The 144,179-nt window shown below is 41.1% G+C and overlaps 1 protein-coding gene across 2 annotated transcripts; it reads right to left on the bottom strand.

Moving 5' to 3' along the window:
* Positions 1-47,264: 47,264 nt before the first annotated feature.
* On the bottom strand, positions 47,265-96,541 carry LOC136858219 (facilitated trehalose transporter Tret1). Of its 2 annotated transcripts, none has more exons than XM_067137606.2 (4): positions 96,502-96,541; positions 65,034-65,145; positions 58,740-59,026; positions 47,265-51,768 (listed from the first exon to the last, which is right to left on the bottom strand). In XM_067137606.2, exons 2-4 carry the CDS (start codon positions 65,116-65,118, stop codon positions 50,653-50,655), a joined length of 1,488 nt encoding a protein of 495 aa, XP_066993707.2. In that variant the 5' UTR covers positions 65,119-65,145; positions 96,502-96,541; the 3' UTR covers positions 47,265-50,652. The 2 variants fall into 2 exon arrangements, with proteins under 2 accessions (XP_066993707.2, XP_066993708.2); XM_067137607.2 differs by lacking the exon at positions 96,502-96,541 and adding an exon at positions 67,658-67,679.
* Positions 96,542-144,179: the final 47,638 nt, after the last annotated feature.

The following is a 144,179-nucleotide window of genomic DNA, read 5'->3' as shown; positions in this document are numbered from 1 at the left end:
CTTCCGTCTTCCTCTTTATATCTTTTCCGTCATCAGATTATCCCATGTTCCTTTTACGGCCTCTGTTTCCTCATTCTTTTCTTTAACTTTTCTCTAATGACAGCCACACCAGCTCTTGATAAATATCTTCTTTTCAGTTTTTTCTCCCATCCATGCTGGCCCCGTGGTGTAGAGGTACCGGTAGCGTGATTCCCTCTTACCCGTAGGCCCCGCGCTCGACTCCCTGATTCAGGGATTTTTACCTGGTTCTGAGGTCTGGTTCGAGGTTCATGCAGCCAACGTAATTACAATTGAGGAGCTATCTGACGGTGAGATGGCGGCCCAGGTCTAGAAAACCAAGAATAACGGCCGGTTTCATCGTGCTGACCACACGACACCTCGTAATCTGTAGACCTCGGGCTGAGCAGCGGTCGCTTGATAGGCCAAGACCCTTCGGGGCTGTTGCGCCATGGGGTTTGGTTTTTGGATATCTCCATCATCCATCTCAACATTCTCATTTCTGTTCCTTTCCTTTTATACACTAACACATCGAAGATTGTCGGCAATGGAAGTATGTGAAAGGGCTAGGAATGGGAAGGTAGCGGCTATGGCCTTAATCAAGATACAGCCCCAGCCTTTGCCTGGTGTGAAAATTGAAAACCATGGAAAACCACTTTCAGGGCTGCCGACTATCGTCCCACTATCTCCCGAATGCAAACTCACAGCTAACCGTACAGCAACTAGCTCGGCCACTTCTGTACCTTCTAAAATACCCCATTCTCCTTGCCTTATTACCCATGTTTCTGCTCTATGTATCCATTTTACTCACATTCACTCACTCATTTTTCTCCGGTGGGTGGGTCTCCCCTGTCTGTCATAAGCGGTGACTAAAAAGGCTCTCAGGGAATCTCTCCGTGGGAGAGTGGTTTGATAACAACGGGGCCCCTCTCTGAGTCTAGCATTGCTTCCAGTAATTTGTGACAGTTTCCTCGCTTTCATCTTTCCTTGATCAACTCTTAATCTTTTCTGACCTCAACTATCTTTCCTATCAGAACTCCCTTGATCAACTCTTAATATTTCCCGACCTCAACTATATTAGGTTTTCGTGTCTTGCCGGTCCTTCATTTTCACGTCCTTCGCAGACCTTCCATTTCTTCGAAGAGACGAACCTCTTCCATTTTCCCTTTAATTAGTGTCAATAGAGGTTGGTTGCCTAGTAGTACTTCCTCTTAAAGCAATAATTACAGACACCACTGACTCCTTCATTTGTTCATATATTCATTCACTCGTTTGTTGGTTCATTTATTCTTCCGATCATTTGTTCGTTAGTCCATTAATTCATAACTCATTCATTCATTATTTATTTTCCGCGTTCAGTCATTCTTCCGTTCGTTTATTCTCGCATTCAGTAATTCACACATGCACTTATTCATTCATTCATTCATTCATTCATTATCCGCCTTCGTAGCCCAACGGTTAGTGCTATTAGCTGCCGTTTTCGCAGGTCTAGGTTCGATTTCCGGTACCGCTACACATCTAAGAATTGCAGGAGGTCTGGTATGTGGGTAGAATAATACATGCAAGCCATCTCCATTGGAGGATATGCCTAAATAGCGCTGCGTCACCTTTCTCCGAGAACACGAGTTTACATTTCCTATGTTCATTCATTCATCATTAAATCCTTCATGTATTCGTTCGTTTCTTCGTTTTCCTCCTCTTCTTGTGCTCCCTCCGCACGTAAGTTTGGTGACCTTCATGGAGTAAGTTTTCCTGCTATATGTTTCCCGTATCGTGAATGTCACACCACTCTCGGAGGTTCGGCGTCGAGGATGATCTCCACTCTTGTCCTCATTTTCTTTCTAACTTACCTTGAATGATCTCTTGTTCCTGGGTGTACTTTTCATTTCGGAAGATGTGACGATTTCCTCGGTTTTGTGAGGTTAAGGCTCCACTTGATTTCTGGGATCATTAGAGTACATCGATGGCTTACTTCTAAAACCTCGTATCTCCCAATGCACTTCCTATCCATTTTCTTCCTTAAGACTGGTCACGACTCCCAGCCACATATGGATGTACAGTCCATCAGAACAGTTTTCGTTGTGTTCATTTTCCTATGGAGATGTGTAAAGTAAAATGAACCTTAAATACGTTAAACTGTAGGAGCGCTTGAATTCCCCATGAACACAACATCCCTACAATAGTGTATTGTAAGGTAAATTTTCCTTTACACGTCTGCACAGGAAAATGAACACTACGAAAAAGGTTCTGATGGATTGCATATAAATAATATGGCTGGGAGGCGTGACCAGTGTTAAGGAATATAATGGGTAGGAAGAACATTGTAACATACGAGGTTTTAGAAGTAAGCCGACGACATCCTCTTTCATTCCAGGAACACTCTTCATTAACATTTCATCTGTCAGTCATTTATCATTGGCCCAGAGGAGTGCGACAGGCCTCGGCAGCCGGCACAATTCCTATCCTCGCCGCAAGATTGGGGTTGTAGGTTTTCATTTACTTCTTTATTTATTAACGCCTTTTTTTAATGGGGTGCCTCAGGATATAGAGTCTGCAGTTATACAAATACATAATACTTATTTCTAATTTATTTTACATACTAAGAGATATCAATATTTGATAACTAATTACAAATTGATTGGAAAAGCTCATCATCTCGTTCCTACGCTTAATATTTACACGAACAAAATTAATTTTCTTACTATATGATCTATGGATCTTACATTAAATAATGTTTGCAACAAATTCTAAACAGCTGTGGACTAGTGTCTTTAATTGCAGTCGACAGGGAATTCGACAAGCGGTTAGTAGGCAAGTTGAATTCTGTAACGATTGTGAAAAACCGGGTAAGTGACAATACACTTCCTAACCATTATTTTCCTTAAGACTAGTCACGCCTCTCAGCCACGTAAGGATATGCAGTCCATCAGAACAATTGTCCTTGTGTTCATTTTCATATGCTGATGTGTACAGGAAAATGAACCTTACGTACCTCGTAGCATAATCCTGCTGCAGAAATGTATGCATGATTCCCTCCTACAGTATAATGCATGTAAGTTTAATTTTCCTGTACACATAGGCATAGGAATATGAACACAAGGACAATTGTTCTGATGGACTGCATAACCGTACGTGGCTAAGAGGCGTGACCAGTCTTAAGGAAAATAATGGTTAGGAGGTACATTGTCAGTTACCCGGTTTTTCACAATCGTTACAGAATGGAATGGAATGGCGTAAGGCTTTTAGTGCCGGGAGTGTCCGAAGACATGTTCGGCTCGCCAGGTGCAGGTCTTTCGAGTTGACTCCCGTAGGCGACCTGCACGTCGCGATGAGGATGAAATGATGATGAAGACAACACATACACCCAGCCCCCGTGCCATTGGAATTAACCAATTAAGGTTAAAATCCGCGACCCGGCCGGGAATCGAACCCGGGACCCTCTGAACCAAAGGCCAGTACGCTGACCGTTCAGCTAACGAGTCGGACTATCGTTACAGAATTAATCACTGTAACCAGCCGTGCGATGAACTCGAAAACTTAGCAGGGACTTCGTTAAAACATTGTTTGGTGATTATTTCTGGAGGACAGGTACTGAAGGTCAGCTCTCATGTAACCCGGGATTTCACTCCGAAGTACAGTAAAAATAAGTGACATTGAGTGCAGATTCCGTATCTCCTCTAAACATAACCAAGACAGGTGATGCCCAATCGGTTTGCTGACTGGTCGATTGTTTTGGTACCGAGCTCGATAGCTGCAGTCGCTTAAGTGCGGCCAGTATCCAGTAATCGGGAGATAGTGGGTTCGAGCCCCACTGTCGGCAGCCCTGAAGATGGTTTTCCGTGGTTTCCCATTTTCACACCAGGCAAATGCTGGGGCTGTACCTTAATTAAGGCCACGGCCGCTTCCTTCCAATTCCTAGGCCTTTCCTATCCCAACGTCGCCATAAGACTTATATGTGTCGTAGCGACGTAAAGCAAATAGCAAGGAAGGATTATTTTGGTTAGTTAATCCTTAATTCATGAATTTATTAATTCATTCATTGAGGCACCACTATCGCACATGTTGTCAGACAAATTTTCATCTCAGCATGTACACGTTACATGAAACAACCGGAGCGACAGTAACAGTTTCTGTAGTAACTTACGTCTAATACATTTTGAAAAGGTTTGGCTAGCCAGTACTTTCCTATCTTTGTAACGACCACAAATAAATAAATAAATAAATAAATAAATAAATAAATAAATAAATAAATAAATAAATAAATAAATAAATACAAAAAACAAAATCTTGGCACAATCATGACGTCTGTTAGTAGATCGATCAATGTGAGCAACCCACTTGGTTAGTTTGGGTTCGAACCTTGTCTTTGCTAAGTAATTGATGGGATGAGGTAACCCTGAAGTAATTTCCTTGAGAAGGAAGAGATAAATAAAATCACTTCCTCCTGTATTGTTTGTTTTAACAAAACAACCACCAATAAATAAATCTCTGAGCCAATTTGGAAAGTGTTAATAAATTGGCCTGGATTCGATTCTCATCTGTGTTAAGAAATTATTAAAACTGTTTTAAGATTGCTGTAGGATGGAGTAATCCTTATGTAACGTCGTTGAGAACAAAAGACAGTTTTAAAATGAATAATGAATAAATGAATAAATAAATAAACAAATAAATAAATAAATAAATAAATAGATAAATAAATAAATAAAAGCTTCATCTTCTTCTCCTATGCGCTTTTCCTGCGCATGCCGACACCACTTACACTCGGTCAAGTTTTGAACACTCAAGACATAACATTGCGACGTCGAAATCTCTGCCAACTTACCATAAAAATGTGACACGTACTCCCCTGCTTTTCCCGGACTTGGGACTGGCGCTAAGCTGTCATTGGGGTCAGCACTTGATGTTGATCTGACACAGTTTCACCGCAACTTCCTGACACCAACGCTATGTAGTAGGATGTATTTACTACTGTGTGTTTCTGTGATAATTGGTAATGTGTTGTGTTATATATAGGTAATGAGAAGTACAATAAAACGAAACACAAACACGTAGTCACCGAGCTAGAGAAATTAACCATTTGCAGTTCAAATTCTTGGCCCAGCTGAGATTCGAACCCGGGGACTTCTGAAACGAAGGTCAGTATACTGACCAGTGAAGATAAGGAGCCGGAGAAATAAACACACAAATACATCGAAATTCTTTAAATTATTAAGAGTAGGTTAGATTGGATATGGTCTTTATTGCTGACCAAGTTAGGTCTCTGGGGCCTTTCTCGGAATAAACCTTTGTTTCAAAATTGGAATAAAATGCAACAATATTAAACAATATAACAACAACAACGAATAAATAATTTATTTTCAGTAATTATATAATGAAAATGGTAATAGTTAGAACAACTTTAATTATGAAACTAACCCTAATACGTAATTATAACCTAAATACAATACTATTTAACTATTGCAATAGCTCTGAAATTAGGCCAATATATAATTATAATCTAAGCACAAGAATAATGGAATATTCACTCACATATTCATACCTCGGTCATTCCTCTAGTTAGTTTGAAGAATCAAGCAAGTAAATGGAGTAAATGACCCTAAATAAGTAATGGTCCTTATACAATAGAAGTTAACTTGGAAAACTAATTCATTTGAGACTTTTCACTGTATGTGTTAAAACAGAGAGAAATCTCAAACCCGCAGGCACTGAAAAGCTCACGATAATCGTTGCTGCAGAACTTTTAGATTATTTGATTACACATGCGCACATTTTACTAGTTCCTGGTCTACCCTCCAGTGTCTCCAGTGGAACGTGGAAAATATTCCATATAGGAATATGAATCACTGCATGGAAACTGGGACCGCGGTTGCTGGGCTACATGCTTTTTTTTTCTATCTACATTGGAGTCCAATTCTAGATATGATTACTCTGATATTCTGACTACCTCTCTCCGCTCTGCATACATTCGTTGGGATACACTTTTATCTCTTTCATTTTATCAGTACTGATAAAGGCATCACATTTTTGTGAGAGATGGGCGCATTCTTTTTTACTTCCTGCTCCTCTTCCATCCTCTCCCTCCGCCCGTCTCTCCTACCCCACCCCCTCACTCTCTTTCTCTGTCACGCGATTTAAATCCGCCGATCTCTCCCCTCGCTTGCCCAACGCTCAACCAAACCTAGGGTAAAAAGGCTTCTCCACAGAAAATATACTCCATGTCGCAAACATGCTTATTCCTGTAAGAACCAGTTGCATTACAAAAGATAACATATATTCTGCATTCTTATGGGTTGTTCGCTATTGTATCACTCAACGGCTTTGAACAATGCAGTCATTGACCGATAGGCTTACATATGATCAGGCATGGCTTAACCATACACTGTAACAACAAAGACTTTCCAGTCGGTTAACATGTGGCAAATTACCAAATTAATTTTATGTAGATGATTCGCGTAATTTAATGAAATACTTTAACTTCTAGTTAACAATGCCAAATTTTAGCCACTAATACACATTCTTATAAGAAAGCATAACACAAAATCATGGAAATATTTGTCTATCGGGTTTTCGTCTATAGACGTTTGAATTTCAATTTGCCGTGCAACAAGGGAAATGCTCCTTCTGGCACAGTAATTGTATTTTTTAAGTTTAAACATGCACAGTGGCTCCTTAACATATATATTAGTAGACACTCTGTGTTTTATTGTTAGAAAAAATGTAGGAGAAAAATTTTTCAATTTTGTGTTCCTTACATAATTTTGGAAAATGTTCTTCATCGCTACATTAGGAGAATAATAGTCACCTGATAAAAAGGTAATTTTAAATCTTACACGGGAACTGTCCATACTGTCATATCGAAATCGACAATGAAATTTTGCAGAGACCATGAGGAGACCCATAAAATAGCGATGTACAAAAATTTAGCTGCCATTTCGAACTGAAAGGTTTCGAAATCTTGATACAAAATTCGTGTGACAACGCAGCTTACTGGACAACCCTTGCTTCTTGCTGGCTCGCGCGGCGCACAACGGAGTGGAGTTGCAGTTGTGCAGGAGAGAGAGAGAGAGAGAGAGAGAACGAACAGGCTGGCTGCCACGCGCCAAGGTCATTTTATTGTTACGGAACGAATGTGAAACGTAAATGAGATGCGTTAATTGCATGATAAAAACACAAATTCTTTTGGCGCCAGCACAACGAATATGCACTTTAAGGCCACATTGTTCTTCACAGTTTTCTTTACTTGTTTGAAGGCAATATTTTGCAGACACTTCAAACTCGGCAGGTCTCTCCGTTATGTAATTGGTTGCAAACCACGAATATTGAATCATGTCCTTGAACCGTGGGGAATAAAATTGAAAATGAATGAAGGACTGCATATTTAGTATGCTGTTTCTCTGATAAACATCAAACTGAAAGTCTTCAAAAGTCGGCACAATGTCTGTTAAGCGGCGATACAAAGCCTTCCACTGCCGGAAGAATATCTTGTCCAAGGGCTGTATTTTCCCTGTAGTACCGGGAGAAATCTGGAGACTTTCTTTACTATTGCCTGGAGGAATGTCTTCAAGACAGCTATTATCACTATAAGTAGTCCAGCAATCTAGCAGTAGCAAACAATTCTCTTCCGCAAATGGGAAGAAGGATTCTTTAGGCCAATACTTTAAATATTTTTCCCCATTTTCCCTGATTTTATGGCTGTTGCAATTATATTTCTGGCACGAAACATTTCTTTGGAAACTCTTGGACCGAAAGTTCCAGTTGCCTCCCGTAGTAGAATGAATAATTTCGGGAAAAGAGTACCAGCCATACTAATTTTAGGCATAATTGTGTACGAATGGGTGAGTGCACTAACTGATTGAGCAACTGTTTCTGTATGTTTCTCGCCAACAAACGATAAAGTCCTTTTCGCTTTCATTTCGCGCGCGAAACCACTCTGATCAGTACTGTATATTGAAGAAGGGGTGTAGTCCAAAAATTGCTCTGTAGCTGCTTCCACAAATGTCTTTGCGACTTTATCTTTTTCGCCTTCTTCTTGCAGATACATACGGGACACAAATTTCGTAATTTTTCTACTTTTTATTCTGTGCTTTTTCTTAAAACGATTCAACCATTAGCACATGCGCTGAAATTAGTTAGCCCCACTGAAATCTCTCTTTAAATTTCCAAGGCCCACAGTCGCAGGTCTTCATCGCATACATTCTGCTTCAGTCTTCTTTCTTCTGTTAAGCGAGGGAATAATTTTGTATGCATCAATTTCCTGTGTTCAATGGGGGCGTAATGAAGTAGATTCTAATTGATTATTCCACCTGTACAATTGTCGTAGTGACGTCACCTTACGACAACTTTTGCCAACAGTGGTTAATGAAATACGCTTTTCTCTTGTACCCAAGATCTACAGTTCACTTTCTTCTGTGGACTGAAAGCATATCTTGAACTAGTAGATTTGCTAGGTGACTGCGGTGTCTCTTCACTGAATTGACGGGAATCAGACTCGGGGCTCAAAATCGGATCCGTAACACATCTTGCTCCTGGCAATGGTGTGCTGCCTTCTCTTTCAGATAATGCAGATGAGATGTCGCTGCTTTCACTATCATTTTCACTGTCACTTTTTCTCTCCAGACACGACTCCGAGACGATGCTAGCACCCATGGGATGATTTTCCATTATTTCGAACACATGTCGACCCATCTCTCTTTCTTCCGAAGTTATTTCATGGGAAGATGAGAAACCATTCTCGCGGAAATAACGTAAAGCATACTCTAGAACATTAGCCGGATTCATGACTGCTCTTTCAAAGGAACATGTGTCAACTGGCTAGCGCAGAAAGCTCAAGGTAACCCGATCACTTCAGCTGGTCACCAGGGCTGTCCACGTCGAGCTATACGCTAACGCGTGCAATTCTATGAGACATTCCCGTATGGATTTCAGGGCCTTACAGATCAAAATGACAGCTGAATTTTTGTACATTGCTTTCATATGGACCCCTCATTCTATATACCAAATTTCATTGTCGATTTCAATATGACAGTATGGACAGTGCCCTTGTTAGACTATACATGCTGGAAGATGTCTTGAAATATTCGCAAAAATATGATAGAAAATACGATGAAAGTGCTGAAAGCGAGAAGCCAACAACGATTTTCGCGATTACTACACTAAGCTTTTAACTTTGAAAAATTGTCTTCTGGCCATGAGTACGTACTGTAAGGCGCAAGTATAATTGCACGACGGTAATGTCAGGTCGGTAATGTCTTTGACTTTGAGGTTGACGCAAGAGGTATTCCTGAATCCTGTGATAACTGTATGGGGAGGGCCCCACGGAAAATAAACTCTGGTTGGTACGCGTGGATGTTGAAGGGGAGGGAGGAGTACCTTTGGTTGCAGGGATGTTTTGCCGTTTGTTATGTAAACAAAAATAAGGCATCACTAGTTTATGCGTGAAATTGTCTGTTATTTGGTGTAGGTGATAAGGAAAATGCATTACAGTAAAATAATGTATAAAAATGCACGAGATCTCCAATAAACTCATATGAGTTCTTCATGGACGAGAAGGTTAATAAGAAATTCGAAGGATGTTAAAGCAATTCAACCCTTTCATTTAATTTATAACTGTTACGTTATTCTGTCTTCCTAAAAGAAAAAGGAAACATATGGTAACGGTTTCAGGTACCACACACACTTTCATTTGCATTACGAAATAGCCCAAATCCGAAAACATTAACATGGCTAGGGAGGAGCCCAACATTTTATTTTATTTTGAAAACTGGTGGTTTGCCGGTTTAAATATAAATTCCAATCACTCATGCGGGGTGACGTTAGAAAAATCTCCCTGAGCCCGAGACGTTAATAACGCAAGAGTCAAAAATGTGACAAATTCTTAATTTGCTTCATATCGACTTCTGTTTGTTAATTTCGACCATGAAGTGTATATAGCTGAACAGAGAAACTCACGCCCGATCCTGATACCACTGCGGTGAACTTAGGAAACTTACGCCAGAGGTTATATAGTTTTAATCATTACTGTGTTTGTTACCAGTGTAGAAAAGAAGAGTCCGAAGAATGATTGAACTGTGTCATCGTAATTCTTTCCAGGTTTCAACTTCACACATATTGCGCGGAATCATACGACTTTTATTGGGTTGATGAAAATTCTGACAAAGATCTGGAAAAATTTCGGAATTATCTGGACAGAGTCTTGGAGGAGTACAAGATGAAAATAAAAGTCCAAAACAAAAGTAATGGAGTGAAGTCGGACGAAATACGGTGATGCAGGGAATAAATAGATAAGGAAATTAAGTCTTAAAAGAAGTAGATGAATATTGTCGTAGTAAAATAACTTACGATGGCAAGAGTAAGGAAGACATAAAATGCAGACTAGCACAAGCAAGGAAGGCCTTTCTTATGAAAATAAATGTGTGCAATTCGAACGTTTATATAGGATGTTTTGAAGAATTTGTCTGGAAGGCGGGATTGTATGGAAGTGAAACGTGGAGGAAAGAAAGAAAGAGAATAGAAGCTTGTGAAATTTGGTGTTACAGAATAATGCTGAAGGGGAGATGGGTAGATCGAATCACGAATGAAGAGATACTAAATATAACTGGTTGAATAGTCAGCATAGTAGTTTTCGGTTCGGAGAGCCCTAGGTTCGATTCCCGGAGATTTCAACCTTTAATGGTTAATTCCCTTGGCTCAGAGACTGGATGCTTGTACCATCGCCAACATCCCTGAAACTCATACACCACAAATAACACTATCTTCTAGCACAATTACATGCAGTTTCCTTGGCAGACGTCCGCCCACGCTCGTCGGAGGGTTTGCCTTACAAGGGCTGCACCAGGCTAGCAATAGCCACACGAAATTAAATTCTAGCTCAGAAACAAAGAGAATAGAAGGTTTTGAAATTCGGTATTGCAGAAGAATGCTGAAGGTGAGAAGGGTAGATCGAATCACCAATGAAGGGATACTGAATATAATTGGTGAGAGGAAATCGATTTGAATAAATTCGGCCAGAAGGATATAGAAGGATCGGACACATATTAAGGCACTCAGGACTTATTCGATTGGTTTTTGAGGGAACTGTTGGCGGTATGAACGGTAGGGTTAGACCAAGGTATGAATAGTCCGGCCCCGCAGTGTAGGGGGTAACGCGTCCGCCTGTCACCCGGCGGCCCCGGGTTCGATTCCCGGCCGGGTCAGGGTTTTTTAAATGATTAACATCCCTGGCCTGGGGACTGGGTGTTTGTGTCTTCCTTAACGTTCCTTTCATCACATTTAACACTGTACACTCCCGCAATTCCAATTACACTCAGATTCATATCATATGGTGCAAGCAGGAACAAAAGATCGCTATAGGTTGACGCCCCGAATAAATAGCATTTTAAAAAAAGGTATGAATAAGACAAACAGATTGGAGCAGCTGTACGATGTGGTAGTTACTTAGAAATGGAAATGTTGGCATGGGATAGGGGGCTATGCAGGAGAGCTGCATCAAACCTCTCTATTATAGCCTGATGACCCAAACAACAGCAACAACGATAAAGATGTCCGTAGCGTTTGGGTAGGCCTATACGTTGGCCCCACTGAGCTAGAACTTTCCTTAGTGTTTGCAGTTATAATTCGTAGTGCATTTGCTGTGCTTGTGGATAAGCTTTGAATTCGGCTGTTGCGAAGGTGCTGAGGAGTTAGAAGAACTGTGGAAAATAGAGTGTCATATGAAGAAAAAAAGGAACATTTCCTACATATTCTGCTACTTGAGTTTTTTTTTTTTTTGCTAGTTCTTTTAGTCGCACCGACACAGATAGGTCTTACGGCGACGGGAGAGGAAAGGGCTAGGAGTGGGAAGGAAGCGGCCGTGGCCTTAATTAAGGTACAGCCCCAGCATTTGCCTGGTGTGAAAATGAGAAACCACGGAAAACCATTTTCAGGGCTGCCGACAGTGGGGTCCGAACCTACTATCTCCCGAATACTGGATACTGGCTGAACTTAAGCGACTGCAGCTATCGAGCTCGGTCTTGAGTTTAATAGAGAAGCAAAAGCAGTTGAGACGGATCGAACAAGTTGCGTGGGACAAGGGGGTTTCGTCTTCTGGGAATACCTTCCCAAAAATATAGGCCCAACTGTCACTGATCTGAGACGCCTTGCGCCCGCAATGCAAGAAAACAGACAAAAATGACATTAAGTGTAGTTATTGGATGATAATTCACGCCCGCATACCGCCAACGTGACAACATTAGTTATTCAGGAGCTTGGTTCGGAGATACTCCTTCACAACAATCTTTCTCTCGATCTTGACCCCTCCGATTTTCATCTCCTCCATTCTTTATCGAATAATGGCCAAAGACTCTCCTTTCAGAGATTTTTGAACTGAACATTTTGACTTCTTTAACGTCAAACAAGTAGATTACTTCAGCTTCGTGGCAAATCACGTTTGATTTTCTGTGTATGAAGCCAACTCTTTTCAGTTTCGGTCAGTTAATTTATTACTGTTAAGTTCTTTAGTGTGCAGTAACTAATTTTCAATAAATACATTTATAAACTACACGATAAAGAAAACATATTAACAGAACTATACCAAAAAAAAAAGAAACAACTTAATTAAAGTAGAACGATACATTTCGTTCTTGAAAGGACATCGTCAGCTTTTATCAAATCACTATCAAAAATATTTAGAAATGTTTAAAACATTTATTTCTGTTTAAATGCTTGAAATATTGAACTTACCTTAAAACGCACTTCATGCTACCTAAATGAGGACTAAGCGGTATGCTGCGAGCTGTTAGGTGAGAGATGGCGTGAAATGATATTATTACCGCAGTTGGAGGTTTTTATGAAGTACGAAAGATGACAATACGAAGATGAAGTTGGAATTTAAGGACAAATTGGGGCTAATATTCGTGTATAGGAAGAGGAGTAAGTGACTGATGCAATTTACCAAGGGGGATGTTTAATAAATTTCCAAATTCTTTGAAATAATTGAAGAAAAAATTAGGTAAACAACTGATAGGGAATCTTTCAACTGCCCTAAATACAGATCAGTGGTTCTTCATATGACACTCCGCAAACAAAGCTCCACGTTTGTAAAGGAAGGTACAAACTTACAAGAGCACCAACATTTTTAAATCGGTAATTTTGACCAAAACCGAATAAAGTCTCCCCTTAAACAGAAAAATATATTATCAGTTGGAAAATTAGAAAACTGGTGTGAAAAGTAACAATTAAGAATACCGGTTTGAGAACGACGCCGCGACATGCTGGTATAGGCAACTATTCACACACCAGTGTGCGGTGGAATGCATTTATGCTGTAAGAATGTGCTGTAAGTTGTCTTCGCTTCGTACCAGAAGTGATTCAGCCACCAGGAAATGTGACATAATAATGTATGAAATGAAAGATATAAGGAGGGTATGTGAAAGGTGAAATACACCAAGTTATTTATTTGGAGTCGAGGGTTCTTTTACTTCTCATCTTAAAAGTCTGTGTGAGAAGAAGAGAAGGGAGGCTTAAAATAAGAAAGGAAAGATTTTAAGACGTTTGGGTGTTTGTGCTTGTTTAGAGCGTGGTACAGTATGGAGTGTAACATTGCCGTTAACTAATGCAGAAATAAAGAAATAGGATAGAATCTTTGAAATGTGGTGTTACCTTAGAATGCTGAAGGTTAGATGAATAGATCGTGTCACAAATGACGAGATGCCGAATCTAGAGAGAGGACAATTTGGTGAAATTTGACCAGAAATTAGATTGATTGTTAGGATACTATTTGAGACACTCAGGTCTAATTTATTTGATTATGAATGGTAGAGGACACTAAGACGAGGCTACCATAAATAAGTTAGGAAAAGTGCAGGATGCAGGAGTTATGTAGAAGGGAAGAGGTTTGCATATGATAGGGTATCATGGAAAGCTACTGTATATTCCAATTATTATGCCTATTATTATTATTATTATTATTATTATTATTATTACTCTTAATTTTTATTCCTATTAATCATGCCTACGAAATAATCATGTTCGAACGCCGTGTCTCTGATTTATTTCGAAATAAAAAAGCTTTGGGTATATTTAGCACTTGACGGATAGAACACTTCTCGCAGGTTCGAGAAGGGAAGGAGGTGGTAGTGGATGTTATTGTTTTGAAAGTAAGTACAACTGGAAAACCATACTTCGAAAAGACGTCAGTATTGGCAAAAGAAATGGAAAAACCATCAAACGCGTGAAAATCAAAGATATGCTAGGCGAATAAAACAGTGATGAGTCTGACAAATAACTGGAATCAATTCCAGACTCAGCTAGAAGAACCGTGATCGCTAACGCTCGCTGCCAACTTCTGAGCTCTTGGCACTCCTTTAGTAGTACATTACGACAGGCAGCAGATACCAACTCCATATCCACCGGGAAAGTGTCGAAAGGAACTGCCTCTCTACCACAAGTAAACTCTGGTTCAGCATTTACTCCTGCTTGGAGGGGAGGCAGTAATACCTGTCGCCTGTCGCTATAGTCACCCCGACCCATCTTCAAGACCGACAGTGCTATTTTTTTATTTCTCTTGTTATATTTAATTGACCTTTGTTGTAACAACATGTGGTTAACCTCCATGTACAATGAACACTCACAGCACACATACAAAAATATGAATTGTCAGTGCAAAGTTCATATAACAAATAAAAACCAAATCGTCCACATTCTTCTAGAACATAAATACACACTGAATCTCTCTTCCGGGAGGAGATGGGGAGAACAAACAAAACACTGGCAAGAATGCGAGGAGCACGAAGTCAAATTCTTATATCCACGGTTCACAAAAAGTCCATCACAGCATTGAGAAAAGAATTGTTTTCACATTGCAACACCAATGCAGCGCTGGTCGGGAACGGCACTTGTAGATAACACAGTTAAGATAGAAAGCGACTTCGAGAATCATCATGAAGCCCACACTTAAAACAAAATGTGGTTGAGATCTCCATCCTCCGCATACTGACATCTACAGCAGACAGTACAAACAAGTCCTAACAGTCCTGCTCTTTACTGCTCAGGCGAAACAATGGAAAGTTTCATTTTGTAAGTGGAAAACAAACGCATTCAATCAGTATTTTGTTGTTTATGTGTGGGAATAACACAATGGACAAGATTAAGAACATACAGGAAAAGTTGAAATCGAGATAATATATTGTACTCAGAAAAAGACACCAATACTGGCATCCAAATTAGTTAAACAGGGAATATATTTTTCTTTAAGTCTATTATTGAAATATCTGTTGGATATGCTTAGTGCAATACTTGTCAGTGAATACGAAATACACTTCTGGTTTACTGCACTATTGGTGCCGGAAAAAATAAGAAAGAAAGATGTTTAAATATACCACAGAAGATAAGGAGCTCACATGGGAAATAGGTGGAAATGTGCGCAAAATACCTTAGGCCAATTATCATAATCGAGGAAACGGGATTATTAGGCTTGATATGGAAGACAATATTCTCTGTGTTATACCTTTACGAGTTACAGTTTTTCATCACGTAAAAGCCTGCGCCGATAAAAATCAAACAAACATGATACCAGAAGTCCTTGGAGCTAGTGAGGAGAGCAATTGCTGTAGGCTCACAGCTATGTCCGTTACAATGCACTACATAACAAAATGCTGAGAAAATGTTTTGTTAGGGTGTACTCTTTTTCCCAACTGTTCTAAAACTGGAGCTAATATCGGAGACGAGACAGAAATTCAGGCTGTTACAACTACGGATTTATCAAGAAAACTTGAAGAAAATGCAGTTGTTACAGATCAGGGAAGTGATATGGTGAAGTCCGTAAAACATTACAATCGTTTCCTCTGCGCTGCGCACATGCTCGGTACAGTATGAGGACATGCGCTGGACAAGTCTTACCTGAAATATTCTATTATACTTCAAAATGAGAGGTCTGTGCATTCGCCTTCGGTCTTCAATAAAACAATACTCCTATACTCTCTGGAATAGTTGTATGGTCATGCTGGAGTCTATGCATTCCCAAATAGAGGAAAAAACAACAATCCTTGAGGAATAAAATACCAAGGAGGATATATATGGCAATGATCCAAATGTACCTGCTCAGTGTACACACACACACAAAGCACAATTTTATTAAAGGAGAATTGCAATGATACAGTATTGCAAAATATGTGACACTTGCACATTAAACTCAAAGTCCAGCTTCTGCTGAAAAGTATTTTCATAGAACGAACAGTTTTCTCACATAAACAGATTACTACAGCACTTGAAATATGTACAATATTTACACAAACTAAATGAAGACTCGCTGGGGGAGAAATGTTGCATAGCAACTGACTTGCAAAGTCGAAGTGCTCATTCAAGAGCTGAAGATTTGCGAATCTAAAGTTTGGAGAGATGTCAGCGAGTTCAGAGACAGAAACCTCACGAACTAGCTTCAGTCCACTTGTTCAGTAAGCTGATTATACACAGCATCCTCTGCGCTTCTGAAGTAAGGTGTAGCTAGCCGTTGGACGACTGGACTCATTATCTCCCGGCCCACTCGCTTTTATAGGGTCTCGAGCGGTGACGTGGATTGTCAGCTGGTCGCCTGGCCAGCTCTACCGGTGAGAACGGGATACAAGCAGCACTGCGCGCGGGATTCGAATACCGGGACCACAACACCCTCCTCTCCTAACTTCACTGGTACGGCGTGGTGCGACGGCGGCTGCGGTGGCGGCGAAGTTGAGGTGGAGAGTCCGCCAAATTTGTTGTGGTGGCGAGAGGCTGATCCATTGTAGGCAAGGAAGGTTCCTCTTGAGAAGAACCCATAACAGTTAGTTGATCCAATGCACGGTCCGCGATAGCTTGCCTCTGGGGTGATGGAGAGTCCACCTCTGGTGCTGCATTGAAGCGTCGACGCCGATGATCTTGATGGCGATGTATGGTTCTGTGCTCCGTATGGACCTGATATAACCATGCTCCAAGGATTTCGAGCATGGTACCTGGGACCCAGGCTGGATGTTGCCGAAAAGTCTTGGCGAAAACTTTATCTACTGGCTGGAACTATCTGAAACGGAGCTACTGCGTTTCAGGAAGGGGCAGCAACAGATAAAGTAATGATCTGTGAGAGCGTCCATGCAGTTTTGGGGATGGGCTGAGACCGTCGTTGCCAGAGATCGTCCTATCGGTGCCCAGTAGCTGTAGTAAGGTTTGTTCCTTGGTGATGCCAATGTGCAGAGCTTAAGGCACACTTGTCTTGAAGGCCTGCACAAACCTTTCAGCTTCACTGTAGGACTGAGGGTGAAAGGGAAGTGCCAGTATGTGGCGTATACCATTATGCTTACAGAAATCCTGAAAGTTGGCAGATACAAACTGTGGATCATTGTCAGAAATAATAATCTGAGGTAAGCGTTCTGTGGTTAAGGTATTCTGTAAGGCACGAACAGTGGCTTCTGTGGTGGTCGAATCATTTCCAGCACAGAAGGGAAATTAGACACGGCATCTATGACTATGGACCACATAGAATTCAGGAATGGGCCAGCATATTATGTACTCGTTCCCATGGTTTTTTGCGGGAGGCCATGCAGAGAAAACGGAAGGCGGCTGATTTTGATGTCGTTGACACATGTCACGATGTTGGATAAGCCGTTCAATCTTTTCATCAATACCAGGCCAGTAACATTGCTGAAGAGAAAACATTTTAGTACGAACAATGCCCCAATGTCCTTCATGAAGTAGATTGAGGACTGATTGTTGAAGACTATGCAGAATGAGGGCTCGGACATGAGTGCCGGTCTCAAGAAGGAGAACACCTGAGTGGATGAATAGGCGATCCTGCAACTTGTGATATACTTGTAATTGATCGCAGATCTTCTCAGTCTGTGGTCAACCATTACCAACATAAATTCGAACTTGAGCAAGAGTCTGCTCACTATCAGTGTTCTTCGTGACTTTGAGAGCGTCTGTCGGGAAAGTGGAGACAGTGTCCTCTAATTCGATGCCCAAATCTAAGCACTCTGTCTCTTGGGAATCGAAGGTGGTATCCGGGCCTGATGGAAGACGAGGCAAAGCATCAGCATTGGAATATTCAGTAGTACTGCGGTACTTGATCTGATATGAATATTCCAAGAGGAATAGTGACCATCTGTTGAGTTTGAGGATAGTGTGCCCCGGAACCTTGTTTCTAGAGTTGAACAAATGTACAAGAGGTTTATGATCTGCTACGATCAGAAAATGGTTGCTATAGAGTTATTAATGAAAATGGCGAACACAATAAACGATAGCTAAGACCTCTTTATTAATTTGCTAGTAGTTCCGTTTATGCTTATTCAATGTCTTAGAAGCAAAAGCTATGGGACGTTTCTGTCAATTGTCATCTTTCTGAGATAAGTCTTCACCTAAACCATAATCGGAAGAGCCAGTGGCTAGCGTCATAAGTTTGCCTGGTTGGAAATGTGACAACTTTGTTACGTTGATTAAGGCCGCTTTTATCTTTTGATGTGCGTCCTGACAGGGCTTTGACCATAGAAACTTAATGCCTTTCTTTCACAACGCATTAATGGGAGCTGTTACTGACGCGAAGCGAGGGATAAACTTGCTGCAGTAGTTAGCCTCGCGTAGGAATGATTGCAGTTGTTTGATATTCTGGGGCAAAGGCATGTTAAGAATGGCTGCTACGTTGGACTCGCTAGGGCGTATACCTTGCTTGTTAATGATGTTTCCTAGGTATTGGACGTGCGGACAGAAAAAGATGCATTTCTCTAGCTTGGCATGCAAGCTGTTCACCTGTAATTTAGTCAGAAAAAGTCGAAGATTGTTCATATGATCGTGGTGATCTTTGTCTGTCACTATTATGTCATCCAAATAGTTCTCGCAACCAGGGATCGAACCCGTGATCTGCTGCAAGTACCTCTGAAATATTGCCGCAGATGAAGCTACGCCTAAAGGAAGTTTCTGGTACTGTAGAAAGCCTAAAGTCGTATTCAAAGTAAAGCACTGTTTTGATTTTTCATCTAGAGGAAGTCGTAAATCCTTCAGGTCTATCTTTGAAGAATATTGTCCGCCTAACAACTCCTGAAAAAGTTCCACTAGACGGGGAATCGTAAACACGTCAGTTTTCAGTGGATCGTTTATTGTTGATCGAAAATCTCCACACAGCCGAATAACTCCATCTGGTTTTGTGACAACAACAGGAGGATTAGCCCATCGGCTAAAATGAGCAGGAGAGACAATTCCTTCGTTTTTTTTTATCGTGTCAGCTCTTGGTTAACCTGCCCTTTAAGAGCTAACGGGACCAGACGTGCTCGAAAAAATGGGGAGTAGCTCTTTGCTTCAATTGTATTTGAGCCGTAGACCCTTGAGCTGTACCTAAACTAGAGTCAAGTACGGCAGGAAATTGCTCTAGGAACTGAATCACGTCGGTAGTGGGCTGGAAATCTGAAAGGATATTAACTCCATCATGAGGTTGGAAACCAAACAAATTGAACAGATCCATTCCCATAATATCAGAGGAGTTGTCGTTATTAACTACTAGCAACGGTACTTGGCGGTGAATGCCTTTATATTCAGCGGAGATGCAGATCTGACCTTAAATGTTAATTTTCCATTTATTGAAAGTGACGAGTTTAACGCCGGATGTGCTCCAAGGTGATGATATTTCGCTAGATTAATGATAGAAACAGGAGAGCCAGTGTCGAGCTGAAAATCTACAGACTGCTGGTAAAACTTAAGCGGAATTATAATTTTCCTTGAATCCTTAGTAGGAACAACCAGGTTAGGTGATCGATTTCCATCCCACTTTGGTCTGTTCTCTTGGAAGGCTGATTGACTGAGTGGGACTTGCTACAAAAAACTGTTCGAATGTGGCCTTGTTTCTGAAAATTCGAACAAATGGCCTTGAAGAATCGACAGTCTTGCCGAGCATGATACTCATGACATCCGCGACAGGACTGTAAATTGTTGTTGTTAAAACTACCTGGACAGGATATTATTTGTTGCTTCAAAGAGCGGAGTACACCTGCTATATTGATTTTACAATGATAGAACAAGCAACTAAAATCACACGTGCTTACTGGCTCGGCTAAATCAACTACAGTACTAAGCGACCGCCTGTTGTCCTGGCCAAGACAGAAATTCTCGTCTTTTTGAGGATTGAAACAACTTGCTTGCTCTACAGCAGTACATCCCACTCTTTTCCTGCCTGTCTGGTCAAGCTGTAGCAAGCAGTACTGATGGTAGAAATGAACATGCTGATATAAGATAAATATGCTCCTAAATTTCGTGAGGGCACAATAGGGCTCCAACATTCAGGATTTGATAAGGCACCACGTGTATTATTATTATTATTATTATTATTATTATTCCAGTGGTTTAACGTCGTACTAACTCATATAGGTTTTTGGTGACGATGGGACAGGAAAGAGCCAACCGCGACTGGGAAAGAAGCGACCATGGCCTTAATTAAGGTACAGTTCAATCATTTGCCTGGTGTAAAAATTGACAACAGAAGACCATCTTCAGGGCTGCCGACAGTGGTGTTCGAACCCACCATTCCCCGGTAGCAAGCTAATAGCTATGCAGCCCATATTGTGCAACCACCTCGCTCGGCATATTCTTATTCATTGCCATTATATGGAGCGTCCTTCCATATATTCGATAAATCGGGGTACGAAACCACTCAACGGATTTCTAACATTGTGTCCCTCTCTTCAGTTTCGATGGTGTTCCAGTGTCCACTTCTATATAACATTTTTATTTAATTACTTCCAAATTTGTGGTTTGGCATGATGATAGCAACGCAGGACCATACAGGCTTTAGCGTCCGTATTTTTATAGATAAAAGTTAGCAAGAAAATAATTGGCAACAAATTGACATTCACATCAATATTGATCCACAAACAATTTAAATTAATAGGGATTGTACAAACGTTGTAGAATATGACGGGGACCTTTCAGTGCCAATAAGGAAACATCCTGATCTAACTGTTTCTTCAGACCAAAACTTGCTCAAAAGTGAAATATACTTTTTGAACGGTGCCTCTACACCCTACCATCAGTCCTGTAACCGTAGATTGTTGAGGTCGTAGGTCTTAAAATAGTTTGCTGTTGGTTCATTGATATCCTTCTTCTCTCGAAGGACTTCCATTACCGAGCTCGAGAGTTGCAGTCGCTTAAGTGCGGCCAGTATCCAGTATTCGGGAGATAATGGGTTCGAACCCCAATGTCGGCAGCCCTGAAAATGGTTTTCCGTGGTTTCCCATTTTCACACCAGGCGAATGTTGGGGCTGTACCTTAATTAAGGCCACGGTCGCTTCCTTCCCACTCCTAGCCCTTTCCTGTCCCATCGTCGCCGTATCTGTGTTGGTGCGACGTAAAACAACTAGGGAAAAAAAAGGACTTCCATTGGCTGATCCTTGTCAGACTGAAACCGTACTGTGGAATTCCGATCTAGATTTCCTGTCGATCGCTTTGATATCAGTTTTGTGGGTATTTTGATTTTCTGCAACACAGTGGACTTTACTCGTACACTTCGTAGTTCTTATCAGCCAGGGCTGACGCTATCTTTCTCCTGATCAGACGGAGTCTTGGAATTATTATGGAATTAATATTATTATTATTATTATTATTATTATTATTATTATTATTATTATTATTATTATTATTTATTCATACATACCGTATGTAGCAAATAATAGCTTCCTAATATTGGCTAATCTGGCTTCGATTCCGAAGGAACACTCACCTTCAGATGGAAAAACTGGGTCAATTGACGAGAGAGAAGTGAACTGTTAGTCATCTTCAAAGTGTGCTCTCATCGCTTCTGATTTTATCTATATTCGTGTGACAGAGAACAAGGTATCTACATATGCTATCTTCCTGGTCGACCTGCTATTGTAGACATCACATTGTCAAACACTCTTACCATATGTGACCAAACACTCTTAACATACGTTAAGTACAAGGGACTATTGGGCGAATACGGCGCAAGCCTCTTACATGGAGCAACAACCACAAAAATCAAGAATCAAACGAATCCTCTTTTATTCTGCCGGGTCGGGGCATTTATGGCACTTCTCAACCTTCCTCTCTCCTTCACGATTTCCCTTCCATCATTTTGTCCCAGTCCATGTTTCTTCTTCTTGCAATCCTCGTCATTAAACCGATCCGCCTCGTTCTAGCTCTTCCTCTCGCTCTCATTCCCTACAACTTCATCTCCATCATCCGTTTTGATACGCTTTCCTCCTTTATCTTTACATGTTCAAACCATCTTAGTTTACTCCTGTCAATTCTTTCCTGCAGGTTTTCCATTCCGGCTTCCTTTCTCACATCTTCGTTTCTCAATCTTTCCTTGTCTCTCCTATCATACTTCTGGCTGAATACTACTCTCCACCCAACTTCTCATTGTCATGTGGGGGCAGTAGAATAACACACACGGTATCCTTTGCTTGTAGTAAGAGGCGACTAAAAGGGGCCCGAGGGGCTCTGAACTTTGGAGCCTGGGTGGGCGTTCGCGGGGCCCTTAGCTAAGTCCTGGCATTGCTTCCTCTTATTTGTGCCAGGCTCCTCACTTTGATCTATCCTATCCGACCTCCCTTGGTCAACTCTTGTTCTTTTCCAACCCCGACAGTATTAGAGCATTTGAGGCCCTTCGTGGCCCTTGTCTTTCTTTGGCCGATACCTTCATTTATCGAGTTGTCGGATCTCTTCCCTTTATTCTGATTAGTGTTATATGGAGGATTGTTGCCTCTTAATACAAGAATCATCACCACCACCACTCTCGGCCGCATAGGTCAATATAGGTGAATAAAACATTTTGTACATTATTTCTTTACACTACCTTGGTACTTTCTTATCCCAGACAAGGTTTTTTACACTCTGGCAGAATGCATTGCCCTATTGCAAACTCTTGCTTATGTCCACGCCCAGCCTTGTATTCTGCATTAATTCACTCCCTAGGTATTTAAAACTGTCAACAGTTTAATGGATTTGACCACTAATTTTCACAATGCCTTTCGATTGTTTTTCTCCTCTTGATATCACCATGGTCTTGCTTTTCTCTGGGAGGATTTTCATACCATACTTTTCAATTTTCTTGTTCAGTATATCAAGTTGTTGTTCTGCTTCTTTGCTGTTTGTTCCCAAGACCACATAAAGTAATTACTAGAGTCCGGAAGTTCAGGCATTTAAATTTGCTAAAATAGGCAGGCAAATAAGCACTTAACATTTAGGTAATAGGCTGTAAAATAATTAAAATAGGCATTTGTTATGACAAAAATTGGGCACTAAAATAATAAAGATGCTGTAATGTAACCTACGTAACACACATCTGCATCACATTTTAGTACTTAATCGTACATACCCCTGTGGGTTATGATGATAGAGTAGTGTCAACGGTATCCCCTAAAAGGAGGCTACTAAAACGGGTCCAGGTCCCCTCAGCTTGTGAGTGTAGGTTGTCAACCACGGTTCCCCTAGCTGAGACTGGCGTTCCTTCCACTTACTTGTGTCAGGTTCCTCGCTCTTCTTTCTGTCTGCCCTCCCTTGGTCAATTCTTGTTCTTTTTCGACCCTGGCGGTATTATATTTGTGAGGCATAGGGAATCTTTCATTTTAGCGCTCTTCTTGGTCCTCCCTTTCTTTTGCCGATACCTCCATTTTTCGAAATATCGGACCTCTTCAATTTTCCTTCTCATTAGTGTTATCAGAGGATGGTTAGCAAATTGTTCTTCCCCTCAAAACAATAATCACCATCGTCACTTAATTTTACGTAGCAAGGACGTGACCTGGCAACCCTCATATAATTTATGTAAATTAATTTTTTATCTATTAACCTAAAATGATTTTTCTTTATTATTAATACAGTACATTGGGATGATACATTCTTTCCATTGATTAATTTTAATACATAAGTAACAGCAGAAAATATCCACAACAACTTTAAAAAAGGTAAAAAAAAAAGTCATTGAGCTATCAAATAGGCTCCGGAATCTAAAATAGGCAAAGAAAGTAACTTAATAACAAATCCTAAGGTTCCCAAATGTACGGAAATATGTTTGTTTCTACGTTACACTTCGATATATTCAAACCAAAAAACCAAATCCCATGGCACTACAGCCCTTGAAGGGCCTTGGCCTACAAAGCGGCCGCTGATCAGCCCGAAGGCCTGCAGATTACGAGGTGTCGTGTGGTCAGCACGACGAATCCTCTCGGCCGTTATTCTTGGCTTTCGAGACCGGGGCCGCTATCTCACCGTCAGATAGCTTCTCAATTCTAATCACGTAGGCTGAGTGGACCTCGAACCAGCCCTCAGATGTAGGTAAAAATCCCTGACCTGGTCTCCGGGTAAGAGGTAGGCACGCTACCCCTACACCACGGGGCTGGCATTATGTCTCACTTCAGGGATCTAGTAATAACTTGATCTCCCGATTCCCATATCGTCGCCTAAGATGCAATACCTGGTATCTCGTAATGCTTTTCCTATCCATAATGTTCCTTAAGACAGTTCACGCCTCCCAGCCACTTGTCCATGAGCGCAATTTTCCTTGTGTTAATTTTCCTATCGGTGCGTATAAAGGAAAATGAACCTTATCACACAGTACTGTAGAAATGTACGTCTGAATCTTGACATACGAGCTACTCCTTCTTAGGCGTCGACATGCTTCCTTTATCTCCTGTACAATTTCGTCCATAACCATTAGAAACAAGAAAGGTGACAGCACACTCCCCTGTATTAGTCCAGTTTCATTTCTGGACCACCCTGTATTTCCAAACGGAGTCTGTACGCTGCTGACCCGGGTTTTGTATATTGCTTGCACCATTTCTACAGTTTGTGTACCCAATCTTTTCTTGACTATAGTTTCCCCACACACTCTTCCTGAGAACACTGTCGTATGCATTTGTTAGTTCTGTGAATGTCATGACAAGATCAAACGAATATACATACGTATTTCACTGCAGCGTGTTATGCCATCGCTGGTCACCCGGTCTAGACTGTTTATTACCCGGAGGCTCCAGGTTTGATTCACAACTAGGACAGGGAAATTTACCTGGATCTGGGGGTTGATTCAAGATTCTCTCAGATTGCATGGAAACATTTTAGGAGCTATCTAACGGTAAGAGAGTGGCTTGGCCTAGAAAGCCAAGAGTAAGGGCAGTGAGGATTCGTCGCGCTGACCACGCATCACCTCATAATCTGTTGGTCTTCGAGTTGAACAGTGGTCACTTGCTAAGCTAAAATACTTCAGGGCTGTAGAAACATGGGATTTTTATCCTACACCATTCATCTTTCATTGAGGAAGACGATGCGAATGAACTGTATCTCAGTAAGCACCTTTTTCATACCTATCTTTGTGCGTACGTTTAAGACTGAAAGTACAGAGTGTAACCGTCGTGGGAGGAGGAGGAGCGACCAAACTTCAGGAAAATAATGGATAGGAAGAGCTTTGGGAGATGACCTTTTGCCATAACAGCGACGATATACTTATAGTTTAATATAATTTTTAAAAATTGTTAAAAAAGTACTTGCGGAGTTTAGAAAGAAATATTTTTTATATCGGGAATGAATTCAGCTAACCCAAAATGGACATCCTGGAGAAATAATTTTAAATTAGCATAACTGATCTGAGCCTCCGTGGCTCAGGCGACAGCGCGTCGGCCTCTCACCGCTGGGTTCCGTGGTTCAAATCTCGGTCACTCCATGTGAGGTTTTCGCTGAACGAAGCGGAGGCGGGACAGGTTTTTCTCCGGGTACTCCGGTTTTCCCTGTCATCTTTCATTCCAGCAACACTCTCCAATATCATTTCATTTCATCTGTCTGCCATTAATCATTGCCCCAGAGGACTGCGACAGGCCTCGGCATCCGGCACAATTTCTACCCTCGTCACTACGATGGGGGCTTCATTCAGTCCATCCCTGACTCGGCCAGTGACTGGAAAACAGGTGGTAGGTTTTCGTTTTTCATGAAATCATATCTGTCTTAAGCACAGTAGGACTACAGAAAACAGAATTCGGAAACTTTACCTTAGTTGGCATTGCAGCCTATATTACAATAGTCATCTCCAGGTTCTTAGGTGCAAAGGATCGTCAGTTTTCATACAGCACGTTGTAAAATATTGAGAAACTTCTCTCCTCATCAACGGATGTTAAGAGTTCGTTCATGAAGCAACTGAGATCTTTCTCTTCAAAAACACTCACATCCAAATTTTCTCCTTTCAATATTTGGCACATAATTTGATACTCCTGGTTTTTTTTCAAGCAGTAATTTAATTTTTCATTTCATCTTAATTTCATTTTATCTCGTTTCAGATATGGTTCATTTTGTACGTATTTACCAGAGAAAAGATGTTTGACGTATCTGTGTCGGTGCGACGTAAAGCAAATTATAAAAAGAAAATACGTTTACGAGGTGATGGATGAGATGATTCGAACTGAGAATGGGCAGTAAAAATTCTGTTGAAAGAAGCTGAAATTTGTAAAAAAAAAAAAAAAAAAAAAAAAAAAAAAGACTTGAAAAGGCTAATAAAAAGACCAGTAAGCCATCAAGCGCCGAAAAAGGCAAAAAGAGGACAAATAAAACCCACCTTTTTCTGCCCTACAATGGCCCAGAATGAACATATCGTCCCGTAAGAACCAATACCGCGTATCTGACAATGCTCTTCCTTTCTAATACTGTCCTTAAGACTGGTCACGCCTCCCAGTCACATACGGACATGCAGTCCTTCAGAACAATTTATGTTAAGTTCATTTTCCTAGACCGTCGTGTAAAGAAAAATGAACCATACCGTACGTTTGCATGACGTATGTTTGCAGTCCTACAGTATAATGTATTCAAGGCTCAGTTTCCTTTATACTACAGTATAGGAAAATGAACACAACGCAAATTGCTCTGATGGTTTACATATCCACAAATGGCTGGAAGGCGTGACCATTCCTAAGGAACATAATGGATAGGAAGAGCATTGTCAGATACGCGGTATCAATTCTTAAGGGACGATATCGTCGTTTCCGGGACAAACCTTCCTTTTTGGTAATATTTTTGGAGGTATACTGACCCGCAGCACATACATTATGAAGAGCGAGAATGCCTTGACAATATGCACACAATATTGCACCTTAAATGACAGAACCTTACCGGCCAAAGTTCTAAGCTAAAATATTTCACATAGGACATTTCGTCCCGGCAGCGACGATATATTAGGCCTATGTTGGGCTTCGTCTTCGGACACTCGAGAAGAAAAGGATTTTTCCTCAACTTCCGAGACTTACACACGGATGGCATTTGATAGTATTCGACTACTGCAATGCATATAGACGAAATACTGAACATTCCTGTGAAATGGAAATAGTACCTTGTGAACAGACACTCCTCATACGTACAAACTGGAGATCTAATAGAAACAGTGGCGTTCATGGAGCTCCAAAGACCGATACCACCATTCAATACCTTCGCACACGATATTCTCAACACATGATTTACGCTTTTATATTGATACGCTCGTAATATTAGTGCTAAATTATTGTCCCACTGCTCTATAAAGGAAGATTCTGCTGTAGCGGGTTCTGGAAATACGGAAGATGTGGAAGGACAGGTACGTTAGAAACCTGGGTTAATCAGTATCCTAGAGTGTTGTCATGGAGCACTCAAGTCTGTTCTTAGCACAAATAGGCCATTTTTGTCGTATTGCATCACAAATACGTTAAGAATGGAAACATATGTACCTTAAGTGGCAATGCAACCATCGGGAATGAATTCGAAATGAACGTTTCCCTGGATATCGAAGAAAACTCTTCGAGTATTTTTCCCTTTTATCACATGCAACTGCACCTCTGTGGGTGAAAGTGGTAGAATACATTCACGGTAAGCCTTGGCTATCGTGAGAGGTGACTAAAAGGGGCACGAGGGTCTCCTAACTTGGGTTCATGGATTGGTGACTTCGGGGCCATTTGCTGATACTGGGTATTGCTTCAACTTACTTTTGCCAGGCTCCTCACTTTCATCTGTCCTATCCGACCTCCTTTGGTCAACTGTTGCCCTTTTCCGACTCCGACAGTATTAAGTTTCTGAGTCTTAGGGCGACCTTCAGTTTCACGCCCTTTGTTGCCCGTGTCTTTCTAAGGCCGATGTCAGGCTCCATAGCTAAACGGTTAGCCTGTTGACCTTTGGTCAGACTGATCCCGGGTTCGATTCCCGGCAGGGTAGGGAATTTTAACCATAATTGATTAAGTTCACTGGCACGGGGGCTGGGTGTATGTGTCATCTTCATCATTATATCATCCTCATCATAACGCGCAGGTCGCCTACGGGAGTCAAATCAAAAGACCTGCACCTGGCGAGCCGAGCATGTCCTCGAACACTCCAGGCACTAAAAGCCGTACGCCATTTCATTTTCTAAGGCCGATACCTTAATTTTTCTAAGTGTGGGACCCCATCCACATTATTCCTTTGATTAGTGCTAATAGAGGATGATTCCTCCTGAAACAATAAGTCGTCGTTACTCCTCAAAATACAGTTATGTGACGAAGTTGAGAGAAAAAATACTGACCGGCAGCACATGCATCACTTAGAATGTAAATTCGTTTTGAGATAGTCCATGAAACAGAAGCCTCCGTGGCTCAGACGGCAGCCCGTCGGCCTCTCACCATGGTTCAAATCCCAGTCACTCCATGTGAGATTTGTGCTGGACAAATCGGAAGCGGGAAAAGTTTTTCTCCGGGTACTTCGGTTTTCCCTGTCTTCTTCAATTCTAGCAACACTCTCCATTCTCATTTCATAGCATCTATCTCATTAATAGATCACTTTGGGAGTGGCGACCCCATCGTTCTAATAGCCTATATATGATTCATTCATTACATCCCTGACCCGGTCACTGAATGGAAAACAGGTTGTAGGTTTTCATTTTCATTTTGAGTTCATGCAATACTGAATCTCAGACGATAAAACCTTTCTGGTCCGAGTTGTAAGCTGAAATATTATTGCATAGCGGTCTTTCTAGTCACAAGGATGAATTACCGTCAATCAACACCACATGCGCATGGGACCAAACGCTATACTCCAAGCAGGTAAAGCAGAGTTGCCTACAGACAGGCGGATCCAGACAGAATTTGGTTTCTTTTTGACTCTACAGGTAAGTATGAAGAGGTATGTGCTGGGATACGCACAAATTCCAAGTCCTTAACTCAAATCCCTGATCTGGCCGGGAAAGGAAACCAGAACCCCCTGATAAAGGAGCAGCACCGATGACCATCCAGCCAAGCAGTCGGTCACAATTCACCTCGTGACTAAATTACGTCATGAATGTGGACCTGATTCATTTGATTTACCTTAACTTATACAGTATACGTTGGACTCGTTGCTATTTGACTTGTTATCTTGCTGGGCTAACATCCATGACCTCTGTGGTAAGAGGCATATTGAGTGTATCAGCTCTGTAGTGATTACAATATTTGAAGCGCGATAAAAATATAACAGAGTAAGAGCCAGTGTCAGAGGCTGAACCGTTCAATATGTTTAGAATGGCCCTTATAGAGCGGCTGGTTTTTCCAATCATTCATAGAGGGTGCGAGAGCTCAGAGTGCCAGAGACAGGGGGTGGAGGGAGGAGAGAAGCGGTTCGCTGGGGCTTTTAAAAAACATAAAACGATCGCACCAGTCCAAGCACTGTTATCTCGCGGTAATAAATTTGCCTACTTGATGTATGTCCCTAGTGCTTCCTTATTCATTTATTTTATCTCTGCCCTCCTTGCCTCTCTTTTTTTATTTCTCTCCATTTCCCTTTGCTCTCTCCTGTTCAATTTTTACGTTGTTTTGTGGGATTCTTCTTCTTCGCGCTACAATTCCAATTTCTACATTACGTAATCTCCTAAAGTCGTGTCCACATTTATTAAAGGAAATTTATATTTGATACATAGTGCGGAACTTGTTTTAAAATGCATGACCAGGCATTCTTTTCTTGACAGTCCTAATCTCCACGAACAGAGATATTCCACCGTCTAATCTGCATTAGAATATATTCAATTTTTAAGGTGTTATAGTATCAAGATATCGTCGTTGCCGGGACAAAACCTCCTATGTGATAACATTTTTGGAGATATACTGACCCGCAGCACATACATTATGAAGAGCGAGAATGCCTTGACAATATTCACACAACATTGCACCTTAAATGACAGAACCTTACCGGCCAAAGTTCTAAATTAAAATATTTCACATAGGAGGTTTTGTCCCGCAGCGACGATATATTTCTAATTCACGACTGATCAGCATTTAGAGCTGTCACCCAAGTGGCAGTTGTTTGTCTAGACCTTTTTAAATAATTTCAAAAACTTGGAAATTTATTAAACATCTCCCATGGTAAATTATCCCAATCCCTAAGTCTCCTTCCTGTAAAGTAATATTTCCCCCAATTTTTCTTCTTGAATTCCAACTTTATCCTCATATTGTGTTTTCTACTTTCGAAAACACCACTCAAACTTATTCGTCTACTAATGTCAGTCCATGCCATCTTTCCTAGCTCGGAACATGCCACTTAGTAGTGCAGTTCGACTCATTTCTCTCAAGTCTTCCCAGCCCAAATTTTCCAACATTTTCGTATCGCTACTCTTTTGTCGGAAATTACCCAGAACAAATGTAACTGATTTTCTTTGGATTTTTCCAGTTCTCGAATCACGAAATCCTTGTGAGGGTCCCATACACTGGAAGTATACTCTAGTTGGTGTCTTACCGGAGACTTATATTCCATCTCCTTTACATCCTTACTAAAACCGCTAAATACTCCCATCAGTCTTTGCTGAGTTGAGGTAGTGAGCAGATGTGTATGGTAACGATCCGGAAGTGCAGGGGGAAAACAGTATGGGCGTAACAGTGCAGCACCCCTTTCAGACCGAGTACGCACAATTGTGCGGGTTCGTATTTTAGTTATCCCTGACCGTATTTGATGTTTTTTCGGCGCTACACCGGACTGCAGTGATTGTGCAGGACACGTGGCGTGTATTTCAATTGATTTTGGTATGCGCTTGACCGCCAGGGCGAAGGAAGAAGAGTTTAAAAAGCACAGTTGATCGGCGAGATGGCAGGAAGCAGTCGTGCCGAAAGTAAGTATTTATTTACTGCGTTTATATTAATCTAGAAGCTTTACTGAATACCGGAATATATTCAATGAAGTGTGTACATTGGTTAGTGAACGTAAATTTTGAAGCTACACCATCGTACGTGATACAACGAGGTTTTGAATTTTGATACGCACAATTGTGTGGGTCCTGTTTTTCGGATGTTAGTTTTTATTTTGTAAAATAAACTATTAATATGTGTATTGAGGAGCATTTTAGTCAGTTCTTGACGTACAAACAAAAATCCACACCTCCAGTTTTCTTTCAGGTCTGAAAGGGTTATAGGAGTGTGATAAGAGAATGGCGCAGCCGGGTCAAGTTGATCAAGATTGAGTGCAAAATAGAAGCAATAAACAATAGGACTGACAGATTATTGTTGATGGCGGCAGCTATAGTGGCTACTCTATTTGTCAATGGAGGCGTCGAGATGAACCCAGGCCCATTGTCATAGGAGGACATGAAGAAATTCAAGGAAGCTGTCTGTGAAGCTTCTCAGGCTGACCAGACCAAGGAAATGTTTGAGGTGGAGTCTCAACAAATTAGTAATATGAAGGAAAGTTTAACCGAATAACTAACAGAAATACAAGATCAGAGAAGACAGAGAAGAACGAGCGATGCTAGAAGAACACATTCGGATACTTGAATGGTGGGATAGCAGAAGAACGGAGGAGGAGAAGAGAAGAATGTTATTTACGGTCTGGGGGAAACTGACGGAGAGTCCACGATGGAATTGGTGAATTCAGTCTTAAAGCTAATGAGAGAGAATTTAGGCATTGACTGTACTGAAAGGGATATAGATGATTTGCACAGGATGGGAAAGAAAAAGGGAAGAGGCCTGTTAGAATTAAGTTTGTTTCTTTACTAACGTCAAGCCGAATTTTGAATAGTGCGCGGAGTGTGAAGGGCAGCAAGTTCCGAATAAAAAGTGGTATGGACAGAAAAAGTCTCCACGAACAAGCAGTTCTACAATTTCATTTACGACAAGCAAGAAATACCCCCATAACCATACCCTTTATTCACAATCTCGTTTGTGTGATCACCCCAATGAATACCTTTCCTTATATTAACACCTTGATAGTTATAGTGATCCCCATAAGGAACTTTCACCATCAATGCAATAATTAAAAATGAGAGGCCTTTCCGTATTAGTGAAACTGACAACCTGACTTTTAACCCCGTTATTATCATACCATTGCTTGCTGTTCAAACATGTTTGGTTCCACATACTCAGAAGACCGCTCACATGAACCCGATATTTCGATTCTGTCAGGAAACAATATGCTGGTGAGAGTTGAAAAGTAGCAGCGAGGAGAGCGGGCGCAAAATGAAAATGAATCTTGTATTTTCTTAAATGTTCTTTATCTTAAAATAAATAACATGCATGTTAACCGTTAAGCAAATCCGATGTGAACTTGCGGGTATGCGAATAGCCAGGATTCGCTACTGATTATAATATTCTTTCGTACCACGTTTTGTCGGCCCCGTGATGTAGGGGTAGCGTGCCTGCCTCTTACCCGGAGGCCCCGGGTTCGATTCCCGGCCAGGTCAGGGACTTTTACCTGCATCTGAGGGATGGTTCGAGGTCCACTGAGCCTACGTGATTAAAATTGAGAAGCTATCTGACGGTGAGATGGCGGCCCCGGTCTTGAAAGCCAAGAATAACGGCTGAGAGGATCCGTCGTGCTGACCACACGACACCTCGTAATCTGCAGGCCTTCGGGCTCAGCAGCGGTCGCTTGGTAGGCCATGGCCCTTCGGGGCTTTTGCGCCGTGGGGTTTGGGGATAGACTTGCGTTCTTTTCTTTCTTAGGTTCTTTGATTTGCATACTAATCTTGTTCATTTAGTACATAATTCCAAGTGATAGTTTTGCATAAATTTCCACATAATTGCCATTTATTTGGTACATGATAGAATGAGTTTCCACAAATGAGGTGATGCCATTCTCGTAAATACATGTCTCATCTTAAAATTCGCCATTATCCATGTACGAACAATCCGGGGGTTAAGAAACAAAACCTCGAAAGTCACAGTGCTCTTCCCAGCCATTAATTTCTTAAAACTGGTCACACCTCCCATCCCAATGTTGATATGTAGTCCATCAGAAAATGTCCACTTTCCTATGGTTATCCGTGTAGGAAAATGAACCTTACCGTACCGCGCTGTAGGAATGTACGAGGGTTGGAACTTAAATAGTGGCAACGCTGCTGTGGAGATGCTATGCAACGGAATCTAATATTGCCGCTGATAATACATGTTGGTTACATACCTACCTTACCTCAGAGCAAATGGACTCGCCCTTCCCACATCACCTGCGTGCGCACAAGCGAGAGAAACACAGTCACGTGTGAGCTAGCGGTCTAACGTAACGTTGTCACTATGTTTTCCAAACAGGAACAACGGAGTTGGATCAAGATTGAATGTGCCAGAGGTCGTACAGCACGACAGTGTCTCAAGGTCTTCAAAAGGCTTGCGGGGAATCTGCAATGCCTTACAGAACAGTGGCACGTTGAGTAAAAGCCTCAACGATGGTCGGCAAAGTGCGGCGGACATTCATCGGGCAGGTCGTCCTACGAGCGTCAGTGAAGAAGTAGTGCATGCTCTTCCCGCGTTACTGGACAGTGATCGAAACCAGATGATTCGTGAGCTCGCATTCGCTTCAGAACTTTTGCAGAGATTCGACGGGCAGTAGCACGCTCCATTCGCACAATCAACAGAACAGACTCTGCTAAAGGTATACTACGTCTTCCACATCGCTGGCAACGGGTTATACACAACACTGGTGACTACATTGAAGGACAGTAAAGGTTGCTACGGTGCCATAGAATTCTGGCAAAATTTCTTCTCTTCGTACTTACAGTGATTTTAATAGGTTTTCAGAAGCTTTGGTGATGAGTAGATACAGATGTATCCTGAAATATTCAATAACGAATGTTTCGCTTGCCAGAAGACAGACGAGTCATTTCATTAATAGGGCCGGTTAGTTGTATGAATAGAAGCATGATAATACCAAAACTCGACAGAATTAGATCATTATTTGAGAAAAAGAACATGTTAGATAAAATCAACACCCGTGACAACAGACAGCGCGACAGCTCGCAACGGAATCTAATATTGCCGCTGATAGCACATGTTGGTTACATACTTACCTTACCTCAGAGCAAATGGACTCGCCCTTTCCACATCACCTGCGTGCGCACAAGCGAGAGAAACACAGTCACGTTTGAGCTAGCGGTCTAACGTGACGTTGTCACTATGTTTGCCGCGTTACGGGACAGTGATCGAAACCAGACTACTCGTGAGCTCGCATTCGCTTCAGAACTGTTGCAGAGATTCGACAGGTAAGTAGACCGCTCCATTCGCACCTTCAACAGAACAGGCTCTGCTATACTACGACTTCCACATTGCTGGCAACGGGTTATACACAACGCTGGTGACTACATTTAAGGATCCAACCTACCTCCAGGAAGAAGACTGAGCACAAAAACTACTGACTGAATTTATTAGATTCTGATTGCCACATTGCCTCACACAATAACTTTAGAAATTTACATCGATAATCCGAAAAATTGAAGAGACGATTTTTGCGTGTTCGTCCCCATAAACAGGTCAACGACATCCTCCTTCAATGCATGACCACACAGAATCTGCGGACCAGTGAAACAATCACAAAATTTGTGTGGACTATTCTTCTTCATTCACCTACAGCTTGTACCATGCACCGTCTGACATTTTGTTTGGTCCCCTTAAAGAGATACAATCTGTGGCAGGCTATACGACGCTGATGAGGAAGTCATAGGCGAAGTCCTTTTCTTAATATTTGCTTTGCGCCGGACAGACGCAGAGAGGTCTTATGGCGGCGATGGGGTAGGAAAGAACTAGGGGTGGGAAATAATCGGCCTGGCTTTAATGAACGTACATCCCCAGCATTTGCCTGGTCTAACATGGAAAACCACGGAAAACCATCTTCAGGGCTGGTGATTGCAAGCTCACAGCTGTGCGACCCTAACCGCACGGCTATCTCGCTCAGTCATAGGCGAAGTACAGACGGGGCTGAGTATACAGACTCTCACATCTCAGTGAAGGGAAATCATAGATTCGAACGGAGATTATGTCAAATGAGAGGTACTTGTAGCCATTGAGTCGGACAATAATGTAATACTTATGTTCCTTGTTGCAAATAAACAAACTTCCAACGAGAAAAAAATATGTGTATTATTTATTGAACACTGTAGTATACAGATGCTGCCCCCCCTCGTCGGAGGGTCTGCTTGCAAGGACAGCACCAGGCTAGAAATTGCCACACAAAATTATTATGATTATTATGATTATTATTATTATTATTATTATTATTATTATTATTATTATTATTATTATTATTATTATTATTATTATTATTATTATTATTATTATTATTATTATTATTATTATTATTATTATTGAGTCTCCGTAGCTCAGCCGACAGTGCACCGGCCCCTCATCACTGGATTCCGTGGTTCAAATCCCGGTCACTCTATGTGAGTTTTGTGCTGAACAAAGAGGAGTCGGGACAGGTTCTTCTCTGGGTACTCCGGTTTTCCCTGTCATCTTTCATTCCAGCGACACTCTCGAATATCATTTCATTTAATCTGTTAGTCATTAATCATTGCCCCAGAGGAGTGCGACAGGCTTCGGCAGCCGGCACGATTCCTATCCTCGACGCTAGATGGGGCTTAACTCATTCCATTCCTGACCCGGTCAAATGACTGGAAAGAAGCTGAGGATTATTATTATTATTATTATTATTATTATTATTATTATTATTATTATTATTATTATTATATTATTATTATTATTATTATTATTATATTATTATTATTATTATTATTATTATTATTATTATTATTATTATTATTATTATTATTATTATTATAAATAGACAGCGCACACAGACGCCATAAGTCGGTGGCATTCAGTAGTGTAACACTTAGGTTTTTAGACGTATATTGTCGCTGTTCGGGCAAAAGGTCATATCTTACAATGCTCTTCCTATCCATTATTTTCCTTAAGACTGGTCACGCCTCTCAGCCACATATGGATATGCAGTCCATGACAACAGTTTCCGTTTTGTTCATTTTCGTACGCTAAGGTGTGAAGGAAAATGAACCGTAAGTACATTATACTGTAGGGGTGCGTAACTATGTTATGCAAACATACATTCCCAGAGTGCGGTACAGTAAGTTTAATTTTCCTTTGTACGCAAGCAAAGGAAAATGAACACAAGTAATATTGTTCTGAGGAACTGCATATCCATATGTGGCTGGGAGGCGTGACCAGTCTTAAGGAAAACAATGTATGGGAAGAGCATTGTGAGATATGATCTTTTCCCGAACAGCGATGACATATTCCCACATGTTCGGAAGATATAACACGGTTGTAATGACTTACGAAACGAATTCCGTATCTTGGAATACGTAGTCCGACACTCTGTCTCTGATCCACAGAGGGAAGTGTTGACATACAACTGATGAGCTGTAACGGTTGATCTCAATTCTCTTGTCGCAGAGAAAGTTTCATATGTTACGTTCCTGCTGCCCTCTGATAATCCCAGTTTTCTGTAATATCATCATGAATATTCGTAAAATCTCCTCGAGTGAAGTTCTCTCACTTCTTATCTTTCACAATAATAATTTATCTTCCCCATCTTTCATGTCAATCGGTTGGTATCCATTAAGAACCTTTCGTAATTCCTAATATCTAAAGCATCACAGAACTCAAACGGCTCTTAATTGAAGAAGAACTTTATCCTCCTTTACGTAACACTTTCCTATAATGAAGGATATTTTTTGCGATAACAACTTTTATCTCTCGCATTTTGTATTCTCACTCTCCATCCTCCTCTACTTATTTTCTCTCCCTACTTCTCCGAGGCTCTGTTTTTTCTCTCTCACTCTTGCTATCCCCCTCCCCCTCTACGACACCGTATTTTATCTGCGATTCCATTATATCCCACCGCTGTAATACGGGCAATTCCGAATCCACGTGGGAGACAGGCCCGGAACGCGCCATGTCCGCCGCTGTGTTTTCAGCCCACCCCTCCCTCAACCACCCTCTGCCTTGTCGCAAAGCGCAGGCGTAGAGCATTATATGGGGATCTTGGTAGCTTGATAGTGGGGCATGGCCGTAATGCTGAATAGGATCTGTGTACCAGATAAAAATAATGATATCCTGATCTAAATCATTTCTCCTCGGGCATAAACATTTTAGTGTCACTTAACTTAAATTAGATGGCACTGTTTTCTGGTATATTACACTTGTCTTGTGGTCATTAAGGGGGTAAGGATTGTGCTTGTGGCGGACTTAATAGTCACAGTCGGTACTTTAGAACATCCCATATTTATTAAATGGCAAGTAGCTGTAAATCAAAGTTGACGTCACTGCTCAGATGTATGAAGCAATTTCTATACGAACTTCGATTGTGTTTGTAAATTGAAAAACCTCTAAGTGTCAAAATGAAGCAGAATGAAACTCTATGTTGTCATCCACATCATACTCAGAGAGACAACCTTCGTATCGCTGCTGGTGTCTCTTAAGATCAGTAGCAAAGAAATGGACGTTAAATACATGTGTTAGCCTACTATTAGTCTATAAGTAGCAGTAGTAGGGAGTTGTAGTAGTAGCAGCAAAAAATTCGTTCATTCATCGTAGCAGCCATCCATGGGCTACCTTTGCGAAGCCTACCCTTCCTTCTATTCTTCGGACTTATGCTCATTTACTTGCACTCCTACACTTTTGCTTTCACTTCATTTTTTTTTTTTTTTGCTATTTGCTTTACGTCGCACCGACACAGATAGGTCTTATGGCGACGATGAGATAGGAAAGGCCTAGGAATTGGAAGGAAGCGGCCGTGGCCTTAATTAAGGTACAGCCCCAGCATTTGCCTGGTGTGAAAATGGGAAACCACGGAAAGCCATCTTCAGGGCTGCCGACAGTGGGGTTCGAACGCACTGTCTTCTTCATTCTAGCTCTTCCCCTGATACGTTTCGTGGCTTGGAAAATTGTTTGGTTGCCAGCTGCATACCTCATTTCCGCAATCTTCTTCCTAAACACTGATCTCTGCTACACCTCTCCCTATTCTTCAGCTTTCTTTCTTTCTTTCTTTCTTTCTTTCTTTCTTTCTTTCTTTCTTTCTTTCTTCCTTTCTCTCTCCGTTATGTCTAATTAAAGAGCGCATTTGAACGTGTTAGCTAGGTCTGGCGGCTCCCCGTTCTTTTCATTATTTTTCTCCCACCTATATGTCTTCATGAATTTGCTGTGGCCTTTTTTCCGGTCTTCTGTCCACACTTTTCCTGTGGTATTTTTAACTTCTTCCCCCGAATGTGTGATTTCCAACCAGTATTCCAAAGACTTTATGATTTTTATGGTATCACTTATAGAGTTTATTTCTTGTAAATGCTACTTAATTTCTTCCAATTAGTTGATCATGACTTCTTTGAATTGATTATATTTAACAGTTATTTTAGCAAATCTATTATTGTCCTTCCTACAGATATAACTATGGAATTACCGAGCTCGATACCTGCAGTGGCTTGAGTGCGGCCAGTATCCAGTATTCGGGAGATAGTGGGTTCGAACCCCACTGTCGGGAGCCCTGAAGATGGTTTTCAGTGGTTTCCCATCTTCACACCAGGCTGTATCTTAATTAAGGCCATAGACGCTTCCTTCACACTCGTAGCACTTTCCTATCCCAACGTCGCCATAATACCTATCTGTGTCGGTGCGATGTAAATCAACTTGTAAGCACTTAACTATGGAACTTCAAGCGTCTCCTATGTACGGTATCAGTAACCTTATCTGTTGTTGTGTAAAGGCCTGTACTTTGTCTTTTAATACATATGTCATATTTTTCTAAGATTATTATTATTATTATTATTATTATTATTATTATTATTATTATTATTATTATTATTATTATATTTGCAAATAAGCCCATTACGACTACACAAAGTATTTAGAGACGTGCATTTGTCTTCCCTTGTACCCGTATATCTTTCATTCTTTCATAGTGAGCTTCCTTTCTGTCTTCAGACCAGGCTGTTCCGGTCTTCTTCTTTGGCCTTTCTTCTTGGTCAACTTGCCACTAGTGAATTTTGGGTCTGAAGATCACCCGGTTTTGAACATCTGTTAGTATAATTGCTGCCTGTTGCAAATCGATTTTGATTTCGTCAATCCATTTCATTGCGCCTGTTTCGGCTTTACTCTCCTGTTTTAATAGAATTTGACTATTTTTTTGTAAGTTTGTCTGAGTTCATTCTTTTAATATCCCCATAGAATCTTAACCTGCATTTTCTAATGTTACTAAACATATTCGTGTATTGTCTGATTTCCTGTTTGCCTGTGAGTCGGTATTGTCCTTCTGCAAATTTTGGGCCTAGAACTCTTTTTATGATTTTGCGTTCCTTTCTCTCAATGTTTTCAACGTCTACTTTTCTGTTCAAAATTAGCGTTTCTATACCATAGAAATATTCTGGTTTAATGTCTGCATTGTAATGTCTTAGTTTTGTGTGCTTGTAGATACATTTTTTGTTGCAGATATTTTGGGTTAGTCGAAATGCGGTTTCCATCTTTTGACATCTGATTATTTTTATTATTATTATTATTATTATTATTATTATTATTATTATTATTATTATTATTATTATACCACATATATATTGCAGCTCAGAAATATGCAGGGGCTAATGTCTACTTACACTATTAAAGCAACGAAAATCAATTAATACATAAATTAAATGGCAACAACAAAGTTACAACAAACAAATGCGTGAAAATTAAATCTTACAAAAAATTACAACAAAACAATGATATCTACGATGAAAAGGATCTCATTTATGTAGAAGACAACAATTGAGGACCAAAGGTGGAAAAGGGTGAAAGTGCCAGAAATATGTTTCCGAGTAAACGCCAGTAATAGATTCCCCGAGCACAATGGAGCTTTCACCCTTCTCTGCCAAAGGAGACCAGGAATTACTGATTAACTTCGGCCTTTGAAGTGCAAGTATATTGCATCCAATACTTTTCACATAATTGCATAACGATATTTAGCTTCTGTAAATTTAATTTATTTAATTAAGTGACTCGGAAATTAGAAAACACATGAGTGATAGCACACTGACACGATGGACAGCACAGAAGAATTGCAGCGCGAGACGCTCACACATTCGCCGTTCCCCACCAAATTCAGCTGGGCACATTGGACTGTGAGCTTCCTACCAACTAGACTAATGACCTCAGGAACATGCACAAGTTACCACCATATGTGGCATGGCTAATACATTCCCTTATTACAAAAAAAATTCCTCATTTTCCAAATAAGGCACTTTGAGCCTTTTCCATTTTTGGTCCTCAATTTTAACAAATACTTAATTTTATTTATGTACCTGTACATGTAACAGCTGAATGAAGTTAGATGATAACGTAAACGTAACTTATAAAAACATGGAAAACTTCAATTTCTTTTTAAATAACAATGACAATATCGTATTATAGAGGTTATTTGTGCTTAAAACCATTATAAATAAGTCACTACAATGGACAACATTGGGTAATCGCAATCTTATGTAAGGTACAAAATAGAAGCTTCATGGTACCTCCACTATACACTCAAGAAGGCCTATAGAGAACTTATCTTCTTTGAGTCACTTTTAGATATTTGTGATGTCACTTCAGCATTAAATTAAATTGCATTCCTGAATAAGTGGAGATCGTGGTATTCTCGTAGCATATCTATTAAATGACGAGTTTGGAACTACAGTCAGCTTGATGATGTTTGATAAAAGCAATGGAAACGGACTGTATACATTTAATAAACCCGAATATCATGTATTTCAAGAAATTTACTAAAATGACACCAATGATGGTTCTAAACCTCTAAATGAACCAAAGACTCCTGCCACTCCAATGAATTTATATTTATTTGAAATTTAAACAATCTAAGTTGCTAGAAATCGCATTTGAGAATGGCAAATCAATCTACGATTTCTGCTGGAATGTGGTTACTACGTTAAAAGTACGTTTGACTTGGAGAGGTTTATTGAAGTTCTTTATAAGTACAGTAAATTAAAACTGCAGTGTTTATTAAATATTATTTTATTGGTATCGTTCCAAACTAAGTTGACATAAACGTGCATATTGCTTACAATATATACATATTATCATTAGTACACTCACAAAGTCCATTCACTTAAAATATACTCAAATACTAAAGTTCGTCATATATAATTATACTGGAAGACAACAATCACAGCGTAGTACAATAGCAATATACTACACTGCGCATGCACAATTAATAAAAACTGAATCAGTCATTTGAGAAACAGTACATATCCTTAGGTTCCAAGAAAGACAAAAAAGAAACGATATGCATATTATTAAGGGAAGAAGACGTAAACCAAAATACCATATTTAGGATGTTGTATGTCCGGCGCTCCCGTCTCGCTCCGCCTGCCAGCTGCACGCGCGCCTGTGTATCATTCTGCTAGCTTCGACGCGCAGCCCTCAGTGCGCGTGCCTGACCATCGAGTGTACTATAAATAGGAGCTCCCTGCCTGCTCAATTGCCCACTTGCCCCCGGTGTCCAGCTCCAGAATACACCCTACGTCGAGTACGGAGGCTACTCCTCTTGAAAATGTGCTTCGACCAGGTGGACTGAATTTCTGGCAGTACGAGGTCTCACCTCTGGTCACCGCTCCCTTACCTGTTTCCACTGCCTATGTACCGTAATTCTTTTACAAGCCATTTTCATTCCCTAATTTACGCAAGCTCCCTTAGTTTCGCTAGGTGGAATTTCTTCAATCAATTGAACTTGCCTTTTAGGAATTCAGGCACTTCAACAAACAAGGACTCTCAAAGACATTCATGTTAGTGTGCCAGATAGTTCTCGACTATCAACGTGTCAATTCACAAAGACTATCTTTTCAAGATAGAAGTGTATATAAAGACTGTAAACCTGTACATATTGTATAAAGACAGACTTTTCTCAAGATTCAATATTCCTTTTTGCTTCAAAATAATTTTCTGTTATTTGTGTAAATATCATAAAGTGAAGCAATAAAAGTTGTGTTCTGTAAAATTCAACCTTGGTTACAACACAACTCTATGGCGACGAGGTAAAAACGCAACAACCTACAATTCTTCGACCCCAGTTGCCAACTCTATACCGACGAGGTAAAAAAGCAACAAACTACACGTCATCAGCCCCAATCGCCAACTCTATAGCAACGAGGTCAACACGACACTACGATTCAACAGGCCCAGTTGTCAACTCTACGGCGACGTGCTAAACAACAACGACACTCCAATCAGTTCTGACACACAGCTTACCTTACTCTTTCTTGCACGCATCTCGCAATGGCTACTGCGGAACAACTCGCTACGGTCTTCCAAGCCTTACAGCAGCAACAACAACAGTTTATGCAACAACAACAGGCAGCATTAATTCAGGCTATTCAAGCTATTTCTGTCTCTACACAGCCATCAGCTATTCCTTCGTTCTCTGCTTTTGATCCAGCTAAGGAAGAATGGTCAGTTTATTTAGCCCGTTTACAACAGCATTTCATCTGCCATTCTGTCACAGATGATCAACGCCGCCGCGCACTATTTCTTAGTTCGGTTGGCAATGCTACGTGTGAATTACTACGTAAATTAAGTCCGGAAGAACACTTATCTGAGGTACCCTTCACGCAGCTCCTGGCCCGTCTCACGGACCACTATGCCAAAGCTCCTCACATAGTGGCTGCTCGCTATAAATTTTTTCAGTGCAGAAAGCAACCCCATCAGACCCATACTGAATGGATAACTGAATTGCGTGGTCTAGCTAAACCCTGCCAGTTCATCTGCTCCAAGGACGGTTGTGGTTCATCCTACACTGATTCTCTCATTCGGGACATGATAATTTTACATACTCCTGAAGACAAAATACGTTTTGACGCTGTCAAGCAGAGTAACCCTTCTTTAGAAGACGTCCAGCGTATTGCTACGGTTTATGAGCTTACTACCAAGACTGCCGCAGCCATAGCTTCTCCACACGAAGTTGCACAAGTCTCGCCTCAAGCCCGCAAGTCCTCTGCTACAGTGAACCGTACGGATAAGGCACTCTCCACCAAGCATTCTTGCCAGGTTCCCTCTCGTAATGCTACACGGAAGCCCAATTCTAAAAGCACCTCGAAACTCCTGCCTTCTTGCCGAGGATGTTTCAAGCATCATGAACGTCGTGACTGTCGTTTTTTCAAAGCTACTTGTGAACGATGTAATAAACTTGGACACATTAAGACTGTCTGTCAAAGTTCGCTCCGCCCTGCTAAGACTACTGCAGCACGCCGGAAGCATATACAGCCCCGCCAAGACATGGAAGTTGATCAGATCAATCTTATTCTTCCCACAAAGGATTCTCACAAAATCATCATTCCTCTCTCATTCTCTGATCGATCTGTCGATTTTCAATTAGACACTGGATCACCTGTCTCTATTATTACCCTGACTACCTACCACAACTTAGGTTCACCTTCATGCTCTCCAGCTGATATCCAGCTCGTGACATTTAACAAGAAGAAAATTGACATCAAAGGTCAAATCAAGCTTCAGGCTAGTTATAAAGGAATTCAGACGGCCATTCCTCTTCTCGTAGTTAACAACTACACCGCATCAAACATTATGGGCATGGATCTATTTAACTTATTTGGTTTCCAGATACATGACAACATTCACGTCGTATCTACATTGCATCCTACTTCTGACGTTACCGCTCTCCTAGCGCAGTTTCCTGAAGTCTTCGACTCTCAGCTCGGAACAGCCAAAGACTATACAGCTCACATACAGCTGAAATCCGGAGCTAAGCCTCGCTTCCTCAAAGCTCGTCCAGTACCCCTAGCACTTCAAGACCAGGTCACGAAAGAATTAGAAAGATGGATACAAACTGGAATTGTTGTGCCAGTTACTTCTAGTCAATGGGCTACTCCACTCGTGGTAATCAAGAAACCTGATGGTAATGTTCGACTTTGTGGCGATTTTCGATCTACAGTCAACGCACAACTCGACACAGATATCTTTCCTATTCCACGTCCAGAAGACTTATTCCGTCGTCTCTCTGGTGGACAATTCTTCTCTCGAGTTGATCTTAAAGAAGCATATCTCCAGCTACTTTTAGACGAAGAATCTAAGAAATTTCTCACACTCAACACTCCTCTCGGACTGCTCCAGCTCCAGCGGCTCCCATTCGGTGTTTCATCCTCAGCGGCTATTTTTCAGCGCTATTTGGCTCAACTCACCGCCTCCATTCCCGGTTGTGCTAACTACCTGGATGATATTATTGTTACTGGCAAAGATCATCAGGAACATCTAACCAATCTCCGCCTCCTTCTCCAGAAATTGAAAGACAATGGCCTACGAGCGAATCTCGCTAAATGTACCTTCTTTCAGCCTCAAGTTCACTACCTAGGACATATACTTGATAAGCATGGAATTCGTCCTAGTACACAGAATGTCTCAGCGATAGTAAACATGCCAGCACCTCAGAACCTCAAGCAGCTTCAGTCCTTCATAGGCAAAGCGAACTATTATAATAAGTTCATTCCACGCTTCGCTACAGTGGCAGCTCCATTAAACGCTCTACGTAAAAAAGGTGTTAAGTTTCAGTGGACTCCGCAATGCCAACAGGCATGGAAAACAATCAACAACGCCTTAATTCAAGCTATACAACTCACTCCTTTTCAGCCCGACAAGATCATCACGCTAGCTACTGACGCTTCAGACTACGGTGTCGGTGCCGTTCTCTCCCAGAAGGATCGTCATGGACAAGAACGCCCCATCGCCTTCGCTTCGAAAACACTTAATGACCATCAACGTCGATACTCACAGATAGAGAAAGAAGCTTTAGCCATCATCTTTGGTATTCGCCGTTTCAATGAATATCTCTATGGCAACCATTTCCTGATCATTACCGATCATAAGCCTCTCGTACACTTATTCCATCCTGGTAATAAGATCCCAGAGAATTCCCTCAGAAAGCTTCAACGATGGTCCATGTTCCTTTCTGATTATTCCTATCAGATTGTATATCGAGCCACATCCCAGCATTGTAATGCTGATGCCCTCTCCCGCTTACCCGTTGGTCCTGATACTGCCTTCGATTCTCAAGAATCTGAATGTCTTCAGTTGGACATAGAACTTGAAGATACTGTATCCAGTTTTCCTATTGATGCTACCTGCATAGCTAAAGCTACGGATAAGGACAGTACACTTGCTACTGTACGTACTTACATCCGCAACGGTTGGCCTCTTCAGAGCACACTTCCTGCCCACCTGGCACCTTATCATCGTATGCAGCATCGTCTCACGACTCGTGCCGGAGTTGTATTACTAGAAGCAGGCACCATCTTCCGAGTGGTTATCCCACTTAGCCTACAGAAACAAGTTCTCGAATTATTACACCAAAGCCATTGGGGTATCTCCAGAACAAAGCAACTCGCCCGTCAACACTGCTACTGGCCCGGTATTGATGCCGCCATCGAAAAGCTAATACGTCATTGTGAGCAATGTCAAACGAATCAGAACGCCCCGTCTTCTGATCTTGCTTCATGGCCTCCTGCTACTACTCCATGGGAACGAGTTCACATCGATTTCGCAGGTCCTTTCCTCAATTCCATGTGGTTAATAGTCATCGATTCACTGTCAAACTTTCCATATGTCGTGGATATGCATTCGACTACTACAACCGAAGCTACCATTCGTGCTCTCCAGAAAATCTTTACTACAGAAGGTTTACCGCAAGTACTCATTTCGGACAACGGACCTCAATTTACAGCTACTGCTTTTCAGAACTTTTGTACACATAATGGCATTCGTCATATCCTAGCACCACCTTTTCACCCTCAATCTAATGGTGAAGCTGAACGCTTCGTACAAACATTTAAAAGAAGTATGAAGAAAGCTGTCTCTTCAGGCTTAACTAAAGACCAAGCCTTGCTCCAACTCTTAAACAACTACAGAACTCTACCCGGCGCTGATAATATCACTCCTGCACAGAAGCTCCATGGACGACCTCACAGAACTTTACTTTCTCTGTTACAGCCTCTTCCGACCCAGCATAAGACCTCACCAACGAAGTTCTCCCTCAACGACAAGGTCTACACCAGGACATTCAAATCCAACCCACTCTGGATACCTGGAGTCATCTGCAGATCTTTGGGTCATCGTCTATACGAGATACAGACTACGGAGAAACGTATCTGCCGCCATCAAGATCAGATACGTCTGCGCTACCGCCCCTGTCCAGCTATTGATGCTATTGCTAAACCAGATAAATCTATTGCTGAACGAGCTTTAGATCATTTAATAACAATGGGTTCCTTTCAGGACGAGACAGCGCCACTCCGCCCAGTTCCAGCTCCGGACAATACAACAGAGACATCAGCAGCTCCGCCCCAGCATCGCAGTCGCCGCCAGCGCCGCCGCCGTTTCACGCCGTACCGGCGTATTTAGGAGGGGAGGGTGTTGTATGTCCGGCGCTCCCGTCTCGCTCCGCCTGCCAGCTGCACGCGCGCCTGTGTATCATTCTGCTAGCTTCGACGCGCAGCCCTCAGTGCGCGTGCCTGACCATCGAGTGTACTATAAATAGGAGCTCCCTGCCTGCTCAATTGCCCACTTGCCCCCGGTGTCCAGCTCCAGAATACACCCTACGTCGAGTACGGAGGCTACTCCTCTTGAAAATGTGCTTCGACCAGGTGGACTGAATTTCTGGCAGTACGAGGTCTCACCTCTGGTCACCGCTCCCTTACCTGTTTCCACTGCCTATGTACCGTAATTCTTTTACAAGCCATTTTCATTCCCTAATTTACGCAAGCTCCCTTAGTTTCGCTAGGTGGAATTTCTTCAATCAATTGAACTTGCCTTTTAGGAATTCAGGCACTTCAACAAACAAGGACTCTCAAAGACATTCATGTTAGTGTGCCAGATAGTTCTCGACTATCAACGTGTCAATTCACAAAGACTATCTTTTCAAGATAGAAGTGTATATAAAGACTGTAAACCTGTACATATTGTATAAAGACAGACTTTTCTCAAGATTCAATATTCCTTTTTGCTTCAAAATAATTTTCTGTTATTTGTGTAAATATCATAAAGTGAAGCAATAAAAGTTGTGTTCTGTAAAATTCAACCTTGGTTACAACATAGGATAAACAAAAAATGCGCATTTTTACAATAAAATATTATAGAATACTATGTCGTATTCTGTTATATGTTAAAGAGACCAAAATTTGATAGGGAATTTGATCTATCAGGGAATAAATTATAAGTTGTGTTACTAAAACATAATCATTCATTCCCTAACTAATCTTGTTATAGTCACAACTGTTACATTGAAAAACTTCTTCAGGACAACAGGAGTTAATTTGAGAAACTCAACATCTCCAGGACTAGTGGCGTTTCTCAAAGACCTAAAATACTATGGTCCCTAAATCTCAGTGCATAATGAATGGATTTGTGATAGTCCTGTTATCCTCATAGTACAGGATAACTTAATTTCCGCCAAAAGTAGACATGAATGGTCTCTAGAATCACCGATTTAATTCTACCTTGGGCATTTTCCAAAAATACTTTGAAGTAAAGCATTTTCTGCTTGTCACCTGCCAGCTAGCTGTAAGGGAGTTGGCTCAAGATTGTAATCACTTACTATCGAAGTCACTTTGATAATACAGTATTTTTTATCGTTTGCTTGACATAATATAACTGTGATGGTGACACACTCTCACATTTCAACTAGAGTTCATAATTATATCTGAGGACCAATACACTAACTCTCTTAAACTGCAGTATTTACAGTCACACACTCTCCACAAACGGAGTTATTTAATTTTGCTGTATGTCAGCTAAGTAAGCTTCTCTTTATATAACTAAAGAAGTCTCTGTAATGAGATATATTCAATGGAATATACAAAATGAATATTATTATGTTTCATCATCTTTCTGAATCGTCACAAAAACTAGGGAATAATTTGATAATACCAGTGATATTAGATTAATTACAATGGATCATTATTGGAAATTACCATGGCCTCACGCTACCAGTACATCAAAGTATATCTAACGAGGAACCTTTTCCAGGTAACTCAAAGTCTATAGTATGTTTGGCGAGAAGAGAGACTAATTCAGTTCTTCTTTACAAATGGTTGTCACATGACGGGTGAGGAGAATGGAACAGAAACCATACTTTCAAACTTGAGTTGAACGTTAACAACGCTCAGATTCTGCTAGGTTGCGTAATGTACGCATAGTTTTGCAAGAATGTATACACAGTTTTGCAAGAAGGCCCAGGACTGTAGGCAGGTGAGGCAGATATTTGTAACATATCTTGTAGCTACAGGAGTATCTTGAAGGAAATTTATCCTTAAATACGCATCCCTAATCTGCCTTAAATAATAAGCGGGAATGTCTATCTACTAACCAAACATTAATAATACTACTGTTGCTTTTAACGTCTCACTAACTTTCGGCGGTTTTCGGAGACACCAAAGTGCCGGAATTTAGTCTCGCAGGGGTTCTTTTACGTGCTAGTAAATCTACCGAACGAGGCTGACGTATTTTAGCACCTTCAAATACCACCAGACTGAACCAGGATCGAACCTGTCAAGTTGGCGTAGAAGGCAAGCCCCTCAACCTTCTGAGCCACTCAGCCTCATTAACCGAATAGTTTGATGATTATTGCCTGTTTTCTTGCTTGCTTGCTTGCTTGCTTGCTTGCTTGCTTGCTTGCTTGCTTGCTTGATTGATTGATTGATTGATTGATTGATTGATTGATTGATTGATTGATTGATTGATATCGTGAGTGGCCTGGTTCAGACTCGTGGGTGACCTGCGTAGCGTGATGTGTGTGATTATTATTATTACTATTATTATTAGTAGTAGTAGTGGTAGTATTATTTATGAGGGAGGGAGAGGGTTTGATTTAGATAGAGCAACGACTTCATTTCCTACTCATGGTGCAAGTTAAGAGTCTACTTTGATCCGTTTTCTGAACACTGACGCTGACTAATTAGTCAAATATAAGTCCTTATCTCCAATAGATAGTCTTCATATTTGCAGTATCACCCAAAACGTAAACTTTCTATCACTCTTCTGTGATTTCCTCGATCTCGAAATAGGATAAGTCCTTCGCGAGTAACATTGACCTCTAGACAAAGACAAAGACACCTCCGTACAGGCCATGAAGGCCCTTGGAGGAGCTTGGAGGGGGTAGAGTGGTTAGCTCTACGCCCGGCCGCCTTTGCCCCCAGGAATTAACCTGGTACTCATTTTTGGTGTAGGCTGAGTGAACCTCAGGGCCATATGCACCTCCGGAAGTTGAAATCTCGTTTCTTAAATTTTACGACTTCCTGACGGGGATTCGAACCCATGTCCTTCCGGGCGAACCGAGCACGCCTTTACCGCCTCGGCCACGCAGATCCTAACAGTAACCTCTACAGTTAGACATACCCAGCACTATACAAGGTATTTACGCTAACTATAAACCTTCAGCGACGTAGTTCACTTTGTCCACAGTGACAACCAGTAAATTCCGGAAATTGACGGTTCCATTATAAATCACCTTTCTCTGTCATAACTCTTGGAATTAGACGGTCGTTACAAAACAGAAATGTTAAAATAACCTACTTGCCATTCTAACTGAATAATAATTGCAAATATAACTACAGAAAAGCTAAGGTATTCCTTCGAATTTCTCGCAGTTGTGGTTTTAGGCGTTAATGCGAATGTTTGAATAGTTTTTTGGCTTCATTACCATATGGCCAGCACAGCGCACAATACATCGGTTAACATCACTTTACTAAACAAAGGTGTTACCTTCCCAGGTTTTCAAGACTTACCCTTGTCCAAGGGCTATATCAAAAGCGTTACAGACTGTAACATGTGCCTTAAAATCATAGCTAGACAAATAGAGAGGCCCCGTCAGGAAGAGCACATGATTAAGACGTAATATTCTATTTATTCATGTCGAGTGAATTTCATCGTGTCATCTAAACATCTAACATTCTTTTAAGAACACCCCTCTAAGTAGGTATAATGAACCCTAGCGTCAAATAATTAATAAATGAGCTACCTCGGTAGAACAGTGGTAGAGTGTCCGGGTATGATCTCGATTGTGGTAGTCGATTCTTGAAGTGCGGTGATGAATCTTGCTACTTCATGCTATCGTTGTGGCACACTCACTGTTACTCAACGAAATTAAGTCCTGCATAGTAACCCTCCGCTTGCTCCACGGCCTATGGGAAGCAAGCTTGCCTCTTACGCTGGTTTTATGGAAAACGGCCAGTAGAAATACACGTTGCTTCCCAGATAACAACACAATGGGAATGCCGCAATTTGTAGGCAGCTTTCCTACAAGGTACAACTTCAGAAGGTCTGTAAATCGGTAGCTGAGGCCATATTATTATTATTATTATTATTATTATTATTATTATTATTAAAATGAATTTCTATGATCAGATCTTGATAGGTCAACAGTTTAACTGTTTTTATGCGTCCTTGAATCCTTTAAATCGAGCCCTATCTTTCGTAGAGACTAGTTAACTTAATACACTGGTAATATCGTAGCGCCTAGTTCTTGCTGAATTTCTTCTCTAGATTTACCTTTCGTTTCAGGCACAAGGAATCCTACGAAGAGAACCATAATGAAACATATGACACTGAACAGAGTGTAGGTGAAGGTGGATCCCATACAGTCTAAGAGAGTGTCAAACCACTTGGTAACTACGAAAGAGAGTGTCCAGTTTAAGCAAACAGCTACTCCACTTCCCCACCGCTTGGCCTCCAGGGGTAGTAACTCTGCCATCATGAACCAAGGTATTGGACCCACACCTATAGCGAAGGCAATGAGGAACAGATTCACAGATAAAACTGGAATCCATCCAAAATCGCTCACATCTATACCGTATTCACGAACTGTGAGATGAACTGCCAACATTGCATGGGAAGCTGCCATTACTGCACATGATACCATTAGCAATGGTTTGCGACCAAATCTGTCCACCAAGAGTGAAGATGCATATGTTGCTACTACCTGAATTATGCCAGCTATCACTGTCGATAAAACTGGTGACAAGGAACTGCCTGCTTCTTGAAAAATATCTACAGTATAAAAAAGAATGGCATCGATTCCACTCAACTGCATGAACATCATCAGACCAAATACAGCAATACACGCTTTTGACGTTGGAGTTCCAGGAGTGAGACTGGCAAGGAATTCCTTTGTTAATGTAGTGATGGACTTCTTGACACCTGGAACGTTTGACGAAGAATCTGACAGTAGCTTCTGTATCTCGTGAATCTCTGCTTCTAGATCGTACTGCTTGTAGGAAGCGGCCCCTCTCAGCCACAGAAGCGACTTCTCTGCTTTGGTAATCTCACCCTTTGCAAGCAGGTAAACGGGGGATTCCGGCATCCAGACGAAAGCGAGGAAGAAAAAGATGGGCAATAAACATGAAATGACGGAGAACCATACATAGGAGACGAATGCTCCGATGACGTACGACCACAGGATCCCGACGGCCAGCATCAGATCCAGGTATGTGCCCAGAGCTCCTCGGATATCGTCTTCAGCGATCTCCTCGTTGTACAGCGGGATAATGACGGTGACAGCTCCGCAAGCTAATCCCGATAATAACCGTGATATGTACAGCAGCATAACCTATAACATACAAACAAAAAAATTAATAAGTAATTGAGTGCATCTGGATGATGTGGCAAACGTAATACCCAGTGATGCCAGTTATTTAGTATGCTGAAGGCAGTAGGAGTAAACTGTAAAGACAGGAGATTGATACAGAGACTGTACAAAGAAAAATCAGTATTGAGATCTGGAGAGCATTAAGAGAAGATGAAAATCTACCAGGCAGTAAGGTAGGGGAATTCACTCTCACCCATCCTGTTCAACGGATGCATTCAGATGGGACTAACAAGAAGTAAGAGCAAAGTAGGGGCAAATCGGGGGAGTGAAGGACAGAGTGTGAACATGCTACGATTCGAAGATGACATCGCAATCCTGGCGAAATGTGAAGAGGAGTCAACATTAATGCTGGAGGAAATGAATTCATCCTTGGGACCTAGTTATAATATGCAAATAAACAAGACATAAACTAAAATCCTTGTTACAAGTGTCGTGGCGCAAAGGTTGATATAGTTTTGAAGGGGCATGTTTTAAATAATGTCAAAGAATTCATTTGCCTTGGCAGTAAGATAGCATTCGATGTGCTCAGTACAAGGGAGGTAGTAAGCAGAAAATGAAATGGTATGGCGTATGGATTTTAGCACGGGGAGTGTTCGAGGAAAAGTTCGGCTCTCCAGATGCTGATCTTTTTATCTGACTCCCGTAGGCGACCCGCGCGTCATGATGAGGATGAAATAATTATGATGATACAATCATATACTCAGCCCCCATTCGAGTGGAATTAACCAATTATAGTTAAAATTCCTGAACTTGCCGGGAATCAGATCTGGGACCCCTGTGACCAAAGGCCAGCACGCTAAACATTTAGCCATGGAGCCGAACACAATAAGCAGAATAAACCAAGCTAAGTTAGCCTTCAATAAATACCAAGAAATACCAACATTTTGCTAATAAAGATATTCGTTTGGAATGTCATGCTGTACGGGAGCGAGACATGCACCCTTGGCGTGGACGGGAATAAGAGAATTGGAGCATTCGAATAACGGTGGTACCATACTTGTAGAAAACACTAAAATGGAGAAGTCACACTAGGATGGGACCTGTCTGAGAAAAGCTCTTAAGCACCGAGAAAGGTAGGAGGAAACGAAGTGAAACTTTACGTGTTGAGAGGGTATGTGATGTTATTTTAGTGATTTAAAAATCGAGTCATATTTACAAAGAACTTGGCAGTACGAACCCGATTATCTGAAACGGTGCACGCTCTCTGACATGGATACATACACTGATTCGGTTTGGAAGGGTGTCATAAAGACGTTGCACTCTCTCCTGAGGCAAGCTGCCCACAACAGTTGTAACTGGTCCTTGATATCCTGGATACTGGCACTGGGACGTATTTGACGTCCGAGCTGGTCCCACACATGTTCATTCGGAGACAGATCTGGAGATCTTCCTGGCTACGGGAGTACCTCAATATCACGCAGACAGTTTATAAAGACACGTGCCATGTGTGAAGGAGCATTGCCCTATTGAGAAATTGCGCCACTATACTGTTGCATGAGAGGTAACACATGAGGATACAGGATGTCCGTGACGAACCATTGTGCCTCAGAGGTCCCTCAGTCACTATCTGCCGTGACCTGAAGTCATACCCCAAACCAAGACGCTAGAAGTAACACCGCTGTGCCTCTCCAAAACTACGAAAGAATGGGACCTCTCCCCAGGTCACCGCCATATCCGGAGTAGTGCAGAACAGCGATTCATCGCCGAATACAATGCGACGCCATTCATCAGCAGTCTATGCTACCCGGTCACGGCACCACGCAGTCGTTTGTGTTGTGGTGTTAACGGTAGCCGACAAATTGGACGGTAATTCCCACTTTCGGCTGCTGCTAGTCTCCGACCAATAGTGCGGGATGACACAGAATGATGCAGAGAGTCCATAACTTGTTGTCGGATAGCAGGCGCAGATGTGAAGGGGTTACCATGTGGTTGGAGAACAATACGGTGATCCTCCCTTTTGGTAGTCAGACGTAATCAACCTTGACGACGAGTATGCCTGCCCTCACGTTCCTATGATGTCCAACATCGGGCCACTGTCATGTCAGAATACCCCACAAATCTGGATATTGCACGATTCAAAGAGCTGGCTAAGTAGAGACCCACAATGAGGCCAGTTTCAAACTCTGTCAGGTGCTGATAACGCTGTCTCCCACGAGTACGCAGCATCCCCGTGTCCTTCACAGAGATCACTCAACATCTGACGCTAAACACGAACAACACTAATGCACTCTGGACCGCGCGAGTTGGCAGTGCGGTGAGCTTGCAACCGGAAGATAGTGGGTTCGAAGCCCTGAAGACGGTTTTCCGTGGTTTCCCATTTTCACACAAGGCAAATTCTGGGGCTGTACCTTAATTAAGGCCACGCCCGCTTCCTTGCCACTCCTAGGCCTTTTCTATCCCGTCGTCGCCATAAGACCTATTTGTGCAGGTGTGACGTAAAGCCGACTGTAAAAAAAATTGCACTCTGGTGTTCCTTCTACCTGTCACAGAAAACTGCAACTCTAATCATTTCCATACCCGTCGATGCGATGGTGTGTACGTGTAGGAAGTTACTCGTACATTGGCGTCCAACCATTTCTTCTGGGTGCTTAAACTCTTTGGTCAGGCAGCGTATTTTAAGACATGAGGGTCTTCTATGCACAATATCGGAAGGATCTGTGGAAGGAACCAACACTAGAATCAGACCCAGGAGCATCGGTTGCGAAATAGGAATGCGGTGTGGTTCGGATCCCACGGTGTCCGCATTTTTCCGCCCGTAACATCCCTTCAACTATATTTACCAAACACGGTCTAATTAGCTGAAAGTCTATTCCAAATGTACTTTAATATTTGGCAAGCATTGCATATAAGAGTGAAGACAAACAAATTCAAACTGAGCGAGTAGCCACGTGGTTTGTATCACGTGGCTGTCAGCTTCCATTCGGGAGATAGTGGGTTCGAAACTCACTGTCGGCAGCCCCCAAGATGGATTTCCGTTGTTTCCCATCTTCACACGAGGCAATTGCTGGGGCTGTACCTTAATCAAAGCCACGGATGCTACCTTCCTACTCCTCGCCTTTCTCTATCCCATCGTCATCATAAACATATCCGTTTCGGAACGACGTATACAAAATTGTAAAGAAATGTTTTTAAACATTCAAGTAAATATAACCAAAGGACAGTTATTTGACAAACAATATAGATAACGATATAGATAAGGGTAAAGAAAAACACGTTCAAGGAACTCTATTTTAAAAGAGACCTAGTAGGCCTATATCGTTCATTATTTGTCGAACAAAGTAGATAACAGTATGACAAACAACCTCAAGGAATTCTATTCTTAAAAGGGTCCAGTATTCGCTTGATCATTTCGTCATTTCCTATGCGAAAGTGTAAAATAAAAAGAACATTAAATACAGTATACTGTAGGAGTGAGTAAATTTATCGCTCAAACAAATATTACAACAGTACGGTAAGGTTAATTTTCCTTTACGCATACGCATAGGAAACTGAAGAAAATGATTACAAACGAAATTGTTCGTCCGCCTCTGTGGTGTAGTGGTTAGTGTGATTAGCTGCCACCTCCGGAGGCCCGGGTTCGATTCCCGACTCTGCCACGAAATTTGAAAAGTGGTACGAGGGCTGGAAGGAGGTCCACTCAGCCTCACTCAAAGGTGGGTTCGGTTCCTACCTCAGCCATCCTGGAAGTGGTTTTCCGTGGTTTCCCGTTTCTCCTCCAGCCAAATGACGGGATAGTACCTAACATTAGGCCACGCCCTCTTCCTTGTCTATCCCTTCCCATCTTCCCATCCCCCGCAAGGCTCCTGTTCATTATAGCAGGTGAGGACGCCTGGGCGAGGTACTGGTCATACTCCCCAGTTGTATCCCCGACCCAGAGTCTGAAGCCCCAGGACACTTCCCTTGGGCCGGTAGAGGTGGGATCCCTCGCTGGGTCCGAGGGAAAAACCGATCCTGGAGGGTAAACATGTACATAAGAAGAAGAAGAAGAAAATTCTTCTGATGGACTGAATATCCATGTGTGGCTGAGATGCGTGACCAGTCTTCAGGAAAATAATAGATAGGAAGAGCATTGTAGCATATGAGGTTTAGTTTCTTTTTTTTTTTTTTTTTTTTGCTGTGGGCTTTACGTCGCACCGACACAGATAGGTCTTATGGCGACGATGGGATAGGAAAGGCCTAGGAGTTGGAATGAAGCGGCCGTGGCCTTAATTAAGGTACAGCCCCAGCATTTGCCTGGTGTGAAAATGGGAAACCACGGAAAACCATTTTCAGGGCTGCCGATAGTGGGATTCGAACCTACTATCTCCCGGATGCAAGCTCACAGCCGCGCGCCTCTACGCGCACGGCCAACTCGCCCGGTGGTTTAGTTTCTTCAACAAAGATATGAATATATTTATAGGAAATTTAATTGTAACCCCCCCCCCCCGCCCTTTCCTCATGGCAGAACAGCCCTGATAGGCTCCGTTCAATAGGCCTACTGTAGTTTCTCCTCTTTTACTTTTTTAAACATTTGCTTTACGTCGCAACGACACAGATAGGTCTTATGGCGACAATGGTATAGGAAAGAATAGGAGTGGAAAGGAAAACCATCTTCAGGTTTGCCGACATTGGGGTTCGAACCAACTGTCTGCTGAATGCAAGCTGATAGCTACGTGGCCCAAACTGCACTTGTTCGGCATACTGTAGTTTATCCATTGAGGAACTCAGTAAATTCGTGTTCTCGTGCCAAGGTTAGGCACAACCTCAGTAAAGGTGAGCTGCTTGTGCCTTTTGTATCTACAACGTACCAGCCCTCCTGTCAATCATAAATGTGTGGCAGTACACAGAATCGAACCCAAACTCCCGAGGATGGCAGATAATAGTGTTAACCGTTACACTACGAAGGTTGACATTGTGGTCACTGAGGCCATGTATTGTAATGTGATATTTTGAAAATTCTGTAAAAACACCTTTATTTGAGTTTATGATTAATCGTTTGCCCAAAGTACCTTGCAGTCTTTCTCTGACAGATCCTTCATCTGTATGGGAGACAGCTGCAGTAATTGTTCGCGCTCTCAAATTTCACATTTGATAGTGCAAAATCTGGACTTTGTTATGTCATTCTCTGTGCCATAGTAGGTACTCCTGTGCTGAAAATGGAAAGGGTATCAGTGGAGGCTAGTGGTTTATCCCTACACCTTTTCTCAAAAGTCAGGCAGTCCTATGTCTGGCCAAAGTATGAATAAAACGTTGAGATTTACATAGTTCTCTTCTAAATACTGATAACATCGTATGCAAATAGATTGCGTTATAGAGTATCATGGAATGAAAATCTCTTTTGATGAAGAATTCATACTTTCGTACATGGTATAGGAGATTCTGCTGCAAGGTCGCGTGAGACATCCTTTTGGCAATCGTGTTCAGTGTATAATTTTCCCAGTTATTAAGATGTTGAAATGAACAAGGTCGTTGAATGTGAAAAGTTCAATGTTGCAACAGCTTGAGCAGAATTAATATCACCGAGCAAATCGCTGCACGGTTTGAGTCACGAATCTGACAGCTTGTATTCGGGAGATAGTGGGTTACTACCCCAATGTCGGCATCCCTGAAGATGGTTTTCCATAGTTTCTCATTTTCGCACCAGGCCTTAATTAAGGCAACGGTCACTTTCTTCCCTCTCCTAACCCTTTTCTATCCCATCGTCGCCGTAAGACCTATCTGTGTCTGTGCAACGTAAAGCAAATTGTAAAATGAATTAATATTGGTCGTTTGTGTGCGAAATACAGGGGATCAAAGTTCACCCTCTATCTACTAAGGAAGTCCTTCGATACATCTCAATTGAACTTGAAAGTAAGGTAGCTACGTACTAACATTACATATCGCTGAAAGGTGTGAGAAAGGACATATTGAACAATATTGCATATAATTTCCGTTGGTTACTTCCACCAACAATTTAGTAACCTCCGTAGCGTAACGGTTAGTGTTATTAGCTGCCGTCCTCTGGGGCCCAGGTTCGATTCCCGGTACTGCCAGAAATTTAAGAATGGCAGGAGGGCTGGTATGTGGTCGAAATGATTCATGCAGCTCACCTCCATTGGGGTGTGCCTGAAAAGAGCTGTACCACCTCGGGATGAGGACGCGAGTTTACTTTTTACCAAAAATTTAACAAATGATTGCAATCTATATACGCCAGTTTCTTTTTTTTTTCAGGTGTCAGTCTACTGTGAAACGTGGGGCAGTACGCACGTTCAAAATGCCTTTTGTACCTTACTTCAGTTATTATAGACCTGTATTTAATCAAATTTGTGTCAAGGAAAAAACAGTACATGAGTTAATTTGTCTACTTTGTATTTCATTAGTTACGATACATCATTCACTTAAATATTCGTGTCTGTTACCTAAGTCCATAGCCTCCCATAACTTATTTTCTTGTTTATAAAGTCTGATACCATGAGATAACGAATTTCAGCAGAGTGCGGTGTAATAGATTTGAAACTATTTGGGGCAAAATACACATCTCTTTCTATAAAGAATAAAGAGATGTGACCTTTTTTAAATGAAAAGGTGTCCAATATTTCAGAAAACACGAAACTGGAGGTGATTTTGATGATGTCACTAGGCACACTATTGTGCTCCGACAAGCAGAATTTTATTTTATATGCCCACCTACTAGGAACTGCCAACGGCTGTAGCCGTGTTGAAACACCGGATCCTGTGAAATCTCCGAAGTTAAGCAACATTGGGCGTGGTCAAGATTTGGATGGGTTGCCACGCGCTGTTGGTGGCGGTAAGAGAATGGAGGAGTGGAAACGAACTGGCCACTCTACAGCACGTAAACTCCGGCTCAGGCACACCTCTGCGGAGGTTCGGACCTGCCTTCGGGCAGAATACACCCTTACCTTACCTAGTAGGAACTAAAATTTGAAGTGAGAAGGAGTCATGAATTCACTCACCGATTGTTGTGCTGCAGCGATGATGAGCCACCCAACGAGGAACAGCACCGCTAGGATAAGTAGCATTGTCTTACGGCCCCACGCGTCCGCCAGGTGGCCAGCAGGTAACGCGCCAAGCAGCGCTCCGAATGGCGCCAAGGCACCGATCCACGACGCCTCATCTTCTGTTACAGGTACATCAGTTGTGAAATTGTCATGGCCTGGCTCGAACGTGTGATGTTCAAGATACGGCAGGACTGGTGCAGTCCACCCCAATACGGCTCCATTGCACAAGGCCCCCAACGTGGCTGTGAAATTAACATTGATTTGTTAGCATCAATCAGTAACAATTTTTATGTCCCTTAATATTAACATTGGAGAAAGATGGAGTGCCCCAATCCTTTGAAGAAGAATCAAAAAATGACAAGAAATAAATGTGATCCAAAGAGTTTTAAAACATGACCACTCTCAGGACTCGAACACTAATATCCTATTCTGGTGAGTGCTTTGAATAAATCCTCTCGAAATATCGGCACACTCGAGAAACAAAGTTCCAATATTCACTGTTGGATGTCTTTGTGTGGAAGAACCTGCTGGACACGGACTGGTTACCTCATTTACAATAGAAATTTATTTATTTATTTATTTATTTATTTATTTATTTATTTATTTATTTATTTATTTATTTATTTATTTATTTATTTATTTATTTATTTATTTATTTATTGTTTTAAGTGGTAAATTTAGGGCACCTGGCTATCCTTTGCGCTTAACCACGTCAACCACAGTATCTACAGATACATTAACCTGTAATCTATACCTATTATACAACTGTCACCACGATCTACGCACAAAAGAATATCACTCCTACAATCCATTATCATTCACTCGCTCACCTGTACAGTACCGTGACCACATTATTATTATTATTATTATTATTATTATTATTATTATTATTATTATTATTATTATTATTATTATTATGTTGGGGCTGTCAAGCTGGTGCAGTAAAGGTATACTAGGTTTACAGAGAAGAACACCGATTCGGTTCCCAGTCAGAAATTGAAAACTTTTGAAACAAGACTTTCTCTCTTTTAAGAATATAAATTTGTTAAAATTATGGGAGATTCGGGAGTTCATGAATTCAATAAGTGACTTTCTAAATCAAAGACCTGTGTTTGAATTCCACATCGTAAAAGTTTTTGTTTTCTGATCTATTCCGCAGCTTTACACCTTAACTAAAATTCAATTAATTTCTAATAGAGGAAAATTCAATTGGAGTAATTTATAACGCAGTATTAGTGCGTACAGTAATTTATACTTGCTCTACTCCCTTCAGTCCTTCAGGCAGTGGTTTCGTTATAGAAAGAAATTGTCTCAAGGGAGTATATTCGGATCAATGTATGAGTGCATGGACGCTGGAACGCTTTTAGAACTGTGGAGCGTTGACCTCTTATCTGCTCCCTCACTCTGCTCTGTAATCGGTGGTTATTTGTTTGTCTCAGTTTCATTTATGTGCACTAGAAACACATACAGGGTCCTATCCTCAGCTGATTCATCACATTCATAATTCCTTGCAGTATACGGCTGGCAAGCTAAAATACTGGTGAGAATGGCCATCCGATGCGAACATCAGGATCTAAAACTACACGATGATTCAAGAGGATTATGTGAAAAGAAAGGTACTAAGAGTGACTATAAATTCAACTCTATTATATCTCTTTCATTGGTTAATGGGTGACTCGAGAGGATACATGCGTCTTTCTGAAGCCATTTTCTTTGGAGAGAAAGTAGATTCAATTCACAGAAGAATATTCATTTTTTATTAAATCTATCACTTTCACACAAAATCTAATACTTTTCTCTTTCAAAAAATAGTGATAATTTTTTATTCCCCCTGCCGGTATTGTGAGTAAATTTTCCACTGTACATTACTGAGGATAAAATTTGAAAACCTTGAGGAACTGCATTGCGATACATGCCTGGAAACCTTGAAGATTGAGCTGATTCTGGCATTGTTTATAATTACTTAATTTATCGTTACTATTGTCTGAATATTTTTTGCCAGGCGGAACGGTCCAGACGATAGAACGCTGCCCATCCGAGCCCAGATTGGCGGGTTTGATCGTCAGTTGGGCAGTATTTGGAGGGGCAGTACTCAAATATTCTAGCCTTGAGTCAGTACACTTCTACTTCTTCGTCTGTTTAGGCTCCAGGGTCGGTTTTTCCCTCGGACTCGGCGAGGGATTCCACCTCTGCCGCCTCAAGGGCAGTGTCCTGGAGCTTCAGAATCTGGGTCGGGGATAAAACTGGGGATAATGACCAGTACCTCGCCCAAGCGGCCTCACCTGCCATGCTGAACAGGGACCTTGTGGAGGGATGGAAAGATTGGAAGGGACAGGCAAGGAAGAGGGAAGGAAGCAGCCGTGGACTTAAGTTAGGTACCATCCCGGCATTTGCCTGAATGAAAAGTGGAAAACCACGGAAAACCACTTCCAGGATGGCTGAGGTGGGAATCGAACACACCTCTACTCAGTTGACCTCCCGAGGGTGAGTGGATCCCGTTCTAGCCCTCGTACCACTTTTCAAATTTTGTGGCAGAGCCGGCAATCGAACCCGGGCCTCCGGGGGTGGCAGCTAATCACGCTAACCACTATACCACAGAGACGGACTAATCAGTAAACTTACCAAAACGTAAATGAAATCACGAGGGACAACATTCTGGCATTTACAGGAAAAGTAAAGTTAGAGAGACAAATAAAATATTTATTTTATTATTATTATTATTATTATTATTATTATTATTATTATTATTATTATTATTATTATTATTATTATTATTATTATTATTATTATTATTAAATACGCGGTTTGGTCGCGTACCTGTCGGGGGTTAGTTGGTTCGAACCTCGCTGCTGGCAGTCATGAACACTGTTTTTAATGGTTTCCCATTTTCACACCATGAGATTACACATGATTATATTATATTATATTATATTATATTATATTATATTATATTATATTATATTATATTATATTGTATTGGAACAAAACAAAGATCATCCTCCTTCACAAAAAAGGTAATATCCACAACACAGTGTACTATCGTCCTATCAGCCTATTTGCCGTCCTGTACAAAGTCTTTACAAAGATCCTGACTAATAGAATCAGCTCAACTCTCAACTTAGCCCAACCCATCGAACAGGCGGGTTTCCGGAGTGGTTTTTGCACCACTGACCACATACTTGCTTTACCGGGAGTAATCAGCCGAATGCATGAATACCAACTGCCCCTCTGCTTAGCATTTGTTGATTTCGAAAAGGCATTTGATTCTGTTAGACACTCTTCTGTCCTTTTGGTATTAGCTGAACAGGGAGTAGAAGCAGCCTACATCAACCTACTTAAGGGCATAGGCCTATACGAATCATCTTCTGCCTTTGTTAGTGTCAGTGAAACAAGTGAAGATTTTCCCATTCTGCGTGGTGTAAATCAAGGTGACCCCATCTCACCAAAGCTCTTCTCTGCAGTCTTAGAAATGGAAATATCTAAAATTCAATGGAAAGATCGAGGCATCAGAATCAATGGGAGAAAGCTGAATCACTGAAGATTTGCGGACGATATAGTATTGTTGGCTTACTATAAGGAAGATCTGCAATCACAAGTACGCAATCTTGTACTAGTTTGTCTGCAAGTAGGCCTCAAGATTAATATGTCCAAGACAAAGGTCATGCATAACAAGTGGGCAACTTCAGAAAACGTGGTGATAGAGGGAATAACTATTGAAAATGTTGGTGAATACATCTACCTTGGCCAACAAATCAACATGAAAGGAGATATAAGTCAAAAACATTTCCGAAAAATCAAATTAGGATGGTAGGCATTTGGATGATATTCAACCGTCTTCAAATCCAACATGTCAGTAAACTTAGAGAAGCAAGTTCATGGCCAATGCATTATCCCTGTCTTGACCTATGCATTCACTAAACGGAAACTAAGAACTGCCCAGAGAGGAATTGAGATGTCTATGCTTGGGTTTACCAGAAGAGATAGAAAGAGGGCCCATGACGTAAGAGCAGTCACAAAGGTCGTTGACATCATAACGAGAATATCAACCTTGAAGTGGGAATGGGCAGTACCTGTAGCCCGAAGAAGGGATGACGGATGGACCAAGGTTGTTCTCGAATGGAGCCCAAGAGATAAACTGAGACCGCGAGGAAGGTCACCGGATCGCTGGGACAAAGACGTCCGAAAAATCGCCGGAGTTAATTGGCAAAACATCGTTCAAGATCAATGGAAGTGGAAGCAACTCCTAAATACTTACCTTAAGTTTTAGACTTCAAGAGGCGACAACAGTTATTGTTAGAACTAGCTGATTGTGATTGTGATTGTTATATTATATTATATTATATTATATTATATTATATTATATTATATTATATTATATTATATTATTATAAGTATTGGAGTGTGACGTAAGTGCGATGACTTCCTTAGCTGTATTGCTTGGCTTCCTTCTTCGGGTTAACTGTTTCCCATACCATGCATCTCCTCGTTTCACCATCTAATAAAGGCTAGGAAACTTGCAAGCGTCAAATATGTAATCGTGGTAATTTCCACCTACCATCCAATATTTTAATGGTATTATATATTAATAGTCTACCGGGTGGTACACCTCTACGCCGCACATTCGAATTTTTCGCCTTAAAGTACTCCTCTACGGTAGAAACACTGAACTTAAAACTGGACCTACTTAAACTTTTGCTCTGAAGATGTCACTGTATGAATTTCGACTTGTTTTTGTTTCCTATTTATCAAGAAATTTCGACATTCTCTCATAGATGTCTCTACTAAAAAACTATGATCATGCACCCTGGTGCGAAGTGAAGGAACTTTATTTGAATAAATTTTGTACTCATACGTTTTTGTCATTACTAAATTTAGTTCTTTCATTTGTGGGTTGGCAATATTAATCTTTCCTTCCGCCAGTTTTGAACTTAGCCAATCCAGAATTTCTGTAATTAATTTTTGACCAATCGTGTCTTTTTTCTTCGATTTTGATGTGTAACTGTAAGCTACCCAATAACAGCCTGTGAGTGTGTCTTAATTATTCATGAAAGGTCTCGAACCTTCCCCGAGGGTATAAAAACTGCTGATTTTCTTGTCTCTCGGCCGCTTCATCAATATCTAACATAGTGTATGGACGTTTAGCTGGAGGCGGGAAGCGCCTCTTCCATCTGGCAGCAGTTCTTCAGTAAGGTAATGGCCGCTTAACATCTTTATTTCTTGCTAGCTCAGCAGTTTAACCCGCGGTAAAGGTCCGAAACTTTTACAATGTAACCTACCTTTCTACAAGTGTAAACTTGTGCCGGCTTATGTAAAAACTGCATATATCTGTAACTGTAAATCGGGGATAGAGAGTGCTTTTCCCTCTCGAGCTCCCCTTCATTTTGACTTGAGGCGACTACGTTTTGGTAACTGATTTTCTACTCTTCCTTAATGTGTTAAATTTATTCATTATACGAGTCACCTCCATAGTTTGGGAATAGCCACTGTTTCATCGGCCTAGTGCCTCTTAGGTTTTAAGAAGTTTCATCTAGGAGTGCAAATTCAAGCCTCCATTCAGTTTCGGATTTTGGGCCATTTACTTAACCTATTCTTTTTTCTACTAAGGCCCAGTAGGTTGGGTACAAGATACCCCCGTTTCATTTTGTGTAAGTTGTGCCTTAATGGCAATTTAGTGTAAAGCCTGGTATTGCCTTTATAGGCTTGGAAAACTGAGAGCGGGTCAGCTCTTTTAAGTATTTGGATATGTGCCTCTAGGAGGCTTGACATTGCTAGGTGGGACCAAGTGCTCCATGTCATTAGGGGATTTCTGTCCTTTGGTAAATATGTGTTTGTGAGCTGAGAGCTCAGAAAATGTAAAACGTGGGGCTTGAAGCCCATATTGTTAAATTGTCTCTAAATTTTGGATTTTCTTGTTTTGGTTAAAGCCTTGTCATTTTACCTAACTTTTCATTGTTATAAAATTTGCTAAAGTTGAATTAAAAAAAAAGGAAATATAACCTTCAGTTTAAGTTTTAATTTTTTTTCTTTTCTTGGCACTTGTAGTTAGACCCATTCACCCCTGCACCTTCTTTCACCTCTGCTGTTCCACAGATACCTCGGAACAAATAGATTAATTATATAATATAATTATATGTAATTATTATTATTATTAATATTATTATTAGAAGAAGAAGTAGTAGTAGTAGAAGAAGAAGAAGAAGAAGAAGAAGAAGAAGAAGAAGAAGAAGAAGAAAACGTATCAATACTCACCCAAACTAGCTGCTACGTACTGCTGCCATCGGAGCCTTCTCTTGAGGTTAATATTGACAGCGCTGACATTGTCCAATTTCTGCATTCTATCTTAGGAGAAGTTGGCGTTACACTGCAACAGACATTGAAAAAGAAAGCTGTCACTTCACCATACCATCACTTCCTCCCTTCTAATACCAATAGTGATATTATTGTTGCACCCCTCCGCCATTCCTTTCGCCCGTAGATATTACTGCTACCCAGACAGATGGTCTACAGATATTGGAGTGTTACATCAGTGCGATGACTTTCTTAGCCGTATTGCTTGGCTTCCTTCCCCGGGTTAACTGTTCCCTATACCATGCATCTCCCCGGTTCACCATCTAATAAAGGCTAGGAAACTTGCAAGCATCAAATATGCAATCGTGGTTATGCCCATCTTCCATCCAATACTTTAATGGTTGTTTTCATGAAATTCCTGCACTTTTTCTTTCACACCACGTCGATAATTTAAAGTGTACGTGACATTTTTGGCTCATGAGGTAATTTACCTTTTTGGGATCATGATCAAACCCTGCTGAGATAATGGGATTTTTTGAAGGGTGGAAGAAGGTTCTTTTGACATTCCATTAAATACGATTTCAGCATGTACAGTAAACGAGATCTGCTGAAACATTCTGTGTTGTATTAAAAATCAAATTCACCAATATATTTTTTACCGAGCAAGTTGGCTACGCGGTTTGCTTCACGTACTTGTCGGGATTTAGTTAGTTCGAACCTCAATGTCAGTAGTCATGAACATTGTTTTCTATGGTTTCCCATTTTCACACCAGGCAAATGCTGGGACCTGTACGTATATTAAGGCCTTGGTTACTTCCTTCCCAGTCCAGTCCTTTCTTGTCGCATCCTCTCCATAAGATCTGTCAGTATCGGTGGGACGTAAACTAGCAACAAAAAAAACTAAAATAGTTTCCTGTGTAATGTCGTTTTACGAGCAAATACAAATTTATATTTGGAATTTTTGTCCCTTTTTTCTGAGTTTTTATATCTTTTATTCGTTCGTTCTATATTCAATAATTGTGTAGAAGAAATATTTGAAATTTCTCATATGACCTTAATAATTTCGTCATATGGGTTGCCTAGCTGAGGGATATAGGTATGCTCGGTTCACCTACAAGGGTGAATTCCCGTCACGAAATCGAAAAATTTAGCAGCTAAACCTCAACCTCTGAAGCGGCATATAGTCCGCACTGGGTTCCATTGAGTCTAAACCGGAAATGAGTACCTGGTTAATTCGCGGGGCCAAACGTGGATGGGTATACTGCTAACCACTCTAACGCACTTACCATCGAGTTATCGTTTATCCAGTTTGGTAAATTGAATAACATTGTAAAACATCACTGATTAATATGGAAATGGTTGTGGTGGTGGTTGTTATTGTTTTAAGAGGAAGTAGAACTGGGTAACCATCCTCTATCAATACTGATCAGTGGAAAACAATGGAAGGGGTCCAATATTTTGAAAAATGAAGGAATCGGCCAAATAAAGAATCTAATGATTAATATGGAAATGGTTGTAGTGGTGGTGATTATTGTTTTAAGAGGAAGTAGAACTGGGTAACCATCATCTATCAATACTGATCAGTGGAAACCAATGGAAGGGGTCCAATATTTTGAAAAATGAAGGTATCGGCCAAATAAAGAATCTAGGATTCGCAAACCTATTACTGTCGGGATTTGAAAAAGACAAGAGTTGACCAAGGCAGGTCGGATAGAATAGATGAAAGTAAGAAGCCTGGCACAATTAAGTAAAAGTAATGCAAGGACGCAGCTTAGGGCCCCGTGGTCGCCAACCCCTACTCCCAAGTTAAGAATTTGTGATGAGCTATTTCAAATGTGTTGGGTGTCACTTGGGCTTCGAATTAAGAATGAAAATGAAAACCTACAACAAGTTATCCAGTCTAGACCGGGTCAGAGATGTAATGAATGAAGCAGATATAGGCTATTAGTACGATGGGGTCGCCACTCCCAAAGTGATTTATTAATGAATGATAGATGATATGAAATGAGAATGGAGAGTGTTGCTGGAATGAAAGAGGACAGGAAAAACCGGAGTACCCGGAGAAAAACCTGTCCCGCCTCCGCTTTGTCCAGCACAAATCTCACATGGAGTGACCGGGATTTGAACCACGGTATCGAGCGGTGAGAGGCCGGCGCGCTGCCGTCTGAGCCACGAAGGTTCCGCTCGAATTAAGAATATTAGAGTGTATTATACTCTGAACTGTAAAATTTGAAGTGAATCGATTACTTAGTATTGTTCTAAGGAGTCGTGATCTAAATGTTGTACACATACTTTCATTCATGAATTCCGGAACCTTGAGCCCTCACGACCAACACTCTGCCATCGAGAAATTCAACCGGACGTTTTAAAGCATGACTCTGAGAAAATATTTCCCCAATATCTTCCTCTTACAGTGAGAATGTGGAATAACTTTCGAACTGAATACACAATTGAAGTAACCCATTCTCACTCTTTACAAGACGAAAAATAATGGCAATCAGATCTTCTTAGAGTGGTAAATATTAGTTATTTAATTCATAGTATGCTTAGAATTATCAATGATGAAGAGTAGTTGGCTAGCTTACCTGAGCCTGTCGTTTGCCACTCTAAGCTTCTAATGTCATTTCACGTGATATATATATAGCTTCGGTAGAAGATACTTTTGATTATCAGTACGCCATGACTACGTTATCAGCAGCTCTAAGATACTGATAAACGACTGTACGTGGTAAACTACTTCAGGCAAGGTCAGTTTATGTCAGACAGGAAGAATGTGATACCAAATAATGCTCCAGTGGTGAAAATCGTACGAGGGCTGTAAGCAAAGTAGCAGCAACGTAGTCTAGACACTCGCAGGAGATCGGGCATGCGCGAATAGAATATGGGGGCGGTCAGATAGCGCTGTTGTCGATGTGCAGTTCGTGCATTGGACGGGCATCCAGTTGGGAATGTGGCGTTGACGTGAAGAGTGTCGATTTCACCGCTCCGGTTAGCGTGCTGGCGTTTGGTCATAGGGGACCCGGGTTCGATTCCCGGAAGGGTCGGGAATTTTAACAGTAATTGGTTAATTCCACTGTGTCGTCTTCATCATCATTTCATCCTCATCACAACGCGCAGGTCGCCTACGGGTATCAAATGAATTCACCTGCATCTGAAGAACCGAACTTGTCCTCGGACACTCCCGGCACTAAAAGCCATACGTCATTTCATTTTCATTTACCGCTCCAAAACATGTTAGGAGCGCGTAGCTGTGAGCTCGCATTCGGGAGATAGTGGGTTCCAACTCCACGGTCGGCAGCCCTGAAGATGGATTTCCGTGGTTTTCCATTTTCACACCAGACAAATGCTGGGGCTGTACCTTAATTAAGGCCACGGCCGCTTCCTTCCAATTCCTAGGCCTTTCCCGTCCTACTGTATCGTCGCCATAAGACCTATCTGTGACGGTGCGACGTAAAGCAAAATAGCAAAAAAAGAACCAAAGCATGTTTACAAAAGGCAATCCGCGGTCGAGGTTGCCCGTAGCAAAAATTCAACAGAATGTTATCGAGGATTACGTGAAGGACGGTTACACGATGGGTCAAGAGGTTTCGGAATGAGGCTGCGGATTTAAATCGCACAGGTCGGCCGCCCATTCCTCGAACAAATTGACATCGTGAGTTGTCTCGTTTCCGTAGACCACCCATGGAGTGCCCGAGAATTATCCGTAGTTGGTCTCACCTATCATGAGTGTTAATAATGTTAATTACTTTACGTTGCACTAACTACTTGTACAACTTCGGAGACGCAGAGGTGTTGAAATTTACTCCCGCAGGAGGTCTTTTACGTGCCAGTAAATCTACCGACAAGAGGCTGATGTATTTGAGCTCCTTAAAATACCACCGGACTGAGCCAAGTTTGAACCTGTCAAGTTGGAATCAGAAGGCTAGCGCCTCAACCGTCTGACCCACTCAGCCCGGCGGTCTCAGTCATCAAACGGTGTGGCACATACTGATGAAGTGTCTTAGCTTGAGGAAAAATGCATCCGATTGAGTCCAAAATCAACTCACCGACGTACAGAAATGGCACCAGTATGCACTGATTAGCATCCACCTGGACAGATACCATAACGAAGGAGACGCATTCCTGCAGCGTACTGTAGGCATTGATGAGACTAGGCCCGCCTCTGTGGTGTAGTGGTTAGTGTGATTAGTTGCCACCCTCAGAGGCCCGGGTTCGATTCCCGGCTCTGCCACGAAATTTGAAAAGTGGTACGAGGGCTGGAACGGGGCCACTCAGCCTCGGGAGTTCAACTGAGTACAGGTGGGATCGATTCCCACCTCAGCCATCCTGGAAGTGGTTTTCCGTGGTTCCCCACTTCTCCTCCAGGCAAATGCCTGGATGATCCCTAGCTTAAGGCCACGGCCGCTTCCTTCCCTCTTCCTTGTATATCCCTTCCAATCCCCCCGCAGGTGAGGCCGCCTGGGCGAGGTACTGGTCATCCTCCCCAGTTGAATCCCCGACCGCAGAGTTTGAAGCTCCAGGACATTGCCCTTGAGGCGGTAAAGGTGGGATCTCTCGCTGAGTCCGAGGGAAAATCCGACCCTGGAGTGTAAACCGATAAAAAAGAAAATGATGGTGATGAGACTAGGTACGAGCCTACGAGGCTGAATGAAAGCGTCAATCGAATGAATAACGTCACCCAGGTTCGCCACGTCCACAGAAATTTCTGTTTTGGAAGTTGAAAGAACCACTCCGAAGCCACCGATTTCCAGACGTCGCATCTGTACTCCGCGCAGTAGGGCACTCCTTCGCTGTCATCGACAGAGAAAGCGTTTTCAACGGTCCCTAACAGCTTTCCGACATTTGGCTGGTGACTTCATTGAGGAAATGTAATGCAATTGTACTTATCAGTTCGTTAAATATTGCGTTCTATCAATAGCGCCACTACTTTATATACATCCCTTGTATTTATTCCATACTATGATGAAATTGATTTATTTACACACTCAAAAGTATACAGAAAATGGCACTTTACACTTCAGAAGTCCTGTTCGCTTACCAACAACTTCTCTGATTGGTTCAAATTTCCTCTCGAGTATTGATTTTCTGAACTTCATGATCATTTTTTCACGTTTTGTTATATGGATTGTGTTGTTACGGGTTTCTTGATCATACATGATTTGGGTGTCGTCATATTAAAATTATGTCGCCATAATATAGTATCTAACAATCACTAAAGTGATAAATTTTCCTAGCTCATTTCGAAATTCGAAAATCTCACTCGCAGACGAAAACGGCACTCATACACTCAGCCCCTGAGTTATCGGAATTAACCAAGGTCGGTAGATGCCGAGTGGGTCTAGGCCCATAGACGGCCGCGGCTGGTCCGTGGTCCAACAGCTCTTCACTGTGACCGGTCAACCGAGCAGAGGAGGGGTGGCCACGAACGTGGAACGTGGTTCTACGCCTCTGCAATCGGGAGTCGGTACAGAGTTGGACCTCATGGCTGGCCCCAACCTTCGGTTGTCTTGAGAATGGTTTTCCGTAGTTTTCCATTCTCCTGCACTAAGGCGAATGCCGAGAGAGTTCCAAGTATAGGCCACGGCCGCCAACCCCCTCACTTCTCCGAGCATCTCCTTCACCGTAACTAATCTTCCGACCTGAGAGGTGACGTCACCACGAGCCGCGATTTCATTCGTGCAGACCCCTACTATGCCACCAAGCCCAAGCGCAGCAACCTGGAGTGGGTGAGATTTAAACGAGGGGATCTACAGTTTAATTGTCACAGGTTGACAAACATCTCTTTCCCAGGGCTGGAAGCATCTGAATTTAAATCAATAAATCCCCCACTATGCTAAATTCAACAGATCTGAGACCACATATAATTAAGAACAGAAATATCGAATGCCAGGATTCGATAATATTATTTACTTGTGCTGAATTGAGAGAGGTGTGTATTTGCAGGAGTGGCCGTTGACATCTGGAAGGCTGTCACAAAGGAGAACGGGTTGTTAGACGCTGATTCACCTCGAGACCGGCGTCCTCTCAAGGCTATAAAAGCTGCCGCAAGGGAGGAAGCGCTCTCACTTGACTCTTAGTCTCACTTGATTCTTAGATTATCAGTTGGTTCTGTTTGACATATTCACTTGTTTCTTAGTCAGTTGTGCGCTCAATGTCTCACTTGATACTCATTCGTTGTTCTGAAACGTCAAGTGTGGCGTGGCGTAATTCGCGAGCTTATTAGATACATTCATTTGTGAAACTGTAGTGTCACACTATTGTAAAATCGCCGTGAGTTGGTTCACAAGAGCTAGTGACGATATTAAGTCGTGCAAACATTTATAACGCGTACACGGATCGTGATAATAACGTGTGCGAGCCGTGTAAAACATAACAGCTGTCAAGGACTGGCTACAACCGGACTGGTTCCCGTAATTAGTGCCGCACGTATTGGGACTCATCTCTGAGCGGTGGCTATAGACAACAGCTGCTCAATTAAGGTTGTAGTCTTGTGTACGATCACGCTAAGCGGTGAAGTAAATGTTCTGAAATTATTCCACAATTTCAGACACGACCAGGACCAAGCAGACGACAACCATGGTGTATTCAGGACTCGAGGCGAGGACCTTCATCCCTGTGCTGAGTGCCGTCATCATGGGCTAGGCACGCATGACATAGCGGTCATGTGATTCGCCGCTGATGGGGAAATGACTGCTAAGTAAAGTCCTCTTGTTCTATACGCATGTGAATTAACATTGATGCACTAGTTAGGGCCTATCTAAAACAAATTAATAAATTGTTAAATGTAAGCCAGTGCGGCATTTGCTTTGCTCAGTTTAAGTAAAATTAAATACGTTCAGGGCTGCATGCATGTTCAGTGTTATATATAAATTAGATGGAACAAGGGGCAGAAAACGTTAGATATAGATGCGTGCATTATTTATTATTAGTTTATTCCCCTATGTGTTGATTTGTGATAGAGAGGTTGGGAATTTCCTTCATAATACCTATTGGGCAGAGTGCCATTAGGGAGTAGACTACTGACAGCATAAGGCCAGGATGTTTCTATGCATGACGCATGAATTTTCAGTTGCAATGGGATGTAACGGGGGAGTTATTTCAACGTCGGAATAGAACAGGGTCTTCAATGAGGTGGTAGGAAAATTTATGAATGCAACGGTCATCGAACCAAGGATCCTTTATATGTGAGGCTAGAATTGCCGCGAGATGTTTGCGGGGCTGAAATGTTAAAAGAAAAGATGTGAAAGCCATGGTGCTTTATTTGGAGTCATGTATTGATAAGCCGGCCTGTTTTTATACGAGGATGTACAGGCTGTGAGCTATATTTGTCAGTGAGAATTTTGTGCTATTATGCAGCACCAAGCAGGTCGGCCAAGCCCCGACGAGATAATTGTCTCCAAGATAGAGAAAAGCCCCGCGTCCTGTTTGCTGAGGGCGGACCAGAGTGAGTGAAATTCTTTACAATAGATACCTTCATCACCATGAAATGCCTACCACAAGCCTCAGTTATTTAAATGTCTCTTGCTAACCAGCTGATGTCCTCTGCCGTGTCGAGGTATGCGGTAATGCTGTGTCTTTGTGAGACGTGCAAATCTTCGGAGCCTTAGTATGTTGGGATTGAAATTTGGCACCTTTATCAACTTCAGTGCATATTTTGTGTGTGTTTTATTTTGCAGGTGTGATGTATGTATATTTATATTGTATTGCTTATTGTTGTGTTAATTGGCTGAATGGTCAGCGTTGAATCATTCGGTTCAGAGGGTCCCGGGTTCGATTCCCGGCTGGGTCGGGGATTTTAATCGCGTCTGATTAATTCTTCTGACCAGGGGACTGGGTGTTTGTGTTTGTCCCAACACTTTCCTCTACATATTCAGACAACATACCAGGCTACCAACCACCACAGAGACACGCAATAATGATTACATCCCTCCATATAAGGTTGGCGTCAGGAAGGGCATCCGGCCGTAAAACAGGGTCACGTCCTCTTTTGTTACACAGTTCGCACCAGCGACCCCACAGGTGTGGGAAAAGCAGTAGTATAAGAAGAAGTTGTTTAATGTTGTGTCCAGTGCACTTTTGTGTTGTGATGTCCTTTGTTGAGTAATGGGGAGACCGCGAGGTTCTGTCCTTATCCTTTTCTTATGGGTACGGACTCGTATGATTAGAATCTGTGTTGCTTTGGACAGGTAATTTAGACGCAGTCCTCAACAAGTGTTTTATATATTTGTGTTCGAGTGATCGGAATGTACATACTGTAGGCCATATGCAAATTAGGCCAGTTATTAGGGTATCGGATATTATTTTCTCATCTCATGAACGGTTTTAGATCGAGCCTCCGGGCAAAGAACTAGGGACTTAACAAGGCAGTCAACCCAATGAAATGTGGTAAACTATTCATATTCCATGTAACAGGTTTCATATTACTCGGGTTCGTTAGCCGTTTCTAATTTTTAAATGATTGTTAAGTATGTCAATTCATGTAGATGTGCGTATCACTCCCTTTGACCAATTTAGTGGTCGGTTCTTCGCTTTGGTTGATATCTGATTTAGTTATTTCGTTCATTCGTTCGTAATCTGTTTACCCTCCAGGGTCGGTTTTTCCCTCGGACTCAGCGAGGGCTCCCACCTCTACCGCCTCAAGGGAAGTGTCCTGGAGATTCAGAGTCTGAGTCGAGGGATACAACTGGGGGATGACCAGTACCTCGCCCAGGCGGCCTCACCTGCTATGCTGAACAGGGGCCTTGTGGGATGGGAAGTTTGGAAGGGATAGACAAGGAAGAGGGAAGGAAGCGGCCGTGGCCTTAAGTTAGGTACCATCCCAGCATTTGCCTGGAGGAGAAGTGGGAAACCACGGAAAACCACTTCCAGGATGGCTGTGGAGGGAATCGAACCCCCCTCTACTCAGTTGACCTTCCGAGGCTGAGTGGACCCCGTTCCAGCCCTCGTACCACTTTTCAAATTTCGTGGCAGAGCCGGGAATCGAACCCGGGCCTCTCGGGGTGGCAGCTAATCACACTAACTACTACACCACAGAGGCGGACTATTTAATTTAGTATGATTTAAATTCATGTTTTTAGTTAAATCTATCATACCCGATAACCTATGTTCTCATTCACTAATTTTATATATATTGAACCCGAGTGACTTAGGCGGACGGGTGCAATATATATACGTATTTCCTGTCCATATACTTAGTGTAAGTTATGTTTTACTTAGTAGAGATTTCATTGCCCACTACGGACGAACCACGCGCTTATGCTCTGTGCTAGGCCGAATTTAAGACAGGATACGGTACAATATGCCATGGAAAGGCTTTCTAACACAGTAAATAATCACCCATAGACGGACATTCAAGTACATTTTGACAGACAAAATAATGAAAGGCATACTCTTTAATTTCTAGAATATTATTTTAACATGCTCTTCAAGTTCAGTAACAGTCGCGCTTCTTGGCTGAGTGACTAGCGTATTAGCCTCCAGTTCAGAAGGTCCCGGGTGCGATTTACAGGTATGTCGGGGATTTAAACGGTATATTGATAGTTTTTCTAGATCGGTAACTGGGTGCTTTGTGTTTTTATTAATATATTTGTTTTGCTCGTAGTTTAACGTCGCACTAACACATGGAAGGTTTACAGCGACGCATGGATGAGAAAGGTTTGGGATTTGGAATTTAGCGGTCGTGGCCTTAAAATAGATACAACTCCAGCATTTGCCAGGTTTGAAAATGTGAAACCATGGGAAACTATCTTCACGGCTGCCGATGGTTGGATTCGAACGTATCTTACACACATATTTTCACCAACATACAACAAACCGTACTACGCGGCCAGATCTACATCAAGTAAAACGCCAAGAAGAAGAAGAAGAAGAGTAAAATTCGACAACGAAATCTGTCAGAGAAATGTGAAAGGCATTAGAAACAACTGTACTATATGTCCTACTAGTGTTCAGTTCCACTCGGCAGCAGGGAACGTGACAGATCATTCGACTCAACCGGTTATCAGGCGCCAGAACTGAACGTGACAGTCTGAAGAGCGACATTCTCGATGCTCTACGATTACTTATCTTCGTTTTCATCAGTTCTCGAACCCGATTGGATAAGCCTCTGAGTACGGAGGGAATCTAAACGGAAGCAATGCCAGAGTCAGCTGAGATTGTCTTGTGTCTCATCCCGAAGGTGAGCTGGAAATTACATCCACGGTATCCTCAGCTTGTCGTAAGAGGCGATGCAAAGGGGATAAGTTAACACCACGAGAGTGGGTTGGCTACCATGGAGCCCCTGGCTGAGTCCGGTACTGCTTCCCCTTATTTGTGCCAGAACCTCACTTTTCCGCACAATTCGGCTCCTTTGTACGGGGCGCGTTACTGAGTAGGCTACTTGCATTCGGGAAAAAATAGATTGACAGACGTGAAGACGGTTTTCTAGGTTTTCTCATTTTCACACTAGGCTAATGCCGTGGCTGTAACGACTACAGTCGCTTCTTTTGCTGCCCTAACCCTTTCCTATCTTATCGTCGCCGAAAATATATTTGAGTTAGTGCGACGTTAAAACAGTAGCAAAGGAAAAATAATCCTATCCTATCACTCTAGCTCAATCAATCAATCAATCAATCAATCAATCAATCAATCAATCAATCAATCAATCAATCAATCAATCAATCAATCAATCAATCAATCAATCAATCAATCAATCAATCAATCAATCAATCAATCAATCAATCAATCAATCAATCAATCAAACAGATACCACTGATCTGCATTTAGGGCAGTCGCCCAGGGACCAGATTCCCTATCTTTTGTTTACCTAGTAATTTGTCAAACAATTGCAAAAATTTTGGAAATTTTTTGAACATCTCCCTTTGGTAAATTATTGCAGTCCCTAACTCCGCTTCCTATAAACGAATATTTACCTCACTTTTTCCCCCTTGAATTCTAACTTTATTTTCATCAGGGCTGTAGCATCATGGTTTCTTTGTATAGGCTGAAGAATAACATGATTCTTTTTGTACTGATGCAAAAGCAGAATAATAAAAGAGGAAATGTAAAAAACAACTTGTCATGTTCATGAATCAATGACGCTGTTGAAGGAAATCAGTTTGTTCTGATTTTCGTGTTTTCCTTCCACAATTTACAATGTTACTGTGATCACAAATATAGGGCGGTCGGACACAACGCCAAACCGGTATATGGGCGTTAGAGGGTTGGTCATACTGATAAATAATTTGAAGGAAATCAATCGATATCCTGTGCCGTTGTAATTTTATCAGCTGCTGAAATTAGCCAATCATATCGCTTCGCGGGGGAATTGAAATGGGCTTTGCGTGGCACTGTTGCTAAATTGGTACGTGACTTAAAAACGACGGAAGAGCAATGCCGAAAAAAATCAGCATCAAACACACCACTGTGTCACTGTAGCGCACTTGCTTTGGTGCGATCCTGTCAGCTCGGAGGTCTGTATTCGAACCTCTCACTTGGCGAAGTTTCATATTACAACTGGTGCTCTCATGCCGTTCTTAAGCCCGTACAGATTTAGCATCACAGCCTTGCAAGGCCCATTTCAATTCGCCCGCGAACTAACCCGATTGGCTAACTTCAGCAGCTGATTATAAAAACCACACATTCAGTTTTATTTAAAGAAAGATCGTTGGTTTACCAATTACTGTATTTTAACGTTAATTTCACAGTTTGAGTAAAATTCTCATTTTATTTGGAAAAAATACAAGGTCGTATTGAAAAATACAAAAGATCACGCCTCTATTCCCCCTGTGGGTGGGGGCGGTAGAATAACACCTACGGTATCCCATGTCTGTCGTAAGAGGCGACTAAAAGGGGACCCAGGGGCTCTGAACTTTGGAGCGTGGGTTGGTGACCACGGGGCCCTTAACAGAGTCATGACGTTGCCTCCACTTACTTGTGACAGCCTCCTCACTTTCATCTATCTATCATATCCTTGTTCTTTTCCGACCCCGACGCTATTAGGTTTCCGAGGGCTAGGGAGTCTTTATCTTTCTTTGGCCGATACCTTAATTTTCCAAAGTGTCGGATCTCTTCCATTTTTCTCTCTGATTAGTGTTATATAGCCTAGTGGATGGTTGCCTAGTTGTACTTCCTCTTAAAACAGTAATCATAACAAGAAAATCACGCCTCAATAAGCATTTCGTGTATTATTGCTACTGCAAAAAAATCAGCATGACTACTCACGACTCATCCACTATTAGTCTCTAGGTGTCATTCAGGATGACACATCCAAACTGTATGTTATGGGATGTGTAATTTCATGCTCTAAATAACATTATAATAGTAACTTAATATATTTTATTTCATACTATGACGTAATTGCCTTCTTTCCAATGACACTTTACCGCAATGTTTTATTAGAAATCGTCTCTGATGGTTGAACTCCGCTTGACAATAATGTAAACACGGATAGTCAGAGAGATAATGAATCACCTTGTTGAATTATTTCTCCGCTTGAGTGCAACACTGTGATTCCGTACTCATCTACAGCAAACATGGCGTCTCTGCGTTCCCAGGTCAAGTAATCCACCGCCATCACCATGTTGACTAGTGTATAAGTTAATTCATTTCCGACAGATAAATATCGCATATAATACAGCATATCTCCATTAATCCAAGACCGGATGACCATGTTTACCACTGTGGTAACTCAGAGGACTTTTCACTGTTTAACATTAATTTTGATATTTTACTACCACATAACTCCATGTAAACGCCTCATATCTTCCTTAGCAACATATCCATAGCATAACAAAAAAGTTACTAGGTGAGTCAAACATGGACGATTTGGGTAACGAAGTGATAAAATTATTTATTATTTAATAGTGGATTTAAAATAAGTATTTTCACTATACTATCCGCTTCTATAGTGTAGTGATTAGTGTAATCACGTGCCATCCCCGGAAGCACTGGTTAAATTCCCGGCTCTGTCACGAAATTTGAAGAGTGGTACGAGGGCTAGAATTGGGTGGGAGGTTAACTGAGTAAAGATATTGCGATCGTGGAAGTGATTTTCTGTGGTTTTCCACTTCTCCTCCAGGCAAATGCCGCGATGGAACCTAATTTAAGGCCACGGCCACTTCCTTCCATCTTCCCATCCTCCCTCACAGCCCCTGTTCAGCGCAGCAGGTGAGGTCACATGGGCGAGGTACTGGCCTTTCTGCTCAGTTGTACCCCCGACCAAATGTATTTCGCTCCAGGTCACTGTCCTTGAGGCGGTAAAGGTGGGATCCCTCCCTGAGTCCAATTCCTTTAATATCTCACTCGTAACGTAAACGATCACTTGTGGTGACAGCTGCGTAAATAACTACTGACGTACCTACGTTAATATTCCGGAAAGGAAACCACTACCCAGTGACGCACCCTTACGGCCCCTGAACTTCCGAGAGTAAAAATGGTAACCGCAGGCGTTTCCCTGGGTCTGGCATTGCTTTCTATTACTTGCTCCCTGATTTTCATCATCTAATTACTTGCTCCCTGATTTTCATCATCTAATCTCCCAATGTCAACTCCTGCCCCCGTTTAGATTTTCGAGGCCTGGGGATCTTACGTTTTCACATCCCTCATGGATCTTTCGTCACCTTAGCAGGTACAGTACCTTCACAATTCGAAGCGTTCATACTCTGACACTCATGGTTAGAGTTAAAAGCGGACCATAAATTCGTTTCACTTCCCATAAAACCAGCGTCCTCCAGGATCGACAACATCCACAGAACTTGTACTAGCGATATTTCCAATTTTTGTAGTTGTTGATATTTATTTCACCACCGTAGTGTAACAGTGACCATAGTAATTACTGGAGGCATGATTTTTTCGCATTAACGATAAACGCGACAAAAATATTTTGAAGCGATTTTGAACAATCTTAACGAATCATACGATTCTGGTTAAGAAATTAGTGATTTCACTTTCGCGAATTACAGCGAATTTAAGCGACAAGACCAGTTTAAAGCGAAATTTACTTATTTTGCGATAAGTGCGAAACTGCAGCGAAATTCATGGAAAATAACGATCTTGAAATTTTATTCCAATATCACGTGTGTAAAGGGAAACAGAAGACGGAATAAGGATTTCTCATTTCGACAGAAGTATCGCTTCGTATTAATATTTATAAAGTCCCTTAATATAAGCCACATAGGGTGAAAGCTATGGCCATGCAGGGTGAAAGGGTAATTTGTTATGTAATGTTGATTAGGGCTATATTATAGTTCTCACCTAGATTACGTAAGGAATAATGAATGATTATCAATATTGCTTCTTTCTATTTAGCTATCTTTCACATAAATAATTCACAAATCTTACGAGTTAAACTGTTTATGAATAACTTAATGAAAGGATTAAAACGAAATTAAAGCGATGGGGACAGCCCTATTTCAGAAAATAACGCGAAAAATGGTTTCCTTTTCGCGAAGTCGAACATAATGCGAGAAAATCATGCCTCTAGTCATTACTCTAGTCCAAGTACTTGTTCCGACGGTATAGCAAGGCGTCAATGTAGACATAGAAAAACTTTACATCCACTCTCTGAAGCTACGTATTGATGACATGTTGAACAGCGGTTTCGTCTTTGATATCGCTTATTCCCCCAGATGCTTCTTCAACCATATCTGGGCTGCCGATGGTGGAATTCGAACCCACTATCTCCCGAGTCCAACCACACAGCTACACGATCTGTACCACGCGGCCAACTCGCTTCGTCGTACGGCATTAACAATGACTTGCAAACGACATAAGTGGCTTTTACCACGGTATACTTGTGATATCACGTGTAGTGGTGTTTCCTTATCGTAGCGATGACGTACACATCAAAGAGCAATGTGATCATGTGACAAAAACACATGTTATGCAATCCAAGTGAATCATTTCATGCAAGCCCACAAAGGACTAAATATTCTCTACATCAAAAGTTCTCATACTATTATGAGATTGTACCCCTCACTCATGGCTAAAAGTGAAATGTACCTCCATAAAAAATCCCTAAATAATAGGTTTTAAAATATGAGTACCTGGCTAATAATTAAGGCATTCTTACGTGATTATAAAGCATTTTTAAATCATCATCATCATCATCTGTTTACCTCCCAGGTTCGGCTTTTCCCTCGGACTCAGCGAGGGATCCCACCTCTACCGCCTCAAGGGCAGTGTCCTGGAGCTTCAGACTCTTGGTCGAGGGATACAACTGGGGAGTATGACCAGTACCTCGCCCAGGCGGCCTCACCTGCTATGGTGAACAGGGGCCTTGTAGGGGGATGGGAAGATTGGAAGGGATAGGCAAGGATGAGGGAAGGAAGCGGCCGTGGCCTTAAGTTAGGTACCGTCCCGGCATTCGCCTGGAGGTGAAGTGGGAAACCACGGAAAACCACTTCGAGGATGGCTGAGGTGGGAATCGAACCCACCTCTACTCAGTTGACCTCCCGAGGCTGAGTCCAGCCCTCGTACCACTTTTCAAATTTCGTGGCAGAGCCGGGAATCGAACCCGGACCTCCGGGGGTGGCAGCTAATCACGCTAACCACTACACCACAGAGGCGGCACAAGCATTTTTAAATACACATCGTAAATAAGATGATATTATAAAATTAAACACATTGTATAATACATCACAAGAAAGTTAGCGTCTGTGTGAAATAAAACACAACGTAGCCTTCGTGGCTCAGGTGGCAGTGCGCCGGCCTCCCACCGCTGGGTTCCGTGGTTCAAATCCAGGTCACTCCGTGTCAGATTTGTGCTGGAAAAGCGGAAGTGGGACAGGATTTTTTCTCAGGGTACTCTGGTTTCCCCTGTCGTATTTCATTCCAGCACCACTCTCCAATACCATTTCATTTCAGCAATCATTCATCAATCATTGCCCCAGAGGAATGCGATAGGCTTCTGCAGCCGGCATAATTCTTATCCTCGCCGCTTCATTCATTCCATTCCTGACCCGAACGAATGACTAGGAACAGGCTTTGGATTTTCATTTCATGAAGTATAATACAATGATAATAAATTAACACGGGATACCCTGTTCTTTATGACAGTTTCACGAAACGTTAGATTATAGCCTCAATACCAAATGGATAAATCAGGATGAAAAATTGTCGATTTTAATTCTGGAATTTAGACTTTGCGATCCATCAAAATTTCAATGGTATTGGTGTATCTGTATGGTGCGACACAGTTTTCTAATCTGTGGTAGTCCAGGTGAAACGTTCAAGCTAAGTGTAGCTCCATATATACATACATAGCTTCCATCTTATTCATTTCCATATTTCAATATTAATTTTTTCTCTGAAACGTGCTCGCGCACTCCACTAAAAGCCTAAGGCGTACCCCTAGTTAACGTGCGCTGTGCTGTATGAGATCATTACAATAATGTTATTGACTTTAGGTCCCATCAACTACTTTTACGGTATTTGGAGATGCCAGGGTGCCGGAATATTGTCCCACAGGAGTTCTTTAACGTGCCAGAAAATCTACCGTCAGGAGGCTAACGCATTTTGAACACCTTCGAATACCACCGGACTGAGCTAGGTTGTAACCTGCTAAGTTGGACCCATAAGGCCAGTACTCTACCATCCACCTACTCAGCCCGGCAATGAGGTAATTTGTTTAGCATAAAACAACAGTGATTTTGGTGTACTTCTTTCTTAATAATAATCCAGCGTGCATTATCTGAAACACCGCCATGTTGTTCAGAGGCTAGTGAGGATGTATTTTTTTTTTATGATATTTGTTCGTGGCGTCGACCTCTGCATATCTCTTGTCACTACTTTCACCATATGAGAGCTACCTACGTGTAAGTGTAATTGCGGAAGTGTAAAGTGTTCAATGTGAAAAAAAATAAACACCCAGACCCCAGGCAAGGGATATTAATCACTCAGAATAAAAAACCCTTGACCCGGCCGGGAATGGAACCCTGAGCCGCCGGGTGACAGGCGGGCGCTTTGGCCCCTACACCGCGGTGCCGGACTTGTAAGGATGTAACTCAGCAATCACACTCACTCTCATGAATCCTAGTGGTTGCACTTTTTCTCGCACGATTTTTATTTTGCTAGTTGTTTAACGTCGTGCTAATAACGCAAATTTAATGTGCGGAAAGAAGTATCAAAACCAGTAGTCTTGTGGATATCCTTTAAAAAGATGGAAGTAATGTCAAACATCAAAGAAACAGGACGCAACTAAACACCAAATATAGAACAATAAACTATGTTTATAAGTTTAAATACCTTGTTGAGTACATTCAGTCAAACGGACTAGATACCGAGATCTTAGCGACCAGAGCAAAGGTAGCTTTCCAAACCACTTGGGACATACAGTACACTATATAACAAAAGGCGCGTTTCTAAAAATAAAAATAAAAAGTCGTCATTACAATACTGTCGTAAAGCCCATACATTACTCTCTCTCAGAAATATGCGCTCCTATACAAGAAAATCCAGACAAGAAATCTACTCTAAGATAGAAAAGATCACAGACACAATGCTCAAACTCACCTACAACGCAAGGATGACTCTCTATGGGCTAAACACATTTTTAAAAATGTTGACTCTAAACCAAAAACAACAATTCCCTGGTACGTTAACGTCAAGAAGGAAACGGCCTACAACCAGAAGACGCGCGCACACACGAGAAACTTTTAGGACAAATATCGTGGATTTTGGGACATTGCAAGGTGAGACATGATTATCTGGTGCAAAGTGGTCGGATGGAGGCGGTGTTCGACTCACCGAACTAATGAAAACGTACTGGATCAAACGAAAATTGAATAAACGCCAGAATGTATAATGAAGTCCGCCTCTGTGGTGTAGTGGTTAGCGTGATTAACTGCCACCCCCGGAGGTCCGGGGTCGATTACCGGCTCTGCCACGAAATTTGAAAAGTGGTACGAGGGCTGGAACGGGGTCCACTCAGCCTCGGGAGGTCAACTGAGTAGAGGTGGGCTCGATTCTCACCTCAGCCATCCTGGAAGTGGTTTTGTGTGGTTTCCCACTTCTCCTCCAGGCGAATGCCGGGATGGTACCTAACTTAAGACCACGGCCGCTTCCTTCCCTCTTCCTTGCATATCCCTTCCAATCTTCCCATCCCTCCACAAGGCCCCTGTTCAGCATAGCAGGTGAGGCCGCCTGGGCGAGGTACTAGTAATCCTCCCCAGTTGTATCCCCCGACCAAGAGTCTGAAGCTCCGGGACACTGTCCTTGAGGCGGTAGAGGTGGGATCCCTCACTGAGTCCGAGGGAAAAAACCGAACCTGGAGATGATGATGATGATGTATAAGGAAACTGATTGTGGTCCCTATTTGGCAGAATAGCGAATTATAAATAATAACGTGCAATAATACTCAATTTAATGATCTCCACATCCTCCTAGATAGGTTGAAACCAGATAGATTCTCTGTGTCCAAGATCAAACCAAGATTGTCGGGATTATAAGTGTTCCATTCATTGCACCATGCTTTATTTTCTATAACATTAACTGATTAATGGGAGATCGTTGTTCCTTTAATAAATCCTAGAAGAGTTATCCAATATTCACCAAACTCTGTTCAGTAACCACACTCGAAGTGCGAACAAGAGTTTCGTCTGGATCCGATCTCAGCAAGGTGTCCGTCGGGGCCTCAAATTGTCTCACAAATGTTAGCGTTAACTGGGATCGTTGTTCGTTTTATAAATCCCAGGAGAGTTACTCAATATTCACTAGAATTCACGTAGCGATTCCTTACCCTAGCTCGATATGCGAACAAAAGATTCGTCCGTATCGAAAGTTAGGAAGGGTTGGTCGGGGCCGCAAAATGTCACGCTACTCTTAGTTTTAACGGAGATCATCGTTTCTTTAATGTCTTAGAAGATTTACCAATTACTCACCAGAATTCACGAAGTAATTCATTACAACCTCTCGACGTGCGAACAAAATACTTCCCGGATCCGATCTCAGGAACGGGTCCGGCGGAACCTCAAAAGGCCACATAACTCTTAGCATTAACGGGGATCTTTGTACTTTCAATAAGTCCCAGAGGAGTACTTATCTTCACCCTAATGTACACAGTAATTCATTACCCCCACTAGATGTGCGTTCAAACGTTTCGTCCAGATCTAATCTCAGGAAGGGGTTCATCGGATACTCAAATGGCCATGCAAATCTTGGTATTAACGGGGATAATCCCAGAGGAGTTACCCAATATTCACCAAAATTCACACACAGATTCATTACCCCCAGTCAATCCGCAACCAAACTTTTCGCCGGAATTCTATCTCAGGGAGGGATCCATAGGGGTCTTAAATGACCACGCAACTGTTAGCAAATAGCTTTTTCAGTGCCATCTGTCTTCATAGCCGGGAAGGTGGTATGTTTGATAAAACTGGGAGGCCTAACCATCGCAGGTGTGTATGCACTTACTGTAATGGTTTCTGATAAAATCCTCATTGTCTCATTCACTTGAATATCTAAATATACTATCTTCTTCGTTTGGGCACTGTTAAGACACTGTGGACTGCAACCAATACAATAATAACAATAATAATAATAATAATAATAATAATAATAATAATAATAATAATAATCAATTAATGGCTTTCGTTGTCAACGATCTTAAGAGATATCAGGGCGTCGGAATTCTGTCCCACGAGAGATCTGGACGCCAAGATGTCACATTTAAATACTGTGCAGTCAACTTGATCCATTTATCTTTTTTTTCTAGACGTTTACTGTCATTACAGATCACAACAAGCAAACATTACACATTTTTAGAAGCTTCTTTGCAGTCCTGTCTCGTTGCATTCCCTCTCTGCCAGCCGGGCTCCTTTCCGCTGTCCACCCACTCTTCTGCTGTTCTTCTTCACGAAAGCCCTTATAAGTTATTAATTTAGTGTCGCTAGTTGGTTCTGTTAACAATTTCTTCACGATTTAGTCCAACGTTTTTCGGATCCTTCCTGACCTCTCTCAACCACTTATCACTTGTCTACTATCGAGTATGGTAATCTTTTCTTAGTCAACCACTTGTCATCCATTCCAAATAGGTGGCCTTAGAACTTGAGTCGTCGCTTCTTGATGGATTCCACCAGTCGTTCTGTTTTCAGATATGCTATTTGTTCTTCTCGTCCTCGCAACCTGTATTGTCCAGCCCCGATCTTTGGATCTTTCTCTCAGATCAGCCTTTCCAGTAACTCGTAGGCATTCACTTCCATAGAGACATTCGTATTTAATTACCGTGTTGTAAAGGTTGTGTGTCCTGCGAAACTCTGAGGCCATCCTATCTCGCCTACTGGTGTTTGCTTCTCTTTCATTGACCCCAACTGCACAATCTCACAGAAATATTTCAAGCAGTTAGCTCTTTCAATCTTGCCATACCTTGTCTTTAGTTGTTGGGGAGTTGTGGGAAGTTGTGTGGATGTTAGTTAGGTAATTGGTTCTTTCAAAAGAGATCCTAATTCCAGACTTTTCTGCTTGTTGTATCAAACGATTTATCCGTTCTACATTTGTATCTGTGTTTCTAGAAAGGATAGCTAAATCATCAGCAAAAGCGAGATAGTTGAAAGTGACACCGTTCTTTGAACCTCCAATGTATGCTTGGTTCAGTAAACCTTTCTTTTAAGTTATTTTTTCCATTCACAGATATTCTCCACCGAGCTCGATAGCTGCAGTCGCTTAAGTGCGGCAGTATCCAGTAATCGGGAGATAGTGGGTTCGAACCCCACTGTCGGGAGCCCTAAAGATGGTTTTCCGTGGTTTCCCATTTTCACACCAGGCAAATGCTGCGGCTGTACCTTAGTTAAGGCCACGGCCGATTTCTTCCCATTCCTAGGCACACATATTCTCCAACACGCAATGGAAGAGATAGTCTAAAGCCCTGCCTTACTCCCGTTTAATTTCAAACTCCTTGAAAATTTCAGCCGTGAATTTTACTTTACAGCGGGTAATGAAATGGCGTATGGCTTTTAGTGTCGGGAGTGTCCGAGGACAAGTTCGGCTCGCCAGGTGCAGGTCTTTCCATTTGACTCCCGTAGGCGATCTGCGCGTCATGATGAGGATGAAATGATGATGAAGACGACACATACACCCAGCCCCCTTGCCAGATAAATTAACCAATGGTGGTTGTGAATCGAACCCGGGACCCCTGAGACCAAAGGCCAGCACGCTAACCACGCTAGCCATGGAGCCGGACTTTTACAGCGGGTGAGATTTAAGATCCGCATGATAATTTCTGTCGTTTTGTCATTCGCTCCAAATTCACTCAAGATGCCAATTAACATTTTACGGTCTACCGAATCGTGAGCTTTCTGGAAATCTACAAAGACGACTTCCAGATCTTTTGAGGTCTAATTTACCATGACTCTTTTCAAACTCAATATATGCTCATTGTAGGATTTTTCCTTACTGAAACCACCTTGGTATTCACCAAATTGGTGATCTATTTATTATTATTATTATTATTATTATTATTATTATTATTATTATTATTATTATTATTATTATTATTATCCGACACGTTGGCTGAATGTCAGCGTACTGACCTTCGGTTCAGAGAGTCCCGGGTTCGATTCCCGGCCGGGTCGATTTTAACCTTCATTGGTTAATTCCAGAGGCCTGGGGGCTGGGTGTTCGTGTTGTTCCTAACAAAGCTACAACTCACATACCACACATAACACTATTCTCCACCATAATAACACGCAGTTCCTACACATGGCAGATGCCCCCCCCCCCGCCCTATCTTCGGATAGTCTGCCTTACAAGGGCTGCACTCGGCTAGAAATAGCCACATGAAATTAATTTTTTATTATTATTATTATTATTATTATTATTATTATTATTATTATTATTATTATTATTATTGACTTGAATTTTAGTAAGGTTACCGTCTGATAAGATTAAACCAATAACTACGCTAATCTGTATACAATGGAACAGAAATGATTGCAAAAACTATGAAGGTATTTCATTGATCAGTGTACCAGGTAATATGTTCAAAAGCATTACAGCAAAGAGGATGCGACCAATGGTTAAAATTAAGCTGGAAGAAAACCAGTGTGGTTTAAGATCACGGAGATCGGCTGCATGCACTAAGTCACTAAAATTCTACGTGAAGAAAAACACACATATGTCCACGTTTGGTAATTCTAGAGAAGACTATTGATGTGAGAGGCAGCGAACCCGGTCACGAAAGCCACCATAAACTGAGAATTTAAAAGTGAAGAAGGCGATGATGAAACTGGTAAAGAAGAGTATAAAAGACACTAAGAACGTCAGATTTTTGTAAAAATTACTTCCAAAATTTAAGTGCAGTGTTGAATATATTGAATATATATGGGATTAGAGATTGGTTATCACAAGCAATCAATAATAATAATAATAATAATAATAATGATAATAATAATAATAATAATAATAATAGTAATAACCTAATGGTTGCATAATTTGTTACTGGGAATAGAATGAAAGATAAGAAATTACAACAATCTTGAAATGTCAATTTTTTCTCGTTTCACACGCTATAGCGACTTTATTATTATTATTATTATTATTATTATTATTATTATTATTATTATTATTATTATTATTATTATTATTATTAGAGATCAACTTAGGAGCTATCTGATGTGAGAGGCAGCGAACCCGGTCACGAAAGCCTGACCATAAACTGAGAATTTCGTCAAGGTGATCCTCCATAACGTCCAAAACATCTGGCTGAATAGCGTTACATTGCCAAACCAAGCTCTTTAATAACCCACGGTTCTTCTTCTTATTATTATTATTATTAATAGTAATATTACCGAGCAAGTGACTGCGCGGTTTGTGTCATGCGGGTATCAGCTTACATTCGGGAGGTAGTGGGTTCGAACCTCCACTGTCGGCAGCCATGGATTTGGTTTTCCGTGGTTTCCCTATTTTCACACCAGGCTGGAACTGTACTTTTTTAAGGCCACGGTCGCTTCCTTCCCACTCCTAGCGTTTTCCTCTGTGCCGGTGCGACGTAAAGCAAAATGTAATTATTATTATTATTATTATTATTATTATTATTATTATTATTATTATTATTATTATTATTATTATTATTATTATTTAGAAACGCAGTAAGTATAACAAAATCAGAAACAAGATCAAGAGTGTTCGGTTGGGGGAAAGTCCTAACGATTGACGTATTTCGATCACGATGTGAGATAAGATTTTTTTAAACACAGAAGTATGATTGCCAACTTGAGGACTCTGGGTTACGAATACTGAATTAAGCGCGTTATCTATAAGTGTTATGATAAGCTATAGTTCAGGTGCCAACAGCAGTGTGGCCAATAAAAATAATTCGTCCAAGAATAACCTGCCAGTTTTCTCATCAACATGCGATAACAAATGAACCGCCGGACTTCACCTGAGCATCCAGCTAATGACCCGACTATAGATTAGGTTCAAATGCTGCCAAATCACTCTCAAATGTCTACAATGTCTACTATGTTCCGCTCGCGCAGTGACGATATACTGTACCTCTCTACTAACTCGCCCTGTCCAGTACAGTTTTGGTTGGGATAGAAAAGGAATCTATTTCTTAATTAATGGAAACAGGATATTCACAATTGAATCAGTCATTTTTAAAAGGTCTTAGAAAGAGAATAATTTATTAGACCTTAAAACTATGGATCATCAATGAAAAGGGATATGTTGTGTACGATTCTTCTACCACTGAACGCACGGAAGATGACCGCTGTTCTCTATCGTTCACACTATCTGACTCGGCCCACATTTACTGTTAAAGAGTTTGTTAAAGGTTTAATCTCACATACAGTCAGTTTAGAAGCTAACAACAGTGCAGTTCCACCTTTGCCAACCATGAGAGTTTACACATCAGGATGAGTACTACTCAATGGTAAGAAGTTACATGACTTATCAACCCTTTCTCCTTAAGCTGCTGCTTACGATTTCTGCTCGAAGTTGCAACGTTAGTAATAAACAGGTATGAGTGAAGTCCAGGTACAAAGCAAAGAGGGCGATGACGAAACTGGTAAAGAAGAGTATGAAAGACACTAAGAACGTCAGATTTTTGTAAAACTTACTTCCAAAATTTAATTTTACTAATGTAAGGGAAAGCTATACTAAAACGACTGAGAACCAAGTTGAGTGACTTCTTTTTTCATTCAGCGAGCTCGATAGCTGCAGTCGCTTAAGTGCGGCCAGGATCCAGTAATCGGGAGATAGTGGGTTCGATCCCTACTGTCGGCAGCCATGAAGATGGTTTTCCGTGGTTTCCCATTTCCACACCAGGTAAATACCGGGGCTGTATCTTAATTAAGGCCACGGCCGCTTTCTTCCACTTTCTATGCCTTTCCTATCCCATCGTTGCCATAATACCCATCTGTGTCGGTGCGACGTAAAGCAAAAAGACTTTTTTCATTCGTTTCATTTTTTCTGTATAAAGCAATATTAATTGCGCTTATCAATCTTGCCAGGTGTTCTCATTTTTTCATATTCCTGATAATGCCCAACATTAAATGAGTAAAAGCAGAAAAATACAAAGTTTAATGCAAGAAATTGTTATTGTTTAAGTGACTGCCATAGTGATATGGGCACATATCGTCGCCCCTATGTCAAAACCGCGAATGTGACAATGTTCTTCCTATATATTATTTCCGTTAAGACTGGTCACGCCTGTCAGCTACATATTTATATGCAATCTAACAGAACAAATTTCGTTGATTTCATTTTCCTATGTGGATGTGTAAAGGAAAATGAACGTTACTGTACCGTACTGTAGGAATATATGTTTCCATGACGTATTTACGCTCGCCTAGAGTCTGATGTATTTAAGATTCGTTTTCCTTTACACGCGCGCATAGGAAAATTAATTCAACGAAAATTGTTCTGATGGACTATATATCAGCATGTAGCTGGGAAATGTGACCAGTCTTAAGGGAAATAATGGATAGGAATAGCATTGTCACATTTGTGATTTTGCTATAGGAGTGATGATATATGCTTTTGCTGAAATTACAAACAGTTCGAAACATGTTTCCTTTGCATGTTAGAATGTCTAAGATATTTTTTAAAAATGAACTGCTTAGTACCACTGAGATTATTTTTGTTTTTATTTTGATTATCTCTAAGTATTGTTTTCGTAACATATCGTCGCTGCGTCTGCAAAACCAAAACCAAACCCCATGGCACTACAGACCATGAAGGGCCTTGGCCTACCAAGCGACCGCTGCTCAGCCCGAAGGCCTGCAGATTACGATGTGTCGTGTGGTCAGCACGACGAATCCTCTCGGCCGTTATTCTTGGCTTTCTAGACCGGGGCCGCTATCTCACCGTCAGATAGCTCCTCAATTCTAATCACGTAGGCTGAGTGGACCTCGAACCAGCCCTCAGGTCCAGGTAAAAATCCCTGACCTGGCCGGGAATCGAACCCGGGGCCTCCGGGTAAGAGGCAGGCACGCTACCCCTACACCACGGGGCCGGCGCGTCTGCAAAACCACTATGTGAAATATTTTAGGTTTGAAATTTGGCCGGTAAGGTTCTGTCATTTAAGGTTCAGGTTGTGCAAAAAAGTTAAGAAATTCTCGCTCTTGATGAGATATGTGCTGCGGGTGACTATTTATCAAACAAAATGACCACAATGCGGTTTTTGTAGGCACAACAACGATATACCATTTCAACAATAGCTGATTCAGTTATAACTCCCCCAGGAATTAAACTGGAACTCATTTTTGGTTTAGGCTGAGTGAACCTCTGGGCCATGTCTCCCCCAGAAGTGAAAATCACGTTTCTAAATATTCCCACTTCATGATAGCGAATCAAACCCATATCCTTCGGAGTGAGCTGAACACGCCCTTACTGTCACAGCTAAGCAGCCCCTATTCAGTAATTATATTCAACTTATTCTTTCTTTTTTTTTTTCAAAGACGTTTCTCATCGACGGTAAGTCAATATTTGGCAGACGTATGACTACGGCGCTCAACTTTACAATGATTTCCTTCCGAACAAACTCCGACAGTATTAGATGTTTCTACTTCACGCCTTTCATACTAGCCTTTCCTTCTTTAATCGATACCCTTAAAGTATATTTCAAGTGCGATGCTGTTTTAGTTATGGTCGTTTTTATGAAACGAAAATATTTTGGACTGGCACAAGTGGAGGAGCGCAGTACATTGAGTATGTTAATTTATTAAGCTGAGAATCTTGAATACCAATATGCTTCGAAGAGAAACGTAAACAAGAAAGGAACTCCAGTAGCCCCTGATTACCTTTCATTTCCTTAAACACAAGCCCATATTGGATTACTCGCATTAAATCCACAATGGGTCCAGAGAATGTTCACTGCCAATGGTAGACAATTAGTATAGTCTTCTAGAGACTTGGTGCCGAGTTTCTTTTCTAGGACATTTGCAAGTGCCTCATTAATTAATGTCTATTTTCTTTTTTATACCTGCCCTTAACCATTGCTAAACTTCGACTTCCGTTCACTATAGATAGATTATAATTATACATTGAAACCTTCCGTTAAGGAAAAGGAGAAAAACGGGTACACTGTACAATGCGTATCATTTAACATACATATTCCTCTTGTTGGTTTTTAGCATATTGTATTATTTATTTATTTATTTATTTATTTATTTATTTATTTATTTATTTATTTATTTATTTATTTATTTATGTATTTATTCATTTTCTAACATTCTGTTCTATCATGTCAGTGTCTTATTAGAGCCCTAAACAATATCCATGGCTTTACTTCTACGGAGCGAGTGATTTTACATTTTTTTAATAATTGATCACATGCTCAATATATCTGAAAACTTATCACATGCTGACCGATTGAAAAAAAAGCATGATATAATAGTAAACTAAAATACGCAGTGAATATATCCTGTTGAGAATTTTCCTGGACATTCAAAATAATTTCCTGTGTTGGATGAAAATGGCACTATTAAAAGGGAAGAACGCTGGAGACAACAATAAAGGACAGGTAGCACAAGGAAATAACAGATATCTATAAAACTATGACACAAGGCGTGAAAATATGCATTTGCTAACGAGTGTAGCGATGTAGTGTTTACAGTGCACTGTGTCTTCTGGTATGGGCTAGAATAAATATGTTACTTTTATTGACCTATCTCAGTCTCATCCTTGGCTTTGATAATATGAAAGTGACCGAGGTGTGAGTGATGCTAGTAATACCACTCCTTATGCAGCAAGTCCCTGTTATGGATGGTGCGAAAATATCGCATGGTCCATGCGTTTAAGTGGGCTTTACAGACTGATACGTAATGGCAACTTCTGGCTCAGTGAGGAAAGCAATCTGAAACTACCTCACTCCGCATTTTCCTACTGTGCCTCTTTAGTGACATCTAGGCTATCTATGAGCTGTTGCCGAAGCTGTGGAGGATCAAACTAGCCTTTGGGATGAATACCCAACATACATGAAGACGTGAAAATCTTGAGAAAAGCAACTTTTTATCCTGTTTCCAAAACCCTCCAGAACATAGTATGTCGGTAGCGGACTGAACTAGTTTGAAAGGAACAAGGACCATACGAAGCAGAATATTTTATGTTTTACAGCATTTGTCCTGGAACTTTGATTATTCCAAGAGACTGATGGCCGTAATGTTTCTACTGCGAAGCAATATCATAATTTAATACCACTGCGTTTAGTCAATAACGTGGTGTGTTGTGTGTTAATGGACAGTTTCAAGGTGAACGACTTGATTCTACGAACTGTTTCTAGCCTTTTACGATGACTCTTGGACTAATTATTGCTGCACTTATGATATTACAGTGATGTCATCGTTACCTTTTCTTCATTTTTTTTTTCATTTTGCTATTTTGCTTTACGTCGCACCGACTCAGATATGTCTTATGGCGACGATGGCATAGGAAAGGGCTAGGAAGTGGAAGGAAGCGGCCGTGGCCTCAATTAAGGTACAGCCCCGGCATTTGCCTGGTGTGAAAATGGGAAACCACGGAAAACCCTCTTCAGGGCTGCCGACAGTGGGGCTCGAACCCACTATCTCCCGATTACTGGATACTGGCCGCACATAAGCGACTGCAGCTATCGAGCTCAGTTCGTTACTTTTTAACACGAGGCTCAGACGTCGAACACTGGTCAATGTATGTAACTTTTTCGTCGAGGATGTATTTGTACCTATCTGAATAACCCATATCCGTCTCGCTCTGGATTGTCCACGAATTTGAGCTGGTATGAAAGGTTAATAAGGAGAGTCGATTTTAGAAGATTCATTCTAATGTCTCCTCCAGTAGAAACTATGGCGGTAGAATGCATACTGCACGATATGCCCTGTCTGTCGTAAGAGGTGAGTAAAAGGCACTCTTGGATATATTGCGGGGCTGAGTAGCCTTCTGAACCCAACTTGGCAGGTTCTATCCTTGCTCAGTCCGGTGGTATTTGAAGGTGCTCAAATACGTCAGCCTCGTGGCGGTAGATTCACTGGCACGTAAAATAACTCCTGCGGGACTAAATTCCGGCACCCCAGAGTCTCTAAAAACCGTAAAAGTAGTAAGGGACGTAAAGCAAATAACATTATTGATTTATCGAAATAATTACAGTTGGGAAATTGTGCGACAGAACGCCAAGTATACTGGCACAGACCCTCACTCCAGCACTCACACCAATTGACTGTGTTGATATTCATTCCCGCAATTCCTAAGCGCTGGACGGGAATTCAACTACCCAACGAGCAAAGTGAGTAATCAGTCCCACGCACATAGATAATAAGATCATTATCAAAGAGGTCACACGAACTCTGTGCGATTTAACTGTAATTGTTAGAGACTTTAAACAAGATACACCCCTTACGTTGGAACCCTGTGTGGATCACTGGTAGAGTTTCGTGACCGGACCTCAAGTTCGTGGATTGCCCGGCTGAGTGGCTCAGACGGTTGAAGCGCCGGCTTTCTGACCCCAACTTGGCAGGTTCGATTCTGGCTCAGTCCGGTGGTATTTGAAGGTACTTAAATAAGTCAGCCTCGTATCGGTAGATTTACTGAAAGGTAACAGAACTCCCGAGGGACCAAATTCTGGCACCTCGGCGCTTCCGAAAACCGTAAAAGTAGTTAGTGGAATTTAGTGCAAATAATATTATTAAGATCGTAGATTCAAACCCGCCACTGATAGTGGAATACTTGAAGGGTGGAAAAAGTCCAATTTTTACTTCATGTCTTATGGTGTCCACAGGTGAAAGATGTCCGCTGACACATTCGGTATTTACCCGACAAAATTATTTAAAACTCAGCCATAGATCGCCCAACTGAGCTCCGGTTTCACAGCTGTCTGGTAAAATAATGGCTTGAGTTTCAATTTGGAAAAATGAAATGATCAGAAAAATGTCTTTCAATAAATGAAGCTAAATAGAGAGCAATTTACTTACTTGCATCTAGCGAACGTTTTCGAGAGACGTCTGTATGGTATCTGAATCTGACAACTGTAAGCTTCACTGCATCAAAAGGGGGAGACTTACTCAGGGCCAATGCAACATCACAAATGAAATGTTTTCTCTAGAATATGATGAGATAAGGCCTCTTTGATAAAAGAGCCTTCTGTATGTTTCTCAGTCAAGGTCGTCTCTCAATACATCACGTCTCAGCCTCCAATCCTCGGCCATAAGATATATTTATGTCAAAATGGTACGTCAAAGTTGACATGCAGGCAGCTTAGAAGACTTCAATACCAACTGTCTGCAGCATGGTACCTGAGGCCATACGACATTTTTCTAATCCTTGTGTTCCTCTGGGCGATGGAATAGAACGCATATCCGGTACAAAGGTCACCATCATGATAGCCGCTGATACCACCGGAATTTGAACTCCTTGCAATGCAACCCTGAGCCTTATCATAGGCTTGTTATAACTGGATGGCTAAAAAGACAGGCGAACTGTAATTCCAATAACATCACAAGACGTAAGGTACTCCAAATCCGCGGGATTCTGCTTTATGTAGACTGCTGGTGTTACCAAGCGAGTTGACTACGCGGTTTGTGTCGCGTAGCTGTGAGCTTGTATTCTGGACATTGTGGGATCAAAGCCCACTGCTGGCAATCCTGAAGATGGTTTTCCGTGGTTTCACATTTTCATATTTTCTGGGGCTGTTCCTGAATCAAGGCCACGGTCGCTTCCTTTCTAGTGGCGTTGCGAGGTATAACTAACAGAAATAGTGTAGTGAGATTTCAACTTCCTAGTCTATACGTCGCAAAACTGAGTGTTTGTAAAATCTGTCCGATAACTCGTCTTGGGGAATAGGATTCGTAAGGAAGCGGAAATCGCCTAAATTTCAGGGAGACTCCCGATTGTTCCCTGAAATCAAAGTAGAAAAACCAGTAGAAACTATATCTAAAATGGTCGAGGTTATCGATAGTGGTGAAAATACTGGAAGTAGTATTCTCGTTTTCACTTGAGAAAGTGTAAACGATTCGATTCCTGTGCGAATGAAGGCATCATCAAAAGAAAAGGAAAGGTGTGAAGAGGATGGACGTAAACGGCCCTATGGACTTCGGAAATACAATATTGTGGATTTTCTAAATAACAAAATTTGTTCGATTGAGGAAGAACGGTTAAGATGAAAGAAAGGGACCTAACACAAATAAGTCGAGCAGTATCAGTCACAGTTAAGTCTTCATGGCTACGACAAAGATTTTAAACTACTTTTCTGATTTATTTCAAATATATCAGTACTTCAGACTAGAGTGAATTGTATCAGAGCCAGGAATCGAACCCTATTCAAGCGGGTGGGATATCGTCACTCCTCTGCCAAAACCACGAATGTGACAATGCTCCTCCTGTCCATTATTTCCCTTAAGACTGGTCACGCCTCTCAGCCACATTTTGATATGCTGTCCATCAGAACAATTTTTTGTGAGTTCATTTTCCTACGCGCGTGTGTAATGGAAAATGAACCTTACCTACCCTACTGTAGGAATGTATGTTTGCATGATATATTTACCCACTCCTAGAGTATGATGTATTTAAGGTTCATTTTCCATTACACACCCGCATAGGAAAATAAATTCAACGAAAATTGTTCTGATGGACTGACTGTATATCAATACGTGGCTGGGAAACGAGACCAGTCTAAGGGAAATAATGGAATAAAAGAGCTTTGTTACATTCATGGTTTTGGCACAGCAGCGATGATATGACTGTACTAACCCTAAGACCATTTAAAGATACACTAAGAGCAAGAACGAAGTAAGAACGAAATATCTTACAGTGCAGGCTGATACGTAAGTATTCTTCTTTACAACAGGGAAGTTTAAAATTATCACTTATGATTATGACGCATGTATTATCACAAGAGAATATTTTAAGGTTTAACGGTCTTTAAAATACTTTAACTCTTGGAGATATATCCCATTCCTTCTCAGTTACTAACTGAATGAAACCTATACATAAAACATTCTAATAAGATAGAAGAAGAGTTTCTTCATTAAGAAGCTACAACACTTACGCTCTCATTAAGCAGTTGTTGCAGCCTGGGGGTCCAACAGCACACTGAATGAATCACAATGAGAGCATGGAAAATCACTTCTTAAGCGCTTCATCAACCTTGAAGTCATGTGACTGTGTTGAGAGGAAGATTTCTGTCCCCTCCTTGCTTGGCACCACCTTGTTTACTCCCGACAACAGAAACTAGAGACGCTTTGTTTACCAGCAACGTCGTCCACTAGGAGTCAACAAAATAAGGCAATTATCCATTCTGTGACCTGTAAACTTGTCCTAATTCTATTTACATTACCCGTTTCAAATGACTGTATATTTACGACATGATAAACTGTATGAAGGTTTATGTTATAAATATGGGATATTTCCACAAGAGTATGAACTTAAACAAATCTACAAGTTTTGTCTGAGGATCAGTGAACTCAAATTTATCGTGGTAGTCGAAAATTCTGAAGGGTGGAAAAAATAGTAAATTCGGCACTCCATGTCGTACGATGTCGGGATATTAGAATATCTGGTGACACATTTGATGTTTACTCGACAAAACTAATTAAAATCTCAGCAATAGGTTGTCTGAGAGTGTTTCAGTTCCTCCGCAATCTGGTAGAGTAAAATGGAACGTTGAAATTGACACGTAGGTCGCCTAATTGGCTTCAAATCAAAACATCTGTACATAGTAGCTGAGGCCATACGTCTGTAGTTATTATTAATAATAATGCCCGGCTCCTTGACTGAATGGTCAGCGTAGTGTTTTTCGGTTCAGAGGGCCTCGGGTTCGATTTCCGGCCGGGTCGGAGATTTTATCCTGCAATGGTTAATTCCCTTGGTTCCAGGATTGGATGTTCGTGCTGTCCCTAACATATCTACAACTCTTACACCACACGTAACATTATCATCCACCACAATCACTCGTAGTTTCCTACTCACGGCAGAGGCTGCCCACCCTCATCGGAGGGTCTGCATTATAAGGACTTCATCAGGTTACAAATAGCCACACGAAATTATTAATACTAATAATAATTACACTATGAAAGAATTAAACTTATCGGAGAAAAATTATCTTCTTTTTTTGCTAGTGGCTTTACGTAGCACTGACACAGATTGGTCTTATGGCGACCAAGGGGTAGGAAAGGCATAGGAGTTGGGAGGAAGCGGCCGTGGCCTTAATTAAGGTACAGCCCCTGCATTTACCTGGTGTGAAAATGGGAAACCACGGAAAACCATCTTCAGGGCTGCCGACTGTGGGATTAGAACCCACTACCTCCCGGATGCAAGCTCACAGCCGCGCGCCCCTAACCGCACGGCCAACTCGCCAGGTGAATAATAATCTATGTTGGTGTCATTTTCCAAAATAAAGCAGATATTAAAAATTATTATGTATGAAACCTAAATATTATTATGGCTCTCATAATGTTAACCTAAAAGGCGTTATTAACTAGTTAGTGTCTGGCTCCATGGCTAAATTGTTAGCAAGCTGGCCTTTGGTCACAGGGGTACCGAGATCGATTCCCGGTAGGGTCGGGAATTGTAACCATAATTAGTTAATTCCCCTGGTACAGGGACCTGGTGTATGTGCCGTCTTCATCATTTCATCCTCATCACGACGCACAGGTCGACTACGGGCGTCAAATCGAAAGACCTGCACCAGGCCTCTCCGGAGGCCACACGGCATTCCATTTCACCTAGTTAGTGACTACGCCGTTTGCTTCATGTAGCTGTCAGTTTAAATTCGGGAGCCCTGAAGATTGTTTCCCATGTTTTCCCATTTTTACTTCAGTCTGTACCTTTATTAAGGCCACAGTCGCTTCCTCCCTACTTCTAGCCCATTCCTACCCTATTGTCGCCATACGAATTTGGGTTTCCCCTAACCTGGGTTATCCGAAATGCCTCCGAAATCGATTAATAGGTACGAAAAACTGATGTCCTTATTTCCGAGAAAATATGATATGACGAAAAACTGATAACAATATCTCTTTCAACGCCCCGTTATAATTATTCACCATTATTCAAAACAAAAATATTGGGAGAATTTTCAGGTAAGGTGCAGTATTATTATTACTATTAAACTCATGCTCTTGACACAATATTTTACTTCTGAAATGATCAGTATGTTGTATCTTAATGGTGATTCTTGGTAGGTAAAGATCAGTGGCGTGTACTGAGGGCTATCAAGGCTATTGGTGAAGCCCAAACCTTATATGAGAACGATGTAAATCTAAAGCGCATGTTAATGTAAGTATCTGACACATTGTTTCAATTACAAAACTTGAAAGAAATGAGAAAAAATGTCGCCCGTATTTCTGAGAGCAAGGCATCGGAGACTGATCTTGCAGCCCAGGCGCTGCGTGCCTCTCCCCTCACCCACCTAGCTCGGCTTCCTGCTGTATGTTCGAAAGGTGCGGGAACCGGGGGGATAGGTCCGTCAGATAGCCACTGCTAACGAACAACCATGCGTTACTCATCGTATATAGGCCTACTTCCTCATCTCATACTTCTGACTGAATTATATAGATAAGAGTGCTGTTATTTCACTCCGGTTTACTTCAGCATCCTTCTAGGAGGACACTGCAGAACTGCTGTTACAGTTTTCTCTTTATAGGTAATGGTAGATCTGCTAAAATAAAGTGCTTCTTTCAGGTTTAGTGATCTCTTTTGTTGGTTGGAATCGAACCTGTGATCATGGGCCAGACACGACCACTGATCTCCCGAGGAAGCTAATACACCAGTCAACGATGGGTACGACCGCTGGCAATGCTGTAAAATTCAAAATGTTTATTTAATAATAATAATAATAATAATAATAATAATAATAATAATAATAATAATGGTGCACGGCATCTATATAGGCTTGGTGGTGACCTAATGAGAATGAAATGAAATGAGAAGACGTCATAAACACCAGTCCCCGAGCGAGAGGAATTAAAAGTACTAGAAGGTTAATTTTGAGAACTGAACCGGAGCCTTCGGACCACAGGCAAGCATTGTATCCATTTAGCCACAAAGCCGGTCTTTAATTTGCTAAGGATTTTAATTAGAATAAACCTTAGGCTACCTTCTCCACTGATCACGTGTTGAGTATTGACAGTAGCAGGGGCCAGGGCAGTAGCTTGTGAAGTTGTCCGGCTCTATGGTTAAATGGTTAGCGTACTGGCCTTTGGTTCAAGGGGGCTCGGGTTCGATTCCCGGCAGGATCGGGGATTTTAATAACCTTAATTGGTATATTTCCACTGGTTCGGCGACTGGGTGTGTATGTCGTCCTTAAAAGTAATGAAAAAGGAAAACAAGGAAAGAATGATAAAGATAAGAAAAACATCAATAAATTTAAAAAAGGAAGTATTAAAAAAGCAGCCTTGACGACACAGCAGGCTTCTCCGTTCGCTATTGGCTGCAGCTCAAAACGCTGAAAGTTTGTCGTTCGCTAAACCAACCATCGAAAAGGGGTAAGTCTACCTGTAGCCAAAGTCATGATCCCAGCATACGCCACTGGTAAAGACAGATTATATAATTGTTTCACAGCTTTCTGTTTCCATCAATTTGTTTGCAGTCCTGCACAAACTAGGCTTTATCATAATATGATATCATCTGTAGTTAATTATTTACTTATTACAGTCGCATTTTCCGCCATAGCACCAGTCAATCTAGCGAGTACATTGCTGTGCCACCAGCGATCCATTTCATAGAGATCCATAACTACAACCTCACCGATACTAGGTGATACGTAGGCTTAAAAGCCATATGAAGTTACGGTGGGTTTCATCAAACACAATATCCCGTATGACAATCAATTACATAAATTATGTTATGTATTTTCAGTTTATTTACAAGTGATAGATAATCTCAGTTTAACTCTTTAACGAGGTTCATATAGAAGGTAATTTTCCAATGTTATCTAGAGTAACAATCATGTATTCGCTTACCTGCCTTTTGACGTGTCAAAAAATCACATCTTTACGCGAAGTTGATAAAATAATAATAACAATAATTCTTAACTGTTTGGGGGTTTCCAAGACGCCCCGACTCGTCTTCAGCATGACGTCGCATCCCCCCACCCCCAGAATCCGATTGGGATGCGTGCGCTGCTTGTCAATAACGGTGGATTCCTGCAATGAGTTACCACCTAGGGCAATAGTTTGTTTCCGTTGTGCCATCATGCTTCAGTTTGGTTTGGAGCAATTGCTCACTCCAAATACAACCAGGATTGTTAGCCATGGAAGGCCTTGGTTGTTATTGAGGCATCTGTTTTACGGCCTAATGGCAACTTTCCTTCTTAATCCAGGCTTCGGACCGTTAACAACAACTACTGAACTACTCAATCCGCCCAGTAGTTACTGGAGGCGGAGTTACTGCCAACGCACGGTCACCTATGACGGGTGGATGGCTCTCAATGGACAAAATGAATTTTTAACTATTTTCACTCCAAACCAGAAACAACAATTCCCTGGTACGTTAACGTCAATAAATACCTCGAAGAAATGAGCCTACGAACAAAACCTTTTCATAACAAGCATCGTGAATTTTGGGACTTTCCGGGATGTGAAGTGGACAATTGGTGCTCGACTCAGCGAGCTAATGTAAACCTAGTGAATCAATCGAAAACTGAGTAAAAGACAGAATGTATAATGAACCTTAACGTTGTCCCTAGTTGGCCGATTAGCAAATAATAAATAGTAGTATTTTCATTAGTAAGTTATATCAAATAGAAAATGGAACATGAAAGTTCCAGAAGATTGTGAGGGACTAACAAATATTAACACAAAATATATAAAATGAACAATGATCAACAAACAAGTGTTTAGGGCAGGGCCTCTCAGGGTGCATGCACTGTGCACGGTGCAAAAGCGACTTCGCTTGGTTGACCAGAGTGCAGACCCCCACCTCTCGATTTGGATCTATACGCGCTGTCTCTCTCTTTCCCCACGCCTGTCTCGCTCTCTCCCACTGTCTTCCTCTTCCTCACTTGCTCCGTAGCGCTCCAAATCCGAGCCGAGTTGAGCCGAGCTTAGCCGAGAAGCCCAGAGACGAAGCGTTGGTCCGAGCCGAGTGGGACCGATGCACTGTGCACAGGAACTCTGCACCGCTGTTTGCGCGCGTGCGATTTTTGGCATTTCAGAGGCCCTGACTTACGGCAAACTGAAGGGAGGTTCGCATAGCGAGCTGACGGGAAGAACAGACTGTATTCCCCCACTCTCTGGTCCTTCCCACTAGATATAGCCGGTGTTCTCTTCAACAAGCAGGAATTGTGAAACAGTCGCATTATCAATTTTTTTAAAGGGATAGAAATGAGAACCAAGCAATGACTTTCCTTTTTTTAATTTAATGTCATAGCACCTGAAGAAAATGATTTCCTTTCCGTTTATGCAAACCTGGCATCTTCGAAGGAAATTCTGTGACACGCACCGTAATTCGTCTTCTATTATTTCACTTATAACTTTCTTTTTCCAGGGCCTCAGCTGTAAGCGGTATGTTTCGACAAACTTTTCGTCTAAAATTTCCCCAGTGATCTGGAGAACGAGCTGGCCACAATCTCCTACTAATTATCCAATCAGCAAAGGCATTTCCAATCGCAGCCGTATACGAATTACATGCTTGTAAGCCGTACCACCGTCTAGCTTCCTCAGTCAACATGTTAAAGAAGGGATGAAAAATACTCCTCAGGTATCACTCAAAGTTCTCTGGTTCATAAAAAATTTGGGCCCAAACTTCCTTTGTCTTCTGCACACCTAAAACCCACTATTGTGTCATGAATAGAAGCCTCATATATCACGCGGGAACTTTCATTGTCCCAGCGTCGAGTAGTCTATTCTGAGAATCAGTGTACCCCTGAGGTGAAATTAAGCTTCGTCAGACATGATCAAAAGCGAAGGAGCTTTCTCCCTCATGCGTGGATTGTAGCACCCACTCGCAGAATTTGGATCTGCAACATTTAACTTGTCTCCTAAAGTAATAGGGAGAAATATTTAGAATGGTAAGCACTCTTAACACTATGCTGGGCGAGATACCACTCTCCTGTGCTAAGCGGCTGGACGATTTACGTGGACTAACCTAAAGTCTGGCTCGCATATTGTCGTTGAAGAAACAAAACTCCGTATGTCAAAATGCTGTTCCTATCCACATTTATTTTTTGCTTAATATTGGTCACGCCTCAGCCATATATGGATATACAGTCCATCAGAACACTTTTCGCTGTGTTCGTTTTCCTATGCATATGTATAAAAGAAAATGAACCTCATCGTACCGTACTCTAGGAATGTATGTTTGATCGTCCCTTGAGTGCGGGAATGCAGCCAGTCCTTCTCGTCAGCTACTTTACACACCTCGCTCAAGTTTGCCGTGTACCCTTGTTGGGTGGTCACTGTATATGCCAGTAATGAGAAAGAAGACAATCGAAGGGCTTCTTTGAGATTAGGCTCAAAGTCAATGAAATAGGCTGAAAATAATCCACAATTTGATTAAGATGAAGTGGGAAATCAATGTAATATATCAGAAATAATAGAAAAGCTGGCATAAATTGAGGCGAGAAATCGATGTAATACACAGAAAACTATCGCAAAGCCAGTAAAAAAATGAGCCGGGAAGTCGATATAATAATACACAGAAAACAATAAGAAAGCTGCTACCGAGCAAGTTGACCGTGCGGTTAGGGTCACGTGACTGTGAACTTAGATTCGGGAGATGGTGGGTTCGAATCCCACCATCGGAATCCCTGAAAATGTTCTTTTCGCGGTTAAACATTTTTACACCAGGCAAATGCTGGAGGCTGAATCTTAATTAAGGCCACGGCCGCTAACTTTCGCAATCCTATCCTTTTCTAATCCTTGCGTCTCCAAAAACCTTCGATGTGTTAGAGCGACGTTAAAAAATTAGCGCGAAAACACCTGCTTTAAGACTAGATGGACCGGGCGAGTTGACCGTGCCGTTAGGGGCACGCGGCTGTGAGCTCGCATCCGGGAGATAGTGAGTTCGAATCCCACTGTCGGCAGCCTTAAAGATAGTTTTCCGTGGTTTCCCATTTTCACACCAGGCAAATGCTGGGGCTGTACCTTAATTAAGGTCACGGCAGCTTCCTTCCAACTCCTAGGCTTTTCCTATCCCAACGTCGCCATAAGACCCATCTGTGTCGGTGCGACGTAAAGCCACTAGCAAAAAAATATACTAGATGGTAAGTCCACATAATACAAAGAAATCAATCGAAAAACTGGTATAAGATGAAGTGGAAAGTCGACAACAGTGTCCATCACAAGGATGGACAGAAGTTAAAATAAGACCTAGGCAAGGTGGACGCTTACCGTTAAGTGAAAGGTTCTAGCACTTCATGAAGCAGCTGCATCTAAGAAAAAAGGCACAATTGGACAAAATGAGTTTATGTGGTACGTAATATTAGGCCTTGTCGAGGTCTAAGGAAGCATGAAAAAGCAGCTGTCACAAATTTTCACAAAAAATTTGCTTTTCTTTCACATTGACGTCCTTTAAGAATTCATTTGTCGCGAATGCGTTTGAAGACCTTCATCATGTGGCTCAGAAGTCTGATTCCGTCGTAATTACACACAATTTCACTTATAATGCCAATATTCACTTATTATTTTCCATCTTACTTTCAAAGTACCATGAAGCTCTCCACAGGCTTAATCTAGTATCACTAGCTCAAATTTCTAGTGTTCACTTCTCTGCTCTTTCTCTCCTCTTGCCATTAAAAAACAATGAGTCATTGTTAAAAGGAGATATGTGTCACTTAACCAGCCTATCCAATAAATTCATGAAAAAAAAAACTGAAACAAATTATTACCTTCTCCGAAAATCGTAAAAGTAGTTACTGGGACGTAAAGCCAATACTTTTGTTTTTGCTAGGGGCTTTACGTCGCACCGACACAGATAGGTCTTATGGCGACGATGGGATAGGAAAGGCCTAGGAGTTGGAAGGAAGCGGCAGTGGCCTTAATTAAGGTACAGCCCCAGCATTTGCCTGGTGTGAAAATGGGAAACCACGGAAAACCATCTTCAGGGCTGCCGATAGTGGGATTCGAACCTACTATCTCCCGGATGTAAGCTCACAGCCGCGCGCCTCTACGCGCACAGCCAACTCGCCCGGTAAAGCCAATACTACTACTACTACTATTATTATTATTATTATTATTATTAATAAATTGCTACCCTAGTATACAGTCTTACTGTACATAAAATATATAATATACACTGACTGACAGAGCACATGCAACACCAAGAAGGAGTGGTCAGAACTTTATGCCAATTGCAGGGTAGACTGACGTCACTGAGGTGTGCTCATGATGTGAAATGCGCCGCTGTGCTGCGCACGTAGCGAACGATAAATGGGACACGGCGTTGGCGAATGGCCCACTTCGTACCGTGATTTCTCAGCCGACAGTCATTGTAGAACGTGTTGTCGTGTGCCACAGGACACGTGTAAAGCTAAGAATGCCAGGCCGCCGTCAACGGAGGCATTTCCAGCAGACAGACGACTTTACGAGGGGTATGGTGATCGGGCTGAGAAGGGCAGGTTGGTCGCTTCGTCAAATCGCAGCCGATACCCATAGGGATGTGTCCACGGTGCAGCGCCTGTGGCGAAGATGGTTGACGCAGGGACATGTGGCACGTGCGAGGGGTCCAGGCGCAGCCCGAGTGACGTCAGCACGCGAGGATCGGCGCATCCGCCGCCAAGCGGTGGCAGCCCTGCACGCCACGTCAACCGCCATTCTTCAGCATGTGCAAGACACCCTGGCTGTTCCAATATCGACCAGAACAATTTCCCGTCGATTGGTTGAAGGAGGCCTGCACTCCCGGCGTCCGCTCAGAAGACTACCATTGACTCCACAGCATAGACGTGCACGCCTGGCATGGTGCCGGGCTAGAGCGACTTGGATGAGGGAATGGCGGAACGTCGTGTTCTCCGATGAGTCACGCTTCTGTTCTGTCAGTGATAGTCACCGCAGACTAGTGTGGCGTCGGCGTGGAGAAAGGTCAAATCCGGCAGTAACTGTGGAGCGCCCTACCGCTAGACAACGCGGCATCATGGTTTGGGGCGCTATTGCGTATGATTCCACGTCACCTCTAGTGCGTATTCAAGGTACGTTAAATGCCCACCGCTACGTGCAGCATGTGCTGCGGCCGGTGGCACTCGCGTACCTTCAGGGGCTGCCCAATGCTCTGTTTCAGCAGGATAATGCCCGCCCACACACTGCTCGCATCTCCCAACAGGCTCTACGAGGTGTACAGATGCTTCCGTGGCCAGCGTACTCTCCGGATCTCTCACCAATCGAACACGTGTGGGATCTCATTGGACGCCGTTTGCAAACTCTGCCCCAGCCTCGTACGGACGACCAACTGTGGCCAATGGTTGACAGAGAATGGAGAACCATCCCTCAGGACACCATCCGCACTCTTATTGACTCTGTACCTCGACGTGTTTCTGCGTGCATCGCCGCTCGCGGTGGTCCTACATCCTACTGAGTCGATGCCGTGCGCATTGTGTAACCTGCATATCGGTTTGAAATAAACATCAATTATTCGTCCGTGCCGACTCTGTTTTTTCCCCAACTTTCATCCCTTTCGAACCACTCCTTCTTGATGTTGCATTTGCTCTGTCAGTCAGTGTACTACACAAATTTATTTTAATGAATAATGAATAAATCTAGACAATTGTACTATTATTTTCAACTTAATGTTGAATACCAGAAATTACGCACATTAAGAAAAGGTTTAGTAACCACATTACAGCTGTCGGCGAAATATTTTACAATATAGAGATCGGGATAAGGATTATAGTTACACCTTTTAGGGGAACAAAATAATAATATCATTGATTTTACGTCCCATTAACTATTTGTTCTCTCTCTTTCACTGCGGGTAGCAGACTCAGGTCGTATTTATTGTTATTGTTTGGCAGCTAACGACAGTGCGATTCCACCTTTACCAACCATGACAGTTTCCTCAACAGGACGAGTTCCAGTCAATGGAAAGAAGTTAGATGATCTACCAACGTTTTCTCCCTACGGTGTTGGATACGATATCTGTAACACTTGCAATATAGAACAAGATCAGACTCGAAAAGAAAAATCCAGGTACAAATCAAAGACGGTGATGATGGAACTGGTAAATAATAAGATGAAAGACACGAAGAACGTTAGAAGTTGGTAAACCATCTTATTATTGTGAGGGAAAAGTATAGGCCTACTAATTAATTGGGAACCAAAGTGAGTGATTTTACCGCATTCGTTTCAGTTTTCTGTTTTAAACATATTATTTGCGCTTGTCAGTCTTGCCGGTTGTTCTCATCCGTAGCAATGTTTCACACTGAACAATTAATGGCTGAAAACAAGAAGTTACATGCAAGTAATTGTTAAAAGGTGATACTTACAATTGTTTAAATTGTTGCCATATGGGTGTATGCACGTATTTGCTTTACCTGAAGTTGCAAACATTTCATATCGACGGGCATACAAAGTGAATAAACCGATTCTCGTCCTATCACCGCAGTTAAGCAGCCCTGGACAAGGTCAGTACTTAGGTGGGTGACGGCTTGGAAAAGCCACGTGACTTGGCTATTTCATCCGCCCAGGCGGAGTAGAGGTAGCTTACCTGTCTCTTAGCTAAGATCATCGGGTTCGTTTCCCGGCCAGTTCAGTTATTTTTGCCTGATCTGAGGGCTGGTTTAACATCCACTGTTTGTTATGCACATTATATTATTTTATTTATTTTATTTTGTTTTACTTTGAGATCGACTTTGTCAATTACAACTGTGTGTTGTTTATTATCATTTCCTTTAATCCATTTATCCTCCCGGGTTGTTTTATCACACGGACTCAGTGAGGGATCCCAGCACTATCGCCTCAAACGCAGTGTTCTGGAGCTTGAGACACTTGGTAGGGGATACAAATGGAGAGAAGGACCAGTTCCTCGCCCAGGTGGGCCCCATCTGCTGTTCTGAACAAGGGCCTTGTGGGGGATGTGAAGATTGGGAATGATAGGCAAGGAAGAGTGAAGGAATCTGGCCTTAAGTTAGGTACCATCCCGGCATTTGCCTGGAAAAGAAGTGGGAAACGACGGGAAACCACTTCCAGGATGGCTGACATGGGAATCAAAACCCGTATACTAATTTGACCTCCCGAGGCTGAATGGACTCCTTTCTAGTCCTCGTACCACTTTTGAAATTTTGTGGCAGAGCCAGTAATCGAACGCGGGCAGCCAATCACACTAAACACTACACCACAGAGGTGGACGTTTACTGTTCAACGCCAATAAACATTACTCGCCTCTGTTTACTCTTCGGAACTTCGCATCTATTTGAAGACGGATCAAGTGATGTTCCGTTGCCTGTCAGCCCACTTTCGTTCCTCTGAAACTATTCGGTGATCATAACATGTAGGCCTAGGCCTATATGAAATATGCCAATGAATTTAACAGCTTCCTTATTCACAGTATGCCATATCTCGTTTCACAAATAAACTTTATGTTCCTAGACATTGTATCGTTGCATTATTTTATTGAGTTTGTTAATGGAGTATGGCCTCCGGAGAGGCCGGATGCAGGTTTTTCAAATTGACACCGATAGAAGACCTGAGTGTCTGTGAAGATCGGGCCCTTCCTATAATTAATTCTAATACTGAAGAAGGCATGACATCCAGTCCCCGCGCTAGACGAATTAACAACTCAAGGTTAAGATCCCCGACCAAGCCGAAATCGAACTCGGGACTCTTAGGGCAAAAGGCCAGCAAGCTACCCATTTTCGAGTCGGGTATTTCATCGACTGATTTCACGTGGTGTTCATCTGTAATAAACACATAATTTATTGAAATTCACAGTCCTCACTGTTCACACAAATTCCCCGTTTTAAGCTGGATGTTTTTGTGACAAATAGGAAATAAGGGCATTTGCTACAGTATCGGTTATATCTCTGTTGGTATGTTGCTTGTCAACAAAGGTGAGAAAATATACTATGGTTTGAGATCAAACTATTATCCGCACACTTTATGTTGGTGCATTTACACCCTAGTGCTGAATCGGTCGACCTCGGCGATCTTCGAGATTCGTACTGGCAACCTTTGAAACACAAACTATGAATCGCTTAAGCATCGTTGTGCGACATCTGGCGTACACTTTACGTACTAGTACTGTTGTTGTTTACACAACAAAGCCAAAGTATAGAATTCATGCTAGGAACAAGATTCGCATCGAGAAATGTTTTATAATGTTATATAATGTGTATGTGACATAGTTGTTGGCTTAAGATGATAACGGTTTAGAAACTTCGTATCGATCGATCATATTCTCGATTCAATTCAGATTTCATTTTCCTTCGGTTGGTAGCACTATCGATACCGGGACACCTCCCTCCTTACTCCTCACCACCGTACACAAATGCACCAACATAAAGTGTGCGGACTATACTCTACCTCCCTGTTTTGGTCCTTTGGTGACACAGAGTAAACACGCATGGCTTTAGCGGTTATAAAGAAATTACGATGCAATGGAATGCATTAGAGATGAATCTGGCGTTCAATGGAGTGGAGTTATAATTAATGATTCGTGCCGTGAAATGGGAGTGCAATTGCTCTATCGTGCGGGAAAATGGATGTTCGTCTGTAAAATTGAACTTCGGATATGTGTGTGTATTCATCATGAGATGTAATGTGCTGCTAATTGTACAAGGATGAATGTCCCATAGAGAATATATCAGTGATGAATTTGTGCTGGCGTTGAAATCTGACTCTAGTCGTACAATCCTTTTTTTTTTTACATATTCAGTTGCAGTTGCACGCGGCTGACAAAGCCGCGATACGTTTATCATAATTCCCCGCAGTGTATTTCAGTTCCTACCATAAATTGTATGTAATGCTACACGCTCACTACTAGATCGACCCAGTTCATACAGGTTACTACTGAGGCGTCGGTCGGTAAGGTCAGGAGACTCTCTGTACAGTCTGTTCCAATACTACTACATATAATTCCTTTAATTAAAAATGAATCATTCTTCCATTTTCAGAGAACAAGGTGAGTTACACATTTTAATAGTTTATTTGAAATCAAAATTGAACTTTCTTATTTTCTTACTGGCTGGTGTACCCGTGTTTCACTACGGAATTCGACATTGTACAGAGAAATCTAAATGAAGTCACGTACACGTTGTAAATAATATTTTATTAAATTGCACAGTGACATACGCATTTTAAAATTACATTTTAGGCACCTTTCACTAAACTACCATTTCATCCACCTTGAATAAAGTTATTTATAACCTAGACTATAGTGATTTATTCTCCGGCTTTATGTACCAATTTTCATTAAACTCTCTTCACCCATTTTCTCGTGGCTGGGCACTGATGTGGACTTAGCAATATAAATCGAAATTCATGAATATCTCTGTTATCATAGCCGGTATGATAATAATGTATAAGGCATAGATGATCGGACATGTAATTATATATACCTTTAGTTATGTAGTATTTATTGATAGGACCATTGATAACATAAATTTTTGAGAATTGAATTTCAGATATTCCCCTAAACTACCATTTCACTTGGCGTGGATAAAATTATGTATAGCCTAGATTGTAGTATCTTGTTCACCGACTTTGCACACCGATTTTCATTAAATTCTCTTCACTCTATTTCTCGTGATGCGTGTACATACATACATAGAGACAGACGGACAGTAAGACAGACAGAGACGACGGAAAATTAAAAAGTGTGTTTCCTTGTTACTGTAGACACGACCGAAACAGAGCATTATTTTTAGTTATACGCAATGTACAGACAAAACTATTATTTTATATTTATTGAATCATTCGTGTTTCATATGATGTACTCGCTTTCGCTCGTTGGGGGCTGCGCCCCCAAACCCCCAATTCCTCTACATTACAAGAGGCCCCATGGAAAATTACTGTGAGGAACCGGTACTTCGTTACGAAAAACGGATTGTGCCACCAGAAGGCTCATTTATTTGCGTATATTTTTGGTCCTATAATATTTTCTCGTACCGTATATTAAAGGTTTATAGCAAAGATAACCTTAAACGTTTTGACGTGGTGCAAATTACGTACGGTTCTCACAAGATAAGAAATATTTTCCTAACGTAACGGGGAGTTATAGTCTTGAAACTTGCTAGGTTTATCGTGGTTGAAACGTTCTATATTTCCGTTATTTGACGCTTTGTCGTATCTGCATCGTTTACACCGTAGATTGGTTTAGAACCTTGGATTAGCAGTACAGTGTTTCCGTTTTACTTTCGTTTTTCCATTTTTTCAGAGTGCTAGAATCATGCATTTTGCTCAAGTGTGACCCTCGAACGTTCTAGTGAGCCTGCTAAATTTCATGAACCTATCGGTCTTATAAGTGTGTAACAAAGTAAAATAAATTACGGAAAATGTAAAAATGGACGTTAAATCTGACAAATGCAGTCCTATCTAAGGCATAAGGGATCAAGATACGACTAAAATTCCCGGGTCAGAAGTTGTAGATCTCTTCATGATCGGATCCGAACGTCGTGTCCATTTGGTGGTAGGACTTACGGTTTAGCCACCGAAATCCTCGAAACGTTAGTTAGCACCATAATGAAAATTACTTCCAGATTTCGATATTTTCTGGAGATAAAAACGTTAAACAATGCAGCTCTTTCGAGTTTCTCCGTTGGTTGCAGGCCGAAGTTGTAACTGCGACAAATTGTAATTTTCTGGCGCACTGCAACATATCGTCTACAATTTATTTTATGGGAAGGGAAGTAAAAATAACAAAAAATCAGCGTTTGGAACTTTTCCACAATACAGCCTAATAGCTATCATATTGCCAAAATTTCAAGTTTCTAGCTCATGCCTAAGTGGGTAAACATTTATGTCAGCCAGTGACCCAAACGGTTTTATATATATAATACAGAGCCAGGCAAAGTGCACGCTAAATAGTGCAGACTTTTGATTAAGTAACATACATTATGCTGAAATTAGGTTAGTGTTTCTACATATCCCTTCAGTTTCCCATGCATTCAAGGCAGTAGAATAATGAAAGTCGGTCTACACATGGCCAATGGTCGTGCCAGGGAGCGTGCTGAACTTAGTGCATCTATCTGTCTTATGAGTGTGTTAATTAGTAAAACAATTATGCAAATTTAACAAAATTGACCAAAACTGGGGAAATGAAGTTCAATCAAAGGTAGAAGGAATCGAGATACGATAAAACGTCATAGGACCAAAGTTGAAGAACTCATCATTTTAAGCAAGAAAGTTCAATCCCTTTATTGATAGCAATTTCCCTTCACACACAAGATTGCTCGAAACGAAAGTCTGCAACGTCATTAAATTTGGCTTCATATTTCGATTTTTCAGTGGGTTAAATATTCAAAATTTGAACTTGTTGAAATTTCTTCGTCGGTTACAGGCTTGGATCTAGAGCATTTCCAAATATTAATTTTGTAGGGCACTGCATCATGGCGTCCGCCATTTTGTTTGGGAAGGAGGGGGCAAAAATTAAAATTTGAATTTTTTGGAATTCCTCCGTAGGTTGCAGGCTAATAGCCATAATATTGCCAAATTTCAAGTTCTTAGCACATCTGGAATGGTCTAACAAGAAATTTGAGTCCGATACTTTGATTGGGTAGGGGGGGGGGAGTAAATGTGAAAATTGGAGTGTGTTGGAATTTTTCCTTCGCTTACAGCCCAATTTCATTCTTCAAATACATGTGGAAGGGTTTAACACGAAATTTGAGTCCGATATTTAGAAGGGGGGGGGTCTATGCAAAATTTGAACTTTTTGGAAAATTTCCGTGGGTTCCAGCGTAATAGCTATCAGACTGCCGAATTTCGTGTATCTATCTGTCCTATGAGTGAGTGAATCAAAGAAATAATGGAGGTTGAACGAAATTGACCAAAACCGGGAAAATGAAGCTCAGTCTATGGTAGAAAGGGTCGAGATACGACAAGAAGTCTTAGGACCAAAGTTATAGATCACTTCATTTTAACATCCGAACGTGCGATTCATTTATGATAGCAATTACCGTTCAGCCACAAGATAGCTCGAAACGAAAGTCTGCACAGTAATTAAATTTGGCTTCATAATTCGATTTTTTTAGTGGGTGAGATTTTAAAAACTTGATCTTGTTGCAATTTCTACGGCGGTTACAGGCTTGGAGCTAGAGCATTGCCCAATTTTAATTTTGTAGGGCACTGCATTATGGCGTCCGCCATATTGCTTGGGGGGAGGGGGCAGAAGAATTTGATTTGGCGGGGTGGGGGCTAAATATGAAACATTTGAACTGTTGGGAATTTTTCCTTGTGTTGCAGCCTAACTGTTATCAGATTGCCGAATCTCAAGTTCCTAGATCATCTGAAATGGCCTAACACGAAATTTGAGTCCGATATATTTGATTCGGGCTGGGGCTATATGAAAAATTTGACCTTCTTGGAATTGTTCCTTGGATTACAGCTTCATAGGTATCAGATTGCCGGCTGGAAGGGTCTAGCACGAAATTTGAGTCCGATAATTTGATTGAGCGGGGGGGGGCTAAATATGATAAATTTGAACTTTTCGGATTTTTTCCATGGGTAACAGGCTAACAGGTATCAGATTGCCGGCTGGAAGGGTCTAACACGAAATTTGAGTCCGATAATTTGATTTGGCGGAAGGGTGTAACACGAAATTTGAGTCCAATATTCTGATTGCCGGGCTGAGTGGCTCAGACGGTTAAGCCGCTGGCCTTCTGGCCTCAACTTGGCACGTTCGAATTTGGTTCAGTCCGGTGGTATTTGAAGGTGCTCAAATACATCAGCCTCGTGTCGGTAGAGTTACTGGTACGTAAAAGAACTTCTGCGGGACTAAATTCCGGCACCTCGGCGTCTCCGAAAACCGTAAAAGAGTAATTAGTGGGTCGTAAAACAAATAACATTATTATTATATGATATTTTGATTCGGTGGGGCCTAAATATGAAACATTATAACTTTTTGGAATTTTTCCTTGGGATATACAGTAGAATAATAGCTATCACATTGCTGAATTTCAAGTTCCTAGCTCATCTTGAAGGGTCTAACAAGAAATTTCAGTCCGATATTTGATGGGTCGGAAGGGGGGCTAAATATGAAAAATTTCAACTTTTTGGAAATTTTCCTTGGGTTGCAGCCTAATAGCTATCAGATTTCCGAGTTTCAAGTTCCTAGCTCATATGCAAGGGTCTAAACGGAAATTTGAGTCCGATATTTTGATTCGGTGGGGGGCTAAATATGAATAATTTCATCTTTAAATAATTTTCCCTTGGGTTACAGCCTAATAGCTATAAGATTGCCGAATTTCAAGTTTCTACCTCATCTGGAAGGGTCTAACAAGAAATTTCAGTCCGATATTTGATGGGTCGGAAGGGGGGCTAAATATGAAAAATTTCAACTTTTTGGAAATTTTCCTTGGGTTGCAGCCTAATAGCTATCAGATTTCCGAATTTCAAGTTCCTACCTCGTCTGGAAGGGTCTAACCCGAAATTTGAGTCCGATATTTTGATTCGGTGTGGGGCTCAAAATTAATAATTTTAACTTTAAGGAATTTTCCCTTGGGTTACAGCCTAATAGCTATCAGATTGCCGAATTTCAAGTTCCTAGCTCACTTGGAAGTGGGCAAACATTAATGTCAGTCAGTGAGTGAGTGAGTGAGTGAGTGAGTGAGTCAGTTAGCCTTGTGGCTTTATATATATAAGACTCGCTTTCGCTCGTTGGGGGCTCCGCCCCCAAACCCCCAATTCCTCTACATTGAAAGTGGTCATTTGGAAAACGGCTGTGACGAACCAGTGCGTCATTACGAAAAGGGGATTGTGGAACCATACGACCTTATTTTCGCGAACATATTTGCTCATATAATATTACAGTATATTCACGATTTATTGCAAAGGTAGAAGTAAACTTTTCGATCGTGTGAAAATTGCAGCCTAACGGTACGTCGTGTCGGGGTGCAGATTGGGCCATAAGACGACTGCACTTTTAGTCGCCCAAATTTTAGTCTTAAGGCATTTTGTCGTATCTCGCCTATTTATACCATAGAAGGAAGTGAATGTTTCGATCAATGTAAAAGTTCGTCCACTTTTCACAGTTTGAAAAATTATTTTCCAAACTTAGGAGACAGCTACAGTCTTGAAACTTGGCATGCGTATCGAGAAGTAAACAACATTTAATGTCGGTTATTTTAAATAGCTATGTGACAGCGGAATTTCACGTTAATAGCTCATCTGATAGGGTCTAACACACCCGAAGTTTGGGTCCGACATTTTGTTGGGGGCAAAATATGAATAATTTGACCTTTTAGAATTTCTCCTTGTGTTACAGCCTAATAGCTATCCGACTACCGAATTTCAAATCACTAGCTCATCTGGAAGGGTCTAAAGTTATTTGTAGTCCGATATTTGGATTCGTTAGGGGGGTTACAGGCTAGTAGCTAGAACTTTGCCAAATATTAATTTTGTAGGGCACTGCATCACGGTATCCGCCATTTTGTTTGGGGGGAGGGGGGCAAAAATTTAAAATTTAACATTTTTGGAATTTTTCCGTAGGTTACACGCTAATAGCTATCACCTTGCCAAAGTTCAAGTTTCTAGCTCATGTCGAAGTGGGTAAACATTTATGTCAGTGAGTGAGCCTTGCGGCTTTATATATATAAGATTACAACAAGGACAAACGTCACAAAAGACTACAGCGGAAAATTGTAAATACTATAGAGCGATCCATATCAATATTTTTCATTTTAATGAGTTCTAAATTTCCTCCGCAAGCTAGTGTAAACTTGAAATTAACTTCAATTATCTCAGTAGATCTGGGAGAGTCTATATTGATAGCCGTACACTTCATTGTTGACTATTGTGAATATTTCTGGCTATTGTTTGCAATTATTAATTACTTGCAGCCCCTAGAGTTCATTTCATATTAAGAAAACAGTATTGCTCTTATGGACCTACACGACAGCCATTATTCCTCGTGATTAAAGAAATCTACTTTAGATTGTATTATAAAATAAATAAAAATATAAGGCTTTTCTGTCCGCAAATTATAGAATAAACTACATTTTCTGTTTCATAAATACATTCGCAGGGAGGAAGCACAATGGAGGTACAACCATCGCTTTGTTGCCTTCCTTCAGTTCCCTTCTGTGTTGCTCGGGTACATGTAACGAGTAATCCGTTACTAGGTGAATCGCCGGCAGCTTGTGATTGTTGAAGAGAAGTATTCCATACAGTGTGATTCAGCAGCCCCTTCCAATATCGTTAGCTGCAGCCCAACTAACGTGCACATGGTTATAGGGGTGCTATTCCCCTGCATGTGTACTGTATGGCACTATTTTGCATACGATTCTGAACCCTTGCGAAATGTTATATCATCCGTTCTCAAAACATGACGCCTTGAAATCATGTAGCAACGTCCTTTTACCAAGTAACTATGTTAATGTGTCGTACCTCGTGACCGGGTGTAACGAAGAGGGTAATCAATGCATAAAACTAGGCAACAGTGCAGTAATTAATGACTTAAACACCGAGCAGGATGGCGTATGTGCTGTACTCTCGATGTACTACCACAATGCTTCCAGCAGTGTAGCGTACCGGATGTTGATAGGCGTTCGCCTAGCAATCGACGGTATGTGCCAGCGGACGTTGGAATCCTGCATCGATCAAATATTTTTCCATCGGTATGATGTTTGAATACGTAAACACAGGCCCGCGTTTGTCACATTCAAACAATAGAATGACGTTGTTATTCATCTTGTGGCCTGCGCATACTTACTGGTAAGGGCCTGAATGTAATGTAATCTCTGCTGCCATTCAGCATATTTTCCACAGAGGAATACGTTGACATGCTCCTCATTTATTAGGAAGGAAGACAAAACGCGCGCGATGCACTACGTCTGTACCAGGAACGGTCTCCTGATAAGCGACACCCGGTTGCTACGATATTCCGCCGTGTTCAAAGACGCTTAAGGACAAGAGGTGTGATTTCCAACCTGCCACCAGTCTGCGATAGGCCCGTTATATCGGTTGAAACAGAAGAGGGCGTTCTGGAGGAAGCTCGTAATAATCCACATATCAGTACAAGGATGAATGCACACCAGGTGAACACCATCCAGCCATCCGTATGGAGAACACTGCATGAAAATACTTTTCACCAATACCATCTTGAACTACACCAAGAGCTCCATGGGCGAGATTTCGAAGCTTGAACGGAGTTCTGTCGGTGGCTGTTAGGCAGGCTGGGCAATGATGCAGCATTTGTATAGCGTATCTTGTTCTCGGATGAGTTGCGCTTCTACAATAATGGGAACATCAATTGCCACAACATGCACTATTGGAGTCCGGACAATCCTCACTGTCTGTGACAGGCGGCCAATCAAAATACGATGGGGGATCGCCTGACTGGACCTTATTTCTTTGTGGGCCATGGATGGGCCCACGCTACCTGCACTTTCTGAGTCAGGAACTCCCACTGCTGCTGGAGGATGTGCCCTTGCACGATCGTTTGACGATGTGGTTGCAACAGGATGGAGCTCCACCACATTCTACTTTGCCCGTTCGTAACCATCTAAACGAGGAATTGCCAAGTAAATAGGTAGGACGAGGAAGTCCTGTCTCTTGGCCCACCAGATCACCGGATTTAACGCCATTAGACTTAGAATCCTGCATCGTTCAAATATGTTTGCATCCGTATGATGTTTGAATACGTAAACGCAGGCCCACGTTTGCCACATTCAAAAAGTAGAATGGCGCTGTCATTCATCGTGTGCCCTGCGCATACTCCGCTGATCAGTGCCAGACTGTACTGTAATCTCTGCTCTCATTCGGCATGTTTTCCACAGAGAAATACCTTCACATGCTCCTCGTTTATGGGGAAGCAAGACAAAACCCGTGCAAAAAGAACGTCGTTTACACTCAAGCGCCACAAAACCCCGACCAGCTCCGGCAACTCATCGCGAACGTCTGCCGAGCAATTACATCTGGAATGCTTCAGCGCGCAAGACGATCTATTGAACACCGGTCCGAATGTATATAAACCAAAACGGTCATTACATAGAGCATTTGCTGCTATCAAACATTGTCAGGACAGTGGTGTTCCTATTATTTCCGGTCTGTATGTGTCCCGCCTGCTAACTAATCGGCCCTCCTTAGGGTCACAAACACATTCATTCACACACAATTTGCATGAAAGCTGGAGTTGTGTTCGGTACGTATTAAACAAATTTGTAATCTTCACCCCGGATTCGGACCTCACACCTGACATAAAAGCCCGCTCCGCTACGTCTTTACTAAATACACTACTATTCCGTACAGCACACAGGGCAGCTTATAGCAAGTACTGCATTCGGTTTACTGAGGTCACAATATCAATTTAGTGTTTCGCCGGCGTGTCAGGATCATATGATCTAAAAGGCACACGGATGTCTTCCAGTTTCAACATTACGGCGTCCTATCTTGGCGAGACGTTCAATACCAAGATAACCGGTTGTGTTGTCTGAGCATACCAACAGGGGTGATGTTTTCAAGACGGATTAATATTGTAGGTTGCATAAAACTGCATTGGAAGGGGCGGCCGAATCACGCTGCATATTTGTTGCGAGTGCTTTTTAGGCTTTATATCAGTACGTATTTGTGTTGAGTGAACTTTGCGATTAATGAGCCTTCGTGTGTGACTTATTTCTTTAACGTTAATGCAGTGATTTATTTGCGTTATGGTGGAGGAACAATAAACAGGGACAGGTACTTAGGTAGAAACAAAAGCAAACTTTGCTTACTGTACCAGAAAGTGGTTTTCTAATGATATATATTGTTTTGTGTTTATCTTGCTTTGTATCTGTGTGTGTTCTAATAAATTTGTAGATTTGAACATTTTCATGTAGTGTAGAACAATATGGCATGACTTGTCTTGCACTGATAGAAAAAGTCGCAATGCTTTTTTATGTATGCTTGGAATTATTTTATTTGTAGCTGTTTTCTTCTTAAGCGCATGTTATTTATACCACTATTTTTTCACAGGTGTATTTATCTTTTTACCTTTATTCGCGGGGCAATTCGATGGCATAGTAGTAACCGGCGTTGCCTGGACAAATTTATTAAATGAAATTAAATGAATCCCCACCCCTCGAACCCTTAAAAGCGATCTGTATTCTATTTTCTCCTCACAGTTTGACTTGAATTTCAATAATGAGGTTTTCATGTGCAGTAGTTTACCCTTGTAGCTGCAAAAAATACAAAATGAGCTCACTCTCAACCTCCGGTCCCTTGAGTTCGTAAAAAGAATTTGCAGCTCTGTATTTTCCTTTTATCTTAAACTAGCGAATATACCCCTGCTTCGCCACGGTATTCTACTTTATGTGCGGATTTCTACATAAATTACTGTACAGGCAGTAAGTAAGATTATATTAAATCGCATGTCTCTTAGCGCTATTAGAGAAACAAAACGAAGAAGACCCCATACGTTGTTTCGGATGTAAGGTGCGCGTTGGAGAAATGTGATGATAATGGCAAGCCACATTTCCTGCTGCCATTCAAAATGGAGTTCGGAAGTTTCTACTATAACGGCAGGCTCACTTTCCAACTACCATTCATAGTAGAGATTGGGAGCTTTCGTTATAAGGAGGACCTTTTTCCTAATGCCAGTCGAAATGGAGTTGGAGAGATTTGACTATAATCGAGAAATACAGCGCTGTCTAACATATAAGTAATCGAGATACGACAATAATTCATGAGAGCCCGAATTGAGCAGCGATTTTGTAATCTGCATTGTGAAATGACTTATCGTTTAGCCATCAGTTACGCCGAAACGAAGGTCTGCACCGTCATTGATATTGTGATAATTAGAGTGCAGTTACCACCTTGACATGTTGACCACAAATAAAATAGCGTAATCAATTTGTCTATAAAATATCGTCCCGAAAAGTGATAACAGAACTGTGCAAAATTGCCGAAAAATGCAAGCTCGTGATTTTTTTGTCGACTACAACTGAAAGTACCCCTTAGAAAAAGAAAGCACTCTATATGAAGGCTGCACGCCGCGTGCCCTCACTCCATATGGGCACTGCGGAGAGGTTTGGAAATTAATCCAGGCTTATGACACGCAGTCTACTGTTTAGAAACTGTATACCACCACCTTTCCGGCTAACAATCTGATGGTACAAAAATACAACCAATGGGATTTGTACCGGATAACCACGGTGTAACACCATGAAATTAAAGCCTTAACAACTATGACCACAGACAGACTGTGTGGAGTATTGCTTATCGACGGAGATTATGTGTTTTCATATCCCAGAATGGAAATAATGATAGATTTATTTTACTCAAAGACAGCACATTTCACCGAACAGAACGATGACTAACGTCGCATTATTCTTATAGCCAATATCTGATACGTAGTTCATAGCTGTGTATTAACGTCGTCGTCCGCTTCTGGTTTGCCACTTTTCTTCCAGGCCGCTTCCTTCCCTCTTCCTTGTCTATCCCTTCCAGTCATCCCATCCACCCCACAAGGCCCCTGTTCCGCTCAGCAGGTGAGGCCGTCTAGGCGAAGTACAGGTCCTCCACCCAAGTTGTATTCCCAAACCAATTTCTCACGCTCCAGGACACTGCCCTTGAGTCCGAGGGAAAAACCAACCCTGAACGGTAAACGGATTAAGAAAGGTATGTATGTACCCCATGTATAGGATAGGACTACGAGTGGTAAGGAAACGTATGTAGCCATAATTAAGATACAGCCCCAGCATAACCACGGAAAACCTTGTTAGGGCTGCCGAAAATGGGATCTCAATATCTCCAGAATGCAAGTTGATAGCTACGTGAACCAAACCGCACAACCACTTGCTCGTTATTAGTATTGTAATAATAATAATAATAATAATAATAATAATAATAATAATAATAATAATAATAATAATAATAATAATAATAATAATAATCTATATATATAAAATAGCTTGTCCTGACTGACTGACTGACTGACTGATTCATCATCGCCGAGCCAAAACTACTGGACATAATGAAATGAAATTTTGGGGATACATTCATATTAAGATGTAGGTGCTCGCTAAGAGAGGATTTTTGGATATTCCGTTGCTAAGGGGTGAAAAGGGGGGTGAAATTTCAAAATGAGTGCACCTATATCTCAAAACTTTAAAAGTTTACAAATGTAAAAATTGGTATTTAGAATCTTCTTTGAAAATAAGGAAACACGTATTTTTTTGTTTTCAGAAAATCCCAATTGGACGGGCGAAAAAGGGTGAAAAAGGGGTTGAATGCCTTTAATCAGGATACCGGTACTTATATCTCAGAAACTGAAGATATTACAGACCTGAAAATTGGTACTTTTGATATCTTTTAAAAATAAAGACACACGTATTTTTTTGTTTTGTTTTTGGAAAATCCAATTAATGGGAGGGGGAAAATGGGGGGGGGGAATTATTAAAATGAGTGTATCTATATCTCAAAACTTTGAAAGTTAGCAGATGTAAAAATTGGTATTTGGAATCTTCATTAAAAATAAAGAAACACGTATTTTTTTCGGAAAATCCCAATAGGAGTGGTGGAAAGGGGTGAAAAACTGTTGAACGCATTCAATGAGGATACTTATATCTCAGAAACTGAAGATGTTTCAGACCTGAAAATTGGTGTTTTGGATCTCCTTTTAAAAGAAAGAAACAGGTACTTTTTTGTTATTGGAAAATCCAGTTAATCGGGGGGTGAAAAGGGAGTGAATTTTTAAAATGAGTGTATGCATATCTCCAAACTTTGAGAGTTTACAGATGTAAAATTTGGTATTTAGAGTCATCTTTAAAAATAAATAAACACGTATCTTTTTGATTTCGGAAAATCCCAATAGGACGGGTGAAAAAGGGTGAAAAACATGGTTGAATGCCTTTAATCAGGATACCGGTACTTATATCTCGGAAACTGTAGAAATTACAGACCTGAAAATTGGTACTTTTGATCTCCTTTAAAAATAAAGGAACACGTATTTTTTGTTTTCTGTAAATCCCAATAGGAGGGGTGTAAATTGGTGAATAATGGGTTGAATGCCTTTAATGAGGATACATATATCTCAGAAACTGAAGATATTACAGAACTGAAAATGTGTATATGGGATCTCCTTTAAAAATAAAGAAACGCGTATTTTTTTTATTTTAGAAATTCCAATTAATGGCGGTTAAACAGGAGTGACATATTGGGGTGAATTTTTTGAAAGACTATATCTACAGAATATCAGAGAAACGTAGAATGTTACAGACGTAAAAAGTGGTATTTCAAATCTCCTGTAAATGTAAAGAAACATAGGTGATTTGTTTTTGGAAACTCCTCTTAAGGGGAATTAAAGAGTGGGTGACATTTTAAAATGAGAATTTATGCAGTATATATAAAAAAACTGAACATGTTACAGAAGTGAAAAATGGTATTTTTATCTCTATTAAAAATAAAGAAACGTGAATTTTTAGTTCTCGGAAATACCACTTGGGTTGAGGGGGGGGGGGGAAGTGACTGAAAATGGTGTTGAATTCTTTTAATTAGGCTACAGTTATCTCAAAAAATGAAGATGTTACAGACGTGAAATTTGATATTTGGAATCTGCTTTAAAAGTAAAGAAACACGTATTCTCGGAAAATCCAATGAAAGTGGGGGGGGGGGGTGAGAAATGAAAGAATTGAAAAATTAATCGACTTAATTGTATGAGAATACTTACATCTATTAAAAATTAAAGTTGTTAGGGCCTACAGGCGTGAAAATTGGTATTTGTATCTCCTTTAAAAACAAAGAAAATCGTGTTTTGGGGGCAAATCATCTTGGGAGGCGGGAGTGAAAAGGAGTTGAATTCCTTTCATGAGGACACATAAATGAAAAACTGAAGAAGTTACAGAGTTACAGTCGTGATGATTGGTATTTAGAAGATCCTTTACTATTAAAAGAACAAGTATTTTTTGCCAGAAAATTCACTTGGTGGGGAGGGGAGAGGAGTGTGAAAGTGAAAAAAGTTAATTATTTTAATCTCAAAACTGAAGGTGATAGACGTAAACCATGGTGTTTGGAATCTCCTTTAAAGATAAAAAAACACGCCTTCCTTTAGTTTTTGGGGGGGAGGGGGGAAAGGTAAATAAACTTTACGGCGGTGGAGTGTAAAAGGAGGTGAGACCAATTGATTTTACTGTTCATTATGTACTTACAAGGAGCCTCCGTTGCTCAGGCGGCAGCGCGCCGGCCTCTCACAACTGGATTCCGTGGTTCAAATCCCGGTCTCTCCAAGTGACATTCGTGCTGGACAAAACGGAGGCGGGACAGGTTTTTCTCCGGATACTCTGGTTTTCCCTGTCATCATTCATTCCAGCAACACTGTCCAATATCATTTCATTTCATTTGTCATCCACTAATCATTGCCGCAGAGGAGTGCGACAGGTTTCGGCTGCCGGCACAATTCCTATTGTCGCCGCTAGATGGGGGTTTTATTCATTCCATTCCTGATCCTGTCGAATGACTGGAAACAGGCTGTAGATTTTCGATGTACTTATTCTGATCATAAATCGATCATTTTTATTCTTTCCCGGGTTCGTTTACAAGAGCCATCTTTTCCTTCGGAGAACGTTCTTAGATTACAGTAGATTCTCCTGGCATATAAATAAAAATTTAAACATATTTGAAATAAACGATAGGAATGAGATGGACCGTCCAAATTTTCGCCTCCATAATAAGGTCAATAATGCACGGAAGTATGTTATTCGTATGGCCAGAAGTCCCGCACACTTGCCTACGCGCGACAATGGTGCAGGGGTCCAGAACATCTATAATAATAATAATAATAATAATAATAATAATAATAATAATAATAATAATAATAATAATAATAATAATAATAATAATAATAATAATAATAATAATAATGTTCTGGACCGTCGTCAAATGTGCTGACCGCGCTGGAAACGGATCCTGGACGGGTAATGACTACGATTGCAGTCCGGCCGCGGGTTCAGTACCGCCAAGGCACCCAAGACGACACCACGCTGGATCTCCTGAAGGATTTGATCCATATTAAAATGCTTATAGGAAAAGATGGCAAAGATTTAGGGACCCAACTGACCGGGTGGAATACCTCTACTTAGCTCGGGAGGTACGAAATCGATTGCTGGAAAGAAAGATTGAAAAATGGCAGGAAACTTGCCATAATCTATTAGGAAACGAGTCAGATCACGAATTTTGGCGGATTCTCTCAGAAAAGGAGTCAGATCGCGAATTTCGGCGGATTATATATAAAACAATAAGCATTCAATTCTAAATTTCAGTATAATACCGTAGCGAAGCACGGGTATCTTGCTAGTAATCTATATATATAAAATAACTTGTCCTGACTGACTGACTGACTGACTGACTGACTGACTGACTGACTGACTGACTGACTGACTGACTGACTGACTGACTGATTCACCATCGCAGAGCCAAAACTACTGGACGTAAAGAAATGAAATTTTGGGGATATATTCATATTAAGATGTAGGTGCTCGCTAAGAGAGGATTTTTGGATATTCCTTCGCTAAGGGGGTGAAAAGAGGGGTGAAATTTTAAATTGAGTGTGTCTATATCTCGAAAGTTTAAAAGTTTACAGATGTAAAAATTGGTATTTAGAATCTTCTTTAAAAATACACGTATTTTTTTGTTTTCAGAAATTCCCAATAGGAGGGGTGAAAAGGGGTGAAAATGGGGAAAATGGGTTGAATGCCCTTAATCAGGATATCAGTACTTATATCTCAGAAACTGAAGATGTTACAGACCTGAAAATTGGTACTTTTGATCTCTTTTAAAAACAAAGAAACACGTATTTTTTTGTTTTTGGAAAATCCAATTAATGGGAGGGTGAAAAGGGGGTGAATTTTTAAAATGAGTGAATCTATATCTCCAAACTTTTAAAGTTTGCAGATGTAAAAATTGGTATTTAGAATCTTCATTAAACATAAAGAAACACGTATTTTTTGTTTTCGTAAAATCGCAATAGGAGGGGTGAAAAGAGGTGAAAAAGGGGTTGAATGCCTTTGATGAGGCTACTTATATTTCAGAAACTGAAGATATTACAGACCTGAAAATTGGTGTTTGGGATCTCCTTTAAAAATAAAGAAACACGTATTTTTTGTTTTTGGAAAATCCAATTAATGGGGGGTTGAAAAGGGGGTGATTTTTTAAAATGAGTGTATCTATATCTCGAAACTGTTACAGTTTATAGATGTAAAAATTGGTATTTAGAATCTCCTTTAAAAATAAAGAAACACGTATTCTTTTGTTTTCGGAAAATCCCAATAGGGAGGGTGTAAAAGGGTGAATAATGGGTTGAATGCCTTTAATGAGGCTACTTATATTTCAGAACCTGAAGATATTACAGACCTGAAAATTGGTATTTGGGATCTACTTTAAAAGTAAAGAAACACGTATTTTTTCGTTTTGGGAAAATCCAAATATTGAGTTGTGAAAAGGGGGGTGAATTTTTTTAAATGAATGTGTCTACATCTTAAAACTTTAAAATTTACAGATGTAAAAATTGGTAGTTAGAATCGCCTCTAAAAATAAAGGGACACGTATTTTTTGTTTCCTGTAAATCCCAATAGGAGGGGTGTAAAAGGGTGAAAAATGGGTTGAATGCCTCTAATGAGGATACATATATCTCAGAAACGGAAGATATTACAGAACTGGAAATTTGTATATGGGATCTCCTTTAAAAATAAAGAAACACGTATTTTTTTAGTTTTTGGAAAATCCTATTAATGGCGGTTAAACAGAAGTGACAAATTGGGGTGAATTTTTTGAAAGATTATCTTGGAAACGTAAAATGTTACAGACGTAAAAAGTGGGTGTTTGGAATATCCTGTAAATGTAAAGAAACATAGGTGATTTGTTTTTGGAAACTCCACTTAAGGGGAACCCAAAGGGGTGAAATTTTAAAATGAGAATTTTTACAGTATATCTAAAAAACTTAACATGTTACAGAAGTGAAAAATGGTATTTTTATCTCTATTAAACATAAAGAAACGTGTATTTTTAATTTTCGGAAATCCCACTTGGGCGGAGGGGGGGTGAAAGTGACTGAAAATGGTGTTGAATTATTTTATTTAGGCTACTGATATCTTAAAAATGAAGATGTTACAGACGTGAAATTTGATATTTGCAATCTGCTTTAAAAGTAAAGAAACACGTATTCTCGGAAAATCCAATGAAGCGGGGGGAGGGGGTGAAAGAATTGAAAAATTAATTGACTTTAATTGTATGAGAATATATACATCTAATAAAAACTAAAGTTGTTACAGACATGAAAATTCGTATTTGGATCTCCTTTAAAAACAAAGAAAAACGCGTTTTGGGGTGGAAACCATCTTGGGGGGCGGGAGTGTAAAGGAGTTGAATTCCTTTCATGAGGACACATAAATCTAAAAGTGAAGAAGTTAGAGTCGTGATAATTGGTATTTAGAAGATCCTTCACTATTAAAGAAACAAGTATTTTTTGCGGGAAAATTCGCTTAGGGGTGGGGGGAGTAGTTTGAAATGAAGTGACAAAAGTAAATTATATTTATGGGGATACTTATATCTCAAAACTGAAGGTAATAGACATGAACATTGGTGTTTGGAATCTCCCTTAAACATAAAGAAACACGCCTTCTTTTAATTTTGGGGGGATGGTGGGGGGGAGGGTTGGCAGTAAAAACTAACGGCGGTGGGGTGTAAAAGGAGGTGAGACCAATTGATTTTACTGTTCTTAATGTACTTATAAGGATCCTCCGTTGCTCAGGCGGCAGCGCGCCGGCCTCTCACAGCTGGGTTCCGTGGTTCAAATCCCGGTCACTCCATGTGACATTCGTGCTGGACAAAACGGAGGCGGAACAGGTTTTTCTCCGGATACTCCGGTTTTCCCTGTCATCATTCATCCCAGCAACACATAATAGTAATAATAATAAGAAGAAGAATAAGAATAACATTAATAATAATAATAATAATAATAATAATAATAATAATAATAATAATAATACCGGGCGAGTTGGCCGTGCGCGTAGAGGCGCGCGGCTGTGAGCTTGCATCCGGGAGATAGTAGGTTCGAATCCCACTATCGGCAGCCCTGAAAATGGTTTTCCGTGGTTTACCATTTTCACACCAGGAAAATGCTGGGCCTGTACCTTAATTAAGGCCACGGCCGCTTCCTTCCAACTCCTAGGCCTTTCCTATCCCATCGTCGCCATAAGACCTATCTGTGTCGGTGGGACGTAAAGCCCCTAGCAAGAAAAAAAAAATAATAATGTTCCGGACCGTCGTCAAATGTGCGGACCGCGCTGGAAACGGCGCCTGGACGGGTAATGACTAAGAATGCAGCCGGCCGCGGGTTCAGTGCCGCCATGGCTCCCAATAAGACACCACGCCGCATCTCCTGAAGGATTTTATCCAGATTAAAAATGATTATAGGAATATACGGTATGGCAAAGATTTACAGACCCAACTGACCGGGAAGAATACCTGAGTCTAGCCCGGGAAGTACGAAATCGATTGCTGGAAAGGAAGATTGAAAAATGGGAGGAAACGTGCCGTAATCTAATAGAAAACGAGTCAGATCGGGAATTTTGGTGGATTCTCGCTGAAAACGTGTCAGATCGCGAATTTCGGCGGATTATATATCTAAAACAATAAGCATTCAGTTATAAATTTCAGTATAATACCGTAGCGAAGCAGGGGTACCATGCTAGTAATAATAATAATAATAATAATAATAATAATAATAATAATAATAATATACCCTTAAACATCGTTACATCGCCTTTGAAATCTAATATCATGCTACAGTTCCCTTTAATAATGCATTTATGTAATTGTGTTAATGTGACGAAGGACCGATTCCTTGGCTGAACGGTCGGGGTGAGGGCCTCGGGGTTGATTCCGTGCCTGGTGGAGGATTTTATTCGCGTCTGATTAATTCTTCTGGATGGAAGCTGGATGTTTATTTTATAACTGGTCTACCGTCGCACTAACTCATCGATGATTTTCTGCGACAGAAGGATGATAAAGTGTGAGGATGGGGAAGGTAGCGGCCGTGGCCTTAATTATTTATTTATTTTTGACTTACATTTATGGGTCTCACAGCCCTCTTTTACACTTAACCTCTTTCAATAATAACATTTAAAAATGTAAACATAAAAATTAAAGCAAGACGTAATAATTTTGCGAAAAGACCAAGTACTGTTGATTGATACAACATAAAGCAATTAAAATTAAATGCTTAATGCTGCGCCCATCCTGCGTCCAGGTACGATACACAGAAAAATACTTCGATAGCTCGTCAACATCTCAGGGTAAATCTTCATGAAATAACTCGGCTTTACGTGAATTCAAAGAGAAAGTCGACCGTGTGCGAAAATAATTCATCTCCGGATGAACGTCTCCATTCTATCGCATGATAAATCGCAAAAATCAACTTGAAACTAGATTAACCTACAACAACTATCTATAAATCACCTACATATTTAAAAATCAATAATAAGTTTATTAAATTAATTGCATTATGAAGAAAACAGAAAGTACCTTTTTCCAATATGTCCAAATAAATCATAAAATAAATTAACAGTATGTATACGTTTCATTTAAGTCAGCGCTGGCTTAGTAAAGTTGAAACTCAATCCTGACTTGAGCTAACATCTGTTCTCACATTCTCATTTGATACGAAGATATTAAGTTAATCATTTACATCAATTAAATAATAATCAAATTTAAAAAAAATAAAATCAATCATACCACTGACCAGTATACACTCAATTCATCTTTAAATGTTTTCTTTTAAATCACGCAATCTAAATTGTGTTTATGTATATCGCATCTTCTTTGATGTTTTCGTTGAATGACATGCTAAGGTTACTAATCTCTGTTGCCATCTCTTGGCACCTACCATCCTAATCTTAATATATTTACGTATTTTTAAAATCATCCAGTATCTTTTCTTTAATATCCTGTATCTTTCAAAAATAAAAATAAAATAAACCTGATTACTAACTAAAGTGGTTCTTAATTAATCTTGTTAACATCCTCTCTTTACGTGTTTGACTTTACATGGTCTTATTTGCAATAACAAGTTAATCTAAGTGACTCCTCTCAATTTTAAATACGATAGCTCAATTTTATCTCTGACGTCGGTGTTATTCTACGTAGCTACACACTCATTTCATCCTTCAGTTCGTGCATTACCTCTGTATGATATTTCCTATCAATATTTCCTTATAGCACAGCTGTATTTTCATATAGCAGAAACCATATACTCTAATGTACGCGTCTGGGTTTGCCATGCATACCTTGTCTCATGTTATTCCCTCGAAGTATTACTCATTCAATGCACTTGCTTCTCATATTTGATCCATAATCTGAATATTAACATTCAACATCCTTCATTACGTCTTGATTGCAACTATGTTCCTAATATTTTATTCCAATTCCTTCATATAACTCCATTCACTTCTATATATCGCTCAATTCAATCAATTATAATAACAACATAATTACTTTTATTCATATCATAACTTCTTCATATTTAACACAATTCCTGCGATGTATTAAACTTCGTTGCAACTATATTCTCTTCATTCGATCATAATTCTTCACACAGAATAATATTTAATCTCTAGCATTACGTAATACCATCTCATGACGTAAGACGACAAGGAATAGCCCATATAAACTACACTTCCTTTCGATATAATTACATAATGATGCTTAATTAGCATGTTCGGCTTCAAAATCCGTTTAAGAAATCTAATGCACTCAACTACTCTCATTCTGCTGTGCGAAATCTACACTCCTTGCAAATAATCATAATTTAATTAGCTATTATAATATATTCAACATAATCACTTCTTCGAGATATATCGATCTTGTCGCAACTTAACTTCGTAAGACATTAATTTAAACATTGCACTTCACTGAGTCACTCGCTATTTTAAATATTTCACCCTTATTATAAATTTTACGAGATTTTACAACTAACTTAATAAAGAACCAATATTTAGCAAACTTAGCTCGTCATTTAGCGAGTATGGCGATTTCTTTGTAGCTTTCCGTGCTACATCTCTGGTCCTCGGCTGGCTGGATCTAGGGGTCAGCTGGAGCACTATCCTTCATCTGGTCTGGTCAGCTGGCTAGTTACATATTCATCTCCAGCTCAGTCCACCTCGAAATTAGCAAGCCATGGTCATCTTCTTGCTTGAGCTAGTATTAACATAAAATAAATCCAGCGAGTAAGAGTTCATTTTGGAGCTTCTTAGAATCAAAATATCTCGTCAGTACTCTCGTATTCTCCTTGCTAATCTGATTTACGCCAAATATTTGACATTGTGTTCAGTGTATCCTCGATTTTGTCCTTGCCTTATTTTTTAATCTATAATTTCATACGATAATTTTGTTCTTGAGGGCTTATGAATTTTTTAATTTCACTTCTTGGAACTGATTCATGAATATTTTTCTGTCCTCCAAGCTCTATTTTCATAATTTTCTACATATCGTATTGTTGGTGAACGTATTTAATTCAAAATTTGCTTTACGCTGCGATTCCTCTCTTCTACGTTGTATGACGTGTATTATGCCGTATCTTCTTCTTTATAACGGGTAATGTTTGCGTATTTCGTTTATCTCGGCAACTATTCTTCTTTTCCGACGCATCTAAAATGATGTATATCCGTTCTATATCTCATCCAATTAGTAGGTGTAGTAATATATTCTACTTGTTTCATTTCAAACAATTCAATTGATACTATTCTGTTCTCTCCTCACAGCCTTTAAAATTTGTGCGCTCTTTACTTGGTCTTGGCCTCCTTTGAACTTTTTATTTATGGTTCATTAGGCGTACATAAAATTCTGGCCTATGTGGTCCATACCTCCACTTTGACGCCATTTTGGAACATGTCAGAAAATGCAATGGGTACAATACTGTATATACAATGTTATCTAAATACTGAACCCGAGTGACATAGGTCCATAGTCAGTCATGATTTGATTGATAAAATAATATATGGTACGTTTATTGAAATACAGAAGTGTAGTTGAAAATATTTCATCTGTGTCGAAATATGAGCGAGGAAGGACGACAGACTGGAGGCTGACGGATTAGCTCGACACAACAACATTCAGCTACTTCACAGCAGGGGATCTCATTAGTTGGCGAACAGGGAAACACGAGTCCACAAATAAGTCTTGGTCAGAAAGAGAAAGGGGGTAGGTGATACAAAGGAAGCTCGCTACGTGAGTAATGCACTGGGATATTTTTGGCAGGACGGAAATTCCGTGACGTCATGGAAAGCTACAGCGGTTGCCAGGACATTCGCTAGCCTAGGTTCGGGCAGGTGGAGATTTAAATCACGTGACCGCTTGCCGGCCAATCGTAAAAATTTGATGGAAGACTCAGGGATACCATCTTAAGGAATGATGGATGAGATATTCTCGTAACTTCAAAATTAATCAGTAAGTACACGGATTGATGTAATGAATTTATTAGATGTCACGCATGGAAAAATAATCAATAATTATTGGCAAATTAAATAAATTGGAGGCTGGATTTCTCGGAAACCAGACAGCTTGAATCTCATTGGCTGGACAAAGACCACGTTGTAAGGGACGCTTCTAAAGGCGCGAAATGTGAGGAGCTAAATCCACCCGTATCTCCTAAATCTGTGATCGTTAGGAGTTCATATTTAATCCAGCAAATATGCTAGCGGAGTGGATTAATTTGATGTAAATTTTAACGTCCAATTCGGAGTGCAAGGGCCGATATTAAAAATCCACCCCCTCCCTCAGGGGTATGACGTCAATGAATCCGCGGGAGAAAGCTTCATCCATATATACGGGACAAGGGATCCTCGCCAACACACTTGAACTGAATCTCTGGAGCTGAACTGTCGGTCGCGGCTAACTTAGAATTCTACGGGCGTACAGTAACTCAACATTTAATGGCGCGAGCATCCGCCAGTGTTTATAAAATGTGATCGCGCTCAAGCAACATGAACTGGAAATAGTTAACGTAGGACAGTGTTTGTCAGTTATAAATATCAGTGAAGTAAATTAATTGCACTGTAAGAGAGTAATATAAATTGCACCGCAATAAGTGCGTAAATAACAGACTGTGTGACGAACAGTACTTTAAGGGAATAATAGCCTGTACTTTGCAATATCGAACCGCTATCATGAACACTTCAAGAGTGCCGTATGAAACGGGCGTATCGCGTCGGACGACATAAATCGCGACGGGCGTAAAATTTGACACCTCATCGTACGTGTCCAGGTCCATTGTGCGGTAATTGGACGAAGATTAAAATAGTGTAAATATTAAATTTTTGGGTCTAGGATATTAATTTGTTGTATAAAAGTTAAAGTGTTCAGTGTTAACGTTGTCAATGGTGAAGTTTTGTGATAATTAAGGTATTAGTGTAAAATGGTAATGTGCCAGGAAATCTTTTGTGGAACTACGCCATCAAGAATGGAGGAGTAAAATGCAGAGAGGGGCCGAAAGGAGCCTCTCATCTGCAAAGCTGTAATGGAATACCGATAAGTAAAATGAGTACTAAACTGTAAATAATATTTGGGAAATGTTATCGTGATTGGGAAAAATGGGAATAATTTGATTAGACTTGGTTACCTTCTGTAACAAGATGAGTCGCTTAACAATCCCATCCTAAATTTGTAGCACGGACAGTAGTAAATATAACAATGTAAATAATCGGGTCTTTTTATGTGTTCAGTTTGTTGTAGATGTAAATTTTGTAGATATAGAGTAGTACGTTAAGTCATGCATGTATTCTTATTTTCTTTGTAGTCAAGAATAATTTTCTTTACATTTGATTTTAGTTATTATAGTTAAATAGACCCGATATGTGCTTTTCTGTTTGTCATTTTAACGAGCTATGTAATGACATTGAAGGAAAGTCCAGCCTCGTCATACCAGCTGTGTTTGTTGTTGATTAGTATGTTCATATTTTCAAAGTGAAGTTGTTAAATTTGTGAGAAGCGATAATAATAATAATATTCCAAGTAAATCGTATCTGGAGTTGGTTAGTGCCAGAATGAATCGAAACTGTAAAAGGGGTTATGCGTTAAACATATTAAGAGTGGACTACCGTGTAACAGGCGAAAATTAAATTTTTTAAAATTAATAATAATAATAATAAATAAAAATAAAACTACTTTTTTAGAAGAATTTTTTTATATAATTTGGAAATAATAATAATTCATGAGATATTGGAAATTTTTAGTGATCAATGCGTAATAATAAATTTAAGTGATCAGGTGTTGAGCTTGTCGGAAATCATTTAATGACGGTATGTCGTTTTTAATTCGGAATTAAAGTGCGTGGTAATTTAACTTGATAAATTAATAATATTGAAATGTAGATCGGTGCTAATAATCCGTACATGTTAATGAACGTGTGGTTTAAATTACGGTCCAATTTTTTTTTTTTTTACGTATAAATGTCGTGTCTTAAAGTTGCAATTCATTAGCCGGAACACGTAGGACTAATATTACGAAACCATGATTGTCAAATTTTGGTAAATATAATTTCAAGATGTTACGATTATTTGTGGAGAATGAACTAAGGCGTAGATCAAAATGAGATAGAAAAATGTTAAAGAATCTGCAGTCAGATAATAAAAGGTCGTACGATGTCAAAAGTGGAATAAATAAGTCAGTTGATAATTCTGTGAGAAATAAATGAATCAAGGAATATTGAGATAGAAAAGGAAATAAATTCCGTACGAGAGACACTTAGGATATTGAAATGAGTGTAAAATGTACGGGCAGTGTCACAGAGAAATACTGAGTTACGTAGCGGGTAGAATTCGAACCCGTGACAGCATGTACGAAATAAATAGACTGCACAGCTATTCGTCGAGATACTACGGATCTAAGGATAATGAGAGTTCAGAGTCCACATAAATGATCGTATATTGTAATCATTGTAATGACGAGCGATGACAATCATGATGTCGTGATGATAATAATAATAATAAATATTGCAGATAAAGGATTGGACCGCTTTAATTAAATGAGCGTTGATAAAGATGTTAAACGGGAATCTAAATGATAGTATGCAACCGATAATAATAATAACAATGTAAGGACGATGTTAAATCATCGCGGTCAGCTTAATAATAATTGTCATAATAATAACAGTAATGATGCCGTTGGTTGATCAGTGAAATAATTATAATTGCGACCGATATCTTAATATATTTGGCGGAAGTGACCGGTTCATAAATAATAATAACCTCTTGAGTGACGTGAATAATAATAATAAAATCTGGTGTCACCTATTTAGTAATAATAATAACCACAAGAGGGATATAATAATAATAATAACAGTAATAACCATTTGTGTTTGCATCCCGCATAATAATGACGACATTAACCAAACGTGACAGTGCCAGGAACCGTTGAATAATAATAACTAGCGAATGTACCCGTGCTTCGCTACGGTATTCTACATTGTATTCGAATATCGAAGTAAATAGTGTACATGCAGTAAATAAGATAGTTTTAAAATTGCATGTCTCTTAGCGTTATCCGAGAAAGAGCATGGGGAGGTCCCCGTACGTTTCCAATGTAAAGTGTTTGTTACGGATTTGTGATATAACGGCAGGCTCACTTGCCTACTGGCATTCACAATCAGGTTGGGAAGTTTACATTATAATTGCAGGCCCCATTGCCTACTATGCGGACAGAATCGATTTGGGGAGTTTTCGTTAAAATGGCAGCCCCCCTTTCCTACCTCCAGACAGATTACAGTTTTTATTATAATGGCAGGCAATTACCCTACTATCACTCGAAATTGAGTTGTGCAGTTATCATTATAATGGCAGGCCCCTTTTCCTACTGCCAGCCAGCGTACTGCCAGTCACACCAAGTTGGTGAGTTTCCATCAAAATAGCAGGCCACTATGCCTAATGCCAGTCACATTTTAGATGAGTACATTTCTTTATAATGGCGGGCACCCTTGCCTACTGCCAAACACAATCGGGTAGGGGAGTTTTAAACAAAACTGCATGCTCACTTACCTTCTGCAAGTCAAATCGAGAAGGGAACTATTCATTACAATTGTAGGCCTTTCTTACTAATGACAGTTACACAGGAGTTGGAGAAGGAACCCTTTCCTACTGCCAGTCAAAGTCGGTGTGGGGAGTACTGATTACAATAGCAGACCGACCCTTTCTCGATCGCTAAATCGACATCAGTGAATATATATAGATCGACATACGAAAGTATATGCGTGTTTACAATATTGAAGACCTTCATTTACAGATTAACTGCTACTAAACGTACGTCATATCGACAAAGGATTATACCATAAGACACGCCGGATTTAGTGGCCTAAATGGCTGGTCCAATGATATGTCATCTATTCTTGGGTCAGATTTAGAAACGTGGAACAGGGTAAAGGTTTTGTAAGATCATCTCACATTACATTACTTTTCGGATAATAATGTGACAGCTACATACGTAGCATTTGGCTCACATATGGCTACTGAGTGGGCCAATTTTCGTGAAGAGTTTGATGATTCTGTATTTCATATAAGTAATTGAAAGTATGAATAATGCATGTGAAAATTCCAAATTGACTTAACATCGATTAATAGAGAAAAATCAAACGTAAAAGGGATACAGATACGGCATAAAGTCATAAGACCAAGGTTGTAGATCATTCCAAATTGAACGGAGATTGTGCAATCCGTTACGTGATAGGAATTTCCGAAGGTCTGCACCATCATTAAAATTGCCTGCATATTTCGATATTCTTCGGGGATAAAAAATGAAAAATTTAATGATATAGGATTTTTCATTCGTTACAGGCTAAAACGTATAATTTTGTCAAATTTCAATTATCTTCTTATTCTTCTGGCAGATTATGCCACAATGTGGATTTTGGGCGAGGCGGGTAAAAATTAGGACTTTCAGGAAATCAAAAATTATGGAGATTGTTATTATTACCCCTTAAACGGAAAGCTGTACGAAAATTTCGCCAAAATAGTCAGTGTAGAGGTACACAGTCGTTACGATTTGATTTATATAGATAAGGAATCTGCTCCATGTAAAACACCTTTTGGGCTATGTCCGCTGGACTTAACCTGCAAAAGTGACCATTCATGATATCTCCCTTATTAATCCTCCTGACGAAAAAATGCACATGAAAAAAAAGGTTTAGAGGTGGAATTCCATCAGGTTTGGTCGATTTCCAGTCAGGTTGGTCTTGTTCTGTATATATTGTGGAAGAGTAAAATCACCATTTCGGTTCCTTATAAACCGCCAGTCCATTCCGGAACATGAAATGTTATCTACGTTTAAAACCTACCTTTGGACAGGTGGATGCTAAATATAAATTTTGTTTCGAATGTCTTCAGTAGTTTTCAAGTTGTAAGGAATACGCTTTACACGCACCCGCTCGTGAGTTAAGTCATATGGGACTTGTACAGAAAAACGGTCCTTTAATGATATCTCCCTTATTGATCCTCGTATCGAAATGATGCACATGAGAAAAAAAGGTTTAGACATTAATTTCTACCAAGGTAGGTAGACTTCCATAAACTTTTGTTGTGTATATTTTTTGGAAGTGCAAAATCACTGTTTCGGTTTCGTATAAACCCCCAGTTAGTTCAGGGATTTAGAAACAATATTTGCCCTGAAACCTATCAAGGACAGGTGTATTCTAAATACGAATCTTGGTGGAAATGCATCCAGTAGTTTCTAGCATTCACGTACATACGGCGTAATTAAGGAAGAAAATAATACAGTTAATGTTGAAACTAATAGAAAATGGATTATAACTGAGGACAGCCGGATAACGACAAATAAATAAATGCCGTGAGTTATGGATATAATAAAGCGCTAACAGAGGAGAAATTTAGGTTCAGTGATTCTTAGGTAAACAAATATGAAGATGACTAATGGTGTTATTACTCAATCTATTCGAGGGCGGTTATAACCTCCAACGATATTCCGCCAATATCCCGCAGATGAGCCGATTGATGCCTCTCTTGCCATCTACCCAAGGAACAACCACGAATTTAAAAGCATGATGAGGAAAATGGCAATACGTTACTTCCCTACTGGCATGCAGTCAGAGACGTTGCCATGGTAACCTGTAGGTTCGTTGTCGGTCTGTCGGTCACTAAATGCAGAGCATGATACCAGCAGAAAATTGTAAATTTCTCCGTCATGTGAAGAGTAAGGTAAATTATGAACATAACGAAAGTTGTTTATAATGAAGAGACGTTTCACGTACGGTAAACGAAGTTTACAGAAAATCAATAGTATAAGAGAAAATAGAGGAAAACCACTGTGGTTTTCCTATAAACACCCCGTCTATTCAAAGATTTTAAAATTATATGCATATCGGAACCTTTCCTGGGATGAGTATACTCTAAATATGAAGTTTGGCTGAGATCTATCCAGCCGTTTCGACGTGATGGTGGGAAAACCACTCTGGTTTTCCTATAAACCCCCCGTCTATTCAAGGATTTTAAAATGATATGCATATCTAAACCTTCCCCGGGATTAGTATACTCTAAATACAATGTTTGGTTGAGATCCATCCAGCCGTTTCGACGTGATGGTGGAAAAACCATTCTGATTTTCCTATAAACCCCCCATATATTCAAATATTTTAAAATGATATGCATATGGAAAACTTCCCCGCGATGAGTATCCTCTAAATATGAAGTTTGGTTGAGATCTATCCAGCCGTTTCGACGTGATGGTGGGAAAACCACTCTGGTTTTCCTATAAACCTCCCGTCTATTCAAGGATTTTAAAATGATATGCATATCTAAACCTTCCCCGGGATTAGTATACTCTAAATACAATGTTTGGTTGAGATCCATCCAGCCGTTTCGACGTGATGGTGGAAAAACCATTCTGATTTTCCTATAAACCCCCCATATATTCAAATATTTTAAAATGATATGCATATGGAAAACTTCCCCGCGATCAGTATCCTCCAAATATGAAGTTTGGTTGAGATCTATCCAGCCGTTTCGACGTGATGGTGGAAAAACCATTCTGGTTTTCCTATAAACCCCCTGTCTATTCAAGGATTTTAAAATGATATGCATATCAAAACCTTCTCCGGGATGAGTATACCCTAAATATGAAGTTTGGTTGAGATCTATCCAGCCGTTTCGACGTGATGGTGGAACAGACAAACAGACAGACAAACAGAAACAATTTTATTTATATAGATTTTTACACTCGTTCTTCACCCCCTTTCCATCCCCGCCCAAAGGAGTCCTATGAGTGCCTTACACAACAGTATATTTTTTTCCCAGATATTAAGTCTTATTTGTACCTATTTTGGTTGACAGCTATGCCCAAACGTACATCCATAATCTCACTGCTCTAGAATCCTGGAGCTGACGTTGCCATGGTTACGGCAGTTCATTTCTTTATCCGATTCCTAGAGCAGGGGTAGTGTGGTGCCAATATCTCCGTAACGGTTGGTTTTAGGGCCTTAAAACATGGTTTTCGGGCCCGTAGGGCTTACCGAGTTTTGTTCTTTGCGTCAAGAGGATTAAATTGAGCTTTGTCTCGTCCTTATACGACAAATTCGATATTTTGCCTATAATAGTATAAGAGAAAATGGAGGAAAACCGTTTTTCCTATAAAACCCCCGTCTTTTCAAAGATTTTAAAATGATATGCATATCGAAACCTTCCCCGGGGTCAGTATACTCTAAATATGAAGTTTGGTTGAGATCTATCCAGCCGTTTCGACGTGATGGTGGAACAGACAAACAGACAGACAAACAGACAAACAGAAACAATTTTATTTATATAGATAATAATAATAATAATAATAATAATAATAATAATAATAATAATTTCAAGGATGATAATTTCATGAATATTCTGACGATAGTGAATTAATTAATTGGTGACAACATCCCTCTACTCGTATGTTTGAATAATAAGAGTGAGAAATATTATAGTCAGTTGTTACCTCGTTATCGTACGGTTTCCGCACGGTATTTCCCACCGCTTCTCGTTATCTCATCTGTGGCAGTAGTCTACTGAGGCTACTTTGTAACATCTCAGATCATGTGTAAATAAAATGTAAATGCTAATTCAGTGGTATGGCATCAGCTGGACATCGTAAGATAGGAACTGTCCGTGTAATCCATTTTTCGTAATTCACGAGAAACATTACGCAGTCCGAGTACCGGTCTCGGAAAAATGTATATAGCCGGAGTACATCATCTTAGTTAAATCGAGAAGCCGACCGTAACATGGGTTATGCTCGGGCTCCCGATAGAAGGAAGCTATATCCTTGAACAACGGTTCGATTCAAATGGAATCGATCCGTAAATTATACCTCAAAATGTCATTTTATTTCAGAAGCAACCCAGCACGATATTGATACCACTTGCGGTATAGCAAGTGATTTTATTTATGTAACATGTGTGGGAATTTAAATATCGTTGCCAAATGTATCAAAGTTTCGTACGTCGGATGGCGTAATAAACTGCTCTTTCTGGCAATTATTTCAAAGGAAACCATTCTCATAATCTTTTTATTGTAGTTAGATGATGCCCTTTTTAAAGTTAACAGTCACTTCCTAGTCCTATCATGGAGTCCTTAAATTCAAGTTTACAATCGAGCCTTCCCCATTTTTAATTTTTAATTGCTCCGTTCATTCCCGTGTTCTATTATGCCGTTATATTTATATTTGATGACTTAAATAATGAACCGACACCCCTGAGATAAATGCTAGTCTGGGACTCGGGAGGTGGACGGGTGCAAAACATGCACCTAACAGTCAAATGAAATAAATTTGTAATACTATTATTTTTATAATAGATAGTTGGAAATACAAGCTTCTAAACCAGAGTTGTGTATTTTACATATTAGTTACCAAACAGCATAGTGAAAAAAATGTTGATCGTTTAATACTGTAAAGGTTATAGCGTCCTCCATGCCAACTTTGTACGGGCCAAGCTCGTCACCCATCGCCCCAACCCCCTTACGCTCGACCGCGCCAATCGCGAGCAACACTTAAGCGCTGAGCCGGCCCTTCTCTCTTCTATCCGTGGTCGCGCCGCATGGGACGACGGAAATTACTCGACTATTAATCTGAAGTGTTCCATCTCGCGAGGATCCTGGATCCCTCGAACATCCGGACGATTCTAGAAGGGCCAGCGCGGGTATATAAGAGAGGAACGACCTGCCTGAAGTGAGTGAGAGTCAGTTAGGGAGTGAGTGAGCGAGAGCGAGATTGAGTTCGCTAGTGTGAGTTAGCGAAGAGCGCAGTCAGTGATAGCCTGGGCTGAGATGTCAGTCTGATGGAGTATCTGCCTGTTGGAGCCGAGGACTCGTTCCTGTTTCCCTGATGTCGTGTGTGTGTGTCCACTGCGGCCGGCTGCTGGAGGAGAAACCTGGAGTGTTCTGGAGCAGCGCGAAGGGAACACTGGGTGCCGACGTGAGCGGACTGCGAACGGGGTTCGACGGATTGAGTGAACAGCGGATACTATCCCGACCTGCGAGACCAGCGTGTAGGCTGTGGACCGTGACGGCGCTAATGAGTGTGACTGAGTGGCTGAGTGAGTGTAGTGTAAATAATTGATGACTGTGTGTGTGTGTCATTGTAGATGGAACATGAGAAACTGAGGAAGAAAGAGAGCGCGCGAACCGTGTGAGTGTGTAAGTTGTGGCTCAGCTATCGTCTGTGTGTGTGTAAATCTGTAATTGTAGTGCTTAGTTCAAGGCCTCTCAGGGTGCATGCGCGTGGTGCATGCACTGTGCACGGTGCAAGAGACGACTTGGCTTGGTTGACCAGAGTGCAGACCACCCACTCCTCGATTTGGAGCAATAGCGCTTACTCTCTCTTTCCTCACGCCTGTCTCCCTCTGCCCCACTTGCGCCGTAGCGCACCAAATCCAGGCTGACTTGAGCCGAGCATAGGCGAGTTGAGCCGAGCTTAGCCGAGTAGCCCAGAGACAAAGCGTTGATCCGAGCCATGCCGAGCGGCAGCGATGCACAGTGCACGGAGCTCTTGCGCCTCTATCTGCACGCGTGAGATTTTGGGCGTTTGAGAGGCCCTGGCTTAGTTAATAAATCTTAGAAATAGGACGCTACCAGGTGATGTATTTTTATTTACTTATTTACCCCGCCAACACGTTACAATACATTAGTAAGGCATTTTCTTTCTTTCTTTCTTTCTTTCTTTCTTTCTTTCTTAATCCATTTATCCTCCAGGGTTGAGTTTTCCCTTGGACTCAGCGCGAGATATAACCTCTACCGCCTCAAGAGCAGTATCCTGGAGCGTGAAATTCAATTCTAATCATGTAAGCTGACTGGATCACGAACCAGCCCTCAGATCCAGGGAAAATCCATGACCTGGCCTGGAATCGAACCCAGATGCAGGCACGCTACCCCTACACCACTGGGCCTGCTATCCAAAAATCAGAGATTTTCTTCGTATAATATTAATAACGATGGTGCAACTGGATGAGCGAATATAATTTGTGTTTTCGATAAAAATGAGATTACTACTTTTTCTCCAGTTGCGCTATTCAGATTGACAAACTCATCGTATTTGCTGTGCCAGAGCGCAATCGCTGCCCGCTTCTGTGCTTCAGAGAAGGGAGAGGCGTGGAGTGTATGATAGACGGAGACAGAGTTAATGCTCGATGTGAATATACAAGATTCTCGTTCGTTTACCGTAGTTAGTTCCGAGTCGTTGTAGACAGTATACAGTTCTTTGTCCAAATTATCTACTACGTTTGAGGTATAAATTGATGAGAATGGCTCGGTTTCGATACACCAAAGAAGAAATGAATGATATGCACCAAGAATATGGCGCAGCAAATGGCAACGGGAAAGAAGCCCCACTGCCATATGACGTCCGGAATCCTAACCGCCGTTCACCTCATCATTTAATCTTCGTGTCTATTGTCAGAGAACTGCTTGAAGGAGGGGGGGGGATAAACCCCTCATATGACAATTGTGCGCATATTTCAGCATCTGTTTAGTGTCAATATTTGGGCCGGCATTGTTAGTAACTATTTACTTGGACTTTGTGTCCTTCCTCCTCGCCTGAACGATGAGGAATGCTAACGTTTCTAGGTAGAATCAATGCCTGGAATACTGGAAGATGTACCTCTCGGTATTCGGCAGTGAATGTGGATGTGTCCTAGTGGCGCACCACGGCAGTTCACTCGTCGTGTTAGGCAACACATAAATTATCATTATCCAAGGAGAAGGGTACGCCGTAGTGGGCCCGTTAATTGGTCTCCACGCCCAGCCGATTTAACTCCCATGGACTTTTCTTGTTACATGAAGATCCAAGTAAAAGTGGGGGGAGGGATATTGAAGATTTACTGTAATCAAACCATTGGGCGTATTGTTACTTTCATTCATTTACTCATCCATTTACAATGTTGAGAGTAAATGAATGCACGATCGTGTGATGGCAGCGTTGCATCTTCACGCATGTTAAATAATAAAGAAAGTTATTCAAACCCACATACGAGAGGAGAAATGAGTGGATGCAGTCATTAATTGACAATTGTGTCGTAATTACTACGTGTTCATGTACAGAGTGTGCAATCATGGCTGCTTAATAAGGAAACTGTGGATATCGTATGCAAGAGATAAGTTGAATGAAGAAACTTGTGCATTCGCACAGGAAATACGGCGAGTTCGTCAATTTGAATCCCTCGCGCGGATGTAACAAAGTAACCACACTTTCTCGAAAATAAGAATTTTCTCCGCCAATCTGATTGCGCCATCGTTCTTTACATAACACGAAGAGCATCCCTAATTCTCTTTCGGTATAATTTATATATTTATATCCATCTTATATAGACAAATAAACGTTGTCGTGGAATGACGAGGTGCAGGCTGCTATAAAAGAGAAGAAGTGTGCCTCCAAAATTTGGCAGGACACTGGCTTAAGGCTGCTCAGTTCAAGGACCTGAATGAGCATCTGCGTATGCCAGAAAGAGGTACTTACCGACTGGCTGGATCACGTCATCACCTAAGATATTGGCCATGTAACGTATATCACGGATAAAGTGAAAAATCTACTCAGGAAACTTAATGCAATCCTGAAATGCTGGAGCAGGCACTTTTCCAAGATCTACAACGAAGGATTTTCGCTCCTCCAACACACAATACAACACCAATCTCAGGATCTGACCCACTCATCATCTCTTGGGAAGTTCAGGAGGTCATGCAGTAAGTGAAAACTGGAAAAGCCACTGGACCTGACGATATTCTAGCTGAAGCATGGAATCTGTTTGGACAACAAGGTGCTGAGCTCATTGTAACCATGTTCAACCAACTTCTCGTAGAAGTGCTACCACCGTCCTAGTCACCAAGCATTACAGTTCCTATCTGAAAGGGCAACGGTGACATCAATGATTGCGCAAACCATCGGCCTATTCGCCTGCTATGTCATGCCATGAAGCTCTTCGAACGCATCACAGATCAGCGCCTACCGAATATTGTCAACGTCATACCGAACCAGTGTGGCTTTGTGAAACGATGTGGAACGATTTATTCCATTACTGCAGCTCTGTTGCTTATAGAATGGCACCGGGAAATGTACAACTTGCCACTCCACATTGCCTTCCTAGTCCTGGAAATAGCCTTTGATCCCATTTCTCATAAAATGATTTGGTATGGAATTAGATCACACGTCGTCCCTGAGGAGTATGTCCGCTGGATAAATTTTCTGTATCAACACTCTACCACCGCCGTCCGGTGTTCGGCTGGAATTTCACCACTATACCCCATTCGGATCGGTGCCGACCAGGGATCGTCCCTGTCACCACTTCTCTTCATATTGTGACGTCACCTCCAATATGCAGTCATTATCTCCATGGTTACTTCTGTACGCTGATGATCTCATAGCAGGGCATCTCAGAGTGCATGCACCGGTGCATGCACTGTGCACGGTGCAATAGACGACTTCGCTTGATTGACCAGAGTGCAGATTCCCACTCCTCGATTTGGAGCAATAGCGCTGTCTCCCTCTTTCCCCACGCCTGTCTCGCAGCTCCGCCTGTCTCCCTCTTCCTCACTTACTCCGTAGCGCTCCAAATCCGAGCCGAGTTGAGCCAAGCTTAGCCGATTAGCGCAGAGACAAAGCGTCGGTCCCAGTCGAGCCGAGTTGGACAGATGCACTGTGCACAGGAACTGTGCGTCTCAGTTTGCACGCGTGACATTTTGGGCATTTGAGAGGCCCTGTCCTACAGCCTGCTGAGTGGCATCAAAAGAATCAAGAGCAGGTTCAGAAGTGGAATAAAAGTCTAACAGCAGATGGACTTCGACTGATTACGAAGAACTTCTCTCTTCTTCCTCTACCGAGCTCGATAGCTGCAGTCGCTTAAGTGCGGCCAGTATCCAGTAATCGGGAGATAGTGGGTTCGAGCCCCACTGTCGGCAGCCCTGAAGATGGTTTTCCGTGGTTTCCCATTTTCACACCAGGCAAATGCCGGGACTGTACCTTAATTAAGGCCACGGCCGCTTCCTTCCAATTCCTAGACCTTTCCTATCCCATCGTCGCCATAAGACATATCTATGTCGGTGCGACGTACAGCAAATAGAAAAAAAATCTTCTTCCTCTCCTCTTGTCATCACATTTATCTCCATACTGTTTCTAATTCTCCATCTTCCAACTTCTTATTTACTACATCAGGTCGTTCTTCAACTTCATC

Source organism: Anabrus simplex, chromosome 1 (assembly GCF_040414725.1).
Source record: "Anabrus simplex isolate iqAnaSimp1 chromosome 1, ASM4041472v1, whole genome shotgun sequence".
Classification (NCBI taxonomy): Eukaryota; Metazoa; Arthropoda; class Insecta; order Orthoptera; family Tettigoniidae; genus Anabrus; species Anabrus simplex.
Note: the sequence above shows the minus strand (reverse complement) of the source record. Positions and strands in the feature narration are given on the sequence as shown.

Coding starts and splice junctions, on each gene's coding strand:
- LOC136858219 (XM_067137606.2), bottom strand. CDS start 65,118: ATGCAGAAATTGGACAATGTCAGCGCTGTCAATATTAACCTCAAGAGA. Junction 59,027..65,033: donor GTACGTAGCAGCTAGTTTGG/GTGAGTATTGAT, acceptor TTAATTTCACAG/CCACGTTGGGGGCCTTGTGC. Junction 51,769..58,739: donor TCGCTGCAGCACAACAATCG/GTGAGTGAATTC, acceptor TGTATGTTATAG/GTTATGCTGCTGTACATATC.